Source organism: Leuciscus leuciscus (assembly GCF_965113295.1).
Source record: "Leuciscus leuciscus genome assembly, chromosome: 8".
NCBI lineage: Eukaryota > Metazoa > Chordata > Actinopteri > Cypriniformes > Leuciscidae > Leuciscus > Leuciscus leuciscus.
This window is the reverse complement of record NC_138732.1, coordinates 43,704,951-43,849,129: the sequence shown is the minus strand read 5'-3', so window position 1 is coordinate 43,849,129 and position 144,179 is coordinate 43,704,951. Positions and strand designations below refer to the sequence as shown.

The window sequence follows — 144,179 nt, the reverse complement described above, 5'->3', positions numbered from 1 at the left end:
TGCTTTAAAGGGATAGTTTATAATTTTCATGAACAGAAAGATATTTGGAAGAATGCTTATAACCAGAGAGTTCTTGGACCTCATTGACTACCAAATTGCTTTATATGTTTCTTTGTTCTGTTGAACACAAAAGAAGATATTTTGAAGAATGTAGGAAAACAATTTTCCTACTATGTTAGTCAATAGGGGACAAGAACTGTTTGTAGAACACCAATAGGGGTGGTAGTGGCGCAGTGGATAAGACACATGCCTTTGGTTTGAGAGACCCGGGTTCGAATCCACTGTGAGACACCAATGTGTCCCTGAGCAAGACACTTAACCCCTAGTTGCTCCAGAGGCGTGCGACCTCTGACATATATAGCAATTGTAAGTCGCTTTGAATAAAAGCGTCAGCTAAATTAATAAATGTAAATGTAAACTGTTTAGTTACAAGCATTCTTTCACATATCTTTTTCTGTGGCTAATTTATACAGATTTGGAACAACTAGAGAGTAATTTATGACAGAATTTACATTCCTGGGTGATTTCTTTGTATTAACCAAAAATCCTACAAAAATGGGCATGGCCCACACATATCTCATCATCATAAAGTCAGTCAGAGGTGATGTAACAAAGGTTACAAAAAAAATCAACCAACGGAGAGATTTTTACTGTATAAAAATGGTAAATGGTGAACTCCAAGATACCTGGAACAACATCTAATGCATCTCATGTGCTTGTAGAGGCTTGTTAATATATATAATTGTTATTCTGCTATCCTGTAGGATTCACTCCCACAGTCGGATACTATAGGGCGTCCAGGAGGCATGTACGGGGTTGGCCATTCTTCCCTTGGTATTTGAATTTTGGGTAGTAAATAAAACCTTCTAGGTCTTGGATTGTGCTATCCTAATAGGTATTTTAGGATATTTTATTTTCGCTACTTGTTCCGAAAAATATAGCTTTTTCCATTTTTTGGTGGAAACTGCTTAGTTCCGCATATACCGTATGCCTGTCCTGTGCTCTGGTTAAATGGGAAGGGATGAAGGATAGACTTTTGTTAAGTAATGATGTTTCCTCTAGTGATAAAGTATAAATTTGTGAGAGATTTACTACTGTTTTGTTTGTTCCGATTAATTCTAGATTTTTTGTTGGTTTGTTAGTGATTTGAGCTTCTGGGTTTTGGGCATGTTGAGGTGGTTTGTTTCTGATCTTGTTTTGTGTAGTCATAAATATTATAACCTTCTGAGAGGCTTGTTCAATAGTGAATTGTTGTAGGTTTTTGATATCACGTTTTGCCCATTTAGTGGCTATCTGCCAGGCCTCTTCCCAGCAATTTCTGGAAGTGGTCTTAATATATGTTTGTATTGTTTCTAAGGCCTCCTGGTCACAATCTTTAAGTGAATGTTTCGCTTTAAGGTAGGCGTACAGATTCCTGATGGGTTGTTTTATGTTCTATGGTTAGAAATTGGTTTTCTTAATATGATTGAAGATAAAAATTGGTCTTTAACTGGTCCTTTGTTTAGAAAGGTAGGTCAGGCCCGATGGCTCTGCCTAGGTTAGGCATTGGGGAAGTTACAACGGCTCCCCCCTTAAACATTTGTTTAAGAAGGTTTGGAATAGGGAGACCGAGGAAATGCACAGGCCTACTCCTGTTTGATCCTACCTGGACCTGTGATTGACTCCTGTCTGGGAGTCCAAAAACCTGTTTTAGTCTCAGACCTTAATTTTTATTTGTCTATACGTGTTTTAAGACCTCCGGATTGTAGTTTTATCATAAGTTCATTCTAATTATTTTGTCTATCGTTATTCTTACATTTTTAAGAAGGGTTTTTGCCAATGTAAAGAGATTTTAATTAATTTGTCCGAATTGTCTGGTTTATATTCTTTTTAGTTCGTAGATTTGAATTTTGTTCCGGTTGATAAGATGCGGTTTAGATTATTTTATTTTTTTAAGTCCTTAGGTTTCGAGAGGGTTGGGTTATGGGTTCATTTGCTAATTTGGAGAACCGTTCAGTTTAAGGTTGGGTAGGATGCCCCTAAAATCATATTGTTTCCGTTAACCGTTAGGGTCTTGCGATTACCGTTAGGATTCGGTTCCTACTCCCTCAAGGTTGACAGTGTTAGGGAAATATTTAAGACATTTCATCAGTAGTGTACCTCAGGATCCTCAAGTGTTTCGGCACCTTAAGCCGAGTTCAGACTGCACGATTTTCAAAGTAGTCGGGTCACTGTTCTTTTCACACTGCGTGACTATCTGGGGTAACATTCAGTTGCTGGTGTGTTCACACTGCACGATGCATCGGCGACAGGAAGTTTCACACTGCATGACTTTCAGGAGGAGGAATCACCGACAACTTCTGTCTAGTCCGCAAACTACGTTTCGCAACCAAACACACGCGAGAAGTGATAAGGAAATAGCGCAAAATCCCACGTGCGTAAGACCGCAGCTCTCTTGCGAGACTTAAATTGTTATTAAAAATGATAGCCTGCAAGAAGCTTGCGATCCAAATTGTCTGTGCACTGATTTGCTGCGAAAAGGAGAAAAACAAAAACAGTTTATGCATGAGGAAATGGCTGGGAAGACAAGGGGAGCAAGGACTGTGTGTTCTGCAAAGAGAGTTGGGGGTAAATAAATAATTTTGCAATGTGCTGCTGTTGCTGCTGGTCAAGCAAATGTTTGTGCTTTGTTTCTGTTTGATATAATTGTAAATATATCTAATAAAATACTGATATTGTGGCCTATAACTCCTCCCCGAACTCCCAGCTGCTCTGTATCTTGCTCTCTAATTGGCTGTCGGTCATCGCCAATGTAGTTTTCAGTCAGAACACTTTTCACACAGCAGGATTTTGAATTGCCGACAGATCCAGAGATATAGAATGCCAAATATCTCACGGGCATTGGCAACTCGTCTGTGATTCTCTCAGATCGCGTCTTTGCTCATTCACACTGCGTGATTGTCACTTGCGTGAACGAGCACCGATTCGCCTGTGATTTCGGGCATTTGTCGGCGATTTCTCAAAACCTGTCGGCGAGCCAAAATCGGGGCTAAAATCGTGCAATCTGAACTCGGCATTAGACAACCAGACACTCTCCCCTGAGGCGGCCCGCTCGGGGTGATCAAATTCCTGCTAATGTCTCATAGCCTATTTCTATTTCTGAGTTTTAACAGAATCTCAATGGATTATTGTTGGATTCTGAGTTGTGTGTTAAGGATTTTCTTTACTTTTTTAAGTTCTAAATTTGTCCGGGCACACCTTAGTATCTTTTAGATCAGTATGTCAGGGGTGTTGAAGTGCCAGTGTGCTGTTGTATGAGCGGCCTAGATTGCCATAAGAAAATGGGCACCCAATTAAGACCTGTTTGCCCCAGGTCACCTTCCCTGTGTGCAAGCCAGAAGGTACAGGGGGGCTGGATACTTACCACTCTCCCAAGTGACCCTTTGTTATCTCTGTTAGGTTGCCCAGCTCACCCGGAAAGAGTCTACAGTCTATTGGTCTCATCTTGGAGTATACTCTGTGTACAGAGCCAGGAACCGTTGGATAACGGGGAGTCCGCAGAGTGCAAACTACCCGAAAACCTCAGATTCCCTTACCCAAGTCAGTTGAACCTCTAACAGGTTTCAGATTTCTCCAGCTGACTTTGTTGGGGGCCTTCCCCAGCAAAGCCAGAGAGCAGGTTCACCCGAAACCCCCGGCACCCAGACGAATCTGGAGTACCGAGAAGCTTCAAGCGAACCCTTTGCCCAAATCAGCTGGATCCAGAGACCCAGGGCCAAAGGTCCACGACAACGGGTTGCCGCATTCCAATCACCCCTTGCTGATTTTGCCCAGAGTACCCCGATTTCCCCCAGAGAAGTCCCCTGGGCAAAGGGCAGGCGTCGCCTGACCAGAGACCCTAGGGACCCCCAAGGGGAGTCGGAAGTACCCTGTCAGGGCACACTAATCCCCGTGACGTGGCCCCAGATAAAGCATGGAAGCAGATCACTCCGCAACTCATACAATAAGCTGGGGACCCCGTCCCGTGGCCCCGGACACAGCATGGAAGCGGAATGCTCCACAACCCATACCGTAGACCCGGGACCCCGTTTAGGGACCAGCGCAACCCTTCCGAGGCACCCCAGTACGCACCTTAAGGCCCCGGGCAGTGAATAGGCCCGAACTAGTACGGTACCCATCAGTGACCCGGGAGACCCCGGCACGCACCGTGGAAACCCCAAGGGCCCCCCGGTTCACCCCACCAGGCCCCAGACAAGGGACAAGCCCGAAACGATCAGGACCCGCCGCCCAAATCTAGAGACCCAGCAGAGAAGCCAGAGTGTCCCCCACAGGCATACCTAGGCCCCCCATCCACCATTTTAAGTGGACGGATTTTTAAGAGCCTAGGTTGGAATTCCGGCTGGCAGATGCCCCCTGGGTTCGGAACATCAAGCTTCTACCAGCTTTCCCTCCTAGGGCCCTATTTTAACGATCTGAAACGCAAGTAACTTTGTGGGCGGGTCTTGGGCGCTGTTGCTATTATACCGGCGGGATAAATGACTCTTGCACCCGACGCAAATCTAAAATGGGTTGGTCTGAAGTAGCTTCATTATTCATAGGTGTGGTTTGGACGTAACGTGAAATAAACCAATCAATAAACCGAGGTCCTGACTCTCCGTGGTCATTAAAAATCCCAGGATGTCCTTCGGAAAAAGAGTAGGGGTGTAACCCCGGCATCCTGGCCAAATTTGCCCAGTGGCCTCTGTCCATCATGGCCTCCTAATCATCCCCATATATATATATGGCTTCATCACTGTCTCCTCTCCACCAGTAAGCTGTGTGTGTGTGTTTATTTGTGTGTGTGTGTGTGTGTGTGTGTGTGTGTGTGGTGGGCGTTCTGGCGCAGTATGGCTGTCGTCGCGTCATCAGGTGGAGCTGCACACTGGAGGTGGTGGAGGAGATTACCCCTTCCATATATAAAAGCGCTTTGAGTACCTAGAAAAGCGCTTTATAAATGTAAATGTATTATTTATATTTATCATATCATACTAAAATAAATAAGGTATAAAGAATAACAGCCAATCAAGGTTTAGGGCATACAATGTAATATTTATAGTATAAAATCTACAAATAATGAACATTTGAGCACAATTTTAACACACACAAACAATACACAATATAAAGAAGTATAAACAATTTAAAACAACAACATCATTGGGCCAGCTGGGGAACGATCAGCCATGCAGGAGAGGGTTTCTTACGCTAGCCCAAACACTGGAGACTGAATTATTCCAGATGTCATAAAATGACAAAAGTCTTCATCTTCATGCCCAGTGGGCAACTTCAGGGTAACAGCACAAGTGTTTGCTTCTGGGAACATCCGCCAATCAGGTCCTCGTGAAGAAATGTAATAGTAGGATTCTCTCTGAATCCAAATGGAGGAATGGCAGATCCCCAGAAGCAAACACAAGCACATCTTCTCCCTCCACTGCTGCATCTCCGTCGGTAACACACAAACCTAAGAAACAATCTGAAAACAGACAGACAGACACACAAACAGTCTAATCATTAACACCTACAACAACCTGACATTTGACACATTTACACATATTTTTATTTCACAACATCTGTGATGTCTCTCATGGCAGCAAACAATTATTCCCTACTGGGCAGTGGGGAATAGAACAATATTACAAAGGCACAAGTAGATGAAATATGCTTGGCTTAATAAAAAAAACAATAATAAAAAAACAGCAATTATCATTAGGATAACTGATGATAAAAATAAATTTAATTTTTTTATAAAAAATAAATATTTATTTTTTGATTAAAAATACATTTATGTTACACAAAACAAAAACACAATACCTGGGGCCTGTACCATGAAGGTAGCTGAACAAACTCGGGGTTACAGGATTAGTTTTGAGTTGACAAAACCAAACCGATGCAATCAGGCTTTATTGGTACCATGATGCAGCTCATCAACTTTCTCTGTCAACTCAGGCTTTGATCCTTAAGCTATGATTACTCCACGCGCGCGTGCACATAAAAGAGTGACGTCGACACTGAACAACCAATAGCGGGTAGAGCGAGAGCGATATATTTTCCCGCGGAGGAACAAGAGATAATCATTCAGAATTACGATGAATTTAAATATATATTTCAAGCTCGAAACAATACGGTCTCTGCTGCCAAAGCAAGAGAAGACTGTTGGAGAAAGATTGCTGATTGTTAATGTGTAAGTTAAACAAATACGTTCTATATTTATGTAAAATGATGTATGTGTAGCCTATATGTGTAATATAGCCTATAGCCTATTTTTATAATATATAAACTACTAAGAAAGCTAGGGAATCCTATCATAAGATAAACAGAATAATAAAGATTTAAAAATAATTCTTAACATGTTTTATATTGTATAGTACATTTGTACAATTTGCTTTTTGAAAAAAATAAAATAAAATGTGTTCATGTGTTGTCACCCTATCAATATATCTTACCGGCAATTTTATAAAAGCCCTCTTTTATGGACATGGCCGATAAATGTCCGGGGAACACTATTAATGAAACTATTCATGAACTCCTGCAGAGCGAGGACCACCTCACGAATGGTTCGACACACCGTGTTTTCCCCTATAGCTTCTGTGCGTCACCCAGCGTGCAGGAATGTACCACTTGCAACAAAAAAAACGCAACGCAATATTTGCGGTACAGTAAGTGCATGAATTCGACGTGTTAAATTCTTTATGTGCGGCTCAAGAAGTTCGCAAAGATAAGACATTCCTTCCGCGGAAAATCTGTATCTTTCATACAAATAACTATCAGGAAAGGCAAGGGGATTTTGTCTGGCTAAAAACTCTTTCTCTACGAAGTGCTCGTCAAACAATTTGCGCTGAGATGTCACAGGATTTGGAAGAAAAGGTGAAGTCATTGTAACAGACACTGGGAATAAGTTACGTCACCTATATGTTTCTTTGCTCTCAGCTGATTGGTCAAACTTCAGTCTGAGATCTTGAATCCAGAACATAACCTGCCCCGGAGCAGGTTAGCCGTGCAGCGTAAGATACCATGGCAACGAACACAGATTCAAGCCAAGCTACTTTCATAGTACTTAAAACCCAGGGTTGGCGGAAACTAAACTGAAACATAGCTGGCTAGCCACCTAAACCGGCTTCATGGTACAGGCCCCTGCTTTTCAATGTCCGAAGGGAGATCATCGTAGATTTTCTGAACACAGGCTTCTTCCAGGTAAGGCAGGGACTTGAACCTTGGATCCAGTGCTGTGGTTCTGTGCAGATGATCCTGAACACCAGGGTCATTGTGTCTGCCTTTAAGGTCTTCAGTGATGGCTGCCTTAGCTTCTTTGATGGTGGTACTGTCCTCTGCACTTGATGTCTTGGATTTCAGTAGACATCTGTGATGTTGTAAACTTGCCTGTAGTCGTCTCTCCTCTAGTCTTTCCCTTCTTCTCGCATTTTCCAGCTGTAAAACACGTCATCACTGTAGTTAAATAACTACACCCAGGAACTTCTATTGTGCTTTTGTGGAACTGAAATGACCCTCTGTTGGTCCAAGAGCAATGACTCTTCATAAGCTGAATCTTGCTCTTGAATGAGTTGCCTCCTGTCCTCTATACTCTCCTGTTAAACACTGATAGAATGTGTACAAATTCAACATGGTGGCAAAGAACTGCACAATACAACCATTTGACTATAATTAACAACATATTTAAACTGACTGTCAGTGTGTTATTGAATAACTTCTGGTTATACTAGTGCTGCATCAATCTATTGTATCCATAGAAAGGTATAGAAATATAGTTGTAGACTATAGTTATATATTGAAGTGAAGTGAAATACATATTGCTAGCAAGAAGATTATCTGCAGGGTTACAATGATATGCGTACCGTTTCATCACCAGCATGATGGCCTTGTGACAATACGTCACTTCAGATGAACAGGCAGACAAACAGAAGTGAAAAACTGTAACGACTCCATTAAAAACACAGGTCAGGAAAAAGCATCTGGTGTGGTAAAGCCAAGTCAACTACCTTTGGTGAGATGTACAAAAAGAGAATATAGTTAATAGATAAGTCAAGTCAAGTCATCTTCATTTATATAGCGCTTTTAACAATATAGATATTGCATTGGGCAATACCCATGGTTTTGGCATAAAATAACGTATGGATAGGCCTCCATCTCAGCTTTATGTTTTAAGATCAAGTTCACACACAGATAAATTAAAAAAAGTCAGCAGTTAAATAATTTTAATACAGTTCTTGGTGTTTTGGGGGTGGATCGTACAATTGTTTTGCAAAATCCACTTTCATTGTATATTTAACACAGTAAAGTGGTAACATGTAACTACAGCTCGGATTTTCAGAAAGTTTAGTGAAGGCAAAAAAAACAAAAAAAAACACTTAACCTATTGCAGACTTGAATGAATTTGCCACAGTATTTGTAGCCATTATGTTCTCAGTAATCTTGACAACAAATATAATTTATGGAAGCTTGTTTTCAATAGGTTCACTGATGTTTTTGCTTTGTATTTCATTAATCTTCTCTTGTTTTGGAGCTTGATATTTTTGCTAGCTTAAGTTGTGACCTGGAGGCTCCATTTTGCAATTCATGAACCAACAATCACACTTTCGAGTTGTATTTTTGGTACGAAAGTCTGGCTATGTAAGCATGCTAAATTGACACAGAAAAACTGTAATGACATTAACTATTAGTTTGCACTGGGCATTGCTTTCTAAAACCAATCTGTACACTGTCATTATGTTGACACTAATGCTGCCTAATTTACTCTTTTTTTATTTTATTTTTTTATTTACTTATTTAGGTTTTAAAGCCTTAAACCTTTATCAATTTTTAGAGCCTTTATCAATTTAATAATTCTCAAAATTCACCAATGATCTTTAGTAAAAATGTATCTCTGTCATAACAGAAAGATCACAAGATTAATAAAAAGTACAAGTGGCTTAGACCCTCTGAATGGCCAGATATAGTAAACAAGTCTTGAGTAACTTGAGATTTTTTAGTTTATTTTACGTGGGTCATTGAATGTGCAATACACGTCTCCTGAGTCCTGCTGACTCGGGTTATGATTCCTGCATTGTTGACTATGGTTATTCCACTGGTTTTGAAATTCAGCAGCGATTCTTTGAATTCGTGGCAAATAAATATAGTGAAGACAAAATTAATGAAGCGCATTAAGTGAATCTAACACACAATGCTTCTCCATAAAGTTGAAAAGATTAACAAAATGAAGTGACACTACTCGATTTAGCTCTGCCCATAACCTCTCAGTTCTTTGATTATGCGCTGACCTGCCAGCAACCTGTTAAGCTGCAACGCCACTTTTGAAAAATCCCCAGAAATGACATACCCAAACTGAAACACATACAGTTCATGAACCCTTTGCACTAAAAGCACAAGTATGATCTCATTTGAAAGCTGACACCTGGTAGTTTATTGTAAATGTAGAATTAATTATTGTCATAATGAAAATATTTTTTTTTAAATAGCTTCAAAGTTTTGTAAAGTTATTAGAAATTTATTTTTATGAAACATCTTCATGAAAATAAAATTGAAGTTGGCCCTGTAGCAATCTAGAAATGCACTGCAGCTAAAGCCATATGTGTGACCATGTTATATTTAAAATCTGAAAATGATAAGTCTAAAACTCTGTATTTAGTGAAATGTTTTTCAAGATCATGTCAAATGATTTTATTTTGATTAGACTCTAAAAATGCTACTGATGTTTAGTCATCATCTAAGTCATCTATTCAGTCTATTGTCTCTATTGTTTTGTGGTGCAAACGAGCCCCATTCAGTCTCCGTCTCCCCAGTACACATTCACACACCTCTCCAGCCTGGTTATGGATCTAAATATGCATATCTTTTGTCTGCATTATAGTTACTAACGACTGGCTATTCACAGGCTATTCATAGGGTTTCAATCCCTAATTTATTTTATCAAAGTTCTCACTTATATTTGAAACTGTATCAAATGCACTAAAACATTTCAGAAAAGCATTACTATTTAGAAAAAAACCCCCATAAAATAATAACTTCTAGGTGACAGGTGCACCTGAGCTAGCTAGCATGTTAGCTTAGCACACCATCAATACACGACCATTTATGAGATTAAAACTATGTTTGTGCTTCAAACTTATTTCATAACTCAAGTCGAGTGTTTTAAATAATCTTCTGTGATCTAATTTGGCTTCAGATGAAAAAAAATCTGAAAGAAAATATATTATTTATAGTATGCACGATGATAAAGTCTATATCGATTAGCATTACATTATAAATATAATCTATTATTATAAAAATACCTGGCATTGCTTGAAGAACACTCAAATATCAAATATCATTTGCAATCATGTTTATTGTCTTCAAAACGTCTGTATCTGCATATTACAGCGATCTCTGTGTTAGCTTTGTGTGTAGCTGCTATCAGTGACGTCCTTGAAGGTCACATGATTATGTCTCTTCTTCATGTTCCATATATGGAGTATTATTGTGCATATAGCGCCCTCAGGCTATAGGTATGAATTGAAAACACAGCACATCTCAGTAAGAAGCGCTCATAATGATTACATCGACACATTTGGGTATAAATTCAAGAAATATTATTCCTGTCTATAGAAATATGAAGTAAATCTATGAGAATATATCAATATTTCTCCAAGTTAGCACATTTTTGAGCTAAAAGCCCTGAGGGACGTTGTTTTGTGAATCGCTGTCATGACGACAGCACGGAGTTTTTTTTTCTGAATGGACCAGCTGACGCTCATAATTCATATTAAAGGGATCAACGCATTTTTTCATTTCATGACTCCTGACACAAATTAAGACATAACTGTCACTATAAGTTTCTCAGAATACAATAGTTGTCAAATACTGAAACTTGAATCTTATATCTTTTTAATGATGTATAGTTTGTCAAGGTAAAACATTTAATCTGATAGGCTATAGTGCAGCAGATTAGTAAAAAAATCGTTCACTTTGGTATAGAAGCATGAAATTTGGCACAGATACTCTCTAAGGGCCACTATTTTGGAAAAAGGCGTTGGCCACTCAAAAATTCAATATGGCGGCCACTTTTCAAAATGGCCGCCATTGCTATTCAATGCTTAATATATAAATTATTCAAACAGTGATCCAAGCATAAAATTTGATACAAATACTCTCTAAAGGACATAAAAAAGATTAAAGTTAATAGAAAAGTTAATAGAAAAAGATGCTTGTCCCTCAAAAATTCAAGATGGCCGCCATTTTTAAAGATGGCCACCGTTCCTGTCGAATATTAATTATTTTAAGTGTTCAAATGGTGATGCAAGCATAAAATTAGGCAGAAATACTCTTCAAGGAACACTCTTTTGGAAAAAGGTATGTGCCACTCAAAAATTCAGGATGGCCACCATTTTCAAGATGGCCACCATTTCTGTCAAATAGTCATAATGTCTGCTTTGTCTGCCTCCTCTCCTTTGACCTGTCCAGCTTAGTTAAACTTGCCAGGGATATAAAATCCCCGCCGGCATAGGTCTCAGGTTCATTGGAGCACACAAGCCTCTCCACCACGGCAAGGTGTAGTCCACAGAGAGGAAGTGCCACTGTTAAAAAAGGATACGCTGCTGGTACAGGTTGCACATACAGTGGGGAGAACAAGTATTTGATACACTGCTGATTTTGAAGGTTTTCCTACTTACAAAGCATGTAGAGGTCTGTACTTTTTATCATAGGTACATTTCAACTGTGAGAGACGGAATCTAAAACAACAATCCAGAAAATCACAATGTATGATTTTTAAATAATTAATTTGAATTTTATTGCATGACATAAGTATTTGATCACCTACCAACCAGTAAGAATTTCGGCTCTTACAGACCTGTTAGTTTTTCTTTAAGAAGCCCTCCTGTTCTCCACTCATTACCTGTATTAACTGCATCTGTTTGAACTTGTTACCTCTATAAAAGACCTGTCCACACACTCAATCAAACAGACTCCAACCTCTTACAATTGTAGACCTGCACAAGGCTGGGATGGGCTACAGGACAATAGGCAAGCAGCTTGGTGAGAAGGCAACAACTGTTGGCGCAATTATTAAAAAATGGAAGAAGTTCAAGATGACGGTCTCTCTCCCTCGGTCTGGGGCACCATGCAAGATCTCACCTCGTGGGGCATCAATGATCATGAGGAAGGTGAGGGATCAACCCAGAACTACACGGCAGGACCTGGTCAATGACCTGAAGAGAGCTGGGACCACAGTCTCAAAGAAAACCTTTAGTAACACACTACGCCGTCATGGATTAAAATCCTGCAGCGCACGCAATGTCCCTCTGCTCAAGCCAGTGCATGTTCAGGCCCATCTGAAGTTTGCCAATGACCATCTGGGTGACCCAGAGGAGGTTTCTATCTGTTGTAAAGATGAATGAGACACAAATGATGGCATTTCAGCTCCTGTGCAATGGCATCAGCACCACTTAGTTGAAACAATTTAGCATCATTCCGTGTTTGTGCACATTCATGTAGTCTGTCATTCAGTTGCAGTGTCATTACCTGACGTAGGTCAGATTCAGGAGATATGTTATCACAAAGAAAGCAAACCTGATCATCTAGACTTTTCTGCATCATGGTTTTGCGATGCTTTGTTTGGCCTTCATCTATCTCACTACACTGAGCATCGGATTGTTGCTTCTGGGCACGAAGTAACTTTGTGTTGTTGAACCGAAGTCGACAATTGTGGTGATACTTCGCTTGGTTCCTTCTCAAAGTAGCTTCTATACCCCCACCTTCATCCAGTCGTTCCAGGTCCAGGGTCATTGTCATTTTGTTCATCTTGTGAAAGAGTGGAATGTTGGTGGCAATCATTTTATAGCCATCATGATGAGAAACATGATGGGTAGGTGGTGATTGGAGGGTTTCCTTTGTGTCTGTCTGACAAAGACAACATTTCATCCAATCAGTTGGACTCTTGGCTGACATGGGATTTTCATTTGCCATTTTGGGGGTTTGTTGTCTGATTAAGGCCGAGGGGTTATCCTTTTACCACCTCAATCATAGACATAGTACACATTCAGGTATGGGATACCATAGCTATCATATAATAAAGGCTAGATGTCTCGTGCGCACTGCTGGCCAATGGAGGTCGACGTCCGCACGTGGCGGCCATCTTACCACAGGGTGCTCGCTCACTCGTAACATGGTGCATGTACTTTTAAATAACCATAACTTGCTCAATTTTCTACCGATTTTCAAACGGTTTGGTTTGTTATAAACGTCAGAGATGTAATTATGATACTGCATACATATGAATAATTATAACAATGGACTTCCATATGAAAGAATTATAGCCACTTTAATAACGTTTGTAAGAAACCAAACCGTTTGTAAATCCGTCAAGATTTCAGTGAGATAAGAGGATTTGTGTGCGTGCTGATCACTCACCTTAATGCACAGCTTCCCTGTGGTAAGATGGCCACCGGTGATGCCGGAAGTGACTCCGCCTTAAGACATCTAGCCTTTATATGGATATCTATGTGGGATACAACTAGGTACGGGTCACCTACACCTAGCCCGATCATTCATCCAGTGCCATTTAAGTCCTGTGTGATCTGTACACCTTCCAGGTAAGCATACATGAACAAGTCATATATTGCCCCGCTTACCCTGGGCTCGGCTCTCCCGCGCTGGCACAACTTGTCAATTCAAATGCAGCTATCTAACTACGTCTATTACTAGCTAATTGATGAGGGACTGTTAGGCAGCATTTGGGACACTAAACTTAGCTATTCTATTACTACTAGTCAAGAACTACAGTGTAAGTAAAACTAGATCAGCTGACACTGAACCCCATGCTGAGTTCCACAGCAGTGAAGTCACCAGTGTTCCCTGGTTGTGTAATGACGTTCACTCTATTAAACAAAACCTTCCTTAACACATTAAATTGAGCTCTGACAGAAATGGTGGCCATCTTGAAAATGGTCGCCATCTTGAATTTGAGCGGCACACACCTTTTTCCATGATAATGTTCCTTGAAGAATATTTGTACCAAAATTCATGATAGCATCACCATTTGAAAAAAAGATGTAAGGATTCAAGAGAAATGGCGGCCATCTTGAAAAATGGTAGCCATCTTGAATTTTTGAGGGACAAGCACCGTTTTCCAAAAAAACATTCTGAAGAGAGTATTTTCACAAAATGTTATGCCTACATCACTGTTTGAACAATTGACATAATGAGAATTTGACAGAAATAGCGGCCATCTTGAAAAAATGGCCGCCATTTTGAATTTTTGGGTGGCCAACGCCTTTTTCCCAAAAAGTGACCCTTAGAGAGTATCTGTGCCAAATTTCATGCTTCTATACCAATTTGAACGATTCTCTTGAAATATGCCATTAATCTGCTGCACTAATAGTAACTTTGAACTAAATAAATAAAAAAATGCTTCAGTGCGCCGACGCACTGGTGCAGCTTAACAGGTTAATCCTAACCTGTAAAGCATAAAACGGGCAACACCTGTGTTTTCAAGGCCATGATCACACCTCACCCTAAGTTCTGAACTCCAGCAATAAAGTGTGACCAAAAAAAAGTACATTTACAGTCATTTGATCTTTATGGAATTTATTCACCATAATTGATTTGGAGTTGCAACACTGTAAATTCGTCGTTGGATTGCACGCCGTCTTCTGAACGACCGTCCAATAGGATTGACTTCTTGTAGACTCTGTCTGACACGCCACCTTTGAATGCGTAACCCACGTGACCTCCAGCTCCCATGCACATATCGTTCTCCTGCGTTTGTTGTCGACTGAAGAATTTCACCAACAACTCTGTTCAGCTTGTCACTAGATAGTGTTGCATACACCAGTGGCTGAACACCCAGCGTCTGTCTGTGCCTGTACAGAGTCCGAGAGCTTACGCCTAAGCACATTGCAATGCTTTGCCAATTCATTCCCAGGGATACCAAATGAGAAAGTGCTCTCCTGAAATGCTGTATCGAGGTCTGCCCTGATGTCCAGCAATGACAGCTGGAGGCAACAGGACATCACTGTCCTCAGACCTGACTCTTTGTCTGGATTCATAAGCAGTCCGCACTACATTCAGACACCCATATAAGGACTATTTACTGCTGCTCTATTTCTTGAATCCTCAACAAATCTTGAGACGGACAGAAATCCTCACAGGGTTTGAATGTGATCATGCACAAAATAATCTGCTTCTCTTTGCATCTGGTCAATACATTCCAGTACAATAATAAACCATTGTCTGATTTCATGTTCATTGCCACTTACTCACAAAAGTAAAAACTGTACTTGGAAAGAAAACAGGATTACTTTGAATAGCATCATTGTAAAGTTGTGAGCTGAGCAAGTCTTGCATACCGGTATGTATTTCCTGGTCTGAGTGTGACTTCCTGCTTACAGAGGAAGTGATGGATACCACAAAAAAGAAATATATGTGAAAGGAGAATGTAAGTGTGTGTGAGAGTAGAAGTGTACGTGAAAGTAGAATGTAAGTGTGTGAGAGAGTAGAAATGTATGTGAAAGGAGAATGTAAGTGTGTGAGAGAGTAGAAATGTATGTGAAAGGAGAATGTAAGTGTGTGTGAGAGTAGAAATGTATGTGAAAGGAGAATGTAAGTGTGTATGAGAGTAGAAGAATGGATTTTGGCTTGTACGGCGCCTCATAGTAGACACTATTAGTAATATATATCATTTATATATGCATAAAGTTAGTCACTGATCTTTTTATGTGTGTGTTTAAAGGTAATAAGCTGCCTATGTAAATCAAAATCAGAAGAAAGTTTAAAGAAAGAAAGGTAGCCTATTCATTTATTTTTTAACTGGTCATTGTCTGATTTTAATGTACCTGTTAAACGTAATGTTTTATGGGTTTCTCTGTCTGTTCTGTATATGCTGCATGTCTCCTCAATCAACACCATCTGATTCAGATCAGCTCATTAATAGGGTCTAATACAGAAGAGACTGTAAAGTGTGTGTTGCTGGGTGACTTCAGGACTCAGGGTTGGGGATCGCTGTGCACCGGCCCAACAAGCATATCGTCGCTGTCCGATGAAAACCGCGTTATGTCCATTTTGCCGATTTTGAGATTTTCCGACGGATAGAATGTCCAGGTTCATTTCCGTATACAGTATGCTTCACATATCTAAATGACCAATGAAAAGTTGTGAAATCATGTCATTTGATTTTCACGTATATCCATTTGGTGTCAAAGCTGTCAATCACGCCGCGTATCTCCCACCCTGTGGAGGCATCTCGCCGGTCTCGTAAAGTTTCATCTTAAGCGTCTCTGGAAGCTCAGCATTGGATAGCCAAATAACACTATTTTTCAGATTTACATTTACATTTAGTCATTTAGCAGACACTTTTGTCCAAAGCGACTTACAAATTGGGACTAAATTAAGCAAGTCATCGTGAAGAGGCAAAAAACAAGTGCTCAAAATACGAAGTTCAGGCATTATTAAGAGTAGCATAAGCCCGATAAGTGATAAAAAAAAAAAAAAAAGTATTTTTTTTTTTTTGAGGTTAAGTGCTCACGGAAGAGAAGAGTTTTCAGCTCTTTTTTGAATGTTGTCATGGATTCTGCATTCCGGATTCGGGTGGGGAGATCATTCCACCAGCATGGAACTGTGAATGAGAATGTTCTGGAAAGTGATTTTTTGGCTCTCTGTGATGGAACCACGAGACGTCGCTCGTTGACCGATCGAAGGCTTCTGGTAGGGATGTTGACTTGTAGGAGTGAGTGAAAGTAGGGGGAAGCTGAACCTGTGACAGATCTGTAAGCAAGCGTCAGTGCCTTGAACTTGATGCGAGCAGAGAGAGGTAGCCAGTGCAGTGAGATGAACAAAGGAGTGACGTGGGCCCTCTTGGGCTCGTTGAAGACAAGACGAGCTGCAGCGTTCTGAATCATTTGTAGAGGTTTAGTTGCACATGATGGAAGCCCAGCCAGAAGAGCATTGCAGTAGTCAAGCCTAGTAATGACCAGGGCCTGGACGATAAGTTGTGTTGCATGCTCAGTTAGGAAAGGCCTGATCTTCCTGATGTTGTGCAGTGCAAACCTGCATGATCGAGCTGTCTTTGAAATGTGATCTGTGAAGGTCAGCTGGTCATCAACTGTTACTCCAAAATTTCTGACCGACCTTGATGGGGTGATTGATGATGAGTCTAGCTGGATAGTGAAGTCGTGTTGCAGAGACGGATTGGCAGGGAGGACGAGAAGCTCAGTCTTTGCCAGGTTGAGCTGCAGGTGATGTTCCTTCATCCATGTCGAGATGTCCGCCAGACATGGATGGCAAATAAACATAGCCTGGTGAGACAATGACTTTCCTTTACAGTAGGCCTAACTTTATCGACGTAAATGTTTCCCCCCTGACGCCAGACGTACGTCTAGGAGTGGAGAGGAGTGACAAAATTATGGTAGGACTGTACAGTGCAAACAAAGTATCTGTCTAGCATTGCCATGTCAGTGCAGCCGCGGCGCTACCATTGGGCCCGGGTGGGCCTGGGCCCACCCATTTTCTACTATGGTTTTGTACGTTTCTTCATTTGGATCTATTTGCGATCCATTCCATTCTAAACAAACAACACAGTTTACATGCTTCGTCCTTGTTACATTATTCATTAAGATAATAATTAATAAATGCACGCATAATTATCAGTGAACTTGATAAATGTTGCAGATATGTTTTACATGCATGCACAAACAAATGCCTTTCAACTTATGTGTGCAAAATTGAGAATAAAATGAATGTGCAGCAGTTTGTACAAATCGAGAGTCTGTAGGCCTACTAGGTGTTGTAGCCATTAAATAAGCTAATTTAGTTTCATATTTGTTAAAATATTATAATGTAATTTTTTCATCTATGTTTGATTATGAAAAGTGATTCATTTTGAAGAAAAAACTCTAGGCAACGACATCCATTAGTCAAAAGTCTTATTGTCACATATTTAGTATGTGTTTTGTGGCCTTATTTCAGAAACTTTAGTTTTTAGTTTTTTTCAATAACCATGCATAAACATTATTCTCTCAAAAATACAAACATGTACATGCATGTTGCTCACATATTATGGTAGCCCTGTTTGTGCTAAATAGAGGGTAATTATACCTTTGCCAATAATATGTTTATAAGCAACTGAAAAAAGCACAAATGTCAGGGCATGTCAGAACATCTCAAGGACCCCAAAAAATCCTCAGACCCCAGAGGGTTAAATAACCTCATTTAGTTTCATATTTGTTAAAATATTATGTTTTTTTCATCTATGTTGAATATAAAAAAGTGAACAGCACGAGTAAGATAGGATACGCAATATCGAGAGACATGGAGTGGGTCTGACATGATTTTGACCACTTAATTAAGTTTCGTATAAATTGTATCTTAATTTTAATAATTTTTTTATCAACCAATTGCCTGGATTTAATAAATAAGAATATAGCAGACAACATAATCATGGAGGCGCCCGCGCATCTCATCCTAACTTAACGAAACTCAGCATATGCCTCACAGACATGAAATATCTTAAGAAAGCTTGAAATGTCTTTTTAACAATTTAAAACGAAAAGAAATAGGCTACTCTCTGGTTATGTAATCCATGATGTGCATTTCTCTCTATAGGCGCGTTCACTACGGAGATGGCGATCGTCAACTTCATCTTTACAGCTGTTAATAAACAAAAAATAATAGGCCTATAATTTTATTAAACAATAAATTAAATTAAATTGTAATCGTATTAAAAAAGCAACAAAAAATTCCTGTTTAATTTGTTTTTTTAACCTATGCTAATTACGCATTAAATTCAGGTAGGCTACTGAGTCGCTGTCCTCAGTGCCGCAGAAAAGCGCTGAAACGGAGATGAAGGGGAACCTGTTTTTTTGGCTTATTTTAACTGGCCCATCCAGTTTTCTGGAGGCCCACCTACAATCAAAATCCTGGCGCCGCTAGTGTGTCAGTGTATTGATTCATTGTCCCTTCATAGATTGCAAGAGACATTTAATAAACTGAGACGTAGGCTATTTAATAAACTGAGCGTAGCCTATTCATCTGTCAATATGAAACGCGACTTGGCCATTCTAATTAATGATCAGAAGAACGCGTATCGACCACTGTTACTGTAAAATATGCACGTATGTCCATTTAAACTCGATTTTTGTCAAATGTGGATTATATCATTACACTGGCAAGAATATGATTACATTTAAAGATGCCGTACTAAGTATGACAACGCTACGTTCAACTGATTTGGAAATTACTGTGTTTTTTTCACTTCCTGAAAAGTAACCGTTTTGGACATACGTGAGTTTCATCGGGCAGCGACGATACAGTCTGGAATAAATATGCAGGGCACAACACTGTGTTTGAATGTACTGTGAATGTATCATTTTTCACCTCTTCTAAAAAGAAGAAACATTTTCTTGGTCTTGTCACAAACTCTTTCTGAACCTCACTTAGACATGTTGTGCTATAGAGTATTCATCGTTACATTGATGAAAGTCAGTAATTATCTGTTGTTTTTAAAGTTGCTGTAAATCATTCTGGCTGATGTGTTCGCACTCTTCCGTGATAAGTTGTAATGTGTAGTGTTTTGTGCCTTTTTATTGTGAAGTTTTTCACATTCATGTTTCCTGGTTTGTAAAGTGATTCCATTGTGTCCTCATGTGATCATGTCATCTACTCCCCTTGTCATGTGCTCTCTGTTGTCATGCTCTCATTGGTTCATTGCTTGATTGTGCACAGGTGTTCCTTGTTTTAGTCTCTATGTATTTAAGCCCTCATGTTCTCCATGTGTCTTTGTCAAGTAATGATGTTGTAGCCTGTTGTTGGTGAGTGTCTATTTCGGGTCAAGTCTGTGAATGGACATGTTCCAAAGAGGCAGGAAATACCCAGTAGGAATGCGTAAATATATTCTCTAAAGCAGTATATTCTTCAGCGACTTCATGACCGTTTAGTTCATGTCTTGGAGAGACAGCCACTGAGTGTTGACTACCTAGAGTTTATTTGCAGACAGGAACTAGTATTTATTAGTGCCCTGGCTGAAATGGTACATATGTCAGAAGATGTCATGGTAGCTCTTACAAATCTGAGCAGCCTTATACAGCGTCTGAGGGGTATGGAGGAGGTTTCTGTTACAATGGAGCTGGAACCAGGACATGGACGTCCAAGAATTTCAATTTCTGCGACCAACCTTACCCATCTCATAGAACTCGGGCTTCCAACCCAGTCTATTGCAAATTTACTTGGTGTGTCTCGTGCAGCACTGATCAGGAGGAAGAATGAATACAATGTATCTGTGAGAGCTTTGTACAGCACATGTACAGATGAAGAGCGTGATGCCCTTGTCACCGAGGTTAAAGCAGCACTCAGTAGCTTCGGGACTTCTTCGCTGTATTCTCGCTTTTTGCTGGCAGGTTTCTCTCTAGAGCTCCCCCCACAGCTTCGGAATAGATATTTGACAACACTGTTGTAAAAACTCGTTGTTGATTCTCAGACACCAGAGGCTAGTAGATCAACGACATCAAAGCAGATGGGACGTTCTTTAAAACGTCTTCTTCATTCGGGTTTGGACAGCGTGAGGGAGCGCAATAATGACAGCATTTTAGCAGATTTCTTTTGGCCGTAAAGCAATTGTTTACATCGCGAGACCTGATATCACGCGAGACTTCCTGACGCGGCGGCCCGCCGGCTCAAAGTTGCAAGTGCGTATTTTCCGCTCACGGGCACCAGGGGGGTGCGAAACGACCACCATTCAACCCGAAATAAGTAATATAACCATTCCAATGACTCCGAAGCTGTTCAGTTAAGGTAAAAAAAGTTACTTAGTTCACCTTTAAGAACTCCATGCCAGACGCAGGATATCGTATGTTTCGAGGGACTGGCGCAGGGGCACAGAGTACAGTGGGATAGGGTGTGTGTATCGATGCATTGTGTGGACAGTGTTGGTGTTCTCTCCAGGATGACCAACTTGAGATGTATTTCTCGGAGAAGATAGTGTTCCTTACCCCAAGTACCTTACCCCAAGTACCTGGTGCACATAGACACCAACCATAAACTCATCAGGTATGTCTGCAAGCTTAGTATTAATGAACATTTCTTAAATAACACAACTAAATAGTCATCATTAATGCTCTGATTTTTAATGTCCTGTTTCTCAACCATCTATTTTGTTTGCCATCTGACTTGGCCTGTATGAAATTATAGTGAAAACTTAACACTTCTGATATAACCACAGGCCATGTATTTTTAAGTGTTTTTCATTTTTATCAGGTACAACATCAGGCAATCTTCGGGTAATATCAGGTAATCTTCGGCGGAATACATGGTTATTCAAGAAAGGTAAGACTTGTTTAAATGTTTGTTAACGGTTCAAGCACATAGTCAAGTCAAGTCACCTTCATTTATACAGCGCTTTTAACAATATTGACTGTTTCAAAGCAGCTTTACAGTGATAATAGGAGCTTAAGCTTTACAGCAGATCAAAAAAGTTAGTTTTGATTGATTCACTTCTGTTGCAAAGATCATTAGTTATTAAAGGCAGCAACTTTTAATGTGCGTGAAAGAGCAACATACTTCAAATTAAGTGTTCCACAGAAAAAAAAAAAGAATATAGAGCCAAAAGAGTGAGCATTTCTTGTTTATTTCTGGGTAAACTATTTCTTTGAAAAATGTAATGAAGTGTGCTAGGTGTAACCGGCCTAATTCTGACCACTGTTACGGTCTGCGTTGTGTTGTTTATTTGATGGAATACACGGGACACTGGAACTGCTGCTGATGGAGGATTTATTGCACTGAATGGATTAAATAGAGGACACAGGAATGAGTTTTCTCTGGGATTTTTATTACCTCTCCTCATCGTGCTCAAAGCAGTCTGAGGACGCAGCGTGACCCGAACGCTAATGACGTCACGACGTCACTACAAATACAGCACAAAACTCCCTCTTCAAATGAACACTAATGATGTTCAAAACCAAATGATACCGTTTTCTTAAACAAATTAATAAAAATTGACAGGAAGGATCATTAGTGAAATACATTAATTCCTATTGTAAATATTTACTCATGAACATTAACATCTGTCACATAGGGAAGTATTTGTATGTCATAGACACTTACCTGAATCTTGGTCAACAACTCTCCAAAGTATATCATGAGATTTCTCCTCCAGCACGTCAGTGGAAAACATCCTCATCAACCTCCACACCGGTGTCATCTTGCAATATCAGATTCTTGTCTTCGATGGAAAATGTATGTAAAAGATTTTTTTTTCTCCACATGCAGCAACTGATATAAAGCTCAATAACGGCTTTAACTTGGGGCATGTTTACATGACAGTTTCCACCAAAAACGGAAAACTTATTGGCCATTTATTTACACGACAACAGCGTTTTGGGAGCAGTGCCGCTGCTAACCATTTTGGTGCCCTAAGCATAATATCTTTATTAGAGTTGAGCCGGATACTCGGCTGAAACGAGTATCCGGTACGGATAAAGCACTTTTGTCGAGTACGAGTATTATACGAGTAATACGAGTCAATATCTGTGTTCTGATTTAAAAAAAAAAGAAAGTTATGTTGAGATTAGGGCTGGGCGATATATCAATATAAAGAATATATATATATATATTTTAAATGCGATATGGAATTAGACCATATCGCATATATCGATATAGTTCAAATTTGCGCTGTGATCCTTGCTCCAAGCCAGCTGACCCGGAGCTCTCTGCACTGCTCCCCGCGCCCCCGCTCCTCCTATTCCACTTTGTGTGCGTGTTTAGAGCATGTTATGTTATAACATGAAATAAAGTCTTTCACCTCAGAAAAACTGACTTTCTTGTCCTGTCAGCCGTTATACTGTAGTCGTAGCGCACACTCAATTGCACGCGCAAATGCGGCGGCGCGCGCGCTGTGTATCGCCTCACTGTATATAAAGTACAAAAGAAACTACGAGCATGCAACGCCGTTACGTTGTAAATTACACAAAATAAAAGTAATGCAGGTATGATTTTCATTCTATTCACCAGGAGCAGTTTCCATGTTTCATTAACAGTTCTTGTTAGTATTGTGTATTCACCATGGTAACTGTCGTTTCCATATTAACCCCAAAATGCCACTATTTTTCTTTGTGTTATTTTTTTTAAATATTTTTAAATGACTGTGGTGTCTCATACCAACATTGTATTAACAAAAACTAGTTTGGGACTGCTATTTAATACCTTTAGCATAGGCCTAATGTTTATTAGTACTAGTCTTTACTATTAGTCATATTCTTACAATTTATGTTAAGTAAAGGGGGACAGTACTTGTGTGTGTGTGTTAACAAATTTTGAAAAAAATAAAAAATATTGGGATATATATATCGTATATCGAAATTCAGCCTAAATATATCAGGATATGACTTTTGGTCCATATCACCCAGCCCTAGTTGAGATGAAAACTCTTGTTCATTACATTTTACTTCATAATTGTAACCGCATGTGTTGTATTTATTGTTGCAAAACTTGTTCTGTATATAGTTCGTTTGTTATCGTGATCAAAACCATTGATCTGAAGCTCAATGCTGATGCTGTCATGTAAATAGTTTTCTAATCAGCAATAAATATAACAATTTCTGATCAACCCATATCAATTGCATGCTTAAAATAACATACCGGTTAAAGCCCCGCCCATTTCAAGACAACCCCGACCCACTTCCGGGTTAAATCCCGCCCACTTCCGGGTTAGGCCCCGCCCAGTCCGAGTACAGATACAGATACAGATACAGATAATTCATATGGTTAACAGATACAGATACAGATACAGATAATGCTGTACTCGCTCATCCCTAATCTTTATGATGCCCACCACCCCGAACCCGAGAAAAAAAACTTTTGTTTTTGCCAGTTTAACTTTTTATTACCAAACATATAACTCAATACCAATAACACAATAGCAGCATCACAGTATAAAACTTAAGAACACTAAACGGAGAAAGTAAAATCTTCACAGCTTTGCTGACTTTGTAAACATATGTAGAATAGCCAACACACACTACACATCTGAAAGTGCAAACTTTTCTTCAGTAAACAGAATAGCAAAATAAAAAAAATTCTCAAAATAATCCAGACATGTTTTTCCCAAATTCAATGTCACTTTGAATAAATTACATTTATTAGACAAAATATTCAAACAAAGAATATCTTACCGGGAAAAAATTATAAACATTTAAAACTGAAAGCATGGCAGCCAAGGAGTTCTCCCCCTTTATTCCTTATTTATCAACTATTTGATAAATCTAATCTAATATAATATAAAAGCATAATAGAATGAGGTGCAAAAATGCACACAATTCAACAGTATTGTTTGCTTTATATCATTCATAATGACATTTTATATATATATATATATATATTAGGGGTGACCCCGAATAGTCGAAGATTCGATGCTTCGATAGGAGGAGCCTGATTCGACTACCGATCTCACGGTCGAATCTTCACAGAGGTGTTATGAAACGAGGATCATGCCACTTTGGCTGTATGAGGGCGCTCAATGTCTGATTTCACATAGAACTAGCTTTTATGTCAATACGTTAATATTCAGCCTATTATGATAATGCTGTAGGCCTATATAAAATTAGCATTAACAATGTCTGGGATAAGAAAATCTAAAGTGTGGATGTACACCATCAGAAAGGATATTCTCCAAGGCTGGATTTAGCATCAGGAAAACCATGATCGCACTTCTGCCGGCCAACGTTAACATGTTTCACGCATAGACTGGGTTTCACGTTAGAATGTATTTTATCCGCGCGCACAATTTGAAAAGACTCCAACGGACAGACAGAGTGAAAGACTTTCAGGATTTGTTCTCTCGATCAGGTATAGGGTACAAGTGATTTCAAAACTTTTCAGCCGGTTCTAATTTTATTTTTGGATGCTGTGAACATTTTTAGCTAAAAAGACTGCCTCTCCAGTTTAGCATTTATTGTTGTTTCTGCAGTTAAAAAGACAAAGTTGAAAATTCTGGCTACTATCGTTATTTTAATAATTTATTTATTTTTATTTTATTTATTAATCTGTCAGGGTTATCTAATCTAACTATTTGTGGCTTGTGTTTTGAATATATGTTCCCCTGCACTTTAGGCATTTTGCACACATTTGCTCCTCATCCTGTGACTTGATTCTGATTTATTTTGTTTTGTATTTTTATTTATTAGAAAGGTATATTCTGTTCTAATTTAATTTAGTAAATTAATTGTTTATTTTTTCGGTGCATCGATGTTGTGCTGTAGGCTGGCCTGCTCGCACAGGTAATTTAGCCGATTTAATTTGATTTGCATGTGAAATGCAAATCTGCAGTGTGGCCTTTCTGGAGTTATTTATGTTATTTCTTAGTTTTATTGATCAAAAATGTTTTTATACATTTTCTTCTATATCTTTGTGTGATTTTCTGTACATCGCGGCTTTGAAACGTTAAAGCCCCGCCCCCAGCCCCACCCCCACACACATGATTCGACTATTAGTCGACTATAGGCAAGACATGACGATTCTGATTCGACTATGAAAATCCATAGTCGGGGACACCCCTAATATATATATATATATATAACAGGAATTGTTAACCTACCATGTGCACTAATGACTGCTAACGTTAACTGTTACTGAGAAAGTATTAACCACCGTCACGTCAAAATAAACCATAAACTACTGCTCAATATCTAAAGAAAGATAGTAAAGAAAGTAACAGCTAGCTGGCGTCAGTTATTTGTAAAATAGGTAATGTTTAACAGTTTCGTGTACAGAACCTATGGGATGTTGCGCGCATGCGCAGTCAACACAAAATGATAGAATCACTCTCTGAGACAACTCTGTAATCCCAATTCATATTAAATATTTGTTCAAAATGAACGAATCGTTCATGAACGACACATCACTGATACATAAATACAGCTTTTAGGCCCTGTATACACCTGGTATTAAGTCGATGGGATCACAAGTAGACGAGGCAGACACATTCCCATTTACATCTGGTGTTTTAATTAGTCTCTTTTGTCCACTTTCAACCCCATCTATTCAGATTTCTTCGAGGGGTCTAACAAACGTTAGTCATTTGCGCAAATTTGTGTGAACCGGGATCGTTTTGACAACGTTGTCGTCTGTTCTTAGCACATCGTTGTCAAAATGCGAGTCAAGACTCAGGGCGGGAAACCCCACGGCCGCGCAGGTGCAGTGCGAGCCACGCATCAATTTATTAAAATACATTTATAAAACGTTTGTGGCGAGACGATTAAAACTGTAATTAAATTGTAAATGCTGGTTCGCCATACAAATAAACCGTCATTAATCATGAACCGATTAGATTAACTAATCCTTTGCAGCCCATGTTCAAAAGAGTCTCTAATAACGTTGCATCCCTAATATAGCAATAATACATTTATATTATATGGATTATTAAAAATAGGATTACATACATACATATATATATTTAAAGACAATCCACATAGGCCTACGCTTATGTTACACATGCTTAAATGAACTGGCTCAGAAACCGTGCAGACACTTTGCAAAAATATTTAAACGACTTGAAACGATTCGCTAAATATAACTATTCTCTTTTCTATCACACAATTCATAAAAAAAATAAAATAATTGAAACTTACCATTCAACCGGGAGCTACCTCGCCGACCCCCGCAGTCAATTTCCCAACTGAAATGAGCCATAGAGTATTGTGGGAAATACACTGCCTGTTGAGCTAAAAGCTTAACACTGAAAAATAACTCTTTTTAGACGCTATTTTACACTTGTGGATCAAAATGTACTCCGGTTTTAACACTGAGCAACACCAAAAATGTCACTCCGTACATTTAACACTGGTAGATTTGCTGTGGGTGGACTAATTCTTTAAGCTATTAAGTAAGGGTATAAGAACAAATGTCATTATATTGTAGCATAACTTTACCCTTCACCACACATAGGGCAAGACATCGTTTGGGAAAGAAATCTGGCAAATGGGACAGATCTGTAAAAATAACAAATGTACAGACAACTTATAAGTTACTCATTTCTTTCAGATACAAGTTAAGTAATTTGCTAGCTAAATAAATATTTTTTTCAATATAATTGAAATTACTGTAGAATACTGCATATTTCCTATCTTAGACAAAATTATGCAGAAGGCATTAAAAGTTGCATATCAGTCTCATAAAACTTCAGAATAACCTCAGAGCCGTTTGCAAGGGACCACAGCTTCCTGTGTGTGTATTTTGCAAAGCAAAAATACATTTCTGCATTCATCAGGAAATTATTTTTGATCAAATACCTGGGAAGATTGTTCTAAATCTGTTTGAAGTGCGCTTGGCTGGTCAGTGGCTCCAATAACATTTCCATCATCATCATCATCATCATCATCAAGCACGGTCACATCATTTACTGACTCCTAAAAAAATGATGTAAACAGATTTGAACTGGAAGAATTAAGAAAGCATTATGTGTTTAAAATATAATAAAACACAAAAACAATAGAAGTAGAAGCTACAGACTGACAGTTTTGCACTCTTCAGTGTGTAAGGGCAACAACGGCAGTGGCATTGTCCTGCCTCATTTCATACAGTCTGACAGTGGCATCTTTGCAAACTCCACAGTTCAAATGGTAATGGTTCAATGGAAAGCTGATCTTGTAGTGGAACTACAAATAGCACATTCTTTCCATTATTTGACACTGACTTCAGGAGCCGAGTGTCCATCACAGTCAGTGGGAATTAAAGTCAGCTTACGCCACCAACACCTTAGAGCAAAATCAGAGGATCAAACTCAGGACTCATTTCTGATTCCCACATCCTTTTTGCAATAACATCAGAAAGCACTAAATGACTGTATTAGTACAGCAGCAGTAAAGACCTAGGATTATCAGTGCATCCATGTTTTATGTATATTTGACATGCAAATTATAAATACCTGTAGATTTGTAAAACATCCAGCCGCCCTGAAGATTTTTTAATTTAGGAAATTCTTCCTCAAGCAGAGTGACAATCTTAAACAAGCAAACGCCACATTCATCATCCAAGTCAAGTGGAAAAAAAAATATTACTAGCATCATTACTTCACATTCACTCGTGTTTTGTTTATGTTTGCAATTACCTCACTGTGTTTAAAGGTGTCTGGGACACTTAACAGCCTTTTCTCAAGCCCAGCATGTACAAGTCTTCATCTTCTGTTGGAGTAAACATGGTTGGTTCGGAGAGCACATTTATTTGAAAAATCTTCTTTTTCACATTGACAGGTTTGGCCAAAGAGAAATGGTTTTTGCCCCTATGCTGGTCATTTTCAGTCCTAAACACACTTGGGAACTGTCTACGGCCAGAGTGACAAAGAGACAAACTTTTGAAGAAAAGTGATTTCTCTTAAATGTTTTAATGTGTCATTATCATCTTTTAAAATATTTTTAAAATGCTAAATGTTTAAATGGTAAATACATAAAATTACCCTTTTAATGCCTGCCTCACCCTATTTTCTGGTGCTGGCACAGATGGCAAAGGAGTATTGGCACTTGCCGCACTCAATGGCACATTTTCTCTTGTTGGTGTATTAACACTCCTTGATGTACCAATGCCACTGGCTGAAGATGGAGCCAGGCCCTGGCCAACACATCCATAGGAGCCCTTGCAGCTGATTCCACTTCTGATGATAATGCCTGTCAAACTAAACATTTTATTCAAGAACCTTACATGAGTTAATGTTAAATCGACAATTCTATACGTTATAACATTTTATTGGCTGTAGTCACTTAAGAAACATACGTTGTGCTTGGTTTACTTCAAAATCTTTTGGCAAAGAAAGCTTCTGCCATTATTGTGACTTCATCTGAACATGTCCAAAACTACTTTAGCAGAATGCACAAATACAGAATCGAAAAGCCTGGACCAGACAAACATGATGACAGGAATACAGTATGATGCTGGTGTCATTTTATTTGATCACTGGTGAAACCGTTACAACATCTAATTATTGATAATTCACTCTATGATTTCTGAATGTAACGTGGTATCCAGATATATCATAATGCATGACCAATTGAAAAGTATATTCCCCTAATTAGGCTAAACAAAGTGCTTAGTTAAAGTAGGGAAATTGCATGCTTTATTATCAATACTGTCCTCATTATGTTTTCAGTCACAATACACTATTGTCCGAAAACATTTTACTTCACTTACCCCTGCATCCCGTTCTTCGTCCGCCATGCTGGATTACTGATGTAAAGGCTTCATTTCCATTCTAATTAATCCCTATTGCGCAAAAGGTGCGCAGAACCATGCTCCTTGAATGCACTCTCAGTGGCTCATGATATGATTGGTTGAATGGTAAGCTCACATCTGATTGGCTAAAGAGTATGACAGACCCATGTGGGAACATAGATATAGGCCGAGTTCCAAATGGCACCCTAAGCACTCGTGGTCTTCCTACGAGTCCGCACTTTCGTGACGTAATGCCGCATCAGTGCACCCTTCTGAGGCTAAAAATGACAAGTGGGACACCCTACGGTGTCACGGACTTAACGGACATGCGCACCCTGCAGCCATTGTAAGTCCACAAGACCGAAAGTGCATGTGAAGTGTACCATTTGGGACAGGGCCTTCGACCGCTACTGCCTACTGGCGCTGACGAGCCGTTGGGTCGCCATCTTGGACCGGTCACCCGCTCAACTGGAATCTGAAAAGTAATCCCCCGAGTCCTGTTTGCGATGGTCCGCCGTTTTGTAATATGCTGTACAGTGCTCTGGCATCTTGTTTCTTCTGCTGCTATGCAACTAGGAGTATGACCGGTCCAAGATGGCGGCTGCATTTCTTGCGCCCAGCGGCCAATAGGGCGTCTACTCTCTATTATGTCTGTGCGTGGGAAGAGAGCACTGCCAGGAAAGTCTCAAAAGCACACACACACACACACACACACACACACACACACACACACACACACACACACACACACACACACACACACACACACACACACACACACACACACACACACAAATCCGAGGAGATTCACACGTGAATGACGATTTTCACATTCAAGGATAAACTCGTACATTGTAAACATTCAAAGGTTTTTGTGCACAGTTGTATATCTACAAATTGTGTTTTGCATTTGTGAAATGTATATATCATTTTATTTTGTGCATGTGAATTGCTTTTTGTGAATAATTTTTTTTCACACGTGAATTTGTGTACGTTTATTTTTTTGGTTTAATGCATGTGTGAATCATGTTTTTTGCATGAATTTTATTTGAGACTATTCTGCTTCCATAGATGATTGCTTAGTTTCCAAAGTAAGTGCACAAATCACACCTCATAGTTCAGCGCGTGTGGTTTGGCTGGTGGACCAGCAAGGTGTCATTAATGATGCTGGTCCTGGTCGTTGATTTGAAATGACTTTGACCCCTTTGCAGTCGACGCTGTGAACTGTTTTGGTCTGGAGTTCACAGACTGTGCATGTCTGTTTCCAGATATTCGTTGAGCCTCTTCTTCAGGGGCCTTGTTCTGTCAGTAATGTAGTGTTTCCCAATGGCATCAAGTCATTTCACATCAAAGAAGAGTAGTCAGCGGAAGGCCGAAGAAATATCTAGGAGGACATTCGAACTCAAGGCCAGAAAACAGAAAAGAAAAAACAGACAGGGCTCATCATCACTATCAAACACACACACACACACACACACACACACACACACACACACACACACACACACACACACACACACACACACACACACACACACACACACACACACACCACTTCCTGTTATCACATGACCCAAGTTCACATTTAGCCCATCTTATGACACCTTAGCCAGTTCCAAGGAAAGGCCTTCACACTCAAGGCCAGAAATCATCTTTGAACAGAAAAGGCTTTTCATCACCAACAACTCACAGAATAACCATCTATGGTCAAGACTAGTCTCTCTCATATGCATTTGGAAAGTCACAAATGTACGTCTGATCGCCCGTTTTTAAAAGCATGCATTTCTGCTCTAACCTGTCTACTGCAATCAGACACACTGGAGAAAAAAGGCTTCCACTTACAAGTCTGCTTGCCATGGTCCAAAACGGTTTAAGAAAACAACAACAACAGCGTGAGCTAACCGTAACCTAGTCTGACGGTCTGGAATTCATAGCAGCTTTCTTTGGCCAAGGCCCGCCCATAAGGCCGTTTGACCGACATGTCAAACAACCAATTACAGTTCGTTTCGTTCAGCGTCACGTTTCGGGGCGTGGAACAAGTCAGTCAGCATAGAAAATCAAAGAAGGAGAAGAAAACAAGCAGTAAGTCATTAGTCTCCGCTCGCAGTAAACATCTGTTTGAAGCATATCTCTCCACTTTTTAACACCCACAAGCAATTCTGGAGAACCGAACACAATACTGAATCGGCCAGCTGCGATGTCAGCGTCTGTTGTTTCATGTTTTCCCGCAAACGTGGCTGATATCCCCTTCTCAGTTAGGTACTTCACTTGATCTTCCATAATAGATAGGTGGGGACACACAACTAGTAAAATTGGATCTGCTGGGAATCCTTCTAAATGCTGACAAAGGGTCGGCCAGGCTTGGAAAATAATACTCTTCCCAAATCCCGTCGGCAAACAGGCTAAAATATCTCTTTTTGTCTCCACTAAGTGCCTCAAACAAAACTCCTGGACATCTCTTAAAGAGTCTATGCCGTGAACCTCGCATACTTTTGAGAATCCTACGTTTAGCTGATCTTGATAAATACTCATGTAAACACAACAGTTTTTCTTCCGCAATCACACGTCTGCGCTTTGTTTCCCGGCGGACCGAAAATAAACGCGACACTCGCGCCCCCCGGAAATCCGATAAAATTCAACCAATCAGATGACGACTTCGACATTCCTGAAGTGTTTCCAGTTAAGTGTACCATATGCATCAGACGTTTAGCCAACGTTCCGTGGGCGTGACGTCTGAGGCTGAGACTAACCGTAACCCAGTTGTCCACGTCTGTCGCCATGGTTACTATGACACTACGAGCGGAAACCGAGGGTAATGCGGATATGACGCCATTGACTGGCGACTCCCAGCTCTCCCCTGCTCACACGCCCCGTTTCTATGGTTAAAATAGCTATTCTCTCAAGATTTACAAATAGTTGTTGGAAACATTTGGGATATTGTAAGTAATCAACTTAACAAAATATATAACACTGACCTTGTGATTTTGGGATATTTTAATGCAAAAATTTTGCATTTTGCCCCCTACTTGTCTGGATGTTTATTATTATTTTTTTTTTGAAAGTAACATTGACATACACATTTTAACTGTAATGCAAAATGGTTATTACAATTGTTTGCTTTATTTTAAAATTGTGAGATTTATATTTATTTACAAAATGTGGTAAATAGTTGAAAGTTAAAAAATTGTGTCGGCACAAGATGTTTCTGAAGTTTAAATAAAGTAGTGACATGGAACATTGCTGTTGAACATTTTATTTTTCTTCAGAACAAGATCAATTTTGAACACATGAATTATGAACATTAAAGAACACTTGAATTATGACGTTATAATAAATGTAAAAGCAAAGTGTTAAAGCAAAAAAAGCAAAGTGTAGTAAATATGAAGTGTTAAATTAAAGTGTAAGATATAGTGAGTGAACAAAAGTTTGTACATTGATATAGTGAATATAAAACAAAATTATAGAACACATGTAATCAGTTACAATAACTGTAGCAGTATAAGCTAAAGAAGTTTAACCATTCCAGTATGTTGTATAAATTTAAAGAAAAAAAAAAACTATACATATGTACTTTTCAGGATGTAAAATAATATAAATGAAACTATTACAATTCCTCTAAAGAAAAGAAAAACCCACAATGTATAAATGTATGTTTCTGTGACATGTCTACTCCGAATGTGTGTTTGGTTGTGTGTGAAGCGGGTCTCTTTTCACCAGGGATTTTTTGTTCAGTGGTTTGAGATAATGACACCGCTTCTGTGATTGTAAAGTTCATGTGTTTCATTTGGGGTTAACTTTGTTATTTGTGTGACATGGTTGTCATCCGTGTGTGTCACAGTGACAGGCCCACAGGTGAGTAGAAACTCTTCTATATCCTGGGCATCTAGGAATGTTAAGTCTGTCTCAGTTTTTAAGAATTTGGTCAATACAGAATTTGTGATTGCCAATGAGATTTCATCCATGTCTATCTTCAAAATGAGAGATCCATTACATTTTGTAATGTAGCTCTCTTGCTTCCTCAATTTTACAGGTGGTGCACCTGTGGAATTCTTCTTTTGTGTTAAAATCTGTCTGTGTGCTGTGACACTTGGGGCACAATTTCTTAATAGAAATACAGCGGGGAAAATAAGTATTTGACACATCAGCATTTTTATCAGTAAGGGAATTTCTAAGTGGGCTATTGACACAAAATTTCCACCAGATGTAGCCATCAAGCCAAATATTGAATTCATACAAAGAAATCAGAACATTTAAGTATACAAGTTGAGTCATAATAAATAAAGTGAAATGACACAGGGAATAAGTATTGAATACACTTTATTTAATACTTTGTAGAAAAGCCTTTGTTGGTGATTACAGCTTCTAGACACCTCTTGTATGGAGAGACCAGTCGTCTGCATTGCTCAGGAGTGATTCTGGCTCATTCTTCCACACAAATGGTCTTTAAATCTTGAACGTTCCTTGGGCCTCTTTTATGAACTTTGATCTTCAGTGCTCTCCATAGATTTTCTATGGGATTTAGGTCAGGTGATTGACTGGGCCATTCAAGCAGCTTGATTTTCTTTCTTTGAAACCACTTCATTGTGTCCTTGGCCTTGTGTTTGGGATCATTGTCTTGCTGAAATGTCCACCCTCTTTTCATTTTCAGCTTTCTGGTAGATGGCAGCAGATTTTTATCCAGAATGTCCCGGTACATTTCTCCATTCATCCTGCCTTCAATAATATGAAGTCTTCCAGTACCCCTTGCTGAAAAGCAGCCCCAAACCATGATGCTTCCACCCCCAAACTTAACTGTTGGTATGGTGTTCTTGGGGTGGTGGCCAGTGCCATTTCTTCTCCAAAAATGGGGTGTAGAATGACTGCCAAAAAGTTCAATTTTGCTTTCATCTGACCATACTATAGTCTCCCAATAATCCACAGGCTTCTCCAAATGCTCTTTCGCAAACTTTAACCGAGCCTCAACATGCTTTTTGTTCAGCAATGGAGTCTTGTGTGGTGAGCGTGCATGGATGCCATGGCGGTTCAGTGCATTGCTTATAGTTTTCTTTGAAACAACAGTACCTGCTGATGCAAGTGTGGTAGGAAAGCCCTTTACCTTCCCTTATAATTATATGTGGATCGTAAGCCAATTGGCTGTCACCATGGGGATATAAAGTGCGATAGACCTGTGCTTGAGGTCAACGTCATTTGTCGACGTCACTGACGCGCCGCAAACAGTACTGTGGCTGCTTCCGGCATCAGGTGTGGACATTAGAGAGTAAGCTCTTGATTGCTTGATTGCCATTTCCTCTCGTAAAGTGCGAGTCAGCTGTTCCGTTTCCTCGTGCGGGTCTCGCACTATTGCTGTGACTGCCGTTGTTGGGTGTGTGCGCTCCTGAGTATGCACGCATCAGATTCGTCATTGGTGCTCTCCCTAAAACGTTGGAGAGCGTAAGCTGATTGCTTGATCGCCATTCCCTCTCGTATGGTTCAAATCAACGGATTTGTTTCTCATGCAGATCTCGCACTGCTGGATCTGGGTGCCAAAGGCAGGGAGGCTGGCTCTATTCCCTTCTAAGTGGTGGTGGTGTGTTGTTCACAGTGTGCCGTGTCCATCCGTGGAGTATGGTGTGAGTGCGTGTGTTTGCGTGCACTGGTGAAAGGAATGATTTCTCTGCGATAGGCAGCCTAATCTCTGATAGCCTGACCCTGCTGGTAAGCCCCAGTTAGCCGGTGTTCCTGTGACCTTCTTAGAGCCAAACCCTTATGATGAGCTGTGCTTGGCTGAGGCCTGATATATTTTAATGATTGTTTTAAAGTGATTGTGTAACTTAATAAAGTCAACCCGTTTTGTATTGTTACCCATGTCTCTGAGCGATTATTGGTGAACGAACTTGCGTGTCCTTTTAGAGACACTAAATTCTCTGGGTGTAACTCCCTGAGTGGCGTAGTTGGCTAATTATCCTTCAAATCCACCTCCGGGTTGCCACACAAGGTCTTCCTGAAGTTCTGCCCGACTGGTTCTTGGCTCTTGGAGAACTCTCCTGATTATTCTTTGGACTCCTCGGACAGGGATCTTACGTGGAGCACCTGATCGTGGCCGGTTTATGGTGAACTGATGCTCTTTCCATTTCCGGATAATGGCCCCCACAGTGCTCACAGGAACATTCAGCATTCTGGAAATGCGCCTATAACCATTCCCATCAAAATGCTTTTCAACGATAAGATTACGAAGATCTACAGAGAGTTCTTTGCTTTTACCCATCATGAAGTCTTTCCTGTGTGCCTCCTAGGTAATGAGAAGCCTTTATAGGCCATCAATTAGGACTAAAGCAGCTGATATCAATTAGTACTGATAGGGGGCAGGGTTTCTCTCTCAATACTGACAGATTTCAGGTGATCTCCTGGCTTTCTATGCCATTTTGCACCTTGTTATCTTCATGTGTTCAATACTTATTCCCTGTGTCATTCCACTTTATTTATTATGACTCAACTTGTATACTTAAATGTTCTGATTTCTTTGTATGAATTCAATATTTGGCTTGATGGCTACATCTGGTGGAAATTTTGTGTCAATAGCCCACTTGCTATTGAAATCCCCTTACTGATAAAAATGCTGATGTTTCAAATTCTTAATTTCCCCGCTGTAGCTGACCCTGACCTGAGCATTTTAACGAAACCGATTACTTCAATTAGTGATTATTTTCACTTATAACACTCTTTTGAACAGGAGTGCACACAATACATACCTCGCTCCGCTCAGAGCTCCTGCGGACTGAAGCGAGGGCGCTCGCAACCCGCCAATGACGTCACAACTGCGACGAACGCAAAACTCATAAAGATATAACAAATAAATTGTCTTTTCTTTTCTTACATACATACTGTACATGTGTGTAGGTGCACTACTAGAAGTAGCTAGATGACACCTAATATATTTCATAAAATATTTTTTCTTATAATGTCAGCTAATCATGACATACTGGTAAAGGAGAAGAACACAGCAGAGACTGAGGCCGAGAATAAGAACTGCGTTCTCCAAACCTGCAATTGCTGAAGACACTGAAATCCTCATCTCTGAAACTCTGGAGTAGCTTGTCCCTCCCGATAAGAGAGTGTCCGACATTCAATACCTTCAAAACTCACTTAAAACAGTGGCTCCTAGAAAACCAGAGATGTACTCACTTTTAACTGTCACATATTTATTACCCATGCACTTTCACTGTTAAATTAAATGTAGTATAGAGGAGGATGAACAATGTCTTTGTTATCATGTATTTTTATTTTGTTTGTTTGTTTTGTCAGTGTACATTGTTGTCCATGTATATTGTTTTGTTATAGTCAATGAATGCTGTGTGTTTGTTGGCTGTCTTTATGTTAGTTTTATGTTACCGGCCCAGGGACTGCAGATGAAAAGTTATTTTAGTTATTTTTACTAATTCTGGCATATTTACATGGTGTATTTTCATACAATAATGTTCATGAATATGCATCAAATAGACCCCATCAAATAAACCAATAAATAAAATAAATAAACAAAGTGCAGTGGTGAGGACAGCTTTCCCCTCATCTTCCCTGACCTCTGAGAATGGCATTCAAACAAAACTGCAATTATCATGTTTAGTTTCTGACAGGGGCTGATACTCATCTATTTTAGCACATAAAATATATCTTCTTACTGCCACACCTTTTAATTTTGTAATTTATTGACACTTTTTCTATTTCACAGTTTCACAACTAATGGCCAATGTTATATTTTGTACAAGCTTTGCCCCATAATATGATTTCATAGGCTACTTTCCTATATAGTGCAGTGTACTGAATTGTACAGTACCAGTGACAGGTTTGGACACACTTTCCCATTGTGTCTTGGATGGGATATCATGTGATTTGGATCAAATTTTCTGTCCTCAGTTTGTCAGTTTGCTACAACAACTGCTTAGCCTAGTTAAAACCAGACCATTCTCAGTGGTAACTGAGTTATGGTCTGGCAAAGCTTCATTAATAACTCATTTCCAAAGGCGCGTCACCAACGGACGTCGCTCAAATGCCTCTGGGCGCAATTGGATAGACCTAAAACCAATCAGAGCGATCGTCATCGTGTAAAGCCCGCCCCAACGTTTCTGATTGGTGCCTCGATTTGGACGGATTAGAAATGGGCTTGAATGAGCTCTTTGCCAGACTACTTGCAGAGCAAATCTAAATTTGCCGGAAGTTGTCTGGGTTTTCCCAGCCTAACAACTGTTAATATTAATTGTGAACATTGTCTTAAGATGTTGAAAAAGAAAATGAATAAATTTTTTAAAGTATGTATTTCCCAGGACATGTTGTCCTATTAGGGTATAAAACAGGATTATCCACAGTATTGACAATGAGTGGTGTCTCAAGGTAAACTGGGCCCTCTGTGCTGTACCGGGGTCACAGTTGTGGAGTGGGTTGTGGGGGTCTCGTTCCAGGACCGGGGCCCTTCGGGAAGAACCTTATAGGCCGGTACACACTCCCCCTTTCTCAGTCTGTGTACACATGGTAATATTCACATGTAAAACTGATATTATTACGTTTAGTTGACTACATCTTTACAGTTTTAACTAGATATTTTTCACACAGCTCATACTATAGTAATAATATTTAAAATAATACAGGACTAACATCTAGATACATAGTATAACTATTGAAATATTATAGGGCTACTTTACAGTACCAGCCAAAAGTTTGGACACACATACTTTTGACATGTACTGTTGCTAATAAACTAGCACTACAATACAAACTACAGGACTACAATTCTTAAAGTACACTATAGTAATGCTAAGATGAACTTTTGTAAGGGTGGGGTTGGCTGGTTTTTCTCTAGCATAATTAATGTTAGAATATTCTAACAAGCAGCAAATGCAAGGCTAAGGTCTCAGCTATAAATAAATATGTTTATGTAGTCATGTTGTGCATTTGTGCTCGCAATTACAGAAATGTTTGCAGATAATGTCTGAATATACTAGCCTGGTTAAAACCAGACCATTCTCAGTAGTAACTGAGTTATGGTCTGGCAAAGCTTCATTAATAACTCATTTCCAAAGGGGCGTCCCCAACGGACGTCGCTCAAATGCCTCTGGGCGCAATTGGATAGACCTAAAACTCCAAAAACCAATCAGAGCGATCGTCATGTGTAAAGCCATATGCTGCGTCCCAATTCGCCTATGTTACACTACGCCATAAAAGTACTCTTTTTGTGAAGAAAATGTATTTACTTTTGAATGTGTAGCAAAAAAGTAGGCAACTTTTGGACATACTACTTCTTCATCTTTATCGGACGGATCTGTCGCGTGCATCCCGTCATGTAAACTGCCCTGTCAATCATCTTGTCACAGTTAAAATTCTCTATTAAATCTAATTTAATTTCCTACCGTTTCGGAGAGAAATGTACAAGCACGTTCATCTGCCAGTGGGTCTTTCATGGAGACTGTCCTTGTGTGTTTGCAATTTTAATATGCATTTAAAAGTTGCTGCGCTTCACCAACGGAGTGGACGTCGCTCAAATGCCTCTGGGCACAATTGAATTGGCTAGACCTAAAACCAATCAGGGCCGGGTTTCCCGATAACGATGTATCTTAGCTCTTAAGAGCGCTTTCTACGTGCAAGGTTACGAACGCTCGCAGCAATTCCACGAGCGTTTCCCAAAAATGCACTTAACATGAACGCGCGAGAATGCGCTCTACGTGCTACTTAAGAGTCGCTGTCCATTCGTGAAGTGCTGAAATATAACCTTATATGGAACGTTTAACCTAATAATTGTCATCTGTTGTGGATTAGCAATCAAGACAAGTCTATATAAAGCACCTACAGGCGGAGGCACTGACAAAATAGCTAAAAAAAATAAATAAAAAAAGATTCCTTTCAAAAAGATGAAATTAATGTCCTTTTAGAGGAGATAGAGTGAAACAAAGATGTAATTTTTAACAGATTAAAAGGATTTCTTTTATTTATTTTTTGTTCATTAATTTAATTTTGATTAAAATTATTAGATTAAATTATTTCTATTTTTTGTTTTGTTTTCTGACCTTTTTAATTATTTAATTTATACATTAATTTAACCAACAACAAAAAAAGAACAATAAAGTACAATCAAACCTTATATTATAATCACATTGCATTTGAATAAAGTTAAAGGTGTAATCTGCCGGTTGTCCTGCAGGTGTCCTCATAAATCTGTCTTCTTACGATGAACTTGGTGATGTACGATTACTCCAGAGCACTCGTAGATCTACGAAGATTTTCAAGTGCTACTTAAGCTACGATGCCTTTGGGAAACAGACCGTAATATTAAGATCAGTCGTACGATCGTTTTTACGATCAACTTAGGCTTACGATGCTTTTGGGAAACGCAGCCCAGAGCGATCGTCATCGTGTAAAGCCCGCCTCAACGTTTCTGATTGGTGCCGTGATTTCCACGGCATGGAAATGGCCTTGAATGGGCTCTTTGCCAGACTTACTTGCAGAGCAAATCTAAATTTGCCGGAAGTTGTGGGTTTTCCCAGGCTATGAATATACACCATAATGAATGAAAACCAACTTATATCCCAACTACATAGGGCCCCACATTAGCTCTTGAAACGCACCCCAGATGCTGATGGCCACCCCTGCCAGACAGGACCGCTGGCTCGGGCATCTGATCAGGACGCCTCATCTACGGGGTAGATCCAGAACTCGCTGAAGGGATTATAAATCTCATCTGGTCTGGGAATGTCTGGGTATCCCATTTAAACCAGCTAATAAACAAGATTAAAATTAAAGGAATAGAAGCTATGCAAATAGCGAACTCAAATCTCAGCACACTGCTTTGGGATTGGGGAAGACTGTATAGCCCCTTTCACACAGCGCTTTGAACCCGGGAAATTGCCGGCAAATTGCCAGAGCGCCTTCTGTGTGAACGCAAACTCGACCCGGGATTTATGCCGGGATCGATGCCGGGTCGGGACCTAGTAACATTGCCGTGTTCAGGCCCGGAACGCGCGCTGTGTGAACAAAAGCCGTAATAATGCCGTGTCGTAGTGATGACGCTGAAGCGCGGGATCGTTCGCCAGCTGTGAAACGGTACGTAATGCGCAAGTTTATAATCGAATCAGAAAAAAATGCACAAGCGTGGTTACTCGAGAGAGAGATCGCAGCTCATAAGCAAACTTAAGACGCTGCTGAGATTACAAGTCACATTGATGTCACGTGTCTTTACGGCATTTTTACGGGTTGTGTGTGAACGCACTCTCTGATTCCGGAAAATCACTGGCAGTGTGAATGAACCAAAATCAAACGAACCCGGGTCAAATCCCGGGTCACTTTATCCGTGTATTTTCCGGAATCTCTGTGTGAAAGGGGCTTAAGTAGTGCTTCAGCTGTGATCTTTGAGGGGTTTACAAAGTATATTCTTTGTTGGCATGTTTTCCATCATCTATCATATTTGTGATATGTTTGTTCTCTTTCTAACTGGCAAAGATCCTGGACCACCAAGCCCAAAGGAGACCGTACAAAGGAAGTGCAAAAAATATATTACTCACAGATATCTGAAATCATATCTGTGCTAATATTTACCAAAGTATAGGCCCTGATACAAGTGGGTAAATATGTATATTGAGGATATTTACATTATTTTGTATTTCACGAGTTCACACTTACATACAATTTGAGGGGTTAAAGTTTAATGTGTATTTGGCGTGCTGTCCGGGGGGAGGGGTCCGAGTACTTTGTACTGTATGTTTATCTGTATCTGTAAGGAGTGGCTTGACAGAAAGAATGTGGAGGAGACAGAGTTGCAGGCCGGATGGGTAAAGGCTGGACGGTTCATCACAGAAAAAATAATGGACATTAACAGAAAAAAAAAAGAAAAAAAAACTTAAACATTTGAGCACTTAAGTAAGATAAATTGTTGTTAATGTGTTTTATTGTAATTTGCTTGTTGAGCCAGATGAGTGTTGTTTTTTGTTAAATAATTGTTATTATTGTGTTAATGTTTACTTGTTATTATTAAATAAACTTGTTACGTATATTAATGTAAGCTTGTATTTTCATGATTTTCATCATACCAAAATTCAATGTAGTTGTCCAGCATTCCACCCCGGAGAACATGCGTCCTTCACATCTATTACTGGTGACCAGCACAGCTTCCAATGTTTGAAACTGCTGGTGACCAGCATACCAGCACCAAAACACAACATATGCTGTATGACCAGCTATGCTGGTCTATGCTGGTCTATGCTGGTTTTTCCAGTAGGGAAGCGTGTGTCCATCCGTGTTCTATGGAAAGCCAAGAGGGCCAAAAACCACGTGAATTTTAACACGTATTTAATGCGTATTTCAAGCATTAAATTCTCGTTAAATAAGTTTGTGCGTGACAAATCAGTGCGTTAAATACGCTTATTCAAGGTGTTTTTAACACGTGAAATATGCGTTAAATACACGTGAAATACATGTTAAAAATCAGTTTGAACGGGTCAGTGTCATTGGCTGCTTAAGACTTGGGTCTAACCATTTCTGTGAGTTTAGGGGGGTGTACCGTTCTTAGACTAGGCTACCACCATTGAACATGCTATAGATCATCGGTTCCCAACAGGGGGGTCACGGCCCACAAGGGGGCCTCAGCGAGCTCTGTGGGGGGTCGCGTCATATTTTGAAAAGTTTTGAGCAATTTGTATTGAATAAAAGTCCTTACCTTTTTCCTGTTCAAAATTTATATAATGAGCGAGTTCATCATGAATCCATTTTCCAAACCGTGTTTTTGTCTTATCCTGAATCACTATGGTACACCTATAATAAGTGTTTACATTGGGACTATTTCACCCTGGTTCAGATCGCTGCCGCTGCGGAGTAGCCCAGTACCTGCGTGACTCGTCATAGACGCACACAGAGAGAGAAGTAGTTCCGGCTACAATGTTCTTCCGAAAGACGCATTATTCTGTTAAAAAACGCAAGTTTATTATCGCTCGCTATTGCACCAAAAGCCTAAAAAATAAAGCCTCACATTGATAAAGCCTCACAAATAACATGCAAGTATTGAGGCCCCAGACAGAAGTCATTTAGTAATAGCCTATATTCATTCTTTTTTTACCTACACACAAGTGTGAATACTGATATTTTTGTTATTGCATTTAAAATAGGGCAAATTTATAGGCTACTCCTAGGCTTACATTTTTAAATTACAAAGGGCCTACTAATGTTTTTGTTATTGTATTTTCAATATTATAGGCTATTATTTGTGCATAAACATATCTGTTTATAGTAAACATACCGTTTGTTTGAAAACAACATATTTTGTCATCCTTGCTGCAAGCTTACAAGAGTGATAATATTAAATGTGAAGGGGGGCCCTAAAATATTTTCTTGGGAAAAAGGGGGTCTCAGACAAAAAAAGGTTGGGAACCACTGCTATAGATCAACTTATTCAGCCTATTTATTTAGTCCTTTTTTTGTTGTATAACCTATAGAAATAATATATTTAAATTGCAGTTTTATGAAAATTTAGATACAAATAAAATTGCCTTGTTTTTCTCCACTCATGCCTTTTTGTAAATAAACACATTAGTGGACATTCTAGCTTTAACATCAAAGCATTAACATTTGTGTGGGGAAATCAGTTCCAGTGGAGGCAAGCAATCAATGCAGGTTTAAGATACAGATACAGATAAGATACAGACCGGATGTGGACATTCCCGCAGGATCTGTTGGTAGTCCGGCTATTGATGCACTTCAAACTGTAATTACTATTCTGCAACAGTAGATTGCTTTCGATTTGGTTCTATCGTCTCTAAATAAATTCTATAAATCTCAGATTCGCACGCATCACACCGGGGCCGGGATAATAGGCTTTAAAAATATTTATTTTGTTTAAAAAATATTATATATTCTAAAACCTTGCTGAATTATATTAGAGTAGTAATAATTATTCTTATTTATAAGAATAGTCATTCTTATTCTTTAAAGTCATTTACGGTGTGCTTGTCCAGTTGGCTGCTATGACTGCATGGTCTACTCCCTGGTCCTTTCCTAAAGAAAATGGGATTTTGCCACTCAAGTGTACGGTTTCAACTCAACAAAAAAGGAACAGTTCTTGACACAACATGCATTTTTATTTTAGTGGTGGAAACTGAGAGAGGATGGGAGTCACTGGGAGCAGATCCGGCAGCCGATGCAGACGCTGACCCAGAGTTGCTGAGGATGATGTGAATAACACGGGTGTCTCTTTTGATGGCACCAGGCAAAAAAGAGGCTTCACTTCCCATTATGGCATTGGTGTTTGCATTGACATTCCTACAGGACTGGTCATTGACTTTGAGGTCTTGTCCTCTTACTGTCATGCTTGTGTCCTAAAGCAAAGTGCCAAGAATGAAGATTACTGTGGGGGAATCTGACAGCTGGAGGGAGACGCACACGGACTGTGCCAAGAGTCACACAGGGTCTAGGAAGGCAATGGACACCAAACCTTCCAGTTATAGACTTGGCAGTATTCTGAAGATATTTTCAGAGGGATTTGTTAATAAATTATTCCTGGCCTGATTTATGTGACATTTTAGTAAAAAAAATTTAAAATATGGCGAAAATCGTTTTTTTTTAAGGCTATGGACAGTCAGTATATTTTGATTTCCTAGACAATGAAAGCATATATCCTGAAATTTAGAAAAAATCATTTTGCACCTGGCTTTATCATATGTTCAGATGTATCTACCGAAAATAAATGCAAAATCGTGCATATTTAATGAGATAATGCCTAATTTGCATAATTAAACATACAAATTTAAAAAACTTGTAGTACATTTTTTATATATACTTCTGTAAGTAATAGGAGATTACAGTAACTACCAAATAAACAGAAGCAGCCTCGACTGAATAAGTGTGTCCTCTTTCTTTTGTGAAATAACGGTAAACCACTTTATTTCTGTGAGACTATTGTGCAATTTTGACTCAAATTAATTCAAGTAAACAACAAAAATGCCAGCAAACGGTCGCTTCTATCATGTTAGTTTTGCGATCTCGCTGTTTCCAGTGATTTCTTTCTGATTAGTTTTCTGATAGAACTTCCAGTTGTTGGTGAATGATGTGTGTGTGTGACGTTGTTCCAGAGAGGTGTGTTACGGGTGTGTTTTAGTGAAGCGCTGTGGAGCTTCTGGCCCGACAGTGGAAACGCAGTGTGTTTTGTTAGTGTGTTATCTGGGAATATCACACCGCTGGATGGAGTGATTGACCAATCAGGATCAAGTATTCCACAGAGCCGTGTAATAAACATATTTATTTTGTGCCATTAGTTGCAGCTAAACACAATTCATCAATCAGCACTAGGCTTCATAAACACTGAGAACTCGTTTAAGAGCCGCATGTACAATACTAAATTAAAGTTGATTACACAACACATGTTGGCTGCAACCAAATAAAGAAATGTAAAAGAAAAGTGCAGTGGACTTGTTTAAGGGTGCAGATGTAGGAGTCTACAGTTATTAATATTAATTCAGTTTAGAAGAATCAACATATCCGCCATAGGAGTGCAGGATCTTCCAGCAGTGGAGGAAAGCCTTGACTCTGGGATGAAGAGGATGAAGAGGACGAAGAGTCTCCACACAGGGATTATGAAGGTCATCAGATGGCCATCTTTAGATCAGCATCCTCTTTAGTCTCCGTGTTCTGCTCTCTGTGTGTTCATGTTCAGGTCATCGTCCACAGGAGAGTTCCTCCACTGGGGTATTATTGCCCTCTAGTGGCTGCATCATTTAAGACCTAAAATACATGGATAAATAATTAAGATTTTAGTTATCAAATATAATGCTAGCTATATTTATTATACATTTACATGATCGTCCTCTTCCTCATTGTCCTCTTTGTCTGCATCATGATTCTCTCTTTCTTTTCTCCTCTTCCTCATTTGATTGCGTTGTAACTCTAGATGAATCATATTCTCCATCAGTCATAGTCTCTACCCAGAGACGATGCAAGATTTAGACAGGTAGGTATTATGCCATGACTGAGGATATTTTGTGTGTGTGTGTGTGTGTGTGTGTGTGTGTGTGTGTGTGTGTGTGTGTGTGTGTGTGTGTGTGTGTGTGTGTGTGAGATTGAGAAATGTCAGTGTTTTTGTTTCTAAAAGTCAAGGATTAACAAAATGGTTTAGTTCAAAAAATCCTCTTTTGTGTTTCACAGAGAGATGTGGAATGACATTACGGAGAGTAAATGATGATCTATCTCTTTAACAACAGCAACATTGGTAAAGAACACCTAATTCATGCAAGACACTGATATTTATATTTCATCCAATTAACATTTACTTCAATTAAAATTCATAAGAACGATTAATATGTTCAACTATTAGTAAGATCACGGTAGTCAAAGGTAAACATGTATATGGTTTCTAAATTAAATTAATAATAATAACAGAGAATTTGTAATAAATTAATAGTGTAAACACATGTAGAGCCTATGAAAACAATGTGTATGAGAGAGATTTACATTCCCCAATATTTAAGTAATAACAGCAACATTTTTAATAAATACTTTTTTGCCAAAACACCATTTTGTACAGTGTTTGTACATCCATTTTGTATACATATATAACATTTCTATAGTGTTCATACAGTGTACATTATATGAGAATGAACTGAGCTGGACGATAACATGACAGTTTCTCCAGAGCGGCTGTATATATAAATTAACTAAATTAATAACGTTTTTAAAACAAAAATGAAGCATCACTGAACTTACTTAATTAGGCATTAGGCACAAAGTAATAATCTATACTGTTTCAAAATAATTCAAAATAATTGTCAAAATGTCCGAGTCCAATGTCCAAATGCACCAAGTGAATATTCTAAATGTCTCTGAGCACAGAAAAGACAAGATGTTTTATTAATATTACATACTTGTAGGCTACACAAAAACTATTGAACTCGCTAACATTAGAAAGAAATAGAAAGACATCAAAGCACGTAGATCAGTTTTGCAAACAATGTTTGAGTTTATATTCTGACCTCAAACTATTTTACATTTTTGAACAAAATTGGCTTTAAAACAAGCCAGCATAAATTCAATCTAGTTCATTCACATTAGATTCTTACCGAACTCTGCTATTAGTTACTGTGATCCCGATCCCGATGATGAAAGTGGAGCGGACGGTCAAACAACACAGAATCCCAGACATATCTTATCCCGACGGGATTAGAGCTTTCAGAGAAAAGAGTCCGCTTGGGTTACAGAGGTTGTGCTGTGTGTTTTTGACTCCCAAAGAACCAGATATATCATAAGAGTCATTTGTTAAAGCTGACTACACTGAGCATGCGCATGCAACACACATGGACAATTTATGGAGACACAGGTTCTAACGCAATGATGAAGATCCAGCAAAGCCTGAAATGTTGTGTGGTTGAGCACAGACGAGCACTGAACACTATTGACCAGAACATGTCACCGCTGTCTTATAAACACCTCAGGAACTGTGGACACTTGTGGAGAAGTTAAACATGATGATGAGATGATCAATGTAACTCCACAACAACTACAGAAATGTCTCCACTAACATTCAGAAGCTCTTCCTGAGTCTCTCCGTAAGGCTGCACTCGCTACTGGTTATTCTGGGATTCTGGATGAGAGAGATTGGTGTGTTTTGTTATTGCTGGAGTATCTGAAGCAGAGTCCTGCATGGGTTTGGGTGACGGGGACGGGTGACCCGCAAATTTTGCTGAAAAATATCCAACTGTGTCGGATACGGGTGCGGGTCGGGTCGGACACGGGGGAAACACGGGTCTAAACACGGGTTTAAAACAATCACATGCAAACGTAAAAATATATGCATATTTTTAGGAACACATCTACAAAAAATATGCCTGTATTTCAAGTTGATAAAATAATTTAAAATCCACATCAGTTTATTTGTGCCCACGCCCTCCCAGGAGTCTCTAGGCCTACTTTCACTTTTAAAAATAAGTCATAACCGCGCGCGATCTGCTAGCAGTCATCGAGATGCTGAGGAGTTGAAGAAAAGAGCTAGTGGAGATGGTAAAGTTGTCGACACTACGTCATCAAAAATCAAGTCCAGTGTGTGGGAGAAATTTGGAGTTATCTGAAGAAAACAATATTGTGAAAGGCTTATTTGCTGCAGTGGCGGATACAGAACTTCATTAATAGGTGGGCCTGGTGAATATACGGAGGGGCCTCGGTTTTTTAAGATTACATACACACCCAGTGGCGTAACTTTGCTAAATCAGATATATGTACAATAACATTACGATGTCCAGCAATCAATTTAAATAGTAGGCTACATGGGGTTTAATTTGTCGTTTAATGAGATGTAGCCTATGTTGTCAGTGCAGAGAAGTTTTGTGTGAATATATACATAGATCCGCCAAATTGAACAATGTATACCTTAACAGTCCAGTGGTAGAACTTTCGCCAAGCGTGTCAGAGGTTCTGGGTTCTAATCCGCACTTGTACAGGTTTTTTTTTCTCATCAAAAACGATTATGTTCCGATTATGTTCATCAGTGGTTGTATATCAAACAGGGACACGTTTGTGTGCATTGTTTTGTGATTTCATTTCACCAGAATGAATAGAGAGTATCCGCAACGGATTGAAGCGCGCGTCCGAGTGAAGACAGTGCGGCGTGTGCGCGAGCCACTCGAGAAAACACTGTATCCGCGCCACTGATCGCAGCGGCAATGAGCACTTTGATCACTTGATTTAAAAAACACATTTCAGCGCTAGATCGTCTCTTATTTAAAAAACGAACGAAATGAATGCTCTGCCAGTTAACCGGAGATGTTTTATTTATTTGTAGAATTGGTACATTCGTGCCGCGAGGTGTTTTAAAAAGTGGTGGGGACATGTCCCACCCGTCCCACCCGCAAATTACGCCCATGTATACGCCTGATAAATATGTCAACTATAGCAGATCGGTACTTCGGTACACACACAAAACCGGCACTTGTCACATGTTGCCAGTACCAGGGGCACAAGGCCCTTTTTCTACTCAGCCCCCCAATAAATTTAGATTAGCCCCGTAATCTGTACAGGAATCCGTGTAACCTCCGTGTAAAGCTCGTCCTCTTTACACCTCATATGAAAACAGCAGCAGGTTTTGGCTTATCCCATCCTTTACGTCATCAGAAGACAAGGTGTGTGTTTATCGATAGATTGTTATGAGATCAGCATCTGCAGTTCTTTTATTATAATTGCAATTTACATAATGTAATACAAGACAGTTTCCCATCCACTGTAAAGGTTTTGCTGCGTTCACCCCTCATCACACTACTGTTTTGTTGGTTTTTGATGTCACTTTGAAGTGGCAAATTGATAGATTCATGTTCTTAAAAAAAATAAAAATAGAAAACAGAAAACAGAAAGGAATGGTTTGATATAGGGCAGATTAAACAAATTGCCAATCTAGACAATTACAATAATATAATGTTTGTCTATATTCTAAATTAATTTTTATCAACATGATCTTGTTAGTTAAAATGATTTGAAATTAAATCAATATTCAGGGATTGACTTGATAGGTAGTGTAGAACCTATTGTATGTATTGTTTATGCCTATCCTCGTATACAAACAATTTATGAAATGTTTCTATTTTTATCATCAACTTGAATTTTATTTACTACAGTTTTTTAACCAGACTCTCAGTAAAAATATTTGAAAGTTATACTTTTATTCAGCAAGAATGCATTAAAGGGATCAAATGTAATGGTAAAGTCTTTTACAATGTTACACACACACAAAATGCATTTCAAATAAATTCTGTTCTTTTAAACGTTCTATTTATCAAAGAATCCTAAAATATTTGTATCAGTTTCTACAAAAATATGATGCACTCTGATCATAAGAAATGCTACTTGAGCCACTTACACCAAATCAGCTTGTCATCATAGGAATAGCATCCATTTTTTAAATATATAAAAATAATATATTTTATAATATGTCAAATGTTACAGTTTTATTGCATTTTTTCCCCATTCCCTGAACTTCAAGAGCAGAACAAGATTTATTTGTGAAATGTTCATGGCTCATGTCAATAAAAATCACAGCTGAGTTTCATAAATATTCTGCAGTTCGAACATTCACATTTTTCAACAAGATTGTTTGGAGTTCATCAATTGTACATACAGAAAGTGTTTTTCTTTATGTAAGAGTGATGTCCCTGTGCCGTCTCTGGTGTAGACCTCAGACATCACGATTTGTGGAGCAAGACCCTCTGATGTGTAACTGCAAGCTGTCTTGTAACTCTGGCCTGGAGAGACGGCGCTTGAACTCATCGGTGGTGAAGTAGTACATCACCGGGTCCAGACAGCAGTTCAGACTCGCTAAACACAAGGTGACCGGATGAACATGGAGGACTGCCACCTTAAATTCAGAACTAACGCTACCGTTGGATTTGGTCAAAAAGTCCAAAGGGAAAGTTATGTGATAGGGCACAAAACAGACCAGGAACACACCAGCACAACTCAACACCATCTTGAAGGCCTTGTGTTTTTCCCCAGTGTCCTGCAGGACGCAGGTTTTCTCTCGCAGACTCGCAGCGGTCAGCCACGTGCAGATGATGACTATAGCCAGCGGGAGTAGAAAACCCATCAGTTCTGCAAAGGTCAAAAGGGAAACTCCTAGTTCTTTGCTGAGTTGTATCATGGGTAGCTCAGAGAAGCAGCAATATACATTCTCATGGTTTCTTCGTAGAAGAGGGAACGGCAGACATCCGAAACACACCACGAGCCAGCCAACTAAACACCAGCTGCGGTCCCGGCGTCTCTTCGGGCCGTCGTATCGCAGCGGCTGGATGATGAGGCGACAGCGTCTCAAACTGATGCAGGCTAGGAAGTAGATGCTGGCATACATGTTGACGTACTTCACATAGAAGCAGACCATGCAAGCAAAATGACCAAAAGGCCATGAATTGTTCAAATAGTAGTAAACGCGCAGAGGTAGAGATAACACCTGCAGCAGATCAGCGACGGCCAGGTTGATCATGAATATCACAGCCTTCTTCGTCTCCTTTATGTAGGCATAAAACACCCAGAGTGCAAGAACATTGCCAATCAGTCCAGGAACAAGTATCACTGTGTAGAAGACTGCATAAATGTGATGCTGATAATCTCTGATAATTTGTGTTGTATCGTTCACAGTTTGGTTCGCGGTAGTGCAAGTGAATGTGTCGACACTCATCTTTTCCTCTCATTTATCTGCAATCTTTTATTGAGTTCAGCTTGGCATGGCACTGTAGTTTTGGGATGGCACACGTCGTTAGACAACTCTCAGCATCCAATAGTCCGAAACAGCATCCAGCAAACTCTAAAATACCTTATCAAAAGGAGCTTATTTAAAACATCCCAGAAATAGTCTTCTGACATTGTTACTTCCACATGCAACACACTCGAGAGTTGTCCAGTTCTGAAAGACAGCAGACGGCTCAAGTTAGATACAATAAACATTCCTATAGTCTAACATTAAAAGGAAAACTATGGGATGAAGTTAGTCTCAAAATTATTAACAAATACATGCACACAGTTATCCATGAACTTCACTAATGTTGCAAATGTATCCTACAGTCCACAACCAAATTCTGCTCAACTTCTGTCTAAGAAAATTAAATTAAATGTGAATTAAAATAAATGTGAATTAAATAAATGTGAAGAGATTTGTACAAATGGAGACATACAAAACGTTTTCTTTAGTGTTAATGTTTTATAATTTGTGCATGCAATAAGACGTGCATTTATGCATCAGGTAATATGTGTTCATTGACGGCTTTTCTGAGTCCATCCTATTTGATTCATTTGGAATTTTAGACTTTCATTCCATGGCTTTCAGTTTGGTTATAATTACTGGTGTGTGGCACAATTCTTTTCAGTTTAAGTACATTGTCCTGCATGGCTTTGTTTTGGTTTACATGGTCATGTCTTCAGCACAGAGCCTTTAATGTTCCTTTATCATATAAAGCAGCAGTCAAGAACCTACGACTTTCGAGTCACACCTCTTTGACAAAAAATCATCCTCTTCAATCATCAATCCCTCCTCTTCAAGGAGCTTTAAAAGAATTAGTCAACTAGAATCTTGTGTCGTTTTAAAAGAACATTATTTTATTTCATTCTAACCAGTAACCTCAGGAACTCCAAACTCCAACCAAAATGAAAAAGCATTTGTTTTTGATCCCTCTGAGGTGAAGTTAACTCTAGGGCAATAACCTGCCATTCACAAACTACAATCATGAAAGTTAACTTGTAATCATTGACTTGACATGAGCGATAGAAAACGCCTCAATTACGACTGTAACCTCGGTTCGCTGAAGAGGGAACGAGACACTGAGTCGATTGACTCTGTGGGAACGCTCTGCGTGATTGCGTCTAGTGTGAATCAAGAAAGCACTAAGACGAGAGCACTTGAGCCTCAGCTGTGGAGCTCAAGTCTAGGCTGTAAAACCTCACGAATGTGTGCGGTGAGGACCAGCCCGTCGTATCACAAACTTCTTGAAGTGAAACTCCTGACACTAAGGCCTTAGAGGCAGCCATACTCCTAGTCGAATGGGCCCGTACTGCCAAAGGGGTAGATAGGGGTAGAAAGAGAGATAGCTTTGAATATCCATTTGCTCATTCTCTGCTTAGATGCTGAAGACCCTTTATTGGTAGGTCCAAAACACACAAACAGTTGCTCTGATCTTTGCCACTGGGCAGCTCTGTGGACGTAGGTATCCTAACTGGACAAAGCAGATTATTTCTCTCCTGGTTGGCATCCTGGAATGGAGGAGGACAGAAGGCCTGCAGTATAACAGATCTGGCCACATTAGTGGAAGCTTTAGGAATGTACCCCGGTCTAGGGTGAAGGAATGCCTTTACCATGCCCAGTGCAAAATCCAAGCACTATGTGGAAACTGACAAAGCTTGTCAATCTCCTATCCTTTTAAGAGAAGTAATAGCTAGGAGAAACAATGTCTTGAGAGGCAGAAACTTGACTGGAACCTCCTCAATAGGCTCAAAGGGAGCCAGGGATAGGCCTTGGAGCACCACGACCAGATCCCATGCCGGTACCCTAGTGCGTACTGCAGGCCTCCGCCAAAGTGCCACAGAGGAAACGTTATTAAGGGCTCTCTCCCTAAAGACATTCCACCCAAAGGAACGTGGTAAGCAGCTATGGCCGCCATGTAGACCTTTAAAGTGGACGGTGATAACCCTGCAGCAAATCGCTCTTGCAGGACGGTCACTGCCAACAGGGTAGTTAACTGGGTCCAGCTGACGACCACTGCAACAAGAAGTGAACACTCTCCACTTTAAGGCATACAGTTTCCTCATGGAGGGAGCTCTTGAGGGAAGAATGGTCTCCACAGCCTCAGTTGAGAGACCAGCATCTATGAGTTGGGCTCCCTCAGAGACCAAGCCCACAGCTTCCACAGTTCTGCCTGGGACAGAGGGTCCCTCCTGACCATCTGACTATGATTGTAAATAGGTGTCATTTGTGTTTTAACAATGTTTAGCTCACGTGTTATTGATCCGGGAAGTTCGAATCTGTGAATATATATTTCCAACTTTACTGAACTCCTTGAGTTAAGCACTGACTGCATTTCTTTATATTTGAGTCCAAGTTCAAACACTATGAAACTGCCCATTAACATACAGAGCTGTCTGAAACACTGCCAGCGGGACATTAAACAGGACGTGTCTGTCCGAGCTCACAACAGGTTTTGTGAGAGAACACAAAATATTCTGAGTGTCTAATGGTCACAATTAATAAGGTTAAAGGCAAATTCAGTAAGAATGTTACATTCACTAGAAAGAAACAGAATTGACCTTGGTTAAATAAACAACAATGGAAGTTAATGAAACTTTAATGAGAATATCAATAGAGTATGAAAGAAAAATAGTAACAAAGGAGATAAAGATATTGAATTACAAGTTCAGGGACATTTAATTCAAGATAACCATTACATTTCTATTGTATTTAAAAAACATTTTTTTATATAGATAGAGTTCAAGATTTAGCACAAGGATTTAGAGCAAGAAATAAGGATACCGTATCATTAAATTATAAGTCTGCTTTTAATATTTCCGAAGTATCCGAGTAATATAATAAAATATTTGGGTCAGGTTAAGAGTTCTAGAGCTAAAGATGTTTCTAATTGTGATTCTGTATTTGTTAAAAAGTACACAAATGTTCTTATCACACCAATTACTCATCTGGCTAATTTTTCAATAAAACAATGTTATTTCCCAAGTGCCTGGAAGTCAGCAGTAATATCACCTATATTTAAGGCTGGTGATTCTACTAATGTAACCAATTATAGACTTATTAGTATTCTTCCAGTGGTTTCCAAAGGAATTGAAAAAGTAATTTGTAATCAGTTGATAGAGTTTTTAAACCGTGGTTATTTTCCACTACATCCATGTGTCACAATCTCAGCCTGTGTTCCTGTCTTGTGTGAGGACTTGTGTTATTTCCTGTCTTGCGCCATGTTTTGTAGTTTTTCATGTTGATTAGTCTCCAGGTGTGTCTTGTTAGTTCCCTTGGTTACCCTCTTGTGTTCCCATGACAATCAACCACACCCCCTTGTTACCTTGTTAGCCTGTGTATAAATTGCCCTTGGGTTTCTCTTGTGGTTTGTCAGTCATTGTTTGCTGTATCATGTTCCTGTCCTGAGTTTCTTTGTTTGCCCTGGATTACATGTTCATATTGTTATTAAAGTAGTGCTTGCATGTGGATTCTCTCTCCACTTCGTCCCTGCCTCTCCGTTACACTATGCAGTTTGGATTTAGGGTACATTATACTACAGAAACAGCAAACTGTTACTTTGTTGAACAAATTAAAACCAATCTTGATAGAGGTGTTGTGGTTGGTGATGTCTTGCAAGAAGGCTTTTGATACTGTCATGTACTTTTATCAAAATTCTCAAAGTAAAATATTTCTATTAATACAATAACATGGATGGAATCATTTCTAAATCTAAGGGAACATTGCACAAGAATGAATGATTTATGCTCATCCTTTCTTGATTGCTCTATTGGAGTCCCACAGGGATCGATTCTTGGACCAATTTTTATTTAGTTTATATATTAAAGATCTACCTATGGTATGTCCAGAGGTCCAGTTTCAGATGTTCGCAGATGATACGGTTATCTATGCTAAAACAAAAGAACAAGCTGCTATCAAACTTAACTCACTCTTGTCTTACCCTTAATATAAATAAAACTGTGGGAATGTATTTTTCTATTAAAATAAAACTGTGGGAATGTATTTTTCTATTAAAATAACTGATGAGTATCAACCAGACATACAGGGCTCGAATTTCGGTGCGGGATTGCGGGTATTGCGCATAATTTTAATCATTCCCGCAGGTCTCACACTTATAATGCGGGAAATTCCCGCAAACATTGATTCACTTTAGCATGTAGGATGTATTAGTAAATTAATCCACACAGATTATAAAATCAAATTTTAAAACTGTCTGCGAGACGCAATTTCTCAAACAGCGTGAGTGATTCAGCGGTGCCGTGTCTTCTATCTCTCATCTCTCAACATGTGTTGCACAAAGCAATCGTTAAGCGCGCTGCAGGCGGCGATAACACTCTCGCGTTTCGGGAGTCGGGATAGACGGAATTGTCACTTGCATAATCGGGCCAGCATTGCATCATGAGTAACTAAAGTTTACCATTTGCACGTCTTTTTAAGTCTTACCAGTTTAATCATTCACGCGATTTTAAACTATTCGGTACTTGCGCGCTGTCTGAGAGATGGGTTTTTTTCTCTGCACACATACTGTACATAGAGTAAAGCCGCCTCACAATCAGCTCGTGGGTAACACAAGTTATTTTTCCCGGATTATATCGCTTTAACAGTCAAAAATATGCGAAAATTGTCTTGGTGAGTATCCTCTAAACACAGTCGGTTATGTCTTAAATAAGCATAAATCGCACGTGACCGTATAATGAACACAGGATCCATCGTGCACTAGCTCTTAAAGGGACAGCAGCCATATGTCTGTCATTAATTTGGTTGTCAAAACAACAAATCATAGCTTTCATTTTAAGGAATCAGGATTAATAGCCTATGTATTTAATTTAGTCAGGACTAAAATACTACCCAGTGTTATTTTTCATTTGATTACTTTATTCAGTCTCTGTATTTCTGAATACTAGTGTTAGACCTAAGCAAAAACTTTTCTCTTTATTGGTATCTCTATTCTATTGTATTTATTTGTGCTACTTTTTCAATTTAATTCAAAGATTGAAATCAAGCTTCCTTGAGTTGTGTAAATTCTTAAGAATAAAATTACCCCATTGTAAAAATGCAATGAGTGAGAGCATACATTTAGGCGAGATAAATATAATAATAAAAAAAGTCTAAACTCCCCCCTCAGATTAAAAATTCCCCGCCATAAGAATCACCTAAGGGGATTTTCCCCCCATTTTCCAAAACGAAATTCAGGCCCTGATTTCTATTTACAGGAGAAGCAATAAATATTGTTGAGCATTTTAAATACTTGGGGTTTGATTATAGATGCAAACTTAAATTTTAAGAAACATAAAAAAAGGTTTCTAGAGGTGTAAAGCATCATGTTTTTATTAGGCATCAGTTTGGCAGCAATAAAACTCTTTATGCACACATTGATTCTTTCACATGTATCCTATTGTACTACAAGCTGGACTCAAGCAAGTGTAACAACATTAAAACCATCATATACTCTTTATAAACAAGCTGTGCAAATTCTAGATAAAAAAAACAAGGAGCTTTCATCATTGCATTATTATCAAAAATGATAAATTGTTGACACTTTTTTTCCCCCGCAGATATGTGTTTGATGTATAAATGAATCCATGATCTTGTGCCACCACCTCTTAAACAATGTGTGACTTTCTGTGAGGACAGTTCTTGGGGAACCAGGGCATCCGTTAGAGGCGACTGGACAACCAGCTTTCCCATTTATAGCAGCAGAAAGATGGAATATAGTGCCTGCTCATATTAGAAAGTGTACAGCATTTAGTATTTTTAAAACTGCACTTAAATTATGGCTTAAGAAAAATCAATCATGTGATCATTAATTTGTGTGATTTGATATTGTGATATTCACGAGTTCACACTTACAGTACATACAATTAGAGGGGGTAAAGTTGAATGCGTATTTGGCGTGTTGTCCGGGGGGAGGGGTCCGAGCCCCCCCGTAGGTAAGTGGTTAGGACTAGAAGTGTGGAGAAGGGGTGCTGGGGGGATGCTGCTAAACTGCTGAATGTATAGCCTACCTCTTACCATTGATTGCTTAGTGCTCTCCACTTGTGTTAAAGGCAGGCCCGGACTGGCCATCAGGATCACTGGGAGAATTCCCGGTGGCCTGGCGACTAATTTGGCCTGCTGCCAGCCAGCGTTTTTTTTTATTTTTTTTATTATTTTATTATTATTATTTTTATATACTACTACCTTTACCAGTGATCATTTTCGAATTCGTCATTCAATAAAATTATTATTATAAAATAAAATCATGAATCTGTTAGTCTTGACTGGCAAGGCTACGATTCGACTAGCCAAACGGTTAAACAGAAAATGCGAGCATCACCCGATGATGGAGAGAAACCGGCCAGGTGGAGCAGAGAGGGCCAGGTGGAGCAGAGAGTGCCAGGTGGAGCAGAGAGGGCCAGGTGGAGCAGAGAGGGCCAGATGGAGCAGAGAGGGCCAGATGGAGCAGAGAGGGCCAGGTGGAGCAGAGAGGGCCAGGTGGAGCAGAGAGTGCCAGGTGGAGCAGAGAGTGCCAGGTGGAGCAGAGAGGGCCAGATGGAGCAGAGAGGGCCAGGTGGAGCAGAGAGGGCCAGGTGGAGCAGAGAGGGCCAGATGGAGCAGAGAGGGCCAGGTGGAGCAGAGAGGGCCAGGTGGAGCAGAGAGGGCCAGATGGAGCAGAGAGGGCCAGGTGGAGCAGAGAGGGAAAGGACAACGAAAAAGAAAGCACTCAGAGAACAAGCATCGAAATGTTGCAAAATTACTGACCTGTTCAGGGCTTCAAGTGCAGGTCAGTTTCATCTGTAAATACTGTACTTTTTTCTTCGTTAACTTAGTATTGAAATGCTAGCAAATGTAAACGGTATAGCGCCTATTATTTTTCATTAACTATAAAAAGTTGGTTTAGGGTTTAGTTACCCTTTAATATCGTCACTCAAAATACTGTATGCTAAAGGAGATTAATATTATGTAGTGTAAAGTTACATTAGTAGTAATTTAGCAGACAAATATTAACATTTTGTGGTACTGGGAGCAGGGAGACAGGAGTGATAGTGCAGACATCAATAAAAAATAATGCAATAACATTTTATTAGACAATTTAGAAAATTATGTCTGCCCATTTGTGAGGTTTAAAACTTTTTTCCTTTTTATTTTATTTTTGGTGGAGACAGTCAACCTAGCACTAGCTGTGGTGCAATGATCACACATTCAGCCAGGGAGTGAGATGACATGTAGAAGCAAAATAATATTATTATTATTTTTTATTGTATGAAATATAGTGTTGCTAAATGTTGGATATTTAAGTAATTTTAAGATAAAAACAACAACATTTTGTCGTAAATATAATACTTTGATTTCTTTACTCAAATAAATGTAGATTCTGGGCAAACAAATTACAATAAGGTGGTTGTTTTGCACCAAGGTGGAGACAGTTCTGTTTGTAACATGAGGCCAGAACAAGTGACAGATGAAGAAGTGACAGGTACAAGAAAAATATGCACACTTTATACATAGGCCTACATACATATATATAACACTAGTACTCCACTTTTCTTAGTATATGAGGCTGATGATACTGGTGGAAGGGAGAGACAGAGATATTAGGGAAAATGAAGGAAAAGAGAAGTGAGGATACCATTCAAGAGAAAGCCTTTAATTATTTTACACGGCCCCAGCCTAAGGATTTTTAGACCAATAAATATAATTTAGGAAAAAATAGGGTTGTCCGTGTTTCAAAATTTTATTTGGGTGCATAGGATGGCCTGGATGGGTGTAGGATTTCCCGGCCTGAAATTGTGTCCCAGTCCGGCCTTGGTTAAAGGGGTGGTATAATGCCCTGTTCACAAGATGTCAAATAAGTCTCTGATGTCCCCAGAGTGTGTGTGTGAAGTTTTAGCTCAAAATACCCCACAGATATTTTTATATAGCATGTTAAAGTTGTCACTTTTTGAGGGTTAGCAAAAACGCACCGTTTTGTGTCTGGCCCTTTAAATGCAAATTAGCTGCTGCTCCCGGCACAGGGGGCGGAGCTTCAAGAGCTCCTGTGTGTTAGCAGCTCTGATTGCCTCACGCAGACACACACTAAAATGTCAGAAACTGTTCTGCCTTTTATGTTTAAACAGAGTCAGACAAAGATAGAGAGTCTCAAGAAGAAGTGACAACACGTAGAAGCAACAGGACGTCTCTGAATGGTTAGTTGATGAATTTATGTTGCTGATGTGGAGTTAACTATCGTCAATTAGCATATTCTGTCATGATAATCTATAGATCGCTCGTATAGGAACTGTTGTGAGATGCACACAGAGTGACTTTCTATTGCATGTGTAAAGATTGATGCTACAGTTTGAGCTGACTCACAAATGTGCTCGACTACAACAACTCTTCCTCTTCTTAACATGGACTGTGTGTTCCCGGGGGCGGGGTTTATGTAAATTTTAGGGTTGATGTCACTAACCCGGGAGGAATGTGGTGTAGTCTCTACCAGCCGTTTGTTGTAGTCCTTAAAAAACGATTTCTTTAAAAGCAAATCTCTCCCTTTGCTTTGAGCTTTGAGCGTCGTAACTTTGCAGATGTTGTTTATGATCAAACAGCAACATTACACACTAACTAAAAATGAGAAAAGTCAAATCATAATCAACCACCCCTTTAATTATCTCAACGTGCTCCTCCCGAACTTTGTTATTAAAACATCATTTGTAATTTGTTATATTGTTTTGTGAAATTATTAATGTTTTCTTGTTTTTTTCTGGATTGTAATGGAGTGCTGTAATTTTATGTAACATCATCCTGCCCAGTGAGCTGTCTAGCTAACTCTGGCACAACATATGTTGAGCATGGTCCCTGTTAAAGGGATACTTCACCTCTGGAAAGATTAATGTGTATTTAAAATGGGTCATTTATGTAGAAGAAATGTGAAATTATTTTGAATTTGGAGCTTTCTAGACTGAGAAAAGCCAGAAAATGTATTTTTGGCTTATGTGGATGAAAGACAACAACTCCCAGAATGCACTTGCTTCGCTGCTCTACGAGGCCACTCCCAAGCCACGCCTACCGGTAAGAGAGCGCAGTTTAAAACAACAAGGCTAGGCTACTAGTGAGTCTCGTGACTAGTTTGCCCGGGATATCGAGATCGCCCAAAATGTCTGGGATTCGGCTTTTGCGTTTTACAGTCGCCATTCATCATGTTTACTGTGGCGAGCAGGACGAGGCTGAGGGCCGCGGGAGAACAACGCGAGGCCGGTGGCGTCATTACTGAGACGCATCGGCGTCATTACTGAGACGCACCGGAATTTTCTTGGCAATGTTAAAACGCACATCAATCGATCACTTGTTTAGTGTTCATGTAAACACTACATTCAGATTCACCAATCGGAATGAATTCAGTTAGATTGAAACAAAAGGTGTGCATGTAAACAATGAATGGCGATGGATGGTAACTCCTACTACTTACTCAGCTTTCTCCTACTACTCAGCTTTCTCCACAGAACAAGAGCCTGTTAGCTTAGCTTCCAAAGAAAGACGGCTGACACTATGTGTACATTCTGTGAGTGAGATCCCACCCTCTATGGGCGGGTTGAACACATGCGGGACAGCTCCTCCTACTGGCTGTAGTCTCTCGCCTCTGGCCAAAAAATCCTCCGATGACGCAAAATGACGATTTTTGCGTCATCGGAGGATTTTTTCCAGACAAAAAATACATAAACCTGTCATCTCAGGGGGATATGAGGGTGGAAAGCACGGTAATTCGAAAATACTACAGGTTTTCTACTAATACAAAGCTTAAAGCTAAATCCTGAAGTATCCCTTTAAATCAATGATATAAACTAAAAAATATATATATAAAAGAATAATATTCTCCAATCCAAGTTTTTTCTACTACCCTGTCCCTTTAGGGGCTCCGTAAAATCTAGATCAAACACCCTAAAAAATGCTGGGTTGTTTCAACCCAAATTTGGGTCAAATATGGACAAACCTAACCATTGGGTTACATTTTTTTATTAAAATGTTAATCCAACGGTCTGGTTTGTCCATATTTGACCCAGCATTTTTTTAATTTAGAGTAAATACACATCTTCACACATTTTTAAAATAATAAATTATCATCATTTGTGTAAAATCCTGAGTTTCCGCTGAACCACTAATACTTACAGAAATATGAAGAAGCCAAATGAATGAAGCACTGATAAAAGAGCTCTGGGTTACTGAACGCTTTTGTCAAAGATTTGTTTGGCAAACAGTAACCCTCTGTTCTGTGTCTTATATTATGATGCAGGTTTGATAAAATATTAATAAATATGAACTGAATGTGCCATAGTGCTAAACAGATAAGACAGATATAAAGTTAAAGTACTTCTGTAATACGGCCACAGGACAAAAGGCAAACCACCAAAACAACGCAAATCATTTATAAAATCGTTATGCCTCTATTTGTACAAAACGCTGCACATGTGTGTAATCCTGAATTCTGCAGACACTATAGTGGAATCAAAGGAATTTAGAATTGCATGTGAAAATTAATTGTACATTTTCTGAGATCAAAGTTATTTAAAGCTTTACTTAGTGAACTTTCAAATGTTAATCTTGTTCTTGTATATGTGTTTTGTGTTGACTAAAATTGGTTGTCAGTAGTTGTTTTAAAATAGTTCTAACGTGTCAGCCTTTTCTACTGTAGTTTTGTGATTGCTTTTGGAATGTGAAAATCTTTGTGTTGGTTAAACTCTTTAAAGCTTTGTTTCACTCAAATGTTAATCTAAAATGTTATTTGGCATGCTAATGAGTTGTGACTTGAGAATTTACAATTGTCAATAGTTATTGAGTAAACGTTGAAGATCGACCTGTTTTCAGCGTTGAAAAGTTGGACAAATTTGACGTCTTTTCAATTTTCATCTTCAACCTTCAGTGGACCGTAATTAGACGTTGAAGATTTACGTCTATTCAACGTCTGATAGACGTCTTTGTGCTAGCTGGGTGTTGTTCACATTAGTTAGTGTGTGGTAATGCAGAGTGTTGAATGCTTCAGAGAGATGTGCAGATGAAGGACTGGGGCGTATTCATTCATAGCTGTACGTGTGTGGGTTTGAAATGGCAAAAATGAATCAAACCGGATGAAATTTAGAAAAGACGTTCAAGAACGCACACGTCACCTGATCCACTAATGCACATCTTACTGGTTGCTTACACAGATTATGATACACTAAAACTAAATAAATAATTTGATTACAAACATGGATCATTGCACATTCATTGTGAGTTATGCAGATAAAAGCTGTGGATGGTTAGATACATTTGCAACATTTTCAAATTCATGAATAACTGTGTGTCACGTACATTCTGAACACATCATTTGCATTCCTCACCGGCTGGTTCAAAGGCTTTATAGAGGCGTGTGTGTTTTCAGATAGTGTTGTTTTTCATATTTCAATATTAGGCAAAACTCTGCAGTGCATCTGATCTCTGCACACTCGCAGACTCGCACAACACCCCGAGGGCAAACGCTCGTTTTGTTTAGTTTTTTTTTGTCAGAAATGATTCAGTATGATAATTCAGAAAGCCTTTTTCCTCCGTGAGATCTGTGTGTGCTGGCTTGTGGGTGGTGTGTGAATGAGACCGTCATTTATCTCTCTATGGGACTTTCCACATTCGTGTGCACTACATCACTCCACTAGATCACTAAGCATGCTCCACAGAAACATCCCACTTCACGACATATTCCATTAAATACACGATTCATAATTTTCTGCTATTGATCATAATAACACTTTACAATAAGGTTTGTTAGTTAACATTAGTTAACTATATTAATTAGCATGATCTAATAATGAACTGCACTTATACAGCATTTATTAATCTTTGTTAATGTTAATTTTAACATTTACTAATACTTGATTAAAATCTTGTGAACATTAGTTAATGCACTGTGAACTAACATGAACAGCTGGATTTTAATTAACTAACATTAACTAGGATTAATAAATACTGTAACAAATGTATTGCTCATTGTTAGTTTATGTTAGTTAATACAATATCTAATGTTAACTAATGAACCTTATTGTACTATGATGAATATACTTAGACATTTTGGAAAATGAAACCTAAGTTTTGGATATAGTTGGAATGGTAAAATGGATTAAAGTAATATTGTTGTGAGCAGTGTGTTGAAATAGCTGTCCATGTGATAGGGCATAAAGGTTAACAGGGTAAAAGTTACACTGAGAAAGAGCAAATTCACAGTTGAACTGTTCCTAAAATATACATGTTCTGGACTCTGTTCATTATAAAGTAATGGACAGAATAAATCTAGTATGTTTCAGGTGAACAATCGAGGCCGATTCCCAGAATATCATCAGAACTCATTTGAGATTTGAGTTCTGTATTAGCCACTATTGTGACACATTTGGCTAAATCAACTGAAAAACATTATTTAAACTAATCTTTTTGTAGATGTATATTATCATTAGCAGTAGTTGTCGTAGTAATATTATTTAACGTCTTCAGATTTAACTTGGCTTCTAGAGTATTGTCCTCAAAGACAGCGGGTGAGTGTGTGTGAAAGCTGTAGGATGGAGGTCAGTCTTATGGAGGTAATAATGGGCTGATGATGATCTACACCCAGTAAAGAAGAGTACCTTACCTTGTTAAGTGAACGACGTGATCTCAACTCAAAGTAGACACCGTTTCAGAAGACCAACTCCCTGTTTCTCAATGTCTTCATCACTCCAGCTTCTCAGGAACGAAGAAACATCACCTTTGAAACAGTTTCCTCCCTGTATTTAAATATATACTGTATTAACCCGACTGTTGTACTTTCTGTTTCTGTGTGGCTCACGCTGACAGTTTTCTCTCTCTCTCTGTGTGTGTGTGTGTGTGTGTGTGTGTGTGTGTGTGTGTAGTTTCCTGTGGGGGATTGAACAGTGTATATACTCCTACTTCTGCTATTTCTCTCTCAGTCTTGCCTGGCCTGATGAAAAAAACAGCATTCTCCTGAGATGTGTTGTTTTTGCTTTGCTTTACTGTTGTTTTAAGGTATTCATTAAAAAAAAACCCATTAGACCTTATGACAACAGACATATTGACTGGAAGCTATCACAGCATTGTACACTAGTGTTGTAGTATTGAGACCGGTGTTGAGATCAGTTTTTAAAAGTCTCAGGCTTATCTCGGTCTCAGACTAAGAGGACTCTGGATTATATCTCAAGACCACAACTGTGAGGATATCCCTGAATTGCTGGTGCATTGTCTGATTTATTTGTTAACATCATTTATTTGTTAAAAATGATTTGATGTAAAACTTACTGCTTAAAATTCAATCAATATCTTCTAACGTGATTTCTTTTGTTACTGTTTTGCTGGGATATGATTACATGATTATATGATTCAAGATATGATTACAAATAAGTACCGTATAAGATCTTGTTTTTTTTTAATATTATAACAAATGATATAATAGAGCAATATCACAAGAGCAAGAGAGCTGTTTTCAATAATATGAGCATGATTGCAAACGTGATCTTGATTTTATACAAACGTTGAATAAACAAGAAGTTAATATTAAGTAACTTATATTTTAGACACATTTCTAGACACAAGTTTTTGCTATTTCGGCAACGACAGTAGTTCCAAACGAATCCATAGCAGAACTGTTGTGTGTTTCCGAGGAACATTCGGTGTTTCCAATGAATCGGCTGCTTTGAACAAATTGGTGAGGTGTTTTTAACCGAGGCGACTGCTAATGTGATTCGAATCTGCGTTTTGAACGAATCAGGTTAATTAACGATTCAATGACCTATTCTCAATGACCTATTCTCAATGACCTATTCTCAATGACCTATTCTCAATGACCATCAATATGGATGGTTAGTTGATTGGTTCCTGAATTAATGAGCTGTTTGAACAAATCGGTTGAATGAATGACTCACTCATTAAGACAGTGACTTGCCGCCACCTACTGGTTGTACCTTTTGATTAAAAAGTTAAAATTAGAAATCTTTTCATATTTAAATATTGAATAAAAAAAATCATAGCATTATTTATGTAATTGTTAATGCAGTGTAAAATACATTAGTGCCACATCAGATGCACTAATGTAGATCAATTGAATTTGAATGTTAGAATTTGACATAAAAGGTGATGCATACATCTAATAAGTCTAGAAAAAAATGCCCTTATAAAGGTAAAAATGACCCTTGAAATCAATTTATTTTGGCAAATATTACAAGCCAGGCAGTCGTCCCCACGTCTCAAGTCCACCACCACCGTACCTGTACCAAAGACGTCACCCATGTCCTGTCTGAATGACTACCATCCCAAAGCACTAACCCCAATCATGATGAGGTTCTTTGAGAGGTTAGTCATGCACCACAGCAAATCCAGTCTAACAAAAACTCTTGACTCACTCTAGTTTGCATACTGTCAAAACCGCTCTATGGACGGTGCAATACACCACACCCTCCACCAGGCTCTCACAACAGTGTGTGTCACCAATGCTGTCCATTGACCTCAGCGCAGCATTCAACACAATAATCCCACAACAGTTCATTAACAAGCTAAACTTGCTAGGCCTCAACCACTCCCTCTCTAAATGGATCCTGGACTTAAAGTCAGTCCGTGTTGGCCACAACACCTTGAGCACTACCACGCTCAGCCCGCTGCTTTTTACGCTGCTGACCCACGACTGCATTGCCAGGTTCAGGTTGGCAGACGACACGACTGAATGTGGGTAAGTTTCATAAGAAAACACCCCATCGGCAACAATGATGAAATGCTCTACAGAGGAAGTGGCACAACTGGCCGAATCGTGTGTTACAAACAACCTTTGCCTCAATGTGCGGAAGACAAAGGGGGTTGTGATGGACTTCAGGAGAAACTCTCTTGACCACCTCCCACTGACTATCAGCAGCTCGACTGTGGAGAGAGTCATCAGGTGCACATCACGGAGGATCTCACCTGGACCACCAACACTACCTCACTGTCCAAGAAGGCCCAACAGAGCCTCCACTTTCTACACCGTCGGCAAAGAGCAAGTCTCTGCCCATCCTCACCACACTAACACACTACAGGAGCCATTCCCCGGTGTCCCCAAACGCCCCAACAAAATAGAAATAATCTAGGCTTAAAATTTAACTGTTAAAATAGATTTTAGTTAACATCACATTTTAATAACATCAAATAACAGCATTAAAATCTTTCAAATAGAAAAAATAAAGACTTTGTTCAAAAGTAAATAATAATAATGTAATTGTATTTTGTAGATTGCAAAATTGACAAATGAATAATCTTATCTAATATTTTAGTGGCTGCAATGAGCCTGTTTTGTAGTACACATCTTTTCAAAACGAGGTTGTAGGCTTGATACTGCCACTCTCAGGTCATGATCAATGTTAAGATGAGATCTGTATTTTGTTTTCAGTGAAGCAACATCTGAAAATCCCATCTCACAGAGATAAGATGTAGCAAAGGGAAGAAGAATGGTCAGACTTCTCTGCCCAATGAGTGGACACTCTTTCTCCACTCCAAGCCTGAATTCACTCCGTGTCTAAACTGGAAATCTCAGACTAAGAGTGGAGTCGCTCGTCATCTCAATGAATTGGTCCTCTTCTGCAGAGCTGAAATCTGCAGGTGCTGCAGATTAAATATGAATAAGTTTGACAACAATATTTTTAAATAGCATACATTATAGATAAATGTACAATAAATGACTATAACACAAAAAAGTCAAAGTTAATAAACCAACCTTCTGTATTGAATGGATCGATAATCCAGTCATACTGGACACTGTTGTTTGGAAAGTATTTTTGAAACAATTCTTTCAATGTAGATATGTCCTGTTTGATACATGGGATCACTGTGGTGGCTCCAGAAGTACTGGTTTCAGCAATTTCACTCAGATTCTCAAAGGCATCCGTATTTCCTTGATCAAGGTGCCTGCCCCATACCTCGAGCTTTCGGATGAATGCAGTGATCTTGTCTGCTATGTGAGGTTGGGGCTTGTCTTTGCCTTGAAGTTGAAGATTTAATTTGTTCAGTTTTCCAAATACATCGCTAAGATAGGCCAGTTTCATCAGAAATTATTCATCACTGAACTTGCCTGAAGCGTCATACATGCGTAAAAAACATACTTAACTCAAAAACTCGCGACAACACTTTGCCTCAGGACAGCCACCTTGCCTCGCTGTGAAATAACACAGCTTTTTGATCAGCTTTCAAGGGGCCGGGTTTTGAAGAAATTAAAGGGGTTGCCACAAAATTGTGGCAACGTCTGTGCAAGTTGCATTTCTGCTATGGCAACGTCGCTGTCTACGTGCTCGCAACATTGTAACAACGTAGAATTGTAAGACGTGACAGGGCTGTCGTAACGTTGCTACACGACATTCAGCAACTGAGAGACGACGTTCTGACAATTCTTTTTTTTTATGCTAGATAGGTCTATATCCCCCATGTAGCATGTTATGTTTTGTGGTTAATTTGTAATTTGTAATTAGTCATATGTTATATAATTATATACTTTTTAAATATTGTTTATCCTTATTATTATTTATGGGCCTAACAGTAAATTCATTATAATCAACACCTGCAAGTGTACACTTTGAAGAGTAAAAATGACATAGAGGGTTAGCTAATTCAACTTTATTAAAACTGCATATGGTAATCAAATTGCACTTCCAAAAGTCATACATTTGTAAAAAAAAAAAAAAAAAAACATTATAGGGAGTGGCAACTAGCATGAGCAAACATGCAAAAATCTGGCAAAGAAACGAATGAGACGATAAATCAAAGGAAAATATAAACAGGTGTGCGAGCAGTTACAAAACATTTTTTTTCTCTGTGCGTTTCCAAAAAAAACAATTCAAATCAATTACTCATCATTAAAGTCATTTTGGCTTCATACTTTTGGCATAAAGTTAAATATTTGTCATAGCTGACCAGATGATGTTAAAAAAAATGTCACATCAGATAAGGAAGTTGTAGGTTGTGTTTGAATAATTATGTATCTTATTTAGCTGAGGTAAATTAAACGCAATTCTCATGTATCCTTGCTGGATGAAGAATGAGACAACACAATGAGCCCAACGATCAATTGAAATTCAAAAGGCTGATTTTCGCGCTTCAGGGCAGTGACGAGTACATGTTGGCCAGTGGTTGTCCAGACACCCTATAGCACAACCTTAAGCAATGGCCCTGAACGGTGGTTTAATGTCAACATTGTGACAACGCTGTAACAACCTTTACCACACAACATAGTTATAGCAACCTTTTGGCCATGTTGTTAAAACGTTGTTGGAAGGTTGGGTACGTTGTGCCAACGTTCTGTGTTTGCTGGGTAGTGGTATTGGTTAATCACAAATTAAAGCTTGACAGGCATATTGCATCACTAACAACAAGATTCTGACTCTGTTCATCACTGCAATCAAACAAATCATTAGCCTAAATTTAAATCAATTTGAAGTTGCAAATAACTTAGTATGTCTCGCAGGCCGATGAAGCAGTGTGATGAACAGGTTGTCCTCTTGATCTGTGTACTCGTTAAGGGAAGTCAGTTTCCTCCCCAGGTGTAATGGCCACCCACTGAGTTGTTGATTGGACACCGTAGGCATGCAGATGCTCAGAGAAGCAACAAGTTTTGTAGAGTCTTCCGCACAATTTCCACTGACTGTGGTACTTAACAATATGTATAACTTTAAAAAAAAACTGGGATTTCCTCAGCATGCACAAGGTCAAGGATCAAGAAGTCTCCAGTGGTGTATTTGACTCTTATCTTACCTCTTGACTAGTGTTGTCAAAAGACCCGGTACTTCGGTACCAAGTCGGTACTCATTTTTTTTAAACGTCACGGTACCAGGTTTTCTCAAACCCGGTACTTGATGCGCGTGCATGCCCGAAGCGCGTGCAGTTGCGTCCTCTTCATAAAAGCGCTGATGGCGATCGGCGGTGCTGCTGCTGATGTGGTGCTGATGTTTTTGCGCGTGCAGATACGTTATTTCAAATGGCGCGCGGCAAGCGCGCTCATAATAGAAGCGGCGCGCTCGCTTTTCCATGTGCGTTCACGGATGTATAGCAACGACAGACGCCACGGGACTGACGGGAGTACAAACGCTTGTGCGAACTGCGCTCTCTATGACGACGAGGAAGTGTGACATAGGCCTATTAATTGATTTCTAGCCCTTGCATTAGCTTTACTACTAGATATATTTATGGAGATGTGAAATAAAAAGCCGTCATTAATATCAGTCCGTCAGAAAAGCAGTTCTAGTCTTATTCTTGGCTGGATAACTCTTAGCAGGTTTAAAAAGCCCTTTTAAAGTTAAATATGAATACAGTTTTGGATTAAATAAAAGTATAGTCAAGTCAAATAAAACATATTTTATCTCCTGTATAGTTTGGTGATGCTACAATAAGATACCATTCATTAACATCACTTAATGCGTTATCTAACATAACACATTGAGTGAACAATATATTTTTACAACATTAATTAATGTTTGTGAATGTTATTTAATACAAAACACTTGATTGGTCATGTTTGTTCACTTCATTCATTGTGCATTAAATAATGTTAACAGAAATAATGTTAACTTTTGATTTTAAAAATGTATTTTTAAATTAACCCCTAAAGGAGAATAATTGCGACAGTATATAACTATTGTTTTTTTTTCTTAGGTCATTTTATCTAATGTTATCTAACAAATGGAATCTTATGTAAAGTGTTTTTAATACTACAGTTTCCATCTTTGTGATATAGCCTACACTTTAATATAATTATGTAAATTTAATCTAAATTAAGCTTTGGTACTGAAATTGGTACCGAGAACCGTGGATTTTCACTGGTATCGGTACCGAATACTGAAATTTTGGTACCGTGACAACACTACTCTTGACACTAATAAAGCAATGTCTCAACAGAAATCGAAACTCATCAGACCAGGCAACATTTTTCCAGTCTTCAACTGTCCAATTTTGGTGAGCTCGTGCAAATTGTAGCCTCTTTTTCCTATTTGTAGTGGAGATGAGTGGTACCCGGTGGGGTCTTCTGCTGTTGTAGCCCATCCACCTCAAGGTTGTGCGTGTTGTGGCTTCACAAATGCTTTGCTGCATACCTCGGTTGTAACGAGTGGTTATTTCAGTCAAAGTTGCTCTTCTATCAGCTTGAATCAGTCGGCCCATTCTCCTCTGACCTCTAGCATCAACAAGGCATTTTCGCCCACAGGACTGCCGCATACTGGATGTTTTTCCCTTGTCACACCATTCTTTGTAAACCCTAGAAATGGTTGTGCGTGAAAATCCCAGTAACTGAGCAGATTGTGAAATACTCAGACCGGCCCGTCTGGCACCAACAACCATGCCACGCTCAAAATTGCTTAAATCACCTTTCTTTCCCATTCTGACATTCAGTTTGGAGTTCAGGAGATAGTCTTGACCAGGACCACACCCCTAAATGCATTGAAACAACTGCCATGTGATTGGTTGATTAGATAATTGCATTAATGAGAAATTGAACAGGTGTTCCTAATAATCCTTTAGGTGTGTGTATATATATATATATATACAGTATATATATATATATATATATATATATATATACAGATATATATACAGATATATATATATATACAGATATATATATATATACAGTATATATATATATATATATATACAGTATATATACAGTATATATACAGTATATATATATATATATATATATATATATATATAATTGGTTCACAGTTGTTGTTGTTTTTTCCACAAATTGTGCTTGCAAACTGTATAATATCCAAGGTAAACATTTCTAGTAATTGTGCAGTTAATTGTTCTCATACTGTATTTTCAGATTTGGAATATATTCTCTACCCAAATGTGTCACTAATAAAGCATAATAAAATTATTTAAAGAGAAGGCTTATATTGACCTTTTAAGATTTTGTTTACATTATCCTTGTAAATATATATATATATATATATATATATATATATATATATATATATAATTTATTTTTTTATTGTTTTATTAAAAAGGTTATACAATTACAACAACATTTAAAATTGTAACAATATTTCCAGTGTAATCTTTCTTTGTAAAAACTAAAGTATACATTTTATCATACGTAATTCAATTCATATGAGCAGAAATTGGCAACATTATAAGCTTATTTGATGTGGCAGTATTTTACAGTAAAAACTTTATAATCTATCCGATTTTGTAGTCGATTTTTACTCATCTCAGTATAGCAATAGAGTTTGGTAAAAGCTGTTCATTCATTCACACACAGAAACGCGATTCATATTTAAACAGTCTTTTTGCGTACAGACACTTGCGATTAGAACAAAGCAAATAGAACTGACTTATTCCTCAGCCGGACCCGTTGCTCCTCGAAATGAAACTTCCAGAACTTCTGAGGTAAATTTTCCAGGATTATTATCAAGATAGTATTATTCCTCACAGCGTCGTTAAGTACATGAGTCTGAAAGTGAACTCGCGGTGTGTGTTATCCAGCTGATGTGGGCGTTTCACAGGTCGGTATGGGATCGCCTCACATTTGCGTTTGAATAGCGCGCGCTCTCCGTGGGCGGAGTCACATTAAATTTAATGAGCTGAGATGAGAACGACTGACATCTCTCTCTTTTCATACATATTACATAAACTGTGAATATTTGTTTTTTATCAAAATTACTTCATTTAAAAGAAGAGAATTCAAGCTTCATGCCTGTGTGTCTGTATGTCTGTTTGACTGAGTATTTGCTGAGTTACAGTTCATTTTCGGACACATTTCAGAATGGACTACACTGACAGAGAGAAGGCAGAACTCGCATCATGTTTATTTTTCTTTATTTGGCGAAAAGCACAACACTTTGTTTTTATTGTGAGTAAACACAAAAATAATACACACTTAACAGGATTGAGTGATGTAAAACACAAGTATGTAAGATCAAAATCAACAGAGTATTTTTCATCTCTGTTGCACTGATAAGGAAAAAAACGAGCCTATCGCGCCGGCGCAACAGCCGACCTCAGGGGGTTAAACTGTTACAGTGTTACCAGACTTTCACAGGTAAGCTTTGGCAAGACTAATTTTCAGAACCTGTGGGATGACCCCTTCAAGAATATCATGCATAAAGTCAGACGGAAAGGATTCAGTAACCTCAAAATGAGGCAATTTATCAAAAGGGCAGCGTCTACTAATACCATACAAGTATTTACCATCTGACACTTGTAAATGTCTACGGTGTGTGTCAGGAGTCCGGAGAATACACTCACTTTCCTCAGTTTTGTTACCAATGTCACAGTGGTGGCAAAGACAGAAACGACAGATCCGTCCTTGACTAAAGCAAATTGAAGCCAGCCAAAGAATGGGCTGATAAATTGTCAGCACAAATGGAAATCACAGAGCCTTTGAAAACGCAGGACTGGTCTTCAATGTTAACTGATACACCACGCCACTGAAGTTCACAAAGGTCACGAAGAAGAGGAAAAATGTGCTCATAACCATACATCTGATGCAATCGGTTTCTGACAAGTACAGCCACATGTATATTTTGAAGACTGGAAGGATACTTCAAAGGAATATCTCCAGGAACAAAGTAGACACTTAGGGGCGGTTTCCCAGACACTGATTAAGACTAATCATAGACTAAACCATACATCTGATGCAATCGGTTTCTGACAAGTACAGCCACCAGACTTTCACAGGTAAGCTTTGGCAAGACTAATTTTCAGAACCTGTGGGATGACCCCTTCAAGAATATCATGCATAAAGTCAGACGGAAAGGATTCAGTAACCTCAAAATGAGGCAATTTATCAAAAGGGCAGCGTCTACTAATACCATACAAGTATTTACCATCTGACACTTGTAAATGTCTACGGTGTGTGTCAGGAGTCCGGAGAATACACTCACTTTCCTCAGTTTAAAACTAGATTAAAGTCGCATCTCTTCAGCCAGGCATTCATATAATCCTACAGTTCAAACTACAATCCGGCCTCTATCCAATGCCAGAGGAGAACTGGCCCCCGACTGAGCCTGGGTTCTCCCAAGGTTTTTTTTTCTCCATTAAGGCACCTGATGGAGTTTTAGGACACCATTAGGTCACTTGATGGAGTTTTTCGGTTCCTTGCCACTGTTGCCTTTGGCTTGCTCAGTTGGGGATATTTTGGGGATATTTAATTTAATTTTATCAATCAATAAATTCCTCTTGAAACAAACTTTGTTGTATTATTTTAATTTAATACTGTGAAGCTGCTTTGATGCAATCTGTATTGTGAAAAGCGCTATACAAATAAACTTGACTTGACTTGACTTGACTAAATTGGAGATTTAAGCTGGACTAACTGAAAATGAATTTCTCAAACATGGTTTAAAATAGTCTCAGACTTTCCCTAGTCCTGAATTACAAAGTCTGATTTCCAGAAGTCTGATTAGAACTAGTCTAGATTTAAGTAAAGGCTTAACCCTCTGAGGTCGGCAATCACGACGGCGTGATTTGCTCGGTTTTTTTCTTATCAGTTCAAACGAGAGTCCAAATACTCTGCTGACTTTGATTTTACAAACCAGTTTCATACATCAATTGATCCTGTTAAGTGTGTATTATTTTTGTATATACTCACAATAAAAACAAAGTGTTGTGCTTTTTGCCAAATAAAGAAAAATAAACATGATGTGAGTTCTGCTTTCTCTCTGTCAGTGAAGTCAATTCTGAAACGCGTCCGAAAATGAACCATAACTCAGCGAATACTCAGTCAAACAGGCATACAGACACACAGGCATGAAGCTTCTTTTAAATGAAGTAATTTTTATAAAAAAACAAATATTCTCAGTTTATGTAATCTGTATGAAAAGAGCGAGATGTCAGTCGTTCTCATCTCAGCTCATTATTTTTAATGTGACTCCGCCCACGGAGAGCGCGCGCTATTCAAACGCAAATGACTGAGACGATCCCATACAAACTGTGAATGCCCACATATCAGCTCGAGAAAACACATCAAGTTTATTCAGATCATTGCACTTGTTTACACTGTCTCGCGGCGCTGTGAGGAATAATACTATCGTAATAATAATAATGGAAAATGTACCGGAGGAGCAACGGATCCTGAGAATACTGTAGTACGTTTTTTTCCATTCTCAAGTGAATCGCGTTTCTGTGTGTGAATGAATGAACGGCAGAGATGCGCTGTTTACCACAGCTCACAAAAAGACTGTTTAAATTTGAATCGCATTTCTGTGTGTGAATGAATGATCCGCTTTTAGCAAACTGTATTGCTATACTGAGATGAGTAAAGATCGACTGAAATATGTTGAAATAAAATGTATTTGTATAAGCAACTTATTAAACTGCAAATTAACATTTATATTTCTTATATAAACGAAAGACCTATGTTACAGACATATGAAAGACAACATTTCGTTGACTAGTTTTGGATAGATTATACATTTTTACTGTAAAATATTTGCCACCTCAAATAAGCTTTTGTTTGCCAATTTTTGCTCATATGTTAAATATAGTATGTTTTGTCAAAAATAAAGTAATCAAATAATGTTATTATGTGTTTGTTCCAATGTAGCCTAGGCTATATTCAAAGTAATGAATCCTTAACTTTGAAATATGTATGATAAAATGTATACTTTAGTTTTTTACAAAGAAAGATTACACTTGAATTGTTGTTGTAATTGTAACCTTTTTAATAAAAAAAATATTTACAAGGTAGATGTAAACAAAATATGGAAAAGGTAAATATAACCCTTTTTTTAAAATAATTTTTATTGTGTTTTACTAGTGACAAATTTGGGGAGAGGATACATATTCCAAAACTGAAAATACAGTATGAGAATTAACTGCACAATTACTAGACATGGAAAAATAAAATAAAAATGAGATGCTTCCAACTGTGAACCAATTTGGTAGAATATATATATATATATATTGCTCTTGCATTCTTTCTTGTGGCTCAGTGACACACCTGAATGAATGGCTCATTAAGTATGCGGGCCCCATTGTCTCCTCAGGTGCGAACCACTAAATATGCATGATCGTTGACGCCCACTCGCATATTGCCTTTCCAAACAGAAAGTGTCTTGCAAAATTTAAATCAATGTATTGTGTTATGTGAATGATTAGGTAGGATGATTTTCAGATCATTTTGAAGAAAAAACTCTAGGCGACAAAATGCATTATTCAGAAGTCTTGTGGACACATATATAGTATTTGTTTTGTGGCCTTACTTCAGAAACTTTAGTTTTTAGTTTTTTCAATAACCGTGCATAAACATTATTCTCTCAAAAATACAAACATGTACATGTTGCTCACATATTATGGTAGCCCTGTTTGTGCTAAATAGAGTGTAATTATACCTTTGCCATTAATATGTTTATAAGCAGCTGAAAAAAGCACAAATGTCAGGGCATGTCAGAACATCTCAAGGACCCCAAAAACCCCTCAGAGGGTTAAACTAAACCTGGCCAGAGGCAGGTTTAACTTCAGATTAATTGATGTTGGCCTCCAGATTGACCTTAGCAATAGAGGAAAATGGATTACCTGGAATATTTTAATGATGATGAAAGAGCTCCATTTAGACCAGACAGAAGGGTGGTTATGGACAGGAGCAACCCACTGAATGATTTTGATGACATCAACTTTTGTGACCGTTTTCGCATGTACAAAGCAACTGCAGCAGACATAATTAGTCTGCTTGAGACAAGGCTTTCATCTGATAATTTTAGGGGAATGCCTATCTCTCCTTCGCTACAAGTACTGATTACCTTAATGTTTTTGGCGTGTGGAACCTTCTATTGTGAAACAGGATAAGATAATCAATACTATATGTGATTCAAATAATGATTGAGTGGGGGATCCCATACGTGTAAAAAAATCACAAGAATGCAATGAAAAATGTTAGAGGAATAACTAATTTATGGCCTAATGCAATGAGTCATGCGGCGAGTATGTTTATTAACAGCAAATAACCATTCTGTGTTTTTCTAAACTCTGGATGTGCTGTTTGAATGTAGTGAGGAGTTTGGTGTTTCTAAGCAAGCCTGAGGCGACAGTGGCAAGAACACAAACTCCATCAGTGACAGAATGGAGAAAAAACTGGATGAATATTTGAATGCTACCAATCCTGACCTGACCTCTGACCTGTAATGCTGCCTGGATCATAATCATACACTGTTAACCCTCTGAGGTCTGAGCTGTTTTCTGGCCCTGGAGGTGTTCTGACATGCTCTGACATATTTGTGCTTATTTCTGTTACTTGTGACATTGTCATGGCTAAAGTCTTATTACACTGTATTTAGCACAAACTCTGCTACAATAATATATCAGCAGCATGTATGTAAAAGTTTGTAGTTTTGAGATAATGACATTTATGCGTGGTTTGTGAAAATACCCCCCAAAAAATTCACTGAAATAAGGCCATGAAACCCATACTGATTATTTCTTCACAAGACTTTTGAAAATTGTATCATGTAGCCTAGAATATTTGCTCCAAAACGATGTGAAAATCACCCTGACTGCTCATTCAGATAAGACAATATATTGATTTAGGCGTGATCATCTCATGAATATGTAAGCCTTCAACACCTGAGAAAGACAAAGACACTCCCCTAACTGCCCTATTAGGAGCGATCAGGCCCTGTCATTCAGAGCAACCTTGCACAAAGAATGAGGAGATTTAAAAAAGAATGGCTTTTAGATTGTTTGGATTTATTTACAACACAACACATTCCAAAAATACACAACAAATGACAAAAGAGCACATTGAAAACAATGATCCAAAGACAGAGACCTTTGTGCCATTCCTAAAAACATTGTACATACCATTTCCAAGGTGTTTGGGGCTTCAGTAGGACTCAGTTGCATCTGGTCCCTGAAAGAAAAGAAAAAAAGTGAACATACTGGTATCAAGAGAAACTAGGCCTGCACGATTTTGGGAATACATTTTAGATTTTTCTGGTTAAAATTGCTTTTTAAAATTCACAGAATACACACACACACACACACACACACACACACACACACACACACACACACACGTTTCCAACAATATATAATATAATGAACACCATATTTGTTGTGCCTTGTAGGCATAAGCTATGTGCAGTACTGCATAAAATAATTATAACAATAACCTATAGCAGCCTATAAATCTTCCAAAAGATTTCAGTAACAATGCTAGAGAAAAATATATTGATTATCTTATGTTACTTCAAATGTTTCCATTCGTTATGATGATATGAAATGAGATAATAGTAAAAACATAAAGCCTAATGTTTGGTGCATTTTTCCTTTCAAACGCAATCGCGCTCCAAAATATGATACATTCAAACCCACAGCGCGCTCCAAAATATGATACATTCAAACGCACAGCGCGCTCCAAAATATGATACATTAAAACCCACAGCGCGCTCCAAAATATGATACATTCAAACGCGATCGCGCTCCAAAATATGATACATTCAAACCCACAGCGCGCTCCAAAATATGATACATTCAAACCCACAGCGCGCTCCAAAATATGATACATTCAAACCCACAGCGCGCTCCAAAATATTAAACATTCAAACCCACAGCGCGCTCCAAAATATTAAACATTATGGTTATACACATCTATGTTTGAGCAGATATCCACAAACAGTATTTAACAGTAAACACGGGTCTAAATAGTATAATATTCACCATATATCTAGCAACAGTTCAACTGCAATGTGAAGTTTATGCAACAATTCCATAAACTAATAAGTAAGAATTTCTTACCTTACATCTTTCTTGTCTTCAAATCGCGTTCTTCTTCTTCTGAGGTAAATCCAATATAAGCTCAGACGTGTCTTCCAAACGAGGTAACGAGGGCGTTCGCGTTCCATGTGGAGATTTGCATGTGAATCTCTTTTGCGCGAGTGGGCGTGGTCGAATTAAAAGTAATTAGCAAGCGTTTGAGATACTGGACATCCTGTTGGTTTTATACAAATTACTTAAACAGAGAATATTTGTTTTCAGTTTGAATCCGATCATTTAAAAGTACACACTTAAATGTTTATAAAGGTATATGGCTCATAAATGTGTGAGAAGGATTCGCTGAGTTTTGTTTCAGTTTATAGACGTGCTCAAGAAAAAAGTTCACCGCGACGGAGAGGCAGAACGCACACCCTGTTTATTTTCTTTATTTTACAAAAGCACAATGTTTTGATTTGATTGTAAGTGGACACATACAAAAGTAGAAATATCACAGATTCTTTTTTTATATTTCTTTTTTCTGTATAACCATAAATGACGGAGTAATTTAAGTTTATTGTACTACAATGTGAAGAAAATCCAGCAAAACGCAGGGGCGCGTTTGCCGACCTCAGAGGGTTAATGCTGATGGTGAGGAATTACAGTTGCAACATCTCATAATGTCCCTCAGACTGAGTAGAGTATCACTGAGAAACACTGAGTCCTGCGTGAGTCGTCCTGATGGAGGTTCGGGTTGAATAACTATTTCTTCCAGTGTTTCATCATCAGACTCGCGCTCGCATTGATATGGTCAAATCGACGTCATTGTTCGTTACTGTCTTTAATTTATGGTGTAGGAAGCCTCAGGACAGCTGACGTTGTTATGGCAATGGCCGTTTTAGTTTTCGGCTGTTCGCGGTAGACCAATCACAACAGACTGAGCTGTCTGGCCAATCAGAGCAGAGTAGCTCGCGGAAAGGCGGGATTTCGAGAGATTGATTCATCTGACGAGTCATTTGAGAATCATTGAAAATGTGATGTGCAAATGTATATTATGAGGAAATTAGACAGTTTTTTTACCTTTGATGCATGTAAACCTGTTGTAGGAGACTCCACAACAACATTAAGGAACATTAGGAAACTTTAAAATAGCATAATAGGGGCACTTTAAAACAGAACACCCAAAATATGTTTTCAATTACAAAAACTATAATTATGATCAAAAACTTGTATACTTTATATTATTGATCAATATGTGAATCCGTTGACCAGGCTACACATGACTATAGTTTAGATGTGATTAGACAGAACTGTACTGATCCCTCTCTTGTATGTCACAGACTTCTGAAGCTTCGTTTGGTCATGCTTTTTATTCTCTGTGGTGATTTGTCAGATATGGTGTAGAAAACCATTGTGACCACCAGATGTCACCAATGCACACTGTGTTAAAGCTTCAAGTAATTAACCTTTTTTCGGCACAATTTGATTAAAGCCTCAAATGCTTCAGAAAGCCTCGGTTTCCCATCACTGCCACATGCTAGTGTTACTGTTAGTGGCTGTAAAACACACACGCTACAGTCCAACAGAATAATCTTTTAATTAATCATTCAAACAAGAGAATAACTAGGAGATAAACTACCACATAACCATAAACACAAAACAGCATAGGACAAGCAACCGACTGAAACTGAAGGCTTAAATACTTTTTAACAAACAAAGGAACTGATGAGTTGACTAACGAGGAGAAAGGTGACTATAATGACTAATTAACTAGACACAGGTGAAACGGGATCAAAGAATCAAACACATGGGAAAATGTGGGTCAAAGCAAAAACAGCAATTGAACATGTCCACTGGTTATGATCTGAATCCCTCTATTTATATCTTTCTACAGTTGCTGTCTCGGCTCAGCAATTAAGCAAATAAAGTGAAAATGGGCCAAATCGAAACTAGCTGCTAGGAGGCAATACTTAAAGGTATAGCGGAGGATCTTTCCAAATTTTAGATAAGACCCGCCCTCTCCACTTTTTGAAAAGTTTGATTGATTCACCAGAATGATTGACAATTAGGAGGACCAATAGTGTAGGTTACCCACCAGGAAGTAAAACATCCTCCGCTATACCTTTAAGTGCAATAAAACTGCAATAATTTTCACACGCTGCTGTTAAAGTCGAAACGGGTCTAAATAAAATGTAATTAAAAAGGTAAAAATGCAAAGCAAGCAGAGAATCGAAGATAGGCTTACCTCGAGTCAAATAGAACACTGAATAACGGGTGAACTGGGTATTTCAGAAGAAACTACTAGCGCTCTTGCCGTTTACCACCTACTGACCGCTTGTCTGGTCAACAACATACTGCAACTAATTAATTACCCTAATGTCATTCTAAACCATGATTTTCTTATTTTTTTTCTGTGGAACACAAAGGGAAATGTTTTGGTGAAGGCTGATGTTGTTCTTTTCTATAGAAGAAGTGAACAAGAAACTAATTCAATACACAGATACAACAAATTAATTTCAGGGCATTTATAAGTAAATGAGGGAGAAACACATCATCAATTAATTAAACAATTTATTTTACATTTAACTGCATTACAATTAAACACCATGAAACACATTTAATCAAATTTATTAAACATTAACATATTGAACATTTAATCTCATCTATTCTAGGTACAATACAATACTGCATAAAGCAAAAGGTAAACATCTACACATGAAGAGTGTGAAAGCAGTATTTCATTCGTGTTATCTGATGTCCATAGATCGATGAATATGCAGTATTTTTAGTTGCTCTGTCAGAAAACTAAATGGAATACTTAGTTTAGTTTTGCATTTTGACTCCTATCAGTGCTTTTTGTCTGTACATTATCAGTTCATCCTGTTAGAACTTGATGTCTGAATTGTAGAAAAATGTCTCTGTCATGCAATCAATAGAAAGTAATTTTCTGTTTCATAACTTCTATTCAAATGAATCTGTCTTTAATGCCTGTCACTATTAAACTTCAAATAGGGAATCATTTTGGTCAAAACAATCCTTGATAGACAAAGTTTGAGTTTATGTTGTAAACTTTATATTTTGAATAAATCACTCTTTCTGCAAAACATTAAACAAGGTCATGCAGTTAGACTCCATTTACAAATGTCATGCTTTTTTTTTTTTTTTTTTTTGCAAAACTCTAAACACACTCTCACTCACTAAAACACATTTCACACTGTAATGCAAATGTGATATAAAACACAAGCGGCAAAATTTAAACCACACAGTTGTCACCATTTACACGCAACAGCTCAAAAATGCTCACACTTGTTTCTAATGATGTGATCAAACCAACTATACATAATACAAGCCAGCAGCTCAGAGTGCACAGATGCACTGAATGATGATGTGAACAATCTGAGAGGAAGAGCAGGTCAGTGTGGTCAAGGCTGGATCTGGAACTCTACAGGGCTTTTCCTCAGTCTGAACTCAACATGAAGACATGATGCTGAGGCAGAATCAATCTCTCACTGACTCTTCTGAGTGACTGTATGGCACGGGCAAACTCAGTCCTGCAGAGTTCAGCTCTAACCATAATCAAACACACCTGAACCAGCCAATCAAAGTCTTCAGGATCTCTAGAAGGCCACAGGTGAGTTTCAGTCAAATGCATTTTTACTTTGTTTTTATAGTTTTTCTTTTCAACCCAACAAACATAAGGATACTGATAAACACAAGGCACATGCATTTTTACTTGTTGCGTACTCAATCTATGGCAAATTCTTGTGAAGGAAGACAAGCATGTGAAGTTTATCTGGTTTCAAACTGAAGCGAAACACTGAAGGTTTCCTGAAGAACTGAAAAGCTCTTAAACCTATTGTTGCGCCGGCGCCAATAAAGGCATGCAGATAGCAGATTTGAACAATAAAATCAAGTGCAAATATAAATACAAAAATAAGATTCTTAAAACGGGGTTTTTAATAATCACCCTTTATTAAATATATGAACACAGAAACCCCCTGTTAACAGGTTCATGTCACGTTTCCCATTCCATGAGAAAAATAATAGCAATTTACTCTCTGTAAAATGGCGTAATCCACAGGGTGATGGACACAGAGATGGGTAAAAAGGTTGATGACTACACATTCTGCAGCGTCGCGTGTAGGACAACTCGAGGTATCACACACCGGACGCGCACTTTCTCAGTTTATGGACAGCAATATTCTTAAGTTTAAGGACATTATTAAATTAAGATAATGTCTGTACTATGTTATGATTGTACTGTACAATTAAATGCAATAGTTGCTGAGTCTGTGATCTGAACACTTTACCTCAGAGCGTCCGTTAACTGAATGAATTTAGAATATCACCTGAAAATCCGATAACATCAGCAATTTTCATTCAAGCAGCTGATTTCTGTGAATGAATGTAAAATTAAATGTATATTGCAGCACAGGGTGAAGTCATTTACGATGATTTGAGACAAATAGAACGTAAATTTAATATAAAACTGTGTAAATGGCGCTCTGTGTCGCGGCAGGATTTTGAACAAGGTCCTGAGCCGTTGCTGGGCGCTGCGGACAGACGCCGAATGGCACCGCCGGTGTGTGTACACTGATAGAGAATAATGTGTTCGAATTTTAAAGACGTGGCGCTGCTCGTCTCGTCCGGTGTGCGACCCCTTTTAAGGTGCTGTTTTCTTTGAAGCCGAAGAACTCCATACTGGAGAGCTTACTCGCGTGTGGACAGAGTGTTTCACTCTAGCTGCGCGGGCGCGGACGAGCGCTGCGTCGTCTTCTTATTTGATAGGTGTCAGCGGGTGCAATACTGCCACCTGAGAGGTCAACCAGGTACTGGCGCTGGAGTATTAATGTGTCATGTTATCATAAGAGTCCTATTCATTTTAAAATGTAAATTTTAATGTTGTGAGAAAATGGGTGAAGGTTTTAAGAAATGTGTCTCAGCAATTGTAAAAAAGATTTAGGCATGATGTAAAAAAACATACTGAGTAGTTGCTTGTTGCAGCCCTACACTAAATGTGCATGTTTGAACAGAAGGACGCCCCGGCGAGGCCCGATCAAGCCCCGGTGACAGTGGAAACATGACTGGCCTTGGCACACACTAGCAGCTCGCTTTAGGCCCGACAGGGTCCTGGATTGCTGATGGACTCATTCCCTGTATGAACTGGTGCTCTCCGTGCTCATCAGCCGGCCCCTGAGCACGGAGCTGCCTTGGCTCGACAGCTGCTGCCTGAACTCAGTGGTCAGGAAGTAGTAGATGAGCGGGTTAAGGCAGCAGTTAAGGCTCGCCATGCACAGAGAGATCGGGTGAAGCTGTTTAATGAACTGACTCACCTCACAGTTTGTTATAATGCCCTGGGTAACCATCAGATAAAACAGGAAGTTGATGTGGTAGGGAGCGAAGCAGCAGAGGAAGACTCCTGTGCACACCCTAACCATGCGCAAGGCCTTCCTCGTGTTGCCAGTGGACTGTTCTTTTTGGGTACGCTGTCGCAAAGAGTTTGCTATCAAGCAAGTACAGAAGATGATGACAATTAATGGACCAATAAATCCAAAGAATTCAGCAGCGGCCATCATGGAAATGGCTAAGCGAAAATCCAGCTTTCGCATTGGCAGATCTTTGAAGCAGTGGCTTGATTCATTTCCTGGTACTTTCCTCATTAAAACGAAGGGTGAACAGCAGAAACCCACCACCAGCCACACTGTGATACTGATGCACACGTCGTAGCGGGACTTCCACTGCTTCGCCCGGAACGGGCGCATGAGGAACACACAGCGCTGGACGCTGATGCACACCAGGAACGCGATGCTAGCGTACATGTTCAGGTATTTCAGGTAAAAGCACAGCAGACACAACACACTGCCGAAAGGCCATATTCCATGGATGTAGTAGTGAATCCGCAGTGGCAGCGACAGCACGTGAGCCAGGTCGGCTATGGTCAGGTTGATCATGAAGATGATGGCCTTTGTCTTTTTGCTGTGAATCGAAGAGAATCCGTGGCATTAGAAGACACAAGCAACTCTAAACTGACCTCATGAAATACATCTAAGAAAAACAAGTGCCTTGATCAGGACTATCACAATTACATTAAACTGGCAAGGAAGGTCTTTCTTAATGGTGAAATTTCTAATTTAAAGGATTAGCTCACTTCAGAATTAAAATTTCCTGATAATTTACTCTCCCTGTAAATTATTACAAGATGTTCTTGTCTTTCTTTCTTCAGTGGAAAATAAATGAAGGTTTTTGAGGAAAACATTTTTTTCCTCAAAAAGATTTTTCTCCATATAGTGACTTCAATGGGGTCCAACGGGCTGAAGGTCCAGATGTGAGTTTCAGTGCAGCTTCAAAGTCTCGACACGATCCAGCCGAGGAATAAGAGTCTTATCTAGACAAACCAGCGGACATTTTATTACAGAAATAAACATTTATTTACTTCTTGCACTAGCTGTGATGACATTACATCACATTACATAATCACGTTGGAAAGGTCACGCGTGACGTAGACCCCCATCTAATTTTCTCTTCCAACTTCAAAATCGTCCGACATCGTTGTTTTACCTTTTATTTTGTAAAGGGTATTTGATTTAGTCTTTGCACGTATGCTTTGTAAACACTGGATCGGTACTTTCGCCTATTCAACAAAGTGGCTAATTCGTACGAATTCATTCGACCTCACTCGTACGATTTTTGCTAAATCGTACATATTTAACGAATTGCCCAATTCGTATGAATTTCACTGGAGTTTAGACAAATTGTATGAATTCGTACAAATTGGTTGTGAGATAGCGTTGGATTACGTAATGTGTGTCGGATCACAGCTACTGTAAGACCAGCATTTGTGGTTTAAAGTATATAAATGTTTATTTTGTTCTAAAATGTCCGCTGGTTTGTCTAGATAAGACTCTTATTCCTCGGCTGGATCGTGTCGAGACTTTGAAGCTGCACTGAAACTCACATCTGGACCTTCAACACGTTGGACCCCATTGAAGTCACTATATGGAGAAAAACCTTTTCCTTAAAAACCTTCATTTCTTTTCGACAGAAGAAAGAAAGACATGAACATCTTGGATGACGTGGAGGAGAGTAAATTATCAGGACATTTTAATTCTGAAGTGAACTAATCCTTAACATATCAAAAAGTTTTTATAACATTGTTACAGAAGGCCTGTCAACATGCTAAAAAGCTAACTGCACCACCTATGAAGAGAGTGACTAATAATGATAATAGTTGTAATATTGTAAACCCGCTTGGTTCTCCAACAGATGCACACTGTACGGTTCATAGCAGTCCTTCACGACTGTTGCGTGTCAGACTCGGCCAGAGTTTCATCATCAGTTAATGACACGTACTGTGAATGTTTACATGCCGGATAGAAATAGTGGATAGCAAACAACTACCATGTCTAGCGCTAATATTGATCATGGCTTTTCTTGAAAAGAGAAAACGTGTTGGTGGTTTGTTGTTGTGTCACTTATTGCATCATCAGTTTCTGTGCTGCTATTAGTTTTTGATTTGACGGTTGTCGAAGGAGAAATTCAGGAGACTCAGAACTTCTGAGAAGGCCAGGATTTCATCAGAGGCCACATTTGATTGCAATGGTCAGTAATCGGCCAAGACTTCAGATTTTTGCAGAGGATCAAAGGAATCTTTTAGCATTCAGAAGATTTATCTCAGACGGCCAAGTTGTGGCCAAAATAGTACAGTGTGCATCCGGCTTTATGAAGGGATTAATAATGCTGAACCGCTGACCTTATGAATCGACACAGGACCCACAGAGCCAGGGTGTTGCTCAGCAGGCCCGGGATGAAGATGATCAGGTAGAAGATGGTGTAGAGCTTGTTCATGGCTATCTCCCAGCCAGTCATATTAGCTGAACACGTGTTCGGACACGACACATTCATGGATGTATTCCAGCCAGTCATATTAGCTAAAAAGTGTGCTGTGTTCGGACACGACGCATTCAGGGATGTCATGGTCAAACTTTGATTTCATTTACTGTAGACAGCAGAAAATCACTGTGGAAGAAAATTTAAACAACTTTGAAATTTTTCAATTCATTTTACTGAGTAATTACTGGTAAACTGCAACACACACACACACACACTCACACACACACATATGGCACAAATATATTTTTCAAGCAAAATGGTTGACGACAGTGGATGAACGACAGCAGATGCACTTTTGATACTTTGATATTTTCATATTTATTGCTTTAAAATTCAGACATTTTTGGAGTGGCTTTCTAGAGTGACTCAATACAGGCTACTTTATATGTGATTAAATTATAACGTTCGTATAAGGTTTCACAAATGTCACCTCCCTTCCTGTACAAGCATAAAGGAAGTGTTTGTGTGACGAATGCGGGTGTATTAAACTGTACCTCTTTGTGTGCTCATGTCTCATATTTTGATACTTAAAAAAAATTTTTTTTTATTAATGGATCTGCCAGCCTTGAATTTTGATTTGATAGTATCACATTTTTTGTTGTATAACATTTTGGTCATTAAAATCAGTATTTAATGTAAAGCTGAGTGTGCTGTAAAACTGAGAGCACATGTTCAGCAAATAGAGGAACTCGGGTTAGACAAGTATGCAAATCTGCTGATTTACTATTCTCTTCAGTTTTATTACAGAGTCGTTTTATTTCTTGTTGGCACATGAAAGAGTGTGTGTAGTTTCTGCTGCGACTGCATAGAGCAAACATCATGATACAACCATGATTTAGAAAAACCACAGTGAAATAAACTTTGTGAAATACAATTCATCAGATAACGCAACTACGAAAATAGCAACAACAGAATCAACTACCATAACCATACTGTAAATGCATATTTGCAATTCACATTTAACTTCATATCTGTATTTAAGGTGAAAAATGAATGCTGCACTATATTTAGTTTGCTTGTTTGTTTAATCCAGGTATGTTTCGAGTGTACCTAGAAAGTAAGAGTTAAGCAACAGAAGTTGTTGTGCGCGGCAGTTTTTCCTACCTGTTGGACTGAGCTGCGGTGTGTGTGTGTGTGTGTGTGTGTGTGTGTGGTGCTTTCCAGCTCATCATGCAGATCATGCAGCGAGAGGAAGTCTTCTGAAGACATTCGTCACTCAACTGTACAGATAAACCACCAGTGAAAACAAGCTGTGACGTGTCTCAGGAAAGTGAAACCGTTTTGTGATGTTTGTTGATTTAGTGGTAGACAGTTAGTTATAAACGTACAGTGATGTCAATAAACCCACAATCCACACAACACTGCAGATCTAACCGTCAAACATCAGAAGTGCACACAAACAAGACATGAGAACTGCTGGTTTTTTGTCAGTTGGTTACAGTTGAATAAAGCAAATACAGTGTGCAAGGAATATGTGTTTTCTAGGAATTAAATCCAGAACCCTGCCCTTGTCCCCTTAGCTACAGGAACATGACTGGTTACACATTTGGGTAACACTTTACAATAACAGGGAATAATCATGTACTAATACCTGAATAAATAGTTACTTCAACATGAACTTATGATATAATGTCATAACTTAGTCATAATGATTCATGCATGAATAACAGCAGCCTTAAACATATTAGTATATGTTTGATAGTTAATGCATTATTAATGTTTAGGGGTAAACTAAATCAATAAGGCTCCATAAGAATAAATAAGAAGTAATTACATTTGAATTAAACATGATTTAATACTGCCATAATTTAAACTGTAATATCATAATCTGCCCTCTGCTGCTTTGAGGCAAATAGCACATGATTATTTAGCCAGTAATTACACCGATCCGTCTAACCAAACGTGGAAAATAGACTAATAGCTACCACTAATAAATTTAATTTGATCTAAACCATTTTCTGATTTTATATGATTTTTATAGTTGTTTTAGGCCTATGTTTAGTAATGGCTACTTTTCCTCCCGAGACTACAGTATGTAGGGTTTGTTTCTGGTGGGACACTCATTAGTGGCGCACTCGGTGCTCTCTCGGCATGTTAGTTGTGTTCCTATGGTAATGCTGCCATTTTAATCTAATAAATGTTGACTGCTTTGGTTAACAGAATTAATAATTAAAGACATGTTTGCATGTATGTTGTATTTGGGAGTTGTCAGGAGGTTTTGTACAGTAATTAACTGTATTTTTTGTTGTTTAAATGTGTGTATATATATATATATATATATATATATATATATATACTTCGATTAGCATTAGCTTATAGCTTAGGCCCTATTTTACATGTAAACGTGCTTTCTTTTAAGTCCATATATGATTAATTGTATAAATAAAAATAAAAGATCTACACATAATTTTAAAGGGTTTTTTTTGTACCATGGGTGTAAATGAATAAGGATGGCACTCGTATTGTATATGTTTATTCATATTTTAGTTAATGATTTGTAAGTGCATCATTGTGTCATGACTTTACTTGAGGGGGCACATCATTATTAATTCATTATTAACTAACCATACACAAACATCAACTAATAGCTTGTTAATGCATCATTATGTCATGACTTTACTTGTGGGGGTACATCATAATTAACTCATGAATAACTAACCATACACTAATATAAAGTAATGTCTTGTTAATGCATCATTATGTCATGACTTTACTTGATGGGGCACATCATAATTCATTCACTGTTAACTACTTACCAATTTCAGGCCATGATTTATCATTAACTTACTATCAAATACACACATACTACAACTAGTATTCAGCCCAGGTAAGTGGTGGTGTGTGGTCCGAGAAGGGAGGTACAGTATTATCAGGGCCTGTGTCTGGATGGAGAGTGAACTACTGATCCCAGCAAACGTTCCCCTGACCTTAGTTCATGCTTCCTGTTTGGCTATTTTTTTGGGAACCGATTCCTCAGGAACTGTTGTAAGTCACAGTAGGTTTAGTTTGATGGGAAAGAAAATATCACAAAACAGATTAGAACTTTTTAAGATAAATTATTAGTATATTTAGTATTTTCCATTTTTAATAAGGAGGATCAGTGAAATTAATGACAAACTAATCCTGTGCCTTTCAGTAATGTTTAGGATGAAGCTGCTGATGTCAGTAGTTTACATTATGACTCATAAATTGTTTAAATGTATTTCAAAGTCAAAATATATATTTTTGTATTCTTATGGAGCCTGATTGATTTAGTTTCCCCCTAAATGTTAATTTTTGTAACTTTTGTTTGTTATTTAGTCCTTGTCCCCTCCCAATGGTTTGTTATCCCCACTTATGATTTTGAGAAACAAACATAAAATATTGAATTCATGTCATCTAAAATAAAAATAATCTTCTTTTTTCCCCAACTACGCTCTTGTGGACTTGTTTGTTGAGCTGGGACCTGGAAATAGGAGTGTTTTCTCCAGAACTATTGTTACGTGCCTTATTTAACCCCTAGACTTGTACCACACTGTTGACCTTACCTTACCTTTTAACTCACCCTTAAACCTCCCCATACCTCCAGACCTGTCCTAACCTTAACCCGTATCACACTTCAATAGCACCTATAGTGTTTTACGATACAACATCAACACAATAAGTACATTGTACTTTTTTTTTTTTTTTTATGTAAGTACATAGTAGTTAAGGACACCTAATACAAACGTGACTTGTCAAATGTTTAGAAACATTACAATGTTGTTATGTTTTTGAAAGAAGTCTCTAACGCTTTAATAAATAATAATAATAAAAAAAGACAATAAAAACAGGAATATTGTGAAATATTATTACAATTTAAAATACTTTTTTATTTTAATAAATGTAAAAATGTAATTTATTCCTGTGATGAGAAAGCTGAATTTTCAGCATCATTACTCATTCTAATATGCTGATTTGCTGCTCAAGAAACATTTATTATTATTTTTATTAATAATGTTTAAATTTTTGTGGAAACAATGATACCATTCAAACAAAAGAGATAAATTAATACTTTTATTCATCAAGGATGCATTAAACTGATCAAAAGTGGCAGTGAAGACATTTGTAATGTTACAAAAGATTTACATTTCATAATGTAAAAACTGAGGCTGAGTCCCGATCTGAGCCACCAGGGGGAGCTCTCCCCAGAGCATTAATCATGCACTTCCTGTTTGCTTATGTGCATATATATGCCTTGAACAAAATACCCACACTTGCGGTCTGTGCTCTTGACCACTTGTCTACTTGCATGACGTATTTCCTCTATTTTGGCTGTTGTGTTAGAGTAGGCGTAAACACTGCAAGTGTGTGTAAACCTTTTGATCACTCGATGAGACACACTTATAAATGCAAGTGTTTACAGAGCTTTTATTTATTATATTTTCTTCATGTTTTTACATGTCTGTACAGTAGTCGCTGTGTAACTAACAGAAGACACAAATTTAAAATTGTGCTGCTTCTAATTAAGTGATAAAAACAGTTGCAAATGTTGTACAAAACAGGCCCACACACACCATACTCATCTCTGCACCAATAAAATGTGCAACACTACCAAATTATATGCATCTAATTAATTTAAATTACAATGGAATGTTTTCCTCGACATCTCGCGATTTCGGGGCACATGAGTTCCCGAACAAAATGCATGATGGGATATGCTTAGCCTCGAAGCGATATGGAGATAGTATGTGTTTAGTGTATTGGAGATAGTGTGTGTTTAGTGTATTGGAGATAGTATGTGTTTAGTGTATTGGAGATAGTGTGTGTTTAGTGTATTGGAGATAGTGTGTGTTTAGTGTATTGGAGATAGTGTGTGTTTAGTGTATTGGAGATAGTATGTGTTTAGTGTGTGTTTAGTGTATTGGAGATAGTGTGTGTTTAGTGTATTGGAGATAGTGTGTGTTTAGTGTATTGGAGATAGTATGTGTTTAGTGTATTGGAGATAGTGTGTGTTTAGTGTATTGGAGATAGTGTGTGTTTAGTGTATTGGAGATAGTATGTGTTTAGTGTATTGGAGATAGTGTGTGTTTAGTGTATTGGAGATAGTATGTGTTTAGTGTATTGGAGATAGTGTGTGTTTAGTGTATTGGAGATAGTGTGTGTTTAGTGTATTGGAGATAGTATGTGTTTAGTGTATTGGAGATAGTGTGTGTTTAGTGTATTGGAGATAGTATGTGTTTAGTGTATTGGAGATAGTGTGTGTTTAGTGTATTGGAGATAGTGTGTGTTTAGTGTATTGGAGATAGTATGTGTTTAGTGTATTGGAGATAGTGTGTGTTTAGTGTACATTAAGGGCACTTTGGCATTTTTAAGACATGGGACATTCTTGCGCACTTGCGCTCTCAGGTGGCCAAGACCGCACGTGTGTGTATTTGGACAAGGCAATAGCTCATGCCACTGCAACCTCCTGTTCTTCCCTGAGCTCCACACAGAGGAGTCGAGGTCTTGGAGGAATACGATTAAACGGCGTATAATTGTCAGCACACATCGCAAAAATAGTTTAAAAGTAAATTTTCTAAAAGTTATTCAAAATGCAACTGCGTGTTCATTTATATTTTTGTTGCAAACTCAGGATATGTGAGTAATGTATGAGTGAGTGTATATAACCATGTATAATATTTGTTAATTTTGTCGGCTAAACCTTACGTTTTTTTTCCATTCCACTGCGCTATTTTTCCAATCTTTTTCTATGTAAACATGCGCTTGAAGAACATGTCTGACCGTTGCGCTCGTGTCTCGCTCTGCTGTTTCTGTTTTTTTATTTGCAGTGTTGTCATGTCCACTTATTATAGGCATCTTTGGGCTCGTTATTTTTTCCATGTTAATATTATATTCCATGTGCTGTCTCTAGAATATAAACCCAAACTGAGACAACAGAGAAGGATCCGACAGGTCCACCAGCCGCTGCAGGGCCGAGCGAGAGGAGAGAATGTTTCCCTCTGTCAGTCTTCGTTCTGCCGAATGTCTTCCATCCAGCTCAGTTCAACAGCTTAGTAGCCACGGTATTCTGTCTCGAGTGCAAGCGATGATCTACAAGCTGGAGATCTGGGGTCTCTGTGGAGGATCCTTACTGGAAGTGTATGTGCGCCCGAAAGCCAAGAATTGCCAGATCTGGTGCCAATTGCGTCAGAACCTGTACAAAATTCCCTTTATAAACCCCAGTCAGAGGAAGACTGTGAACATGCGTCTCCTCCCCGAAATAACCATATACGAGCTTACAACGCCTCATTTTACTATGCATATCCTCATCTGCATATCATTCGCATTTGCATATTCATCCACGTGATTCCATGTTAACGGTACAAGACATTAGGAAAATATGAGATACGGATGTGCATCACATTACAATCCTTTGGTTGCCTTGTGTTTGAATAAATCAATCAAATAGTATCAAATACATTTCAGAGAAAGTCTTACAGGTGTACATCAAGTGTGTTTTTATAAATCACCGCGCATGCGTGGGACGTGGCGTACGGCTACTTCAGGGCCTGGTTTGCGCGGCGCAGCGGTTTTAAACGAGACCCTGAGGAGAACCAGCTCATAGTTTCTGGCCTCTAGACTGAGGTTGTTGAGACAATTTTGAGTTCTAGAGCTCCTCCCACCAGGAAGCTGTGTGTCCTATAATGGCGACTCTTTGTGTCATTTGTGTGAGCAGCTAGACCTGGACCTGTTCAGCCGCCCTGTTGGTTCAGTGCTGGAGTTCCTTCAGTTTTGACCCCGGCTACAGTAAAGGTCTGCGCGGCTGCTTTTTTAGCTAGCCTCATACCTTTAGCTGGAGCTTCTGTTGAGAGACATCCTCTGGTCTCTCTGTTCAGACACAGAGCTATATGGGTTAAAGATGTTGGTTCGGTTGCTCAAATGCTCAAGTTTTATTCTGTTTTCCAACTGTACATTGGTTAAAGCTACAACATGTCATTTTTTTCATATAAATAAAAAAAATGACGCCAACATTTTCCTATTTACATCAGCGTGTACAAATAACAAGGTCATATGAGACACTTCTGCGGAGTGATTTGCTCGCTACTAGCTAGCTAGTCACGTTGGTTTTGTTGACGGAAGTAACAACGGTGCTTTTCAGGTGTTGCGCTAATCACTCCGCAGAAGTAGCAGTGCTTCGCCTTCTGGGAATATAGTTCCCAGTATGTATAAGTGCAGTGTCCTGTGAGATGTGAATGTACGTCGAGTAACAGGTCAGGGTCTGTGGTCGGACCTTAGTTCGGGGGCCCCCTAGTGGTGGCGGGGCCCTAAGCAGTCACTTAGTTCGCGTATTCATGGGTTTCATCCGGTCCCTTTCCACAGGTGTATAAAATCAAGCACCTAGATTATGAATGCAGACTGCATTGTGCTTGATTAATACACCTGTGGAAAGGGACCGGATGAAATCCATGAATAGGGAAGGCCGGCTCTGTCACTGATACTAATACCAGCCCGTTCTCATCCCAAGTCGTCATATACTGACGCTTTTGACATTTCGTCTACATCAAACGCACATGGCACCCTTTAGCATCAATATGAGACGCAGATAGATATGGGCCAGAAGGCGCCTCCTAGCGGTCTAACCCTAACCCTACCCCAGACCTAAACCTACCCATAACCGAACAAAGCTCTGTGCGTCTCATATTGACGCTAAAGGGTGCCATGTGCGTTCGATGTAGACGAAATGTCAAAAGCGTCAGTATATGATGCCCTAGGATGAGAATGCGTTGCTAATACAGCTATTAGTGCCAGGATAAAAATTACCCCCCATTCAACATTACAGTGTTTTTGAAAGCTATCAATTTTTTTAAGGCTTCAAAAAATATAACAACTTTTAATTGAAGTGAGCTTCAAACAGTCCTCACATAAACCCATAATAAATGTCATATTTACCTGTGCCCTTCCTGTCTAACATTTACAGAACAATAGACAGAAATTGAATAAAGTTATCAAACAGTCTGCACGGCATAAAGTATAATAAAGTATATAAATATAGATTAATCCTTATTAAAGCTACAAAAGTTCTTTAGTCAAGAGCAGGGAGTCATTTTCTCTGTTCCCTTTGTTCTTTGATGACCTTTAATGACGGACAGAATTATGGCTGCTGTCCCTTTAAAACCAGCACGCGGATCTCACACATGCCTCGTTCCCTCACAACTCTATATGTTCATTTAAGACTTTATTTAACTCATTCAAGACTGCTCTTATGTTATGAGGATACTCGAGAAAACTGGAATTTTGGCATAATTGTGTGTTATTGTTGGTTGGTTCAAGCTTGAAAGAGAAATGTATTCTGGCGCGCGGTCTATGCGCACGATACTGGCGCGTGCGGGTGTGTGTGTGTGTGTGTGTGTGTGTGTGTGTCAGGACTTTCACAGACAGCACTGTCTTGTCGCGCTTGAATGGTTTAAAAGCATTTGCATGAATAAGACCGGGATCATATAATGTAAAGCTACCCAGAGGATGACAAAAATGAACGGATGCTGCGTTAAATATCTGAACGCATTGAACTGGACAGAAAGCATGCGTCCACGCGATAACGTTGACAGCTTGAAATAAATACAAATATAAATAACAAATGTTGGGATTAATGTAAAAATAAACAAACATGGGAATAAATAAATACATGAATTAATAAATACATAATAAAAACAAATGAACACGTAAATAAATACACACAAACATAAATTATAAATCAAAGTTAAAAAGAAAATAATAAATGAAAAGGCAAAAATTAAAATGAAGCAATAATTAAAATGAGTTGTATAAGTCTTATCAAGACATTACCGGGTTGTTGATTAATTATAACTTATTTATTTGTAGATTTGGTTCTCTATATGTTTTATAGCACAGAAGCTCTGTTTCTTCATCAGACTCTCCAAGCGCGCTCACGATAATATGCAGACAGGCGCGTTCCCGCGGATGGTGGTCCAGTAGGACTCGGGTTTGTCCAGTAGGTCTCGGGTTCCTGATCTGGCCACTGCCTGAGGAGACTCAACAGAAAGATTCATGTAAGTTTTCTTTCATGTTCTGTAGCTCGGCAGCTGCTCTCTTTAAGATGCTGTAAGATAAACTCTGAGTGCTTGTTATAGTCGCGGTCCACTTCTTTCTTTAACATATGAGATTTCCCTGAAGAACCGCGTCACAGTTAGAAACACTGTGAGATCTGGTGTTCGCTGTGGTGTTTTAACTATGCGTGTAAATATCCGTTAAACTCAAGCTCAACTCAATAAATCAAATATAGGTCAGGCCATTCACAAAATGTTTCACAGCAGCTTTACATTAGATGTATATTTCACTGTCAATAGCGTTACAAATAATAGCCTTTGCTTTAATAGAAAATAGATCTCGGATATGTTTAGTTTAGGACAATTAACAAACCAAGCAATGCACTCCTCACATGCATTATTAAAGTAGTGATTTTGAATGCTATGATTAAACTGTAATATTAATGTTTGGCAGAGATGCAGCTATCAAGCATTTAATATGTTTCACACAAAGGTCATGGCTTCAGAAGTAAATCATATGGGGCAATTGTGTGATACATTTTACTGGAAGCTTTTGCTTTGTGTAATGAATTTGTTGTAATCACATAGAAAAAAGCAAGGGGAAAAATGTATCTACCAAAATTAAATTTATTTAGCAGCAGTTACATTTGTAAACAAACAAATAAGTATGCTAAATTAAAGGGATAGTCTACTTATCACTAAAGATATTGTGTAGAATGACCACAAGTATAAATTGACAAATTTTTGTAAAAAATAAATAAAAAGTCTTTATACAGCACATGTTTTTATATCATTATAAAGTAATAGTTAGTTGACTAGATGCTGCATTAGTGGAGAACAGCAGTGTGTTTGCGGTTGAGGTTTAACTTGTAGCCTACCTCAAGCGGTTAAACATGTGACAAAGGTTTATGGTCACGATTGTTACCTTCTATTTGCATTAGTTTATATCCATTTGTTCACTTTCATGCATTCGATATGCACATTTAAAGCTAGTGATGTGAGAAAGCAAACTCGTCACGCAGCCGACAGACACATATCAACCCATCAGAAACACATTAGATTTCAGTTCTTTTATCGTCACTGTAACACGTGTTTTGATTAGATAATCATCAAATGTTCTAAAATAGAAGCAAAACGTGTGAAAATATACATATAATAATGTGTCTAATTTCAATGCCATGCCTTTGTGTGTAAAGATGACCGTCTTTAAGCATGGCTGTGTCGATTAATATGAATTAATGTGAATTAACATGAATGATCTAGGCATAATTATTATATTAATATTTTGTTATATTTAAGACTTACAATAAACATTTTGCCATTTTTTAAATTTATTTAAAGAAATCAAAATTGAAGCAACAAAGTTAAAACTGAACACAATCTTGCTGCTCAAACTGTGTATAGAACTTTTTTTTATAATATTTTTTGCTTCTCTTGTATTTTGCATTTACTTTCGTACGTTTAATATCAAGAAATATTACATACTTTAAAACCTTTACTCAAGTGATATTCTTAACAGTGACTTTAACTTCTATCAAAGTCATTTTCTGGTAAGAGATCTGTACTTTTCCTCAAGTGTGGCTTTCAGGTACTGTATCCTCCACTGGCAGTGTGTGTGTGTGTGTGTGTGTGTGTGTGAGAGTGTGTGTGTGTGTGTGTGTGTGTGTGTGTGTGTGTGTGTGTGTGTGTGTGTGTGTGTGTGTGTGTGTGTGTGTGTGTGTGTGTGTGTGTGTGTGTGTGTGTGCGCGCGCACTTCTCTGTACTGCTAATGCTAATGTGTGTGCACTAGCTTGGATGGGTTGAATGCAGAGGACACATTCCAGGTTTATGTGTCCATACTTGGCCTTTACATGTCACTGTTTTCAGTCATGCAGAAATGTTCTGGGAGCACAGTTTTCTTTCGCTTTTCCAGCGATAAAGATCATAATAGAGGTATACTTAAGCAAGGAACAACTAAAGGACGGGCAATCAGACGATAACATATAGCAATATGGATATACACTGTCAGAAATAGGGGTACAGTAGGAGTCCATTTCTGTCCCCCAAGGTACAATCTACACTAGCATACCCCATAGGGCTTATTATTGGACCTCAAGGTACATATATGTACCTTTTTGAGGGTCATAAAGCATTAAAAGGTACACATATGTACCGTTTCTTTTAAAGGTTAAGGTACAATATTGTACCCTTGAGGGTACAGCCCCAGTGATAAGCCATTGTACCCCTAAAGGTACAATTATGTACTTTATTTTCTGAGAGTGTAACAAAAAAAGAGGAAACAGTAATTTAACAAAACATAGAGTGAACAGATAGGTTTTGAGTTCTGTCTTAAAGGTCTGGAGTGAAGTTAAACGTGGAGGTTTCGGGGCAGCTGTGATTCTGAACCACTGACAGCAGAGAGTTTGAGCTAGGGTACACTCTCGGAAAAAAAAGTACAATTTTGTACCAAAGAAGGTACAAACCCTTGTCACTGGGGCGGTACCTTTTACTGGTACAATATTGTACCTTAATGTGAAGTAACAAATTTGTACCATTACAGTTTGTACCTTTAAGGACATGATTTGTACCATGGAAAACCAAAATGTACTTTTTTTTTTTTTTTACTTACTGGTACAATATTGTACCTTTATCTAAGGTACAAATTTGATCCTTTAAAGGGCACCTATTATGCAAAATTCACTTTTACATGGTGTTTGAACATAAATGTGTGTTGGCAGTGTGTGAGCAAAACCACCCTAGAATGATAAAAATCCACCCAGTAGTTTTTTTTACTATCTCAATAAATCACAAGCACTGTCTCAGAACGCCCTGTTCTAGATTTCCCTCACTGTGACGTAGAAATGCGCTAAGCCCCACCGACGCGGTTTGATTGACAGTCTGGTTTTGGCATAGACCCCGCCCTCGGTGATCTTGTTTCAACGACAGCCGGTGTGTAATGTCTCATAAGAAGTGTAGGTGTTCTGTTGTGGAATTTAAGAATGGACATAGTAGTCTTCACTGACATCAGAGCCACTGAAAACGCAGCGGATGGATTTTATTTATGAAGAAAAGGTGCCACTTAAACTTCCTTCATTTTCTGACTGACTGTTTAGTGAACGAGGGTCAAAGTTAATCAAGTGTGGATCATTGCCTACAGTTCGCGATTCAACGTCACCTCCAGAAGTAAGTGTATTTTATGATTTTTGAGCAAATAGTCATTTCAATCGATGTCAGCCAGTTCAACAACAAATGCGTCTAAAGCTATTTATTGTCGTCGTCATAGATGTCTCAACAAACAACGTCAGACAGTTTTATGTCACGTAGGCTATCATTTTTGCAGCAATTACAAATGTAAATAAATTAAGGTCTGCTCTATCTCCATAGACCGTATATAAACGTCTATCTCCCTCCCCTTAAGAAAAAAATAAATAAATCGTTTGTACTTAGCAAACGTTATCACAGTATTTGTGTGTGTGTGTGTGTGTGTGTGTGTGTGTGTGTGTGTGTGTGTGTGTAGTTTCAAAAAATTGCGCGAACGTTATCACAGTTCGTGTGTGTGTGTGTGTGTGTGTGTGTGTGTGTGTGTGTGTGTGTGGGTTGCACATCCATAATTGCAAAGGGGACGCGATTAAAACTTTGTAAGTACATAAATGTATCAAATAACCATTCCGAGACGTTTAGTCCATTCTCATTGGTGTCTCTTCATCATCTGGGTCCAGCAGCAGGGCGGGGATATGCAGCTCATTAACATTTAAGGTGGTACACTCCAAAACAGCTCTTTTTAAAACAGGCCCAAAAAATGACATTTTCAAATGGTTATAATAAATTAACTGTGGGGTATTTTGTGCTGAAACTTCACAAATGCATTCTGGGGACACCCAAGACCAATATTACATCTTGTAAAAAGGGGCATAATAGGTGCCCTTTAAGGTACCACCCCAGTGACAAGCCCTTTTGTACCTTAACCGTGTCAAATATGTTCCTTCAAGAACTATTAAAGGCCATTTTTCTATTGAATAACATCAATTTATTATGAGAAACAATACACATAAATACATGTGTTTGAATACTTTGTTACAGGTTCAAATATTTCTTTTGTAAATACATCTCTACAGTTTACAATGAAGATTTCAAACATATTTTTAACAGAACATAAAACATTTCTCCATTTGCTACAAAATATTTCACTAAAATGTCACAATATGTCAATTTAATTTTCCAATATAAAAATTCTCAAGCTTTTCACAATACAATTTAGACTTTTAAATTCATTTTTACCTTACACACAATATCTTTGAATTTACACAACATTAACAGTTTTAAAGAAGTAATTCAATTATATAAAGCATTATAAACATTGTAAAGAGATGTGCACAAACCTAATGTTTTGTAGGTGAGTGACTATGCATATCTGGCTCCTACATACAAAAGCTCATCAACCCCATAAAGGTCAAGTGCCTGGTAGTCCAGTTCCTCTCCTGGCATCACACAAAACCAGTCCTTATCATATGAAACACGAAATGCATGGAAATGAGAATCAAATGATTGTGGGAGCAACAGTTTCCCACACAGTATCCACAATGTATCTACGTTAAAAACATACTTAACCTGAAAGAATAAAGGAACTTCCTCTGTATGCACAACATCAATAACAAACACATCTTTGGTGCTGTATTTTACATTATTTACACAAACCTCTTTTACACGTTGAAGTGTTTTACCTGCAAAATCTATGGCTTGACAACTTTTGTGACTTTTAAGTGTATTTTGAAGCTCTCTGGGTAAAGATGTAAATGGAGTGCTTATGCTTGTTCCAGTCACTTTTTCATAATCATACAACATGCTTTCTGATGAAAACTCCCAACACTGTTTGAATTGGTGTCTTTTGCTTAAAGGAGAACTTGGTAACTTTTTTAACTTAATAAAACTGTCTAGAAATCATTTGGATGGTTAAACAACCTGTTCTGGTGATATTGGTGACTTTCCCCGCTCCCCCCAGCGTTCCCAGGCGGAAAACCAACCTTGCAACTTGCAACACTACCGTCCCGGCAAGTTAGAAATTGGAAGTCTCGTGATAAGCGAGAACTAGAACGAGAACGAGCGCGAAACACAAATTGCTTTACGGCAATTCGACATAAACACACACGCATGTATGATGTATTACCAGATGACCCACCTCGGTAGACATAGCTCCACGCGATACAGTTGGCTTGCTCCGATCAAAACAAACGCACATGAGCAGCGGTAGAGAGGGGGGAGGAGGCCGCCGCAAGTGAGTTTTTTACGACTGTGTTGTGAAATATACACCCCCCCCACAGCTGTAGGGGGAGCTCGTGGGGAAAACATGCGACAACAAAAGGGAAAATCAGCGAAGAAGTGACTAGAGTTCGCTAGAGTTACCGAGTTCTCCTTTAAGGAAGCAGCAATATTAATGAAGTTTCTACAGGTGCTAGATACAGTTTTAAAATACTGATGCTTACTTTCAAAACGCATACACCAAAGTGGACGCAGCGGACCATAAGATGAAATAAGTCTAGCATAATGAATTAGATAATGACACTTGGGTGTGATGACGTCAAATACATCTTTTAACTCTTGTAAGAACTTTCACTTTCAAATCAAGAATCGGGAGGCTTTCTCTTTTTACTCTAGGAGCCATAACAGTATCTGCAATTTCCCGACATAGAAGATAAACATTCCAATATTCAGAATAGGGTGGAATGCGATGTGCAATCAAAAAAGGTAAAAGCCTAAATAAGCACAATTTTTGTGATGCTAGCATTGTGTAAAATTTTCTCAGAAAGCTGGGATGGTTTGTTTGCTCTGTCATTTTGACCTATTGAGAATTGACTCAATTCAGCATTTACTTCCTGTATAGTCATATGCTTTTCTCTATGTGCTTTACATAAAACTAGTTTGACTACTAAAGGTATTACGCCTTCTAATAAGTCGTGCATAATATCTGGTGGCAGTCCTTTTGTCACATCAAAGTAACTTAGTTCATCAAATGGACAGATTCTCTGAACACCATATACTGAAGTGTTGGTAGGATTTTCCTTTATAGAATCTAAGTGATATTTGTGGACTTCTGAAGTTCTGAGAATGAATTTATCTTCACTGAAAAACTCATTCTTATTTGAGTGGGTTGCCATACAGTATCTGCATATTCGTCCTGAGTTAAAGGACATGCTAAATCCACCAATCATGTGAGCAGACAAATTGTCACCAGAGATAGAAGCCAAAGCAGCACGCACATTGAATGTCTTATTACTGAACATCAAATCAAAGCCATCATTTGACAGTAATTTTAAATCATCCAACAGAGGTTTCAGAATAATGTCCATGTGCTGCTTAAATGCAAGGTGGATATGCTTTAGCTGAGACCTGCGTTTTACACCTATATTGCCAACACTATAGTAAATAGCACAGAGTTTGTGTTTGTTTCTTTTGGAACCAAGCGGATTGACCACTTCAAACTCATCTTCGTAAAAGTGCAGGCGCAATGCAGCTGGATGTTTGGAAAAGAATGGATGTTCCTTAAAGTACTTTCCGTCATTGTAGTCCCTCAGCACATGCTCATCCCTAGGCTGAATGTTTTGTTCATGTATAGAGTCCCATACATCCTCATGGCTGCAGTACTTTTTGAGCACATCAATGATGGGAACATAGGCAAAATTTCCAATCACATGACCATTAACATCCCTTATAGTATTCTGAACAGGTTCTATCATGTCCAAATGAGAAATACAGTATTCTTTGAACAAATGTTCAGAGTCTATTACTTTACAGGCCTCAGCAAAAAAGTCAAATGATTGTAAATGCCCTACAAGTTCAGGAATTTCTTCTATATTAAAACCATTTTGCTTTAGATGGTAAGAAAGCAATGAATCGTAGTTTTCTTTGAAGAAACTAAACAGAAACTTGACATCTTGCAAGATTTCTTGCTGAACAGACTGCGGTAGGACATTTTTTTCTCTGCATTTCAATACAAAGGAAACCAGATTTCCTCTGAAATTAGTCAAAAGATCGTTCATATCCAGCATAACATCTTCAGGAGTATCCTCTGCAGTGTCAGTGTTGACTTCATTGTCACTAATGTCAACTTCATCCTCTCCAGTGACGTTGTTATGACTTGGCCAAATGTGAGTTCTGTGTTTTCTATATACATGACGCCTGAAAGACTCGTATTTGAAAAAGTAATTTTGACATCCATCAAGTCCGCAACAGATGGAAAAGTCATGCTCATGAGCATGAATCAATCCTACATGTTTGATTAGTTTCACTACAGTAAAATGTCTGCGTGAACACTTTGGACATGCATAGGGTCGTGGCATCCTCTCAGTCTAAGATAAAAGATTAATAATCCTGACGACAGCAGTTGGCAATGGTTTATCAGCAGGTGCAGTTACCTTCAACACATGCCTTTGGAGAAAGAGTAGAGTGTTCCTGTTGTACGAGGGATATGCAAGGTTGAATACACAGAACACCGTCCTCCACCCCAACTGCTCCGCAAACTTCAGATACCTCCATTTTCACAGTGCTGAATATTCTCTTCTCGCTGAAGACCTGTTTCCAGTTAGACGCTCCCAAAATCTGTACAGTGGGATATGGTGTGGATGGTTCTTCCTAAACAAAATGGAAGAACCAATATTACAAACATCAGAAGTAAATCTGGATTAAATTCATGTTCCCAATGCCTAGTTACAGCTGTCTATCTACACTTAAGCCAGATTAGTTTTTATATTATCTTACTTTTAGGGATGCACCGAATAAATTCAGGGCCAAAACTTCTGGATGCACTTGGTCGAAAACCGAAAATTACTTTTTAAAAATAAATATATTTTAAATTTAAATATTTTTGTATAATTGTATTATTAAAAGACTTTAATTAAATTCAATAATTTAATGAATCTGAATTTAAAACATACAAGCCAATGAATGAAAATAATTTTCGAAAGTCGAAATTTCGGTGCATCCCTACTTGCTTTAGATTCTTTGCATTAAATACCTGTCCGATTGTGACATAATCGTCTACTTTCTCCCTGAAAATCACCGGAAGTAAAACCATAGCAGCACGAAAATCCATATCTAAAAAGACATTGAACAGGTATTAGGGGTTTAACATTCGGTTTGTATCATGGTTTTAAGGCTCACGGTATGTGTCATGTTCAGAGAAAAAGTCTACTAAAAAAAAAATCAAAAATCAAACTACAAGCAATTACACAAATAAATACAAAAAAACAAAGATACAAATAAAATAAACGGTGCTTTTCAGGTTTTTCTGGTAATTATTTTGGGTAGTGGAACTGTTTCACACGTAATTTATCTTCAACAAACCATATTATAGATTAGGCTTGCTGCGATAGTCTGTGTTACCGGTGCTCAGCTGCAACACCGGTTACATCACTTACCCAATGTTCTTAGAGTAATACAAATAATTTAGTTCAGTTAGAGAACAAACACTACAATTAAAAACGTGAACGTTTTACTCTCGAATTAGTGATTTAACATCCTGCCCCCCAGGCAGATTTTTAACCAAGAACTGTTACACCCCTAGCAGGTATAAAGACATACAATATTCAATTTGTATTTTCAATACAAGCTGTCTAAACGGAAAACATGCATACCACAAAGACTCTCTGCAACAGCTTCTCTTCTGGCATCCATGTAATGTGCTTCTATAACGGATTTCCCTTTAGCCAAACTCAAAACATTGGACACAATTTTGCTGAAGGAATCCTGGAAACACCGGCTTAAATTTACGGCATGCATTCGACCCATTTCCTGGAATAACTGAAATACAAACACGAGAAGAAAAAAAAACACAATTAATTTAAATTAATGTTATTTCTTTTCTCACCATAGTATAAAGCAACAGTTCACACACCATGTTCTAATGGGAACTTTCAAAAGCTTGTTCCCACATTGAGAAATATTGCTTTCACTTAAGCAGCATTTATGAACGGGCTTCTCTCATGCACTCTTGAATGTTCAAAGGAGAGCAGGGTTTTTCCTGCATAGAGAATTACGAATTACACAGAACTCCATCACGGTAAAACGCAATGAACGTGCGACACTTTTACTTTCGTTTTCAACAACGTAATTCTCTTCAGGGAAAACCATTCAAGGAAAACATATCAGGGCTCGACAATAACGCTTGTCTGTGACACGTGTTTTTTTTTAAGGGACAAGTGAAAGAGAATTGTACTTGTCTGACCGGACAAATGCCCTGATTTAAGAATTTTCAATATAAAAAAAATTAAATAACTAGGGAATCACCGAAAACGTGAGGATGATTCTGATTTAATTTAATGTAAAAAAAATTCCGGGGGGTGCATGTCCACTGACCCCCCCTAGAGGTACTGAGCTCCACCCACAAAAATACTGTGGGAAACACAGTACTGTATGGTAAAAAGTAAAATATTAACTTTTTTTTTTTTAATGCACAAGTAACATGGACAATATTTGTTAGGCTTTCAGAATTGTTTTTAAATGTTTTAAAAGTAATAATCATCTGCCATTGTATGGAAATCAGTAAACAATATATGTATAAGTTTTTTTTTTTTTTTTTACTTACAACTGAAGGGGTCTTAAGGAAGGGATATTTTTGAAAAATTTCTGCAACAGGAATGCCATTGGTTATTTCCCTCCTCCTCCAAGCAAATGTTTGTTTCATTTTTTCATCCACTATTGCAGCATCTGGTTGGGTCTTCTTGTACTGGTCCTGTAAGGTCTTCACATGGGCATTGATCGAAATAGCATCCTCACCAATAGAAGACACACAGTCTTCACCTGCCTATAATGCAAAACACATGTAATGACAAGATTACAGGTTTCAAGATTTAGTCATATATAATCTGAGTGAATTATTCCTTTGATGAAAGACTACAGTTTAAAGCTGTAGATTCTAAACATTTATTTTAGAGTTTTATATTGTGATGTATCACTGCTAGACATTGCTTACCACAGATCTGCTGGTTCTCTGACAACTAGCCTCTTTTTCTCCAGGTTTCTTTACATTGTGACCATATTTCATTTTAATCTTTTTTACCTCCTCTTCGTTAACAAGTGGGGACCTTTCAGTTTTAAATTGTCTTTTCAGGGACATGTGCCAGGTATGCTGTTGTAAAAAAAAAAAAGTCAAGCTGAAGTCAGTGTTTTCTGGGAAGGCAGTTAAAATATGCCATACTAATCGATGGTTGACAAAAAGTCAAATAGCAGTATTGGTAAAGGGTCATGAAACAGTAAACTAAATCTGAGATTCATTTGTGTAGCATCCATTCGTAAATCCATAAAGTTTACCACATCTACTTTTTCCATTTTTTTTTAAAACTGTAGCGAGAACTAGTGCTGAAACAGCAGGTTTCATGACCTTTTAAGCATGTCTATAAATTACATTAATGTCTAAAAAATAAATATTAAACATTTGACTTACATATCCATTTCCCTCTGCATCTCTCAGGAAAGGGTATTTGGAGATAAGAGCCTTGACTGCGCAAACATAGTCACTGTTTGAAGGATATCTATCAAAAGATTAAAAAAGTGCAAATTTACTACAAATGATTACCAGGGTTTGGAATTTAAAAAACAAAATAATGTTTTTTATTAAACTTACAGTGTGTGCTGAGCCATAGTCTCGTGCAGCACTCGTACAATTCAATGCCGGTAAGAGCTGATATTATGACATGGTTCTTTGTTATCCAATTTTAACTGAACATCCTTTGGGAATTTTGGTAGTGAGAAGACAAGAGGAAATGGGGCTGGAGTTCTTTGCTCTTGGCTGTTTAGACAGAGGAATAACGCAGAATAGAGATGAAACAGTATGAAATGTTCATATCACGATTATAGTGACCAAAATGATCTCTGAATTTTAACAGCATTGATAAAATGTTCTGGAATGTTCAAAAAGTACTCGCACACACTGAAATCACTGTCGAAACCAACAAAAAATAGCAGCATTATGCACTTTTTGTAACATAAAATGATGGCCAGATTTTAAATAAACAAATTAATTAACCTACTTAATTCATTTGGACTTATTTTACGATCTCTTTATTGAAGTTCTGAAGCATCAGGTTTTGGGTGAATAGACTTTTAATAAAGTGACTTCTGTGAAATCTTTCAGACTTTAATTTGAAGTGCAGTTTTACTGTGCTTTATCAAGATTTACATCAGTGTCATTTTGGCAAAAAAAATAATAATTAAGAACTTACCATTCAACCTTTGTGAAGAAAGTCAGTCAATCAGAAGAAAATATAAGGGAACATAAATTAAAAAATACCTCAAATGACTTGTACTAATACTTGCCTCAAAGCTGAAGATGTAGTCAGACTTTCAGACAGTTCTTCACTCTGGTTCTCTTTAAGTTGTTGGATAAGTTTGATCAATTTAACTTGCTTCTTAAAAGACTTCTCAAAAAGTTGTGCTATCATGTGATCCGTGAGACCAGCACTGACAGTTTCCCCATCAACTTCAAAATCTAAGAGTCAAAGAGACATTTGCTAAGTTTCAAAAAACTTATTTAATACAATGAATGAAATGTATATGACTGATAGATAACGTTAGGGCAGAATCAGGTAGCCTAACGTTAATCACACTATTTTAAACACAGGGAAAGAGTGATGGGCAGACCACAAAGAACAAACGTCACAAGTTTGTCTGGACTTTTGCAAGATATACTTTGTGAACATGCACAAGACGGACGTTATTTGTATAGGCCTATCTGAGTTGGGTTTGGGCTGAAAACATGAAATGCACAGTTTAATAGGAATGAAACCGTATGTGTAACGAATGTCAAGTGAGTGTGTGTGTGCCAAGCGGCAACATTCTGATCTGATGAAAAATGAAGCCTACCCGGAAGTGCGAAAAACTGCAATACATCGAAAATCCGCTAGGGGAAGGTCCCAAAAGGGAGCAAATGTCCATAGCCCCCATGTTAAAATGTCCGTTTTCACAGCATAAATTCATGTTTTTACAGATTGGTCCCATGGACTTTTATTGTATTTTTCGATAGGTTCCGAGTGCCTGACAACTGTGAGGGCTGTGAATTTTTTTCTAACTCGTTAGTTTAGATTGTATTTAGATATAAAATGTATGACAATAAGGGCGTGGTTAATTTGATTGACAGCTTGATTGACAGCTGACAAGGCAGCGCCACGGAGAATGACAACATAAGAAGCGCCCTTTTTTAATACAGTTGACATATAATACTACTGTTTCTGTATCATGAAATGTAGTTTTAAGAGTTTTTCAGGCGAGAATGTAGTTGTTTAAAGCTCAAATCTGTGGTTTATTTATAAAGATTTATGAAAATTGTATCCAGTTGTGAGATCCAGCGATGACCGGGCGCTCGGCGCGATGTACCCCGCCTGGAGCAGCCTTTCCTCGGCTAGTCGTTCTGACGTTTGCCGCTGACTCTGGCGTCTCTGTAGTGGTTAAACATATAATTTGTCTTGTGTATATCTAACGGGCGATTTTTGGTCTTGTAAATCTATAATTTGTTCCCTGGCCAATTGGTTTGGCTGAGGGGAAGTTTCATAAGTTTATAAGCTATTTAACTTTACCATTGTATGGTTAGACTAGATCGAGCGCTGACTTTGTATGTTTGACAGAATTGTTTGCTTTATTTGTATAGCTTCTTGTACCTTTTACTTATACTTTTTTATAATAGCTAATATTGATAAAACTGAAATTTAACAAAAAGAGACTGGGTTGAGTTTTGTCATTTAAAATTTTAATACAACGAAGATGATCTGTAATGTTGTTTAGTGCAACATCTGTTGTTTAGTACAAATGCACATATTGCCTGGACCATATTAAAATGTTTAATATTTTTATATTATATTTAAAACGAAAAGAGGCAGGTTTGTGTTTTATATATATTTTTTTTTTTTTTTATAAATAGGCAAACGTTATGTGCAGTGAATATAATCAATACGCGTTGCCTGAACCACATTTGTGTGGCTATAATGTTTAAGATTTCTTTAAATGAAAACGAAAAGAGTTAGTATGGTGTTTTATAACATATTTCGTTGCCTAAAATATACACAGAGATAACCGGAGTAGCAGAGCGAGCTGAGTGACGCGCGCTGCGTCAGAAGGTGGGCGGGGTTAGGGTTTCCCAAGATTTTCCAAGATGGCGCCGCCCATACCCCCCATAAACGGCTTCAAACCCGTTCTTCAGAAAGTCTATGGGTGACGTCACAGACGCTTTGTCCATATTTTTTACAGTCTATGGTGTGTGCACGAGTGAGTGAGTGAGCGACAGTGTGTGTGTGTGTGTGTGCGCGAGTGAGCGAGTGTGTGCGTGAGGGACAGTGTGTGTGTGTGTGTGAGAGAGTGAATGTGTGCGTGCACGCGATGACTGGTCGGAAAGCAACATGTAACGTTACCTGCTAGTTTCTTGTCCACGACACAACAAGATTTTAGGAGTCAAAATCGCGTAATCTGACACCGTGACTACCGTAACAGACACAAAAATCTTGTAAATTAATCTGAACCAGGTATAACTTAACTTACGGCCGAACTGCAGCACACAAACTAAATCACTTTAAACTAAGTTATAAGCGGACGGTTAATAGCACTGGATTCATACATAATTAAGCTAAATACACTTGCTAATGCCACGCTTAAATAGTTGTAACATTTTATACATTTTTGATTTGATTAAATATAAAACTCACCTTTGAATTTTCTCTTTTCTTCCTCTGAGAATTCAAGTCCGGCCTCTGTTAATTTTAATAGGAGTTCTTCTGACGACAACGACGACAAAGCCATGGTTGTCTGCTTCCCGCTCTCCGTTCTGTTTGAAAATTCTTCGGCCAATCAATGTCGTGTTGCTATGCCTAATTGTTAACAGTTAAGTTACCAGTTATAGTGGGCAGTGGAGAGCAAATGCCATATTGTGTATTGTAACGTAATATTAAAGTAATAACTGCTTTAAAATTTTCAAAAAGTGTACACAAATGACTAACAGCATTGCGTGCTGTCGTATATGCTAAATTTAAGTTGCTAATTTCGCTTTGAGTAGTTGAAACATTGCTAAATTGTTTGCCTTGTGTACTAAATATAAACACAAATAGTCAAAACTCACCTTTACATTTCATCTACGAACTATTTGATCATTAAAATCCACCTTCTTAATTTTTTTAAGCTTTTAAGTCGAAAAAGACAGAGGCAAAATGCCTGGACGTGCTTCTTCCCGCTCTCCTTCTGACAGAAAATTCCGTAACGGCTGCAGCAGCGCCGCCGCCTTCGACCAATCAGTGTCTTGTTGCTATGCGAATTATTTAACACAGCAACCAATCGTGCATGAAACAGTAATTTGGCCGGATTGCAATGGAAAGCAAACGACAAATTGCGTGGATACCAATGATAAATGTAGCCTATTTTATCATGATTGTCTATGAAAATATTTATTAAAAAACTGCATTAAGTATTTTGTTTTATAAATATCACCTGCTTCCTCGTGGTTTTCACATGTTTTTGGCACTATTTTTTCAGAACTGTTATGATAATGTACATTTAAGACAGTTGTATAAGCTCATTTAAATATTTTAATCTGTAAATTATTCATAACTTTACTATTTAGCCTAATCATTTTCGTTCATAGAGATTGTATGCTATTTGCAAATGTAATAATAAGGGAGCTGTCTATCAAGGTTGACAGGTATTCAATGTACCCTTGATGTGAGAACAATTTTGTACCTTCATTTCAGTTGTACCTTAAAAGGTACCAAACAGTATCATCAGAGGTCTTTCCTGTACCATTTAGGGTACAATTATTAAAAAGGTACAAAACCGTTCTTCGAGGAACATTATTTGTACCATCGTGTACCTTTTTTTCTGAGAGTGTAGGACAAGCAAGCTGTCAGAAATTGATCTAAGAGCATGGTTCGAATTACGTGGGAGCTGAGCTCCCATAGAGAGAGGATGAGCTCCCATGAAAGCAGTAAAATCATACACCTGTGGGGGTCTCTAAAAATCATCAGCACCATTATTTTAAATTACAAATAAAGCACTTTTTCCTTCAGACTACTCTAGCGTGACTTAACAGATTGGACAAGATGCCAAACATGGATCTCGCAGGATCTCGGATCGTCATCACACTACATCCTTATGCTTCGCCTTCTGCCAAGAATTTTACTGACTTTTCTCAACTCACAGAAGTGACGTCAACGTCCAATCTAGCAGTAGCATAACCCATCAGGCAAGTGTTATTTTAACATAGGCGTAATTTGCGGGTTGGACATGTCCCCACCACTTTTTACTAAGGTCGATATTGTCCCCAACACTTTTGAAACATCTCGCGGCACTATACCAATACAAATAAATAAAACATCTTCAGTTAACTAGCAGAGCATTCATTTAGTTAGTTTGTTAAATAAGAGGCGATCTAGCGCTGAAATGTGTTGTTTTTTAAATAAAGTGATCAAAGTGCTCGTTGCCGCTGCGATCAGCGGCGCGGATATGTGTTCTCTTGTGGCTCGCGCACAGTCTTCACTCGGACGCGCGCTTCAATCTGTTGTGGAGACTCTCTATTCGTTCTGGTGAAATTACAAAACAAAATGCACACAAACGTGTCCTTGCCTGATATACAACCACTGATAAACATAATCGGTTTTGATGAAAAAAAAAAAAAACCTATACGAGTGCGGATTAGAACCCAGAACCTCTGACACACTTGGCAAAAGTTCTGACACTGGACCACTTAAACACACGCTTAAAATCGTTGGATCTATTTATTTATTCACGTGAAAATTCTCACCACTAACAACACATATTAGACCTCATTAAACGACAAATTAAACCAAATGTACTATTTAAACTGAATTGTGTTAGCAATGCTTTTTTAGTAAACATTTTTATTTATTTACATTAGTAAGCTACACCGCGCCTGCTCATAGGCTACTTTTTTCTCTTTTTTTAAAAGATGAAATCAAAGATGAAATCATAATTCGAATCCTGCCTAAGAGTGCGGGCTGGAACATATGCATGTATTGATTCTGCTAGAAATAAGGCTGCTAAACCATGGCAGACCTTAAAACTGAATGCATAAGATAATAGGGAGCAATGTGAGCAGATTGTTTTGTTAAAGCCAGAACACAGGCAGCTGAATTTTGCACTAGTTGCAAACGATTAAGGGCTTTAGTGGGTCGGCCACAGAACAAGGAGTTACAAAAGTCCAACGAGCGGTTATGAAAGCATGGATAACCTTTTCAGCATCTTTAAGACTGAGCAAAGGTCACATACGGACAATATTGCTAAAAAGATTTAACAAGCTGGCTGATATGCGGTTTAAAGCACGATTTAGGATCAAATAGTGACCCCAGATTCCATACAATGGGTGAAGGCCTAACTAAGGCTATATCAGGGGTCATGTTGACAAAATGCCAAGGGATGTAGGGCCAACTAACCGGATTTCAGTTTTAACAGTATTCAGCCATCCATATTTTAACATCTTTAAGGCCAGGCAGTGATGGATGGGGTGGAGAAACAGAAATGGGCTGGGCAGAAAGATTTGTTTATCAACAGTGTAACTATAAGAATTAAGACCATGATGCTAGTGTATTGTTGCCTGTCCGATAGATATGAAGGTAACCACTGTTAGGCAGTGCCATGAAACTAATAGCAGATAGCAGAGAAAGCAGGACTGAATGGCAAACCGTTTCAAAAGCTGCACTAAGATCTAATAGGACTAGAAGCCAGGAGAAGGTAATTTACTACTTCTTTAAGAGCAGACTCAGACTGAAATGGTTTGTGTGGATTACTTATCAAAGTGATACTGTATTTGAGTGGCGGTCACCTTTTCTAGTACTTTAGATAGAAAGGGAAGGTTGGAAATAAGTCAGAAGTTACTCAGGACTTTTATCAAGACCAGGTCTCTGTATTATTGGAGTGAAAGCAGCTATTTAGACCAGACGATACATAACCAGTAGCGAGGGATCAGTTTATAAAATATAAAAAGATCCGTTTGTGATCATAAACAGATCATAAAATCCGTTTATGATTTTATAAAATCAAAACCCATTGATATCAGGGGGCCTGTAATCAAAATGCCCCCTAACCCTAACACACTTAATACACAATATTCTTGTTTTCCCAATCCATATTTTAAATGTAACTTCCTCAATGCATTCAGGGAATGACCCATGCATGTGTATGTGAGCGCAACCCATCAAACTCTGCGTCCCTCATTACACTCCCCCAGTTCACAGCTCATGAGCTGAATCAGCTGTGTTAGATGAGGGAGATGTATGAGATGTGGAGTTAGTGGTGTGGGTCAGGACAAGTTTGGTAAGCACTGCTCTAACTTATTTTCTCACTGTCGTCCTCCATGCAGGAAACTACAGATTTGCCTATCGGCCTATGCCTTAACCAGACAAAGGTAGCTGACTGTACCTTCACAAAACAAGATGAGATCATCTGATCAAGCTTTGTGGAGCTGTGAGTAGATGATGGGAAGGACGGCTCGTGCAGAGCTCTTGCTGACTGTTGGGAATTAACTGGAAACAGAAGAACAGCTTCCACTGCCATAATGGCCAGTCTTGTTCTTAATGAGACTGGGATGGACTATTGTGGCATCGACGACTCCTTCAAGTACAACTTGTACGGTGTGGTGTACAGTGTGGCCTTTGTTCTGGGACTGGTCACTAACTGTGCTTCACTGTTCGTCTTCTGCTGTCGCATGAAATTGCGTAACGAGACCACGCTATTCATGACCAATCTAGCGTTATCAGACTTAGTGTTTGTGTTTACGCTTCCTTTCAAAATCTTTTACAACGTGAATCGCCACTGGCCTTTTGGGGATACAGTGTGCAAGATCTCCGGAGGAGCCTTCATCACCAATATCTACGGCAGTATGCTGTTCCTCACATGCATCAGTGTGGACCGATTCCTGGCTATCGTTTACCCCTTCCGTTCACTCTCCATTCGGTCCCGCCGCAATGCTGGGATCGTGTGTGGGATCATCTGGTTGTTGATACTGGGCGGAGGCATGTCAGTCACCTTCTTCTCTTCCACCAACAAGTCCAAGGCTAGCACCACCTGCTTTGAGGGATTCTCCAAGAAAACGTGGAAGACACATCTGTCTAAGATCACCATCGTCATTGAGGTGGTGGGTTTCCTCATACCACTGATGATCAATCTCGCCTGCTCTTCCATGGTGCTCCGGACTCTGCGTAGACCCGCTACTCTGTGCCAGATCGGAACCAACAAGAAGCGTGTTCTGCGCATGATTGTAGTGCATTTGGCCATTTTCATTGTGTGCTTTGTACCTTACAATTCTGTTCTGTTCATCTACGCCATGGTGCGCACTCGAGCGCTCGCGAGCTGCTGGGTGGAGAAGCTCGCGCGGACACTGTATCCCATCACGCTTTGTGTTGCCACCTTCAACTGCTGCTTTGACCCGGTGGTCTACTACTTTACCTCGGAGTCCTTTCAGAAATCACTGACTACCGGGAAGTGCCAGGCCTCGCAGGAGAACATGCCGAGGGGTGATTGCCCTGTGCCTGCCCTGGAGAATGCTGGCACGGTTGAGCTCAACACACTGACCAGCAATGGAAAAGATCAGGGGTGCGTTTCCTAAAAGCATCGTTAGCCGACTATCATCGCAAGTTCTCCTTTGGTAACGACAGAACTTGCGACGAGCGTTGGGTTTGGGAAACGCACCCCAGGTCAGTGAGACTCAGAAGAAGAGTCAGAAGAAGAGCTGTGGATTTCTCGTCTCAGGATGTAGTGCTGAAGAAAATTACTGGAATGTTGGCATTTTCCACTGACACCCGTTCATGGGACATCTAAGTTTAAAGGACTTCTGACTTCTCGGTGATTGTTTTCTTGATTGTCTAGTAGCAGTGTGTCACTGTATTTGATCAATGAGTATTACCATACCATTTGCATTTTTATTGTGCTGTATTGTATTTTTACCCAGTCAAAGCACCTTCTGACAGCGTTGTTACAAATCAGTGTTATTGATTTGTGTGAATGTGGAATGTTTGTGTAAATTTTTCTCTCTCAATCTGCAAAATTTGGTTTTCCTTTACTGAAAAAATTAATAAATAAATAATGGTAAGCAGTTAAATAATAAATCTTATACACTTATGTGATGCAGTTAGGTGTGTCTTTAGTCTAGACTTAAACTGACAGAGTGTGTATGAATCCTGAATAATGCTAAGATGGCTGTTCCAGAATCTAGGAAAATAATCCATCTCCTGCAGAGGATTTTCATAGTTGTGTAAAGATATTGTTAACTGGCAAGAATTAGCAGAATTAATACACTCTTGGAAAAATGATAAGATTAAATGGGTTTCAAATGGTTAGTTCACCCCAAAATTGAAATTCTGTCATTAAAGGACTTTTTGGGACTTTATCTTATTCCCCGTATCCCCCAGAGTTAGATAAGTCCATACATACCCTTCTCATCTCCGTGCGTGCCGTAACTCTGTCTGACGCACCCACCGCTAGCCTAGCTTAGCACAAAGACTGGAGGTAAACGGCTCCAGCTAGCATACTGCTCCCAATAAGTGACAAAATAACGCCAACATTCTCCTATTTACATGTTGTGATGTGTATAGTCTCAGCGTGTACAAATAACAAGATCACATGAGACACAGGCATCTTCTAACCGTATACATACTGGGAACTATATTCTCAGAAGGCGAAGCACTGCTACTTGCTACTAAATAACTCCGCAGAAGTAGCAGTGCTTCGCCTTCTGAGAATATAGTTCCCAGTATGTATACGGTTGATGTATGTATATAATGATGTATACATCATTTTTAAGCATTGTTTTGTCTGATAAGTAAATAAACAGCTGTACACACATATATATCCTCAGCTTAGAGCAGTGGCAGCGTGAGTTTTGTCCATCAGAAGGACTTGCACAACAGCGTGTGGGACATCAGACACTGGGTGTTATGTGAAGACTGGGGAAATCCACTCGCTTGACCAAATGCTGATTACGACTGCAGCAATGGGTCCATTGTGTCGGACTGAACGAGGCTTGAGTCCAGGTCACCAAAGCCGCCTTAATTCTCTTAAATATGTTGTTGCAGGGCCCGTCTGGCACGTAACCTTCATCAGATTATGGGAAAGCACTCTGAATCATTCACAAGGGGGTTTATTCCCATTACTGTTATATGCCTATTTTCATCATTTTCATTTGTTAATCTTATAATAATCAGTATCCTGTTTTATATGTCTTTTGATTTTCTCTTTCCAATAAATTACCTAATTTATTATAAGGTGCAAGCAATATCATAACCAGATTGAGCTTTAAAGGTGCCATGTGTATTATCTGGCAAAAAAATCAAGTCATACTCCACATTCCATAACAGATGGGGGCAGTATACCTCCATAAAGTGAATTGGCCTACTCTAGAGTAACAGACGAGAAACGGCATAGTCTCTATGCTCCGCCCACCTTCACAACAACCCTAGAGCCATAGCCGAAGCCTAATACATTTACATTTATTCATTTAGCTGACGCTTATATCCGAAGCGACTTACAATTGCTATATATGTCAGAGGTCGCACGCCTCTGGAGCAACTAGGGGTTAAGTGTCTTGCTCAGGGACACATTGGTGTCTCACAGTGGATTCGAACCCGGGTCTCTCACACCAAAGGCATGTGTCTTATCCATTGCGCCACCACCACCCTCTAATAGAGGACGTTTTGCCTCCAGAGGAACGTTGGGTGATGTCAAGTGATTTTGAAACATGACATCTTCAAGCTACTCCCCTTCACCTTTACCAGTGAATATGTTCATATTCGTTTTGTTCATATTACATTTTGAGTTGTATATACACATTGTTTGAATTAAATTAATTTGACAGACAGCATTCTGTCAACATCATTGGTCAACATCCGACAGCGCACGTGAACCGATCATCTCTACTATAGTAAAAAAAACATGAACACTGTTGAAAGATACAGTAGGCTACAAATGACCTGTTCGCGCCACAAATTGTTCTCTGTCCTTAGCGACCGAGTCATTGAATGTGAAACAGCCGGCTGCTGTCGTCAGCGAGCAGCAATATTCAGACAACGAGGGCGCGCGCGCCGCGATGATACCTCCGTTTCAGTTTCTCGAACCCGCGCAGTGCGGCGGTCAGAACACGGAGACCATTCTGCCCCTATCTATGCGTGCGAAAGCATGGGAAGCGATCCCGGGCGTGTCAGAATGGGTGCTGAACGTTGTAAAACAGGGCTATGCGCTGCAGTTCGCTCGCCGTCCCCCGCGCTTTCGAGCCCGGACTGTGACGAGCGGTCCTTTTCTTATCTGATTTGATTTGTGCTTCAGAGCGCGTTTTTTTCCCTGCAGCGGGTGGTGACGGTGGTAGGGGTCTCTTGCCAAGGGCTTCAGCCATCCTTCCGCTCTCTTCCCTGAATTGAAATGAAGTAGTGGGCTGTACTTTCCACACGATTGACATCAGGTTCAAGTACGCCCACAAGCCGTGCGAGTTATTTGTGTATTGCAGGTTGGCTGGTGGTTATGTTGCCCGCATACCGCCTCCCATGGCCGAAACTGGTATTACGACACCTGTCGGGCCGTGGCTAGTAATGCTAATGCTAATTAAGGTTGATATCTCTGCAGCACTATAACTTGACATTTTTTTAATGACATCATCGCCCTTATTTCTTCTCATTCTTTTGATGCGTGTAGCTCATTTTTTGGATATTTTTACCTCAATTTTTACACATGGCACCTTTAATGCTACATGCACAAGGAATTTGATAATATGTCACGGCCATGCAATCATGTTCTTGAGGTCATGACATCCTTATGTTGTGGGAATGTGATGGGAAGTCGTGGCCTTGAGATCCTATGTTGAGGGAATGACATATTTTTCCTCCTGACCACGAGTTTAATGCGTAAACAAGCCTGTGTGACCATAGCAACCTGGGATTATCAGAAACTGAAATAATTCAAAATTAAATTAAAGACAAAAAAGTGCAGAATTAAGAAATTACACCAAAGGAGAACAAATGCACAACCAATATTATTTGAATCATAGAGTAATATAAATGAAAGATCTTTAACGCCACCTGGTGGAAGTACTAACAAAATACTTATCATCTTAAAGTACAATCTCAATTGCTAATAAGAAAATAATTAAACACATACACAAAAATTCCTGAATGGAATACTTATTACTTTATGATGTAAATAAGACATAAATCAGGGTTGGGAACACACCCTGAAAGAAGAGCTGAGATCCAGGATAATTCTGTCACAACACTGGAAACCTGAGAGAAAGTCTGAGAGAAAACTGTGCCGTGGTGTGTGCCGGATCAGTCACTGTGCCGTGGTGTGTGCCGGATCAGTCTCTGTGCCGTGGTGTGTGCCGGATCAGTCTCTGTGCCGTGGTGTGCCGTGGTGTGTGCCGGATCAGTCACTGTGCCGTGGTGTGTGCCGGATCAGTCACTGTGCCGGATCAGTCACTGTGCCGTGGTGTGTGCCGGATCAGTCACTGTGCCGTGGTGTGTGCCGGATCAGTCACTGTGCCGGATCAGTCACTGTGCCGTGGTGTGTGCCGGATCAGTCACTGTGCCGTGGTGTGTGCCGGATCAGTCACTGTGCCGGATCAGTCACTGTGCCGTGGTGTGTGCCGGATCAGTCACTGTGCCGGATCAGTCACTGTGCCGTGGTGTGTGCCGGATCAGTCACTGTGCCGGATCAGTCACTGTGCCGTGGTGTGTGCCGGATCAGTCACTGTGCCGGATCAGTCACTGTGCCGTGGTGTGTGCCGGTTCAGTCACTGTGCCGGATCAGTCACTGTGCCGTGGTGTGTGCCGGATCAGTCACTGTGCCGGATCAGTCACTGTGCCGGATCAGTCACTGTGCCGGATCAGTCACTGTGCCGGATCAGTCACTGTGCCGTGGTGTGTGCCGGATCAGTCACTGTGCCGGATCAGTCACTGTGCCGTGGTGTGTGCCGGATCAGTCACTGTGCCGGATCAGTCACTGTGCCGTGGTGTGTGCCGGATCAGTCACTGTGCCGTGGTGTGTGCCGGATCAGTCTCTGAGATCCTCCAAACCCGTGTCAATGTTTGTCCTCCATTTCTGCTGTTAAACAAAACATTACAACTGTTTCCTCTCTTTACTGCACACAAGGCAATGCATTATTTGTTTTCGTGAAGTAAAATAAGTCTTGTTTTCTTATTCTTTTCTAATCTCCTATTCTCATATTATATTAAATAGCTTATTTCTTCCTCAGTAACTGAATAAGTTGAGTGATGTTTGATTGTTAGACTGTCAGCAGTGAGTCCACCGGTCTGAAGACGAAACTAAACTAAACTCTGCTATAAAAACACTGCAAACTCAATTTTAGTCTATTATGGGGTCTATTCTGTTTTTAATTATACATGAATAAAAGTTTCCTTGTGGTATAAATGTAAAGAAAGCCTGGACAAAATCATCCAAATTATTTTCATTATTATTACATTACTAAATTTATAAACAAACAACTGTTTGATCTATCAACACAAGGCGGTTCAAATGTAATTTATATACAGACATACTTATTAATGATGTAATGAGGAGATTAACCTATGAAACCTAGTTGTTCATTCAGTAAAATTCACCGCCACTAAAAAAGTAAAAACATTTGCGGTCTCTCTTAAAGTTGATTTATCACTGTAACGTCCCGGTATTAACAACATAATGAAAAGACCACTAGAGGACCACTGTGGCGTCAGTAAAACATCTTTCTTAACATTATATTTTTATTAAGATTTATTTTTTGACCAAGTAATATAGGCTATTTAAAACAAAAACAAAAATGACAAAAATATATAGGGTATTAAAAAACATGACATTAATTGTCACAATCCCTGTACTGTCACTTGTGTTTTGTAGGACTTTTATGTTGAAGTGTATTCTTACTTCCCCTTGTTTCTGTGTTCGTTTCCTGTGTTTGGTTCCTGTTTTGCTTGTATCTTGTTTGTCGCCATAGTTACCCTCATTTGTCCCCATGCTAATCACCAACACCTGTCCCTCGTCAGCCCCTTGGTCACCAGTCTATAGAGATCGCTAAGACATGTGACCAAATGGGCGGCAACCGCTTCAGAACGCAAAGAATTATGGGTATGTTTGGCCAGGCTGGCATAGCCATATGTCTATGGGCATAGCAGGCTAGTGTTCTGCCATGAAAATAATGAAAAATTAGCATGAAAAACAGAATATAATCCTACAAAATGCAGCGGGCTAAAGAAAACATTGTCAGAGCATACCGCCTAAAACTAAATCCTAATGCAAAAACGAGATATGACGAGAAAATAAAGGGAATCAAAGGACTGGATCCTTACGAGCAGAGCGAGCGCGATCGCGATCGAACAGTGGCAACATAAAAACATACTTCGTCATTTTGTTCAATTGTGCAAAGTGTTTACTTATATTTGTGTACACTCGCAATAAAACACAACATTGTGCTTTTGTGAAACTGTAATCTGTAAACTCTTGTCAAACTGTAAGGGTGACCAGATGAGATTGGTTGTTGTTTGGGGAGGTTTTGGGGTAGTCCTACTATGATATTAGACTACATAGCCTATAATAAAATTATTTTTCAAACCTGAACCAAACATATTTTTATTCAAAGATCAACAGTCTGTCATTAATCTTTAGTCTGCCACAAAAAACAATAACATTAAAATCATGAACTCAAATTTCATTGTAAAAAAAAAAAGAAAAGAAAAAAAGACTGTTGTAACAGTGCGTAAATCAGACATTTCAGGCTATATAGCCTTACACTAATAAGCCTTATGCCAAAATTATTATTATGACGAAATTGTCGGTCATTAAATAAGAAAACTAAATAATTGTGTAGATGATTTGCTTTGTGTAACCCAACATCAGACATTAGGCCGAAGAATTTTTTTGCACACAGTGCCGCGACCAATCAATCACTCCTTTATGAGTGGCTGCCTGCACATTCACTGAACTCGCGGCTGCGGCAACTCTCGCTCGCTTATCAATGCATTTAAATTCGCGCCTACAGTCTCTTTGTAGAACTTCAAAAAAAAAAGAAAAAAAGAAAAGATGCTTCAGCCAATGAGCAGCCGACGGGGGCTGCCTGCAGGACGACTCAACCTCCACGGACAGTTTTTAAAGTTTTATCAGACAATAACTAGGCTACTCAAGAATTTGCTTTAGTATAATTTTCGGGACAATTAGGGCCGGATTCGGGTTTGGGACAACAGCTTCGATTTCGGGACTGTCCCGAATTTTTCTGGACGTCTGGTCACCCTAACTGTAACCTACAACTGTCACCCAACCAAAATCTCTCTCTCTCTCTCTCTCTCTCTCTCTCAAACACACACACACACACACACACACACACACACACACACACACACACACTGTTTAAAAGCAAAAAATATTTATCCAACTTCATTTAAAAACAGTCTGTCAATGCCATCTTTTGGACATTCATCATTGCGTTGGTTTTAATTTCTTGTCCTTAAACAGAGCTCTAATCTTTTTTTTTGTTTGTTTTTTTGTTACACTTAGATTAAAAAAGAAAATCAAATGTACACTGCGTTCTTCCCTCCATGCAATGAAGTTTGGCGCCTTATGTTTGTGCCGCGGATTCCCAAAATGCTTTGCGTTCACCACTGGGAATACGTCATGATGACGTCATATTAGCAAGCCTTATTGAACCCTCTGTGCTTCAGTTGTTGTTTCTGTATGTGTGTTACTGTTGTTGCGCTCTGTGGATTTATGCTCTTGTTCTTGGATTATCTGCATTTATGTTTTCTTAATAAACCTTGGTGCTTGCATTTGGATTCTCGCTCTGTCTCATGCCTGTTCACACGTTACAGAGGCAGACGGGAACGGGAAACCCAAGACTCGGGCAGAAATAATCACCAGACACAAAGAGACTGCTCGGGAATGCTGACAGTAACAGGCAGAACTAGAGATGGGGAAATGAAGCCTCATGAATCACTGAGGCTTTCCCCTGACTGTTCCGGGAAAAGATTCAAAGCTTCGAGAGTGTCGAGAACTGGTCGAGAACAGCGCCATCTGGTGCTTATTTAAAATAAAGCAGCCAGAAGCCTGTGTTAAAAGCTCTGGCAGATTAAGCAACCACAACACACTCCATAGTTTCAATGTTATGTGTACAAATAAAAGCCTTACATGTTTGTGTTTGATTTGTTCATTAATTAAATTCATTTTCCCATTAAAGTGTGACAATAAAATATAATATAAGCTTATGATTCAATAAGATTTAATGTAGGCCTACTCTCTCTCTCTCTACACACACACACACACACACACACACACACATAATGAATAAGGACATTGTCTGATAGGATCATCTGTTATTAAACGTGCTTATGATACTTATGTAACTGTAGGAATGACAGAAAGGTGATCAAGTTTTTTATTATTTTTATTAAGAAATAAAAGTTGTTTCACAGTTTTGGGGCTGAGTCTACTTCTCCTCTTAGACAGTACTTCCCCAGCCTTAGAGAACACTCTTTCACACGGTACAGAGGAGGCCGGGGTACAAAGAAACTGTAATGCCAGTGTATAGGTGGGGGAAGACATGTTTCTGCATTCTCCAATATTCAAGTGGATCTTCAGCCCTCTGTATGTTTGTCTCTGAAAGGTATTTATCCACTTCTGGGATCGCATCAGAAGTGGCATTTGAGCTTTGCTCCACAGCACTGTCCAACAGAAGCCAAAGGTTTCCACCTTAGAAGTGTGAGGAGAAATTGTCTATATAACACACATCAACGGTCAACAATTATAAAATACAATAATAAAAAAAAAAAAAAAATGAATACTTGAGCTTGGTGTGGGCTGTTGGGTTGATGATGGTGCTTCTGTCGACTGAGTGCTTGATGATGTGGATGGTCTTTCATCTTCGGCCCTGATGACATTACCACATTCTGCTTTTAGCTGTTTGACAGCCTCTGTCATTTTAATTTGGTTAAGGAAACCCAACTTTTTAAACCTTGGGTCCAGCAGAGTTGCCATGGTCATTATGCTGAGCGACTCCATATTCCAGATACAGTGAGGAAAATAAGTATTTTGAACACCCTGCTATTTTGCAAGATCTCCCACTTGGAAATCATGGAGGGGTCTGAAATTGCATCGTAGGTGCATGTCCACTGTGAGAGACATAATCTAAAAATAAAATCCAGAAATCACAATGTATGATTTTTTAACTATTTATTTGTATGATACAGCTGCAAATAAGTATTTGAACACCTGAGAAAATCAATGTTAATATTTGGTACAGTAGCCTTTGTTTGCAATTAGAGAACAATCAAATATGTTGTCATAATCTGTAGTAGTGCAGTCATTTATTCACAGGTTGATATATTCTATGTGTCATTATTTGTGCTTGTTTGATGTTGACTGTGTCTATGTAATCTGTTTATGTTTTTAATGTGTATGTATGCAATGTTTTTTACAGTTTTATAATAGCAACCTGCCAGGGACTCCAGATGAAAATTAGTCTGTACGGCTAAATCTGGCTCATTTACATTTGGACATTGTCCTTTTGTTCATTAATGTGCATTGTCCCTTTTAAATAAATAAACAAACAAAACAAACAATTACAGAGGTCAAACGTTTCCTGTAGTTTTTCACCAGGTTTGCACACACTGCAGGAGGGATTTTGGCCCACTCCTCCACACAGATCTTCTCTAGATCAGTCAGGTTTCTGGGCTGTCGCTGAGAAACACGGAGTTTGAGCTCCCTCCAAAGATTCTCTATTGGGTTTAGGTCTGGAGACTGGCTAGGCCACGCCAGAACCTTGATTTGCTTCTTACAGAGCCACTCCTTGGTTATCCTGGCTGTGTGCTTCGGGTCATTGTCATGTTGGAAGACCCAGCCTCGACCCATCTTCAATGCTCTAACTGAGGGAAGGAGGTTGTTCCCCAAAATCTCGCAATACATGGCCCCAGTCATCCTCTCCTTAATACAGTGTAGTCGCCCTGTCCCATGTGCAGAAAAACACCCCCAAAGCATGATGCTACCACCCCCATGCTTCACAGTAGGGATGGTGTTCTTGGGATGGTACTCATCATTCTTCTTCCTCCAAACACGTTTAGTGGAATTATGACCAAAAAGTTCTATTTTGGTCTCATCTGACCACATGACTTTCTCCCATGACTCCTCTGGATCATCCAAATGGTCATTGGCAAACTTAAGACGGGCCTTGACATGTGCTGGTTTAAGCAGGGGAACCTTCCGTGCCATGCATGATTTCAAACCATGACGTCTTAGTGTATTACCAACAGTAACCTTGGAAACGGTGGTCCCAGCTCTTTTCAGGTCATTGACCAGCTCCTCCCGTGTAGTTCTGGGCTGATTTCTCACCTTTCTTAGGATCATTGAGACCCCACGAGGTGAGATCTTGCATGGAGCCCCAGTCCGAGGGAGATTGACAGTCATGTTTAGCTTCTTCCATTTTCTAATTATTGCTCCAACAGTGGACCTTTTTTCACCAAGCTGCTTGGCAATTTCCCCGTAGCCCTTTCCAGCCTTGTGGAGGTGTACAATTTTGTCTCTAGTGTCTTTGGACAGCTCTTTGGTCTTGGCCATGTTAGTAGTTGGATTCTTACTGATTGTATGGGGTGGACAGGTGTCTTTATGCAGTTAACGATCTCAAACAGGTGAATCTAATTTAGGATAATAAATGGAGTGGAGGTGGACATTTTAAAGGCAGACTAACAGGTCTTTGAGGGTCAGAATTCTAGCTGATAGACAGGTGTTCAAATACTTATTTGCAGCTGTATCACACAAATAAATAGTTAAAAAATCATATATTGTGATTTCTGGATTTTTTTTTTTTTAGATTATGTCTCTCACAGTGGACATGCACCTACGATGACAATTTCAGACCCCTCCATGATTTCCAAGTGGGAGAACTTGCAAAATAAGAGGGTGTTCAAATACTTATTTTCCTCACTGTATGTTCCCTCAGACGCCTGATGAGGTTTTCAGTTAATTCTTTTGTGATTGGCATGGTTAACCTATGAAATACAAAATGATTTACTCCGTGCAATAATAAAAAAATAATAAAAAAGACATCAAATTTGCTAACGAGTATTCTACATAAATAAAAATAAATACCTTAGTTGTTCAACCTGTAATGAATGGTGAATCATTTTTAGCAAAGGAATTACTTTGGAGCCAGACACTCGTTTTTCCTCGGACAGCTCTACTGTGGCCTGGTGGAACGGGGCGAGAACACACAGAATTTTCTGTATGGCTTCATAGTCCTGTGCATGAAGTGGAGCTATATCAGTTTTAAGTGAGGCAAGGGATGCTCCCACAGTTTGCCTTTCGTCATGCAGCCGTTGAAGCATGTGAAAAGTGCTGTTCCAGCGTGTTTCCACTTCATTCACTAGTTTCAGAACTGGCCTGTTCATCTCGTGCATGCACCTGGGCCAACATTTCTTTGGCAGAGGTGCTGCTTCGAAAATAGGTGACTACTTTTTTTGCTTTGTTCCGAATGTCACACAGAGCTGTTTCCTGATCAAAAGTCTTCTTAACCATGGTGTTAAGTGCATGTGCAATGCAAACTGAATGTCTCACTTGCAGAATTCTTGCACAAGCAATCATGTTTGCTGCTGCATCTGTGACAAGACACTTCACTTTGTCCTCGATTGCCCACTCCCTCATGTCATTTGTTTTCACCAGGGCCATACTTTCCGCTGTGTGCCTGTTTGGGAACTTCTCAACATCCAACAACACTGTATTCAGCTTATAACTGTCATCAATGTAGTGGCAGGTTATTGCAAGATATGCATCCGTGTTGATAGAAGTCCACATGTCCGATGTTAGAGACACAGCAGTTGCTTTTTCCATGTTTGCCTTGGCCGTCCTCTTTGCTTCTTCATATTTTGAAGCCACCATTTTCTTTAAAGCCTTTTTGAGTTCACAAAACATTTATAGTACAATTATATTATTATAGATACAGATTTATTATATGGATTATACATCAAAATCAACCTCTGCTATACTCACCTGTCTGGTTGGGATTATATAGGAAGGATCAAGGGCATGGATGAGGCCCTGAAACCCTCATCCTCAACCACTGTAAATGCGACTCTTTTATGACAATGTTGACCAATGCCTCATCAACCATTTGCTTGCGAGATGCTATAGTGAAAGAAGTAATATATATTATACATATATTAATTGACATGATAATGCATTCACAATTATGAATAAAAATCATGAAGTAACAGTCCTACTTTGTGTGCTTGGATTGTTGTGGGGCTGTGCAGTCTCATGTAAAGCTCTGAAATGCCTTAGCATGGATGATGTGTTGTTTCCATAGACAAGCTCTTTGTCACACACCAAGCATCTCACCTTCTAAAAAAAGTTATGAAAGTAAGAAATAGCATACAACAATAACATAAGTAAAAAAATTCATTTACATTTAAATTTATATTTAAATAATATATGCATACATTGGAAGCTATAAACTCAAAATATTCCCAGATAGGAGAAGTCTTCCTTTTTTTGGCTGTTGACATTGCTCTAAATACAAACCCTTCACCAAACATCAACACCCTATCCCCTCTCCCCTAATCCCACCCAAACACCAACACCCTATCCCCTCTCCCCTAATCCCACCCTAAACCCAAACACCAACACCCTATCCCCTCTCCCCTAATCCCACCCTAAACCCAACCACCAACACCCTATCCCCTCCCTCCTAATCCCACCCTAACCCCAAACACCAACACCCTATCCCCTCTCCCTTAATCCCACCCTAACCCCAAATACCAACACCCTATCCCCTCTCCCCTAATCCCACCCTAACCCCAAAACACCAACACCCTATCCCCTCTCCCCTAATCCCACCCTAAACCCAAACACCAACACCCTATCCCCTCTCTCCTAATCCCACCCTAACCCCAAATACCAACACCCTATCCCCTCTCCCCTAATCCCACCCTAACCCCAAATACCAACACCCTCTCCCCTAATCCCACCCTAACCCCAAACACCAACACCCTATCCCCTCTCCCCTAATCCCACCCTAACCCAAAACACCAACACCCTATCCCCTCTCCCTTAATCCCACCCTAACCCCAAATACCAACACCCTATCCCCTCTCCCCTAATCCCACCCTAACCCCAAATATCAACACCCTATCCCCTCTCCCCTAATCCCACCCTAACCCCAAATACCAACACCCTATCCCCTCTCCCCTAATCCCACCCTAACCCCAAATACCAACACCCTATCCCCTCTCTCCTAATCCCACCCTAACCCCAAACACCAACACCCTATCCCCTCTCCCTTAATCCCACCCTAACCCCAAATACCAACACCCTATCCCCTCTCCCCTAATCCCACCCTAACCCCAAAACACCAACACCCTATCCCCTCTCCCCTAATCCCACCCTAAACCCAAACACCAACACCCTATCCCCTAATCCCACCCAAACACCAACACCCTATCCCCTCTCCCCTAATCCCACCCTAAACCCTCTCCCCTAATCCCACCCTAAACCCAAACACCAACACCCTATCCCCTCTCCCCTAATCCCACCCTAAACCCAAACACCAACACCCTATCCCCTCTCCCCTAATCCCACCCAAACACCAACACCCTATCCCCTCTCCCCTAATCCCACCCAAACACCAACACCCTATCCCCTCTCCCCTAATCCCACCCAAACACCAACACCCTATCCCCTCTCCCCTAATCCCACCCAAACACCAACACCCTATCCCCTCTCCCCTAATCCCACCCTAAACCCAAACACCAACACCCTATCCCCTCTCCCCTAATCCCACCCTAAACCCAAATACCAACACCAAATTACCTAAAATCACCAAAAAGTGCAAAGATTTTACAAAAACAAAAAGACAACAACAACAAAAAATAATAGCCTAAGTAGTGAAAAATAAATGTTGGTTATTTAAATGTAATATATATTTTTTTAATACATTCATAATCAAATTTACAACAACAAAAAAATTGTATAGCTTCACACACACACACACACACACACACACACACACACTCACAATTAAATCCATTTAAAACATGTGGCAGGTGTGTATCAATACATCACAGATGTTGTGACATCATCAGGTCACATGGCTTGGGAATTTAAATAGATTGGATAATTTAATTAATTCTTGAAATATACACAATGCACATTTCCATAAATAAATTATCCCGCTCATGTCTTGTTGAGTTCACATATTCTTAGTCATGTTCTGCTTCATGATCGTCACTCTGTTTGACTTCTGGTTTGTTACCTCAGTCTCTAATAGTCCTCACCTGTTCCCTGTTTCTGTGATTGCCTGCCTCAGTGTTTATAAGCCCTCGGTTTCTTCAGTTCAGTGTTATGTGTTGAAGTTTATGGTAGTGTGCATTGGAAGTCACACCAGTGTTGGATTTCATCGATCATTCTGTGTCACGCATCTCTCTTTTGGAAAAGCTACACACTACCCATTAGAGATGGGCAAATGAAGGCTCATGAAGCACTGAGGCTTTCCCCTGAATGTTTCGGGAAAAGATTAAAAGCATCAAGAGTGTTGAAAACAGCGCCATCTTGTGGCAGGTCAGATTTACAGCAGCCATGTTTATGAGCAGCTGAGTGTGCAGCGCCGTTGTTTTATCCTTTAAGCACAAATAAAAGCCTGACAACGCTAAATGTTCAGTTTTCTGATAATATAATTCACATATTAAAGTGTGGCAATAAATTAAATGTAGAATAAAATATAAAGTCGGCAACACCTAAGCTCCAAAATTATCAAAAATATTTATTTTCAAGACAACTATCGCATAGCGTATGTTACGTTTCGAGCACGCGGGCTCTTCATCAGACAAATTGACTACAGATGTGCAACCCTTTATATCTCCAGGTGATCACATGTCCAAACATCATATTACTAACCAATACAAAACAAGAAAAAAAGAAAAATATATATACACACAAAAATATCTAAAAAACTATGCGAAATACAACAGTATCATTATTAATATGCACTTCAAAAAACACTTTTCTTGATACCTGCACAAATACATCAAAATAATTAAATTAAAGTAATCACTCCAAAACCTTTGATGTATTACATACAAAAAGAAAAAAAGAGAAACACACACACATATGTATAACAATTCAAAGAAATGGACGAATATCAAAATCTTCATTAAGTCCTCTAGGGGACAACGTGTTTAATGTGAAAATCCAAAAAGCCTCACGCTGTAAAAGCAATTTATCAATGTCACCTCCACGACGTGGATACTTAACTACCTCGATGCCTATGTATTGAAGAGTAGAGACAATGTCTAAAAGCTGCAAAATGCTGTGCAACTGGACTTTTTGGATCGTGGTGTCTAATTGCACATCGATGTTCAGAAATGCGATTCTTCAAAGGTCTACTAGTCTTACCTATATAACATAAGCCACAAGGGCAACGCAGCATATAAATAACATTGGCCGTCTTACACGAAATGGTAAGAATTAAATGTAACAATTATATTAATACTAATTATAAAAATACCAACAGAGTTGCTTGATGCAAGTAAATGTTGGTCTAATTATTTTATGGTTTCTATGCCGTTTATGTGTCAGAATATATGATCATGTAACATATGCTATAGGCTTATATATATATATATATATATATATATATATAAAAACAAATCTTAGTAAATGGACTTAAACTTCCAAAAACCTGTAGAGTAGTTGTCACGGGGTGACAAATAAGCCCGGGACTATCCCTGCTAGAGAAATGTCCCCGCTGAGATTTGGGAAGCGAAACACCGTCCCAAAGCCTGGGTGAGTGCCTGTCGCTATGGTAACCTAGTGGCGGATTGACGGCAGGTGTGGGTAATTTGCGCTGAGCGTTTGAATGGGGCCACACTAGCTCATGAGAGTATAAAAAGTCAGAGGAAGAGAAAGTGAGTGTTGGTTCTTCCCCGCGGGGGTTGTGAGAGAGAGACGCGCAGCACGTGAGCGGCCGTGGCCGCGGTCGCGGCGGGAGGCCGTGGGAGAGAAAGGCACGAGCAGAGGGGGACACGACGAGAATGAGAGGTGAGACGGGCAGCACGTGAGCGGCCGTGGCCGCGGTCGCGGCGGGAGGCCGCGGGAGAGAGAGGACGAGAGAGACAGATGAGAGAGACAGATGAGAGAGCCAGAGAAAACCTCGGCTGGATTGCGGGTGGAAGCCTTGGTACACTGAGTCTGTTGAATTGCAGTTTTATTGTGGAAATGAGCACGAGTGAAACCTTACAGTGTGTGGTGGAAATGTGAGTTGGGAATTATTTCTGCTGTTCACTCGCAATCACAGCTGTCTATTCCTCCCTCTGTCTGAGTCCAGAGAAGAGCCTGCTAATGCTGTGAGTTACAGCTGTCTATTCCTCCCTCTGTCTGAGTCCAGGGAAGAGCCTGCTAATGCTAGAAGAGCCTGCTAATGCTGTGAGTTACACGTGTCTATTCCTCCCTCTGTCTGAGTCCAGTGAAGAGCCTGCTAATGCTGTGAGTTACACGTGTCTATTCCTCTCTCTGTCTGAGTCCAGTGAAGAGCCTGCTAATGCTGTGAGTTACACGTGTCTATTCCTCCCTCTGTCTGAGTCCAGAGAAGAGCCTGCTAACGCTGTGAGTTACACGTGTCTATTCCTCCCTCTGTCTGAGTCCAGTGAAGAACCTGCTAATGCTAGTCCAGAGAAGAGCCTGCTAATGCTGTGAGTTACACGTGTCTATTCCTCCCTCTGTCTGAGTCCAGTGAAGAACCGGCTAATGCCGGAAGGGCCTGCTAATGCTGGAAGAGCCTGCTGATGCTGGAAGAGCCCGTTAATGCTGGAAGAGCCTGAGGCTAGTGAAGAGCCGGCTAATGCCGGAAGGGCCTGCTAATGCTGGAAGAGCCTGCTGATGCTGGAAGAGCCCGTTAATGTTGGAAGAGCCTGAGGCTAGTGAAGAACCGGCTAATGCCGGAAGGGCCTGCTAATGCTGGAAGAGCCTGCTGATGCTGGAAGAGCCCGTTAATGCTGGAAGAGCCTGCTGATGCTGGAAGAGCCTGTTAAGGCTGGAAGAGCCTGAGGCTAGTGAAGAGCCGGCTAACGCTGGAAGGGCCTGCTGATACTGGAAGAGCCTGCTGATGCTAGAGCCGGCTAATGCCGGAAGGGCCTGCTAATGCTGGAAGGGCCTGCTGATGCGGGAAGAGCCTGTTAATGCTGGAAGAGCCTGAGGCTAGTGAAGAGCCGGCTGATGCTGGAAGAGCCTGCTGATGCTGGAAGAACCTGCTCCCGAAGAAAAGAGGATGTGGAAGGGACTTTATATTGTTTTTATTATTTAATAAAGAATATTTATTTTTAATTCTGTGTCTGCCTCCTTTGTGTCCACGGTCAGCTCCTCAGGGGCGGCACGCGGGCGGAGGGGTGGACGGCCCGCTGGCGCTCCACCCCGACCTGTGACATAAAATGGCGTAGTCGGCAGGATGCCGCCCTGAGTTGAGCAACCGTGGGCCGAAGGTATGGCGACCAGTTTTTTTTCCTTTTTTTTGTTGTTTATTTTTGTTTTGTTTATTTTTTTGTTTTTCTCTTCCCTTTTCTTCGGCGTCCCGCTCCAGGGACTGGAGCGGATTGGTGGGGGGGTATGTCACGGGGTGACAAATAAGCCCGGGACTATCCCTGCTAGAGAAATGTCCCCGCTGAGATTTGGGAAGCGAAACACCGTCCCAAAGCCTGGGTGAGTGCCTGTCGCTATGGTAACCTAGTGGCGGATTGACGGCAGGTGTGGGTAATTTGCGCTGAGCGTTTGAATGGGGCCACACTAGCTCATGAGAGTATAAAAAGTCAGAGGAAGAGAAAGTGAGTGTTGGTTCTTCCCCGCGGGGGTTGTGAGAGAGAGACGCGCAGCACGTGAGCGGCCGTGGCCGCGGTCGCGGCGGGAGGCCGTGGGAGAGAAAGGCACGAGCAGAGGGGGACACGACGAGAATGAGAGGTGAGACGGGCAGCACGTGAGCGGCCGTGGCCGCGGTCGCGGCGGGAGGCCGCGGGAGAGAGAGGACGAGAGAGACAGATGAGAGAGACAGATGAGAGAGCCAGAGAAAACCTCGGCTGGATTGCGGGTGGAAGCCTTGGTACACTGAGTCTGTTGAATTGCAGTTTTATTGTGGAAATGAGCACGAGTGAAACCTTACAGTGTGTGGTGGAAATGTGAGTTGGGAATTATTTCTGCCGTTCACTCGCAATCACAGCTGTCTATTCCTCCCTCTGTCTGAGTCCAGAGAAGAGCCTGCTAATGCTGTGAGTTACAGCTGTCTATTCCTCCCTCTGTCTGAGTCCAGGGAAGAGCCTGCTAATGCTAGAAGAGCCTGCTAATGCTGTGAGTTACACGTGTCTATTCCTCCCTCTGTCTGAGTCCAGTGAAGAGCCTGCTAATGCTGTGAGTTACACGTGTCTATTCCTCTCTCTGTCTGAGTCCAGTGAAGAGCCTGCTAATGCTGTGAGTTACACGTGTCTATTCCTCCCTCTGTCTGAGTCCAGAGAAGAGCCTGCTAATGCTGTGAGTTACACGTGGCGCTCCACCCCGACCTGTGACATAGTGGTCTGGGTTCAAGCATTCACGTGACTGGAAAGAAAGTGAGGCTTCATTTTTCGCTGATCACGTGTTTCTCTGAAAACAATACGCGCTCCGGCACGGAGCTTCATGAGAGATGGCACTGCATACTCGATACGCGCTTTGAAGCTTCAGTGTCAAATGTAACATCAATATTACCCATAACAGAGAGGGGAACTTAGATTAGATTAAGCAGCAGAAGAAATGGATTTAACTGCAGTCCGAGGGTTTTCTCAGACCTGAGGGTTGTTCCATAAAGCAAGATTAGAACACAAGCCAGGCTTATTTTGGTTAGTCAGACTTATTGTCGGTGGATTCCGTTTCATAAAGCAAACTTAAAATAGTTCAAACTCAGTTACTCTGGCAACTTATGCTGGGAAACTAGCCTGGTCCGGGGCAGGCTAACTGTCAGGCTAAGCCTGATTTGAGGCTTAACCAGAATACCTTTTTAACAATGACCCGCTGGGAATGTGATGATTTACATCGGACTCTCTGGCATGCTGCCATTTTATTTCATGTAACCACTATCAGTCCAAAAATGAAAGCAAATGCACTCGAATAAATATAATACATTCGAACATACAAAAAGTGAAACAAATGTAAAGAAGTAAAGTTACATTTGTTTAGTTGGTGTTTTGTAATTAAACAATTAAATGTCTATAAATAGGAAGCTCAACCCATATGTGTCGGACGCATAGTTATGGCGTGTCCTTCCATTGATGAGGTGGTGGATGAGGGAGCGGTAATCATACGCAGGGCATTTCAAAGAGAACGTACTTTCAGGGACAGGGCAGACCTGTCGTTGGCTTTTTCTGACAACTACCTGTATGAGCGGTATAGATTCTCGAGGGAAGGGATAGCATATATTTGTAGATTACTGAGCCCACACATCGCAAATAGCACACGCCGCAATAAAGCGCTCACAGTCCCGCAGACGGTGTGCATTACACTTCGCTTTATTGGCAGCGAAAAAAATTTGTACACAGTTGAAGATGCAGAGAATATCAGCAAAGCATCGGTTTGCCGCTCTGTACGAACTGTGTACCTGTCTTTAAAAAAAAAACTCAATGTATTGATCACCTTCCCTGGCCACAGAGCAAATTGTACTCCAATGGCTCCTTAGAGGCAGCTAACCCTACCCTCAACCTTAAACCTACCCATCCCCTCGCTGCCTGGAAGGCGCCGTTGGGGGCATAAAACACCAAGTGCCATTAAACAGGCCTTTTAAAAAAAGGAAATAAATCTGAATTTTCTAATTATAGACCAATATCATTACTTCCACAGTTCTCTAAAATTCTGGAGAAGTTATTTGCGATTAGACTGAATAAGTTTCTAAATGAATTTAAGATTTTAAGTAACAGCCAATATGGGTTTCGTCCTAATCACTCAACTGCTACAGCAATTATGGAACTAACTGAAGAAATCACCAATGCTAAAGACAAAAAGCACTATTTAGTAAGCATCTTTGTGGATCTTCAAAAAGCGTTTGATACGCTGGACCACAAGGTATTGTTGCATAAATTATATAAATATGGTATCAGAGGTGTGGCACACCAATGGGTTACCAGCTATTTAAAGAACAGAAGTCAGTTTGTTGAAATTGACAACATAAAGTCTATACTTTTTCTTCTATATGTAAATGACATTGTGTCTGTGTCTCAGTTACTTAGGTGCATTCTGTTTGTGGATGACACCACTTTATTCTATTCAGGAAAAAATATAAAAGATGTCCTACAAATCATAGAGAATGAATTTCAGAAAATTATGAAGTGGTTCAATACCAATAGATTGTCCCTAAATATCAGCAAAAATAAATGTATGATATTTTGTAGTAAAAAGAAATATGTCGAAACGTAATTGTTTATTAATGGATTAGAAATTGAAAGGGCACATGAGATTAAGTTTCTAGGTATTATGATTGACGAACATTTGACATGGAAATCACATATTGATAAAGTGAAGGTATCCCAAATAATAGGTGTGCTGCATAAAGTTAAAGATTCTCTAAATAAAAATGCATTGTTTTTGTAGTATAACTCATTGATTGTTCCATATCTGACCTATTGCATTGAAGTGTGGGGAAGTGCCTGCAAAACATACATTAATCCAGTTTTACTTTTACAGAAAAGAGCGATTAGTGGAAGTGGATACAGAGATCCAACTAATCCTTTATTCATACAACTAAAAACTCTGACATTTAATGAATTAGTTGAGTATAACCTTTTAAAAACCATGTATAAAGCTCATCTGGAAAGTTTACCAAATAATTTGCAAAACAGATTCACTAAGAGGAAAAGTAGATATGAGCTAAAAGGTAGTGAGGTTTTTACAAAACCCAGGTTCCAATCGGCTTTAAAGGAAAAATGTGTCACAATCAAAGGAGTCAGTTTGTGGAACAGTCTTGATTGTAAAATTAAAACTTCTAAGTCCATTTATGTGTTTAAGAAGTATGTTAAATTATCAATGTTGCAGAAATATAATACTGCGGAGTAGCAGATCAACTTTATTGATGTATTTTGTGTTTTGATGTCTTAGAAAAAGAGACGGCTGCATGAGACAGCTCAAATGAACTGGAACTGTAAATGATTTTGTGTTGATAGGGGGCAGACATTATAAGTTTTTACTTCTTTCTGCTCCTTTTCATTCATGTTAAATGCTGTTGTTGCATTTGTTTTTAAATGAATGAAAAAAAAATGTATATAAAAAAAGTTCAAATAATAACTATATAGAAAATGGAAATATTTATTGTCTGTTAATGTTAGACATGGCAATTGAAAGACAAACACTTAACTTTTGTAGCTTTCCCAAATGTTATCGGAGCTCTGGACTGCACCCACGTGCGCATAAAGCGTCCGTCTGGTCTGCATAAAGCAGACTTCGTTAATAGGAAATTATTACACCGCATCAATGTACAGGTACAGTCCCACTGAAATGACATTGTAGAACTGATTGTTCTTTACAATAAGCTGGTCACCAGTGTTCTGTTCATTACAAATGCTGTAACAATCCTCATTATATATCTATGTAAGTCCAGTGGAGTGACCTACATTTTTAATTATTTAGATGATTTGTGATGCAGATTGCATCATCACAAATGTAGAGGCAAAATGGCCTGGCCCAGTGCATGACTCCAGAATCTTTCAGGCCTCTTCTCTTTCCCACCAACTGGCACAAGGTATGTTAGTCACTTAACATATGGTAAAAACTACAGCTTTAAAATACCTTCACCAAATTCAATGAAAAAAATAATAAAAAAATCGATTCAGGTGTATTCTCAGGAGTTTTGCTGGGATACGAGGGATATGCATGCCTGCCTTATCTCTTGACTCCCTATCAGGAGACGCAGACTGAGGCACAGCACAACTACAATATTGCCCATGCACGCACAAGAGCTCGTACAGAGATGGCATTTGGGCTCATCAAGTCAAGGTTCCAGTGCCTGGATTACCTCAGAGTGACTCCACAAAGGGCATGTGACATTGTAGTTGCATGTGTTGTGCTACATAACATTGCCTGTCTGAGGAGCGAGAGGCAACCAAGGATTGTAGAGGAAGTCTGGGACATTGAAGCCATTTTTGAGGACAATGAAACAGGCAGGGTTATAAGAGACAGTTATGCCAATAATTATTTTGGTTAATACGGTCCAAACCATGTTAAGTTTTCACTTTCTCCTCAACTTTTCCCTTAATTTACCAGACACACAAGTCATAATTAGCTTTTTTTATTCAGGTTGAAGCTGCCTGTTGGGGGTGAAAACATACAATTAAATGTTGTCAAAAAACAAAAAAGGTCATGTGTCATTGTTTTAAATATGGCAGTTCTACTTGCATTTTTCTCGAGCTGTTGGATTTCCAGCTCCAACTTTCTTATCTTGAGTTTTTTATATTGTATGTCAGTATCTATGGCTTCCATTTGTTTCAGGAGATAACGTTTGTAGACTCCCTTTATGTTCTCTGGGTTCTGTAGGAACAGAAATTTAAGTTATTTGATTGAGTGCTCTTGGCACTTTTTTGTAGTAATTTCTTAATACTCACTTGGTCACATGTGGTCCCAGACTGAGAGAGCTCTAGAAGGGTGTCAGCCTAACCCTGCTGCCAATAATAATAATAATGGAAATACACACTATTTAGCACCTCACAGGTAGGCTTTTAAATATATAATGTGCAAATCTGTGCCTACCTCAGGCCTCCTTGAACATACTGACACGGTCTCCTCATCCTCCTCAACTGTACATGGGCCTTCAACCTGAAACCATTAATTAAACTCAGTTTAATAAATCACCACTTGACAATAAATCAGTGCTTTAAACTCACACTGTCATACTCACAGGGTTCAGCATGATGTCTAGTGGATCCAGCAAGCACACACAATTTGGCATCACTATGAAACGAAAAGATTTGGTTAGGAATGCAAGAATAAAAAATAAAATAAAAAAATAAACACCTTTTAAGTAGTAATTTCTTATTAGATTAGATTAGATTAGATTCAACTTTATTGTCATTACACAAGTACAGGTACAAGGCAACGAAATGCAGTTTAGGTCTAACCAGAAGTGCAATAGCAGCAAGTGCAGGATATACAGTGGTTCCATAAGTGCAGAACATGGATATGTACTGAATAAATATAGAGTTGAATACTATTATAAACAAAAATTTACAGATAGATTGTCCTATGAATATAATATACAGATAACTATTACTGTGAACAGAGTTTACAGCTAGATATGTACTGAATATAATAATATACAGATGGCTATTACTATAAACAGAATGTTTACAGATAGATATGTACTGAATATAATATACAGATGGCTGTTACTATAAACAGAATTTTACAGATAGATATGTACTATGAATATATATACAGATGGCTGTTACTATAAACAGAATGTGAGCATAATATACAGATGGCTATTACTATAAACAGAATTTAACAAATAGATATATGTATAAGTTAGGCTAATGAGCAGTATAACAATGGATTTAAAGTAGTGCAAATAAAGTTTGGACAGAAGCTATCCGAGTGAAAGTGCAGTGGAAAGTAATTGCATATTACAGTTAAGGTACGATATTGCAATGTATATATAAACAGTCGGTACTGTAAATAAACAGTCGGCAGTGCAAATTGAGCATATTCCAGTCAAGGTAGTAGTGCAAGATGCATATGTAAACAGTTGTTACTGTAATAACAGTCAGCAGTGCAAATGAACATTATAGTATTGCAGATAACAAAATGGAGGCAGGTGTGAGGAGGGAGAGGAGAGTCAATCAGTATATGAGGGGAGTGGGATCAATGAGGGTTAGAGTTTAATAAAGAGACAGCTCTGGGGAAAAAACTGTTCTTTAGTCTGCTGGTCCTGGTCCGGAGGCACCTGAAACGCCTGCCGGAGGGCAGGAGAGAAAACAGTCTGTGGGCTGGGTGAGAGGAGTCCTTAAGGATGCTGCGAGCTCGATGCAGACAGCGTTTCCTCTGGATGTGCTCGATGGCAGGTAGTGGAGTCCCAGTGATGCGCTGGGCGGTTTTCACCACCCGCTGCAGTGCCTTGCGCTCTGCAACAGAACAGCTCCCATACCACACTGTAGCACAGTTGGTCAGGATGCTTTCTATTGCACAGCGATAGAAGTTCACCAGGATAGTGGAGGAAAGCTGATTCTTCCTCAGTGTCCTCAGGAAGAAAAGGCGCTGGTGAGCCTTCTTGACCAGGCTGGAGGTGTTGGTTGTCCAGGTCATGTCCGCCGAGATGTGGATCCCCAGGAACTTGAAACTGGAGACACGCTCAACAGCCATTCCATTGATGTGGATGGTGTCGTGTGTGCCTCTTGACACTTTCCTGAAGTCCACGATGAGCTCCTTCGTTTTGGTGGTGTTGAGGAGCTGGTTATTTTCGGTGCACCATGTGGCCAGGTGCTTGATCTCCTCCCTATAGGCAGTCTCATCGTTGTTGCTGATGAGACCAATCACCGTAGTGTCGTCCGCAAACTTGACGATGGAATTAGATCCGTACACAGGCTTGCAGTCGGAGGTGAAGAGGGAGTAGAGGAACGGGCTTAGCACACAGCCCTGTGGTACACCAGTGTTGAGTGTGATGGATGTGGAGCAGTTGGAGCCTGATCGAACATTCTGGGGTCTGTTGGTCAAGAAGTCCAAAATCCAGTTGCACATGGAGGTGTTGAAGCCCAGGTCTCCAAGTTTGGCTATTAACTTAGTTGGGATGACAGTGTTGAATGCTGAGCTGAAGTCAACAAACAGCATGCGTGCATAAGTGTTCTTATTGTCCAGATGTGTGAGCACAGAGTGCAGTGCCATGGAGACTGCATCCTCTGTGCTCCTATTGCTACGGTAGGCAAACTGGTGTGAGTCCAATGTGGATGGTAGAGAGTCTTTTAGGTGTGCCAGGACCAGCCGCTCAAAGCACTTCATTACGATGGGTGTGAGTGCTACAGGGCGGTAGTCGTTAAGGCACTTCGGGCTGGAGTGTTTTGGCACTGGCACAATGGAAGTGCATTTAAAGCATGTTGGTACAGCTGCTTGGGCAAGAGACAGGTTGAAAATGTCTGTAAAAACCCCAGCGAGCTGCTCCGCACATGCCCTGAGTACGCGTCCAGGGATGTTGTCTGGTCCAGCAGCCTTGTGCGCGCTGATCCTGCTCAGTGCATTGCAGACATCTGTGGAGGAGAGTGTGATCGGTGGGTGGTCAGCTGAGGATTTGAGCTTGGTGGCAGTTTCTCTGTTGTCTCTTTCAAAGCGAGCATAAAAGTCATTTAGCTCGTTCAGGAAGTTGACATCAGTGGCTTATACTAGGTGGAATGGATTCAGATACTGTTCCCCCCTCTATTCCCTCATTGACAGGCCTCCCTTTGTTCATTTCTAATGCCAGCTCCTCTGCAGGAGTAAGGTTGGCTGTTGGTGGCCCTCCCCCAGTGCCAGCAGCCTCACTCTTCTTTTTGGCAGCTGCAATTAATAAACATCATGAGACTGGACAGTTGTAACATCAAGCTGGCTATGCTTAAGTACTTACATAGACTATACTTACCATTCTGAACAATATTTGTATATTTTATTTTCACCTGCTGCCATGTTGTTTTTTCTTCACTTAAGTTGCTGCTGTAAAAGTTAGTTATACACACACACACACACACACACACACACACACACACACACACACACACACACACACACACACAAACACTTACTTAAATGTATTGTGACAAATATTTAATTTAACTTTAATAAAATATAGTAATGTACATTTCATATTAGTTGCTACTTACGCATTGAGACGATCAGCAATTTCCTGCCAGCCTTTCTCTCTTGTTTTATTAATAGCTGCGGTATTCCCTTTTTTGGTAATCATATGTTTAAATTCTTCGTAAGTCTCGAGAAGCAAACGCTGCTCAGTCGCAGTGAACATCACTGCTCTTTCTTTCCCCTTAGTTTCCATGGTAAATTAATGAATCCATGCTCCACCATCAGGGCTTCTTAAGAATAGCATGCACACGCAATTATCTAGACTAGATAAACCTGGATCAGATTAGTGGGATTGCGTGAACTTGAATGACCTTTTATGAAACTGCTTTAGCCCCAATTTATTTGTTAGGTTTATTCAAGTCAGGTTTTGGAGTTTAATCCCCGCTTTTCTTAGCGTCTTTTATGGAACAACCCTCAGGAGCGATCTGTGTATGAAATGTCACAACAGGTACATATGTGCACTACTGGGAATTTCAGTTTAAGCTCTGTTCCCGTTCGACTTTCCTGAGAGAAGAAAGTCAGCTCTCACTCGGGACAGTTTATATTCCAGGTCATTCGAGCACATCCAGCACATATCCTGTTGAGGCCCAGGGAATGGAGTCCGTACAGCAGATGTATGACCGAGCGGGACTGGACTTGTTTGGCTCCGGGGAGTTGACCCACTATCCTCTGGTCCCCCCTCATTGGGTCTGGGTGTCATGTGTCACAGCTGAGGCTTCGTCTGTGCGTCTTCCCTCTGATAGCTCTGCTCCCAGGAGTTCTAGTGACGGTCGGCCAAGACCCAGTCAATCTATTTTTAGTGGTTCTGTTCTGGCCAGCTTTAGTCTGGTTCTCAGATCTTGTTTCTCCTGGACTGCACCTCCTGTTCGGAGAGTCCTTCTGTCTCAAGTGCAGAGTCGATCTTTCATCACCAGATGGAGATTTGGGAAACCTCTGGCCCAGAGGGGAACCAGTCCATAGACTCCAGTTCTCAAGGTTATTGAGACAATTCTGAGTTCCCAAGCCAGCTGATCATACTTCAAGTCTTCTCCCCTCCGTCGCAGGTATCGCCCGAGAAAGAGAGGCTGCATCTACTATGTCCAGTCTGGGCTCGCTTCGGTGGTCGCAACAGAGGTCACCAACCAGCGCTTTCCCATTATTGGGGATTACAGATGCTATTGCTCTCTCCTATGAGGCATGTACTCCGCCTTTAGGTGTCTCTCCACTAGTGAGAGAGACACTTCCAAGTGTGCACCCTTACATGATGTGTGTGCTGTGGCGGGCTCGTCCTCTCCGCACACATTCATCAGGTTTTACCACCTTTACCATGTTTCATGTTTTCCCATGCCATTCCAAGCCATCCCAAGTCTTTGTTTTCTATTTTGTATTTTGTTTTATGTTTTGTATCTTTGAATAAACTGCACTTGGGTTCTCAATAAGCTTGCCTCCAGTGGATCCGTTACAGAATACTTGACCGAAAATGAACCCAGAAGTTGCCCTCCTTCGTCTTCGTCAAGACAACCGTGCCATCAACGATTATGTGGCAGAGTTTTGTGAACTCTCTCATCTGTTGGACTTTAATGATGTGGCCCTCAAGGACATATTTAGGGTAGGTTTGAATGAGCCTGTTTGCTCCCAGCTGCCTGGGGGGGAAATTCATTGGTCTCTGGCACAAAACATAGACTATGCCCTGTTATTGAGCAGTTCCTCATTTACTGTGGGTTTTGCGGAGGAGCCCCGCAAACCTGCAGTATCCGGCAAGCCTGAGCTTCTTCACGTCAGGCCTGCCCAGCCAGAGACAGTTCACATCATGCCTGCTGTGCCTGTGTCTTCGGACAAGATGGCCGCTGCACCTGAGTCAGCTCTGGAAGATGCTGCGCTACTGTTTGGTGTTTTAAGCCCCCAACGGCGCCTTCCAGGCAGCGAGGGGATGGGTAGGTTTAAGGTTGAGGGTAGGGTTAGCTGCCTCTAAGGAGCCATTGGGGGCTTAAAACACCATCGAGCTGCTGCGCTGATCGTAGTGGCCACAGCTATTTTGTGTGTCTGGGCAGCACACATTAGCTACAACCCATGAGCCCTCAGTCAAGATGGCCGCCACCACGCCAGAGTCTCGTCCCAATATGGCCGCCGCCACGCCAGAGTCTCGTCCCAATATGGCCGCCACCACATCTGTTCCTGAGCCCTTAGCAGAGATGGCCGCCGCCACACCTGAACCTGAGCCCTTTTGTCTTTGCCATGACTCTTTGTCTTGTCATGTGATTCCCTGTTTGTCATGTGATCCTGCCATGTGTCTTGTCATTGGTTAATTGTCTGATCATTGTTCACAGGTGTCCCTTGTCTTGTCATTAGTCTGAGCCCTCATGTTTGCCATGTGTCTTGGTCTTGTATTTTGTTTGTGTAACCGCTGTCAGTGAGTCCTGTGTTTCATGTTTTAACAAGTCTTTGTCTTATGTTTTGGATCTTTGAATAAACTGCACTTGGGTTCTACAAACTCGCCTCCAGTGGATCCCTACGTTACAATTATATGCCAACGGTGACAGTTCAAAAATGGCAAAAAGCACTTGTGTTTTTTGCCTCAAGTTTGCATGCCTGTAACTCAAGAAGCATTACATATCTTAATATCTTTTAGATTCTGGTTCTTAACAAACTTTTCCTTTGGTATCTTCATTCTAAAAGGCCCTCGATGGTTCAAACCCAGAGATATGGAGATCTTAATGCGGCTCCATGAGTAAATTGGTCAATTGTACACATTTCCAGTGGTCAAAAACCAAATGTGGGTCACTTTGCATAGATAAGTTTTCCTTTTAAAAAGAAATATCTAAAGAATAAAAGATGTTATAACTAGAAATTTATCTCGTGTTTTTCTTTCAGCTCAATTGCATAGAACATACCTGTCTGAGTGCCATACATATTCCTTTTCCAAATGTTGCATGCCTGTAACTCAAGAAGTATTCAAAATATCTTAATATCCTTCTAGATTCTCATTCTTAATGAACTTCATTTTCAATCTTCATTTTCAAGGTCCTATATAGTTCAGTCCCATAGATATTTGAATCTCAAAGCAGCTCCATGTTAAAATTATGTGACGGTAGCTAATGTGGTTCACTTTGCACACAGCTGATAGTTATGTGCAAAGAGAAAGTTATCTGCATTTAAAGAGAAATGTCTGAAGCTACCAATAGTACGAAAAATACGCAGTATTGTAACTACGTTACCACATTGACATCCCAACATCTATGGGATTGAACCATATAGGACCTTGATAATTAAGATTCCAAAAGAAAAGTTCCATAAGAACAAGAATCTAAGAGGACATTAAGATATATTTAACACTTCTTGAATTAAAGACATGTAAAGTTCTGATTTTTTTTTTGTTGTCTTTTGGTGTGTAGGTGTGTTTAATGCATATCTTCTGATAGAAGGAAACAAGATACATTACCTTTTTTTAATGTTTACCGTTGGCATGTAATGATTCAAAGATTGATGAAGTCGACAGATTTGACTAATAGACATGCCAATCTCTGTATAAAAATAAAATAATGATACTCCTATCTTTCTAAAGTCATTTTTACCTCTCTATAATTTGGCCCCAAATCTCAGGTGAAAATTGTCATTTTTGACCCTCCTCTACAAAATACTGAATTGCTCAGTCAATATAAATCTGTGGCATTTCATATTTTGGCTTTCATCACTATTTACATGGCTTTTCCTATCACTGCTACGCTGATGACGGTAGCTGATCGTATCTCAGCCTGACAGACATTTCTGGCTGGATGAAGGACCAGCACCTTCAACTAAACCTTCCGAAGACAGAGCTACTCATGGTCCCGGCCAACCCAACACTACACCACAACTTCACCATTCAGCTAGACTCGTCATCCAGAACTCCATCAAGGTCAGACAGGAACCTTGGAGTTGTGATTGATGATCAATTGAACTTCACAGACCACATTGCTAGAACTGCCCGGTCCTGCAGATTTGCCTTGTACAACATTAGGAGGATCAGGCCCTTCCTATCAGAACATGCTACACAACTCCTGGTCCAAGCGCTAGTTCTATCCAGACTGGACTATTGTAATGCTCTCCTGGCTGGTCTTCCAGCTTGCACAGTCAAACCTCTGCAACTGATCCAGAATGCCACAGCTAGAGTGGTCTTTAACGAGCTGAAGAGAGCACACCTCACTCCTCTCCTCACTACACTGCACTGGTTGCCAGTTGCCGCTCGCATCAAATTCAAGTCACTGACGTTTGCCTACTGAACAACCACTGGCTCTGCTCCCTTTTACTTAAACTCATTACTTCAGACTTACGTACCATCCAGAAACTTGAGCTCCTCAAGTGAACGAGGTCTTGTGGTGCATCATCTCAAAGAGGCACAAAATCTCTTTCTCAGATCTTCACCATGACTGTTCCCTGCTGATGGAATGATGTAACAACCAGAGCGGCTGAGTCCATAGCCACTTTCAAGAAACGGCTGAAGACGCTACTTTTTCGGCAACACTTTATCTTCTATTCTATTCTAAATCTATTATCTTTATATAAAAAAATAAATACATGTACTGCGTTAGATTAAACTGAGAAGGGTCATAGCACTTGCATATTGCCGTCCTACTGTTAGTTTCACTGCTTCTATTGTTCGCATTTGTAAGTCGCTTTGGATAAAAGCGTCTGCTAAATGAATAAATGTAAATGTATTTATGTTTCTTTCTACAGGAAAAAAAAAGTTGACAAGGAATGACCCTTTTGGTATTGCCATCCTTGTGGTGACATTTTATGTGTGTGTGTGTGTGTGTGTGTGTGTGTGTGTGTGTGTGTGTGTGTGTGTGTGTGTGTGTGCATGATCTTCTGCTGATGATGAGGAATGTGTGCTGTAACCATGGTGACCGAGCTCACTGCATTACTGAACAAATAAGCCAGAGCAACCCTTCTCTTAAGGCCGAATATGATTGCTTTCCCTGGTAAATGTGCCACTAAAATTAATCTACCTATCACTTTTCCAGTGTGGCATATTTATTTGTACTCTTTATTTACTGTCTTTTAAGTGGTGTGTCATATCAGACAGTGAAGTATGAAGACATGATGCATGAGATAGGTTGATGGTCTGATCATATCCTTTCATATTTCCTTTCACTCTCACTCTTCCTCTTGAGTTTTATATGTAAGTGTGTTTTTCATTTGGGTTTTCTGTAGTCATGCATAACTGTGTTTAGGTTCGCCAACAGGGACAGATCAAGAGATGTTGTCATTTGAGTTGGACTTTGTACCAGGGTTTAACTGAACAGACGGTTCATACACACACACATACACACACACACACTTCACAAGCGTCGCTGAGTAATACAGCTTACAGCAGGTTTAAGATAAGAGGCTTGTTATGAGTTTTACACACTGAGAATGAGAGTGTACAGTATATTCAAACCTCATGTATGGTTTTAAAGGGGTCATATGATGCTATTTTCAAAGACCATTATTGTGTGTATTTGGTGTAATAGAATATGTTACCATGTTTTAATGTAAAAAAAAACAAAACAAAAAAAACATTTTATTTCACATACTGTACATTATTGTAGCTCCTCTATGCCCTGTCTTTTTACAAAGCCCCTCCTTCTGAAAAGTGTAGAGCGTTGTGATTGGCCGAACCCCTAAAGTGGATAACGGAAATGTTACGGCGCTTACCATAATCGCGAGTTTCCGCTTCCAAAGCAATGATGAAGACAGTCAGTTTTACCATATCAGTTCGAGCCGAGTCGGATTCTGAAAATGTAGATGACCAAACCGATCCGATGCTCATATGTATTACAGTACACAAGCCGCGGCTCAACTACACCTGACAAACGGCGGCAGTTTGGGTTGTACTGTTCTGGAACAGTGTTGTAAATATATCTTAACCACTGATTCCACTAATTGCGTCCACTTTCGTACGGGCAAATAAAGTACTATGGCTTTTGGCTCCTCGACATGGGGGCAACAACACTACTTAGATTGTCAGACAATTGATTACTGAAGCCCTGTATGCATTTGGGCGGCATTATGCAAATATTTCCACGAGTGACGTAGGTGTGTGAGGGACGGTTCTATCGAGGCGTTTTACATAGGTCTGGATCTGCCTTCTCTTTTAGATAGAATACATCTTTTGTAGGAGACTTTGAGCTTTGTAACTTTGCAGATCGTATACATGCACAAACAGCTACATAACACACTAAAGAAAAGGGAAAACATGAAAACGCATCACATGACCCCTTTAAATGAACACTGATTTTTAGATGAAAATTACAATATATGAATGTATGAGGAAAAGTTTTGTATTGGTCACATGACTGCTCACACTTTCCAATTTTCACCATTTTATTCACCTTTTTCTTCGCTGTAGTTCATTTTAACTGGCCCTGTGATCTGACAAAGATTTACTAATAATTTATGTCTCTCAATTAATATGACCTAAAAAAATCTGTATGGATATTAATTAAAAAGAAATT

The 144,179-nt window shown here is 39.4% G+C and overlaps 3 protein-coding genes and 7 long non-coding RNA genes across 13 annotated transcripts in view; 4 read left to right on the top strand and 6 right to left on the bottom strand.

Annotated features, from left to right (window-relative positions):
- LOC309504300 overlaps positions 1 to 162 on the top strand; it is a 2,792-nt gene extending 2,630 nt beyond the window's left edge. Inside the window, exon 4 of the long non-coding RNA XR_014208055.1 lies at positions 1 to 162. This exon is cut by the window's left edge and continues 156 nt beyond it. This is a non-coding gene — a long non-coding RNA (uncharacterized lncRNA).
- A 6,989-nt stretch (positions 163 to 7,151) lies between these two features.
- On the bottom strand, positions 7,152 to 15,355 carry LOC309504531. 3 transcript variants are annotated; one of them, XR_014208109.1, is made up of 3 exons: positions 14,598 to 15,355; positions 7,866 to 8,009; positions 7,152 to 7,608 (listed from the first exon to the last, which is right to left on the bottom strand). It is a non-coding gene; the product is annotated as an uncharacterized lncRNA (long non-coding RNA). The 3 variants fall into 3 exon arrangements; XR_014208110.1 differs by having other exon boundaries at positions 7,152 to 7,440; XR_014208111.1 differs by having other exon boundaries at positions 7,152 to 8,009; positions 14,598 to 15,094; positions 15,139 to 15,355.
- A 10,390-nt stretch (positions 15,356 to 25,745) lies between these two features.
- On the bottom strand, positions 25,746 to 29,579 carry LOC309504747. Of its 2 annotated transcripts, XR_014208157.1 has the most exons (4): positions 28,456 to 29,579; positions 28,091 to 28,163; positions 27,908 to 27,983; positions 25,746 to 27,737 (listed from the first exon to the last, which is right to left on the bottom strand). It is a non-coding gene; the product is annotated as an uncharacterized lncRNA (long non-coding RNA). The 2 variants fall into 2 exon arrangements; XR_014208156.1 differs by having other exon boundaries at positions 28,091 to 29,579.
- A 14,831-nt stretch (positions 29,580 to 44,410) lies between these two features.
- Positions 44,411 to 45,973, bottom strand: LOC309504537. The gene is made up of 2 exons (XR_014208116.1): positions 44,984 to 45,973; positions 44,411 to 44,910 (listed from the first exon to the last, which is right to left on the bottom strand). It is a non-coding gene; the product is annotated as an uncharacterized lncRNA (long non-coding RNA).
- A 2,835-nt stretch (positions 45,974 to 48,808) lies between these two features.
- On the bottom strand, positions 48,809 to 86,164 carry p2ry10 (P2Y receptor family member 10). The gene is made up of 4 exons (XM_082178689.1): positions 86,045 to 86,164; positions 84,801 to 85,066; positions 82,201 to 83,026; positions 48,809 to 50,341 (listed from the first exon to the last, which is right to left on the bottom strand). The coding sequence occupies exons 2-4, from the start codon at positions 85,022 to 85,024 to the stop codon at positions 49,340 to 49,342; spliced, it is 2,052 nt and encodes a 683-aa protein (XP_082034815.1). The 5' UTR covers positions 85,025 to 85,066; positions 86,045 to 86,164; the 3' UTR covers positions 48,809 to 49,339.
- Positions 86,165 to 93,400: 7,236 nt separating this feature from the next.
- On the top strand, positions 93,401 to 113,589 carry lpar4 (lysophosphatidic acid receptor 4). Its single transcript, XM_082177668.1, has 2 exons — positions 93,401 to 93,948; positions 111,266 to 113,589. Exon 2 carries the CDS (start codon positions 111,461 to 111,463, stop codon positions 112,508 to 112,510), a length of 1,050 nt encoding a protein of 349 aa, XP_082033794.1. The 5' UTR covers positions 93,401 to 93,948; positions 111,266 to 111,460; the 3' UTR covers positions 112,511 to 113,589.
- LOC309505359 lies at positions 96,911 to 97,516 on the top strand. The gene is made up of 2 exons (XR_014208400.1): positions 96,911 to 97,407; positions 97,442 to 97,516. It is a non-coding gene; the product is annotated as an uncharacterized lncRNA (long non-coding RNA).
- Positions 102,275 to 104,700, bottom strand: LOC309504299 (sterile alpha motif domain-containing protein 3-like). Its single transcript, XM_082177341.1, has 5 exons — positions 104,540 to 104,700; positions 104,360 to 104,447; positions 103,889 to 104,044; positions 103,502 to 103,720; positions 102,275 to 102,717 (listed from the first exon to the last, which is right to left on the bottom strand). The coding sequence occupies exons 1-5, from the start codon at positions 104,554 to 104,556 to the stop codon at positions 102,517 to 102,519; spliced, it is 681 nt and encodes a 226-aa protein (XP_082033467.1). The 5' UTR covers positions 104,557 to 104,700; the 3' UTR covers positions 102,275 to 102,516.
- A 10,026-nt stretch (positions 113,590 to 123,615) lies between the features above and the next one.
- LOC309504952 lies at positions 123,616 to 124,261 on the bottom strand. The gene is made up of 3 exons (XR_014208241.1): positions 124,137 to 124,261; positions 123,907 to 124,041; positions 123,616 to 123,798 (listed from the first exon to the last, which is right to left on the bottom strand). It is a non-coding gene; the product is annotated as an uncharacterized lncRNA (long non-coding RNA).
- Positions 124,262 to 127,614: 3,353 nt separating this feature from the next.
- Positions 127,615 to 128,476, top strand: LOC309504287. The gene is made up of 3 exons (XR_014208051.1): positions 127,615 to 127,881; positions 127,917 to 128,255; positions 128,376 to 128,476. It is a non-coding gene; the product is annotated as an uncharacterized lncRNA (long non-coding RNA).
- Positions 128,477 to 144,179: the final 15,703 nt, after the last annotated feature.

What these genes read in the sequence shown, in the direction of transcription:
- LOC309504299 (XM_082177341.1), bottom strand. An exon ending in ATGCAGAGGGAAATGGATAT is followed by an intron (nt 104,045 to 104,359) that starts GTAAGTCAAATG and finishes TTTTTACAACAG; the next exon opens with CATACCTGGCACATGTCCCT. An exon ending in TCCTTAAGACCCCTTCAGTT is followed by an intron (nt 102,718 to 103,501) that starts GTAAGTAAAAAA and finishes TTTGTATTTCAG; the next exon opens with TTATTCCAGGAAATGGGTCG.
- p2ry10 (XM_082178689.1), bottom strand. Translation starts at nt 85,024, where the DNA reads ATGACATCCCTGAATGCGTCGTGTCCGAACACAGCACACTTTTTAGCT. An exon ending in GTCCTGTGTCGATTCATAAG is followed by an intron (nt 83,027 to 84,800) that starts GTCAGCGGTTCA and finishes TTCGATTCACAG; the next exon opens with CAAAAAGACAAAGGCCATCA. An exon ending in GCACCAGTTCATACAGGGAA is followed by an intron (nt 50,342 to 82,200) that starts TGAGTCCATCAG and finishes GATAAATGAGAG; the next exon opens with GAAAAGATGAGTGTCGACAC.
- lpar4 (XM_082177668.1), top strand. Translation starts at nt 111,461, where the DNA reads ATGGCCAGTCTTGTTCTTAATGAGACTGGGATGGACTATTGTGGCATC.